Raw genomic sequence first — 144,179 nt, 5'->3', positions numbered from 1 at the left:
GAATTAAAGCTGGCTCCCGCCGGGGCGCCCGGGGCCAGCCTGACGCTGCAGTTTCTGAGCCGCCCGCCTGGGTGAGAGGAAGGTCGCCAGCCCTGGGCGGGCCTCGCTCGGGGCGGGGACTTGGTCGAGCCGGGGGTGCCAGGCCGGGATGCACCCGGCGGAGGCGGCGCCAGGATGCGGGCCAGACCGCGGTCTGTCTACCGTAGGTACCTGGACCGCCTCTTCTGGAGAACCCCAGGCTGTGGGTGGGGGTGGGCGACGGTGCAAGAGCAGAGATCCGTGCACAAATGGGAGCACTGCAGGTTGGTGCAGGCATTGCATCGTGCACTGGTTTCAGTTTTGCGAATTGAAATCCCACGGATGACGCACTAGGGAAATTATTTACTTGCGATACAATATATTGGGACTCCCCCTGCAAGGTGTAAAGAAAAAAAAAAAAAAGGAAAGAAAAAAAATTATTTTCTAGCACTCATGGATTCTGCTTGCTGCAGGAAAGTGGAGAAAATTAGTGTAGTCGGGCTGAAGGCTGGATGTTTTAATTTATAGATTTTAAAAAATGAGCAAACCACTTAGGGAAAATGATCAAGTGTTACAGTAACTTTTTGAAGTGGCCACGTTTTGTGATTTTTGTAACGCTTTCCAGAACGTGCATGTTTATAAGCTAAAATGAATAGATGGGATTTGGAGTTCACGATGCCCTTTCGTTTTACCCAACCTTGTTACAAAAGTAGGGAAGCGCCACCACCTGCAAATAGGGTTTGGTCATGTGATGGAAAGCGATCTCAGCTTTGCCAGTAATATTTAGACAGGTCAGGTGCCAGTGTTTGCTAAGATAGAGTGGCTGTGAACTCTCCAGTCTAAAGGGCACAGTGAATGCTGTCCTGGAGACAGACTGCTGTAAGCTGACGGACATTCACAAAGCACAAGACAAATTCATTGCTTTTTGTTTGCCTTATAATGATATGAATGCCTACTGCCCTATGATTGAGTTTGGATAATTCTCCCATACCCCAAATGTTAGGCTGTTTGCAAGCGACAGCTTAGCTATTAATAATATCCTGAAAGTATAAAAAGCAAAGATAGACTTCCGTCATTCACTCAACAAATAGATATTGATCTCTCACTAGGTGCCATGCACTGGGGATACAGCGGTGACCCATACAAACAAATCATCACCCATCCTGGTGCTTAAAACTAGTAATCAAGCCTCACAAGCTCCCTGGCATTTGCCAAGCAGTTGTTATTTATGTCAATTAGTGATCGTATTCCTCTGCATTGTTTTGTGTGTGTGTGTGTGTGTGTGTGTGTGTGTGTGTGTGTGTTTCAACTGGTGCAGTTGAAGAATGTCAGGTGAAAGGACTGAATCTCCAGTCCTATGCATTGCCCTACCCTTTCTCTCCCCCCTTCCCCCCTCTTCCCTCACCTCTTTGGAGCCAGCTCGCCTTCCTGCTGGCCTTCTAACAGGAGAGGCTTGATCCTTTCCCAGAATAGTTGTACTTGCTCCTCCATCTGTCTACAACACTCAACCCCCAGATGTCTGGGTGGCTGATTCCACCCCCCAACCCCCACAACCCTTTTTTTAGGCCTCTGCTCAAATGCCACTTCTTCCAAGAGCAGCCCATAGGCAAAATATAAAATACCATCCTACGACATCATTCTTATTTTTACTTTCTAATTTCTTCAGAGCAGGTATCACTGTGTGGCATCATGATGTTGTATATTGATGCATATGTAAGCACATGCATATAAGTAATTTGTCAATTGCTCGTTTCTCTCACTAGGATGAACAGGGACTTTGTTTTGTTTATCGTTGCTTTGACCACTTTCTGGGATTAAACAAGTATTTATTTATTTGCCTTTTATAAGTAAACATGTACTGATTCTCAGTACATATTTGCTGGGTGAATAAATGAGTGTCTCTGACAGCACTTTGGCTTGATTACCTCACCAAAGGCAACAGCACAATTCCAGGCATCCCTCTCCCTGTTATGAACCTGTTTCGTCAAAACACACCTGCTGTGTTTCAGGCGCTGTGTGACCTAGAGCTGTCAGCTGTGGCAAGGAGTCAAAGGCAGTTGACATCCCATACCCACAAATGGGAAATAATTAGAGTGACCTGGAAACTGAACGAACTTTATTGTCACAATAAAATTATAGATCTGTTACTTTAAGCATTAGTAGAATCCTGCTAACAGTCCAAGTGATTACAACTTCAGTTGGCCATTTAACTGAAGCACCTTCTTTGACATTTAAATGAAAGATTCTGATCATCCCCCATCCTCTGAGTCAGACTGAACACCCTGCAGTAGCCCTGTCGAAGTGAGTTTCAAAACAGGTGGAAACTCAGCTCCCAGATGGCCCTGGCCTGGGTAGAACTGAGTGGGACCCTCTGCATGCGACCCATAAGGGAACACACAACACGTGTAACTGAGGATTGGCAATCCCAGATGCTTCAGGTCTTTGCTGGCTCTGCCAGGTGTGGTAAACTTGGTCCCTTCGTCAACGATTTTCTCCAAGGCAAGAGCCGGTGTCTGTATTTATCAGTGTATCCGCAAGCACAAATCCCTGTGTTGAAATCCAAACCTCCTCTCCATTCCCACAAACATTGTCCTAGTTCCAAGCTGTATCATCACCTCACCTGAATTGTTGTAAGAGCCTTCTCAGTGGCCTTTGTCCAGTCTTGGTCTCCCCAAGTATTGGCCTCACCACTGGCACAATTAACTTCCTAAACACCAATGGTATGCTAAAGAATAAAGACTTCCCGTTACATAAAGAGGGCATGAAGGCTTAAACCTTCCCTTCCAGTTCCTCCTCCTTTCTACTCTCTCCTTTCTCCTGTACCTGCTTCCCCCTACCCCAGCCAGAAAATGGGCCTCGAATGTCCTATTTTCACTGAACTACCACCGGTTCCTGAACATGCTTTCCACTCTCAGATGCTTGTCTTGGGGTGGGGGGTGGAGGGGAACCACCTTTTGGAGGCCTCCTACTCATGTGACAAAGCTCAACTCAAATTACGTCTCCTCTGTGAAGTTCCAAAAACCCATCTTAGTCAAAACTTTACCTCACCCACTTCTTTACTTGGTGTCTGTTAGCCCTTTCTGTAAATCTCCACTTGCATGTTTAAAATCTCACTCCACAGATGTTCATGTGCAAGAAGTGGTATGTGTCCTTATCTTCCCTCGTTTAGTCTAATCTCAAACTGCCTCCACAGGGGCTGGTAGAAAATCATCTCAGTCACTGCCATCCTCTCCCACTCCCACCCCCTTTAGGTTTCTCAAGCCAGGCTAGCCGGGGAAGGGCCCCTTCATTCTCAGACTGTCCCAGGGAATTGTCCGTGTCCAAACCTGCTGCATGCTATCCTGCCTTATCTTCTGTACGAGTCTTGGCTGAGGCTGGAAGACCTAGGCCTTTGGGGTATCGGGTCCCCATTTCCCTCTGGGCCTTTGCCCCACCCAGGGAACTGCAGACCTGTGACCCACGGCCTATTGCTCCTCTCTGTTCTTTTCTCCTAACGCAATTTCCAACTTTAGAGATGGTTACAGGGATCAGGCAGTTAGCCCAAATGAGTGATTTTGGCTCGGTGTAACACCAGAGAGTATGATAGGGACCACAGTGAACTGGAGGCTGTGCCCCCTTAAAAGGGGCAGACATTACTCAGCTCAACTAATGGTCACCGGGTGAATATGAAGCCCAGTATCGCCAGGTCATCTGATTTTCCCAGGAGAGGCTGGAATCTAGATTCTAATGTGACTTTTAAAATGTTGGCAACTCTTTTTTAAACCTTCTATATCCTATTCATTACAAATGAAGCATATCTGTCAAAGCACTTTGGGACCTCTGCTTGAGGAGAAAATGCCAGGCAAAAGGTTTCCTTCAAGCATTTAACCCAAAACTTCCCTGAAATCCGTCTTGAAAGTGGGTGGAGGGGAAAATACGATGTGAACAGACACAGATTCATGTCTCAATAAATCATCCTGTCACACGAGGACGCTTCACGTTGCATTGTCATTAATTGGGTCTCTCACCTGGACACCCACTGCAGCTGGCACCACCTCCAGCCTCTGCTTGGCCCTCTCTGCTGGGCGTCAGACTGTTTACTTGTCTTAGCTCCTTCTCAAGTTTCCTTAATGACTCTTCCAGTACTCTCTCTCTCTCCCACTTACCTCAGAGACTTCTGCTTATCTCCAGATTCCTCATTCTCTGGAAAACCCCTGCTTCATCAGGAGAATTCAGCCCACTCTATCTCCCTGAATCTCAACCCTTCCTACCTACCTCCTCCCACACCCTCCTATTTCTCCCTACTGCTGGCCCCGAGAAAGGTCACCCTCCTGTTCGGAGCCAACTCTTCTATCTGTGCCATTGACGATGAATTAAAACTATCTATTAAAACTCCACTTTCCTCTCCACACAGTGAGACTAAATCTCCGTTAAGGAAGTTTTGTTACTCATTCATCATTGTATTCCTGGGGTACAGTACAATGCACACTAAACATTTATTGAATTGAATAAAGGCTTTTTTCTCTTTTTTTAATCTGGGGCTGTACCACAGTTCCTAACCATTTTTCTAGAGACATAAAATAAGAGTTGACACCTGATGCGTTGTAGGCTATTGATCTACAGAGAGGAGTTTCCCTTGACCCCAAGCCTGGGCTAAATTTAGAGGAGATAATCCAGGAGGGAATGTAGCTGGCAAGCTGGGGAGTTCTCCTGGGTCAGGTTGGTGCCATCCAGCTGTGAGTTTGCTGTTTTAATACCTCCTATCTGTGGTCTCTGATTACTGCTGGGGAGGCTGGCCTTTGGCATTGCTGAGGGGAGCAGGAGGGGAGCCTCTGTGACCAAGGTGTTACATTGCTCTGTCCCCTTAGGTTCTACCCGAAGACACCACTGCTTCTTCAGCAGATGGTCTCTTGGAAATAGACTTGATAATTGCCAAGCACTCTTACTCCTTGTAGGTTTCAAGAAATGTTTCTCTTCTTTCTAACTCAAAAAAATATTTTTAAATACATTTTTATTGATTTCAGAGATGAAGGGAGAGAAAAAGAAACAGAAACATCAAGGATGAGAGAATCATTCATCAGCTGCCTCTTGCACGCCCCCTTCTGGGAATTGAGCCTGCAACACAGGCATCAAACCATGAGCTCCTGGTTCATAGATTGACACTCAACCACAGAGCCCTGCTGGCCAGGCCTTAAGTTTTAAACTTTTAATATTTTTATATTTTGATGTTATTTTTAATCTATATAAATTATCTAAATATGTTGATCTTTAATCCTATTCTCATGTTTTAAATAGGTATCTCATATTCTATTTTATATTTTCCTTATTGTTGGCTTTCAACAGCTACTTAATTTGAATTTCATCTATTTAAAATAATTTCATAACTGACTTTATTTAGATTTTAACAAGTTATCTCAACCTTCTGATTTTCTTTTAACTTTCATTTTCTTGCTCAATCTTTATTTGGCTTATTTGATAGCCCATGTTGTACTTCTGTTTTATGAGTTTTTATAATTCTCCTGGCTTAAAATTTTGCCTATCACTTTAAGATTTTTTTTTTCTCAATTGTCACCTTTTAATTGGTTTCAAGTCTTCCAGAATTCTTTGGCATTACATTTTGATATTTATTCTCTCTTCCCTTCTTTGTGGCACTGTGACTTTCCCGCCTTTTCTCTTGCTTGTTATCTGTCAATCTAGTTCAAATAGTGACTTGTGAGAAGCACGTTGAAATTAGGAAAACTTCTCTGCTTCTGCCCTCCTTTCTGCCAACCATCGCTGTAAGGATTTTTTTTTTTTGCATTAATATTGATTTTGATACATCATTCTATGCAATCATTATTGTCACACTGCCTATTTTTAAATATATACTTTCTAATTGTTTTAATTCATTTCTTTTGGTTGCAAGGAACAGACTCATTCCAATTAGCTAAAGTGATGGGCATTTTATTGTAAGAATGAATGTGCAAAAGAGGAAACAAATCTCAGCCTCTATGTGGGACAAGCATTCCGCCAATATTACAGGAAGTCCTCCAGAAGAGCTGGACTGTTGTGGATTTGGGCCTCACAGGCACTGGAACCAAAAAAGAAAAATAATCAGAAGCAGATGCAATATCAGTGTGGATTCTTCCTCCCACACTTTGTTAGTCCATGTAACCTTACTAAAACCACATTTCAAAGGTAAGAAGGGAATCAGATGGACACACAGGAAGAAGAATAAAGCCACCCAAAGGGGGAAAAGCCCAGAGAAGGTAGCTCCAGACACCTCCTTAGCAGAAGACAGAGAAATGAGGTTTGTGCTCAGAAGCGTGGCCTATGAACCAAGCAGCACTGACCTCACTTGGGAGTTTGTGAGAAGCACAGAATCTCAGTTGCCATTTCATACTCATTGAATCAGACTTTCGAGTGATTCCTATGCTCACTAAAGTTCTGAGGGAACAAAACTGCAATTTTTTAAAAACCCACCCAAGGAGTCTCCAGTATAGACACAACAAATTAACATTCTCAAGTCCAAAATAACTGCAGCTGTGGTTCTCAACTCAGGCTGATTCTTTGAACCTTGCTTGCAACTGTCTTTGGTCTTTTTATTTTCTAAGAGAGCCTATTTATGTAATTTCCTTGAGATTAGAGATATTTGTCTGCCACGTTAGAACCACTTGAGAAATTTTAAAAATGTTAATGCTGTTGCATGGATCACACCCTTAGAGAACTTGATTGAAATGGTCCAGAATGCATTGTGATGACCTTGTAAGTTTCTGAATAACTATATGCTGTCAAGGTCATTATAATATGCAGCCAAAATCCAGAATCACTGAATCAAGGTATACAAAATCCATGATCCCTTTTTGAATAAGTCACTGAAAGATGCACATCGGACAACAAAGAAATGAATCAAAATAAAGAGCTCAATGCCGAAACCGGTTTGGCTCAGTGGATAGAGCATTGGCCTGTGGACTGAAAGGTAGCGGGTTCGATTCTAATCAAGGGCATGTACCTTGGTTGAGGGCACATCCCCAGTAGGGGGTGTGCAAAAGGCAGCTGATTGATGATTCTCTCTCACCGATGTTTCTAACTATCCCTCTCTTCCTCTCTGTAAAAAATCAATAAAATATATTAAAAATAAATGAAGTGCTCAAGATGAAAAAACTGTGTTGAGAGGTAATTATTGAATTCATTTAAAAATAAATTGCAACTAACTAACTTGGAATTTTGGTTAAAGGACATAATGATAGAGTTCTAAAAGTCAAATATGCTATTGTCTGCCCTCTATATTTGTTTTTTATTAATATTTTTATTGATTTCAGAGAGGAAAGAAGAGGGAGAGAGCGAAATATCAATGATGAGAGAGAATTGATTGGCTGCTTCCTTGGGGCCCCACACTGGGGATCAAGACTAAAACCCGGGCATGTGCCCTAACCGAGAATTGAACAGTGACCTCCTGGTTCATAGGTCAATGCTCAACCACTGAGCCACTCAGGCCAAGCTGCCCCCAATATTTGTATAATGTTTGGTGCACTCTCCCACAAAACCCACTATTTTCTGTGTTTTAGCATTATTAGTTCTAGGGTTCCACACAGTGATTGTTGCTGTATGTCCCTCCTTTTGCCCACCTCACCACAGGCAGACTATTCCTCTGGTGGGAGACTTGATCATGAAAATAGTGACTTCGCTTGTCCTTGTGCTCTCAGACTGAGTTTCTGGGAATATGGAATAGGAGACGACCAGGGAAAGCCTTGTGATGTTGGACCAGAATTAAAGGTATCACTATGAACTCGATTATATTTATATGAGCGGCACAGCTCCTGCCTCTCTGGGGCCTGCCTTGCAGATTCCAGCACTTCAGCTGCCTCATCCTCAGTCTCTTCTTCCTCATCTCAGAGGGCCTGCCTTCTCTGTCCGGATTCCAGACTGCTACACAGCAGCCAGGGCATTCCCCCCAACTCCCCCCCCCCCCCCCCCCCCCCCCAGCATGAGGTCTCTCTATGTTTCCCTGCCTATGTTGCTTTTTCTCTGAGGTCTGCAAACACTTGCCTTAAGCAATTTGTCTCGTTTCATAGTTAAGGCAAGAGGGCTGCTACCAGATACTCCATCATAGACAAAAGGAGAAATACAGCTTTTGTTATTCTTACTTGTTATCTATCCAACTATCTGATTTTTAAAAAAACCTATATATTTGATACGTTTATTTCTATTATATTGTTAAATTGTTGAAGTTGATCATTATATTGTGATTATAAAAGAACTTTTCTGCCAAAACTGGTTTGGCTCAGTGGATAGAGCATCAGCCTGCAGACTGAAAAGTCCCAGGTTTGATTTCGGTCCAGGGCACGTACTTTGGTTGCGGGCATATCCCCAGTAGGGGGTGTGCAGGAGGCAGCTGGTCGATGTTTCTCTCTCATCAATGTTTCTACCATGTTTCCCCGAAAATAAGACATCCTCCGAAAATAAGACCTAGCACATGGAAAGATAACACATCCCCTGAAAATAAGACCTAGCACAACTTTGGGAGAAAAATTAATATAAGACACTGTCTTATTTTTATTTTCGGGGAAACATGGTAACTCTCTATCTCCCTTCCTCTCTGTAAGAAATCAATAATTATATATATATATATATATATATATATATATATATAGAGAGAGAGAGAGAGAGAGAGAGAGAGAGAGAGAGAGAGCTTTTCTTCGATATATGCTGAAGTATTTAAGATAAAAAGTTATGTCTACAACTCACTTTCAAGTGATTTTGTCAATAATATGAACCACAATACTATGTAGAAGATATATAGAAGGGGCAAGAGAGTGATAAAGAATACGTGACAAATGCTATCAGCTGCAAACCTATATGGAGTGTAAATGGAAGTTCATCAGATTGGTTTTTGTTAACTCTTCTTCTAGAAGTTTGAAACATTTTTAGAATAAATAGTAAATGAATGTGAGCTGAACTTAAAGATTCACATCCAAAGTCAGAGTACGAAAAGGAAAAAAAGTAACTTTACAATCCACAAAAAAATCTGGCACACACCAGCCTTAACTAAGTGATCAAGGTTAACATCACCGGTGAGCAGTCATGTGGTTATTATGTACCCACTTCTACTATGTGATAAACAGATTTTCTTACATTTACAACCCAAATTAAATACAAATGAATACCTGTAACTACACCTTTCCTTAAGTACCTTTTCAAATTGGGCAAGTGTTAGATGTTTCACTTAATGTCTGCCTAGTTTCAACGGCAACTATCTCTAGAAATGAGGATATGTGTTTATTTTTCAATGTTATTCCAATATTATAGTCCAGAGAAATTTATGAGATTCATTGAATACACTAGAAGCTCGGTGCACACATTCATGCATGGATGGGGTTTCTCTAGGTGGTCTGTGGGGATTGGGCCGAAACCCGCAGCTCCACGCTGCCTGCAGCTCCTACATGCAGCTCCTTCTGTGCCTGCCACAGCCCTCACCCAATCAGTCCCAATCGGGAGAGGCTTGCACCTCTGCAGCAGAGCTCACCAGCCATGAGCCCTGCCTCTGGCACCCTCCCGAGGGGAGTAGCCTATAAGATGGGGCCAAAATCAGCACTCTGACATCCCCCGAGGGGTCCAAGATTGTGAGAGGGTGCAGGCCAGGCTGAGAGACTCCACCAGTGCATGAGAACAGCAAGTGCAAATGCCCTGAGTTCAGAGCACGGACAGCACGCCCAAGGAAGAGCAAGAAGGCCAGCCTGCCCAGTACAGTGTGCCTAAGGAAAGATTTGTAGGAGATGACACCAGATCAGGAGGGCTTGCCTTTTCAATTGATCTCTGCAAAATTAGGTGCTCGGGCCACTGTCCACCACTGCCCAACTTCATTCATGCCAGTGAGTGTGAAGCCACTCACTGTTTGGCTACTTCACCTATGAAAGCCCACTCTCATATAGTTGACCTAGCTGGAACCCACATTCCTCAGTTTCAAGGAGCTGATTATTTGGCATGAGTTGGCTTGCCAAAGTTTGGGCCACTTTGAGGGTTAGTGTGGCTCTATTTCTTTATAGTCATCTCTCTAGTACCAACCTAAGGAGATGGGGATTCCTTTTCTGGAAAAGTTGGTTGAGGTGAGAACGCTGATGTGCTGGTGTTCCTCACAGGATTTAGCATCAGCCCTCAAGACATCTAGAATTTTTAATATTCAACTCCCCTCCCCACACGTGTGGCTTTAGTCATGTTACCTTTCTGGCTGTCAGGGAGTATCTGTGTTAGCAGAGGTGAAGGTGAATGGCCAATCTACAGCTGTCAAGCTTCAAAGCACCCAAGGCCATGTTTTAGGAATCTCTTTCCTTCAATTTGGATCTAGGCCTACCACAAATGTTGTGATTTATCTTCACATTTGACAGTTTCTGCCCAAGGCCCATGTGATTGGTTTAGAGTACCTGACACCCCTTTCCACACTCTGTGGCAGAATATGTGCCCTCCTGCTCACACAGAGAACAAAATAATTGAAGAACCAGAAAAAGATAAACATAATATATCCTAAATTCTAGTTTTGCATTTTCCTAGGAACTCCACAGTTAGGATACTTATAATATTGACATTTATTGTTCCTGTTCATAAAATTATATTGTTGTCAAGGGTGTGTTATTGGGTTTTGGTTAATTATTTATTCTGGCATCTCCAGTATCTAGCATCATACCTAGCATTCAATAAATATTTCTTAAGTTAATTAGCTCATCTATTCACTCATTCACTCAAAATGACTCTAAATTTTGAGTGTCTCCAGTATTAGACAGAAGTAAAATTTGTTGGTACAGACCATTAGCTATGTAGTTGAGAAAAGCATTACATTACTTTTAACATCATGGGTTGAAAATATTTTTGCAGAAGTCTTATACTCTGTATTTATTAGAAGTTAACTAACAAGAGAAAGTTAAATTTCATAAAGGGATAAACTGGGGAGGAAATAGTGTTCTGAATGCATAGATTCAGTGCCCCCTGTAAGGTGAAAATGAGGTAAAATGCGTGGGGTAACTGATCCCAGTAACTCTTCTTCCTCTTGTTGCCGAGGCCTCTGTCTGATTGCAGACGTTACCAAGCTCGCAGAACTTCTTGGGAATCCTGCCAGAGTTAGGAGACCAGTCAACAGAGTGTCTCGAGTACAGCTCAGTAGAGTGAACATTGACAGAGATCTATATAGGTTATTTCCTTTCTCACACTGAGCTTCTTATCAATCCAGCTACCCTCCTGCCATCTCAGCTACTGTTCCTTCACCAGACCTTTTGAAATCCATAACAAGCAACAGGCAATTATAATAGATAAAAGTAGTGGAGTAAGTCTGAAAATGGCATTCCCCTAAAAAAATGTCTATCCTCTGATGGAAAGTTCCCATTGTGTGATCCCCTTTTGGGTTTTGGCATCGTGGACAGATAGAATTTACTTACTAACCCTGTGGGAGGGGGTTTCTGCATGGACCTGAGTATTCTTGACATGTTACTTCCAGGATATCGCTTAAATCCAAAAGTGCTTTCTTCAATACTCATCTTCAACAGAGGAGACATTTCCAGATTATATAAACCCACATGTCATCTAGAGAAAGGTAATATATCTAGAGTGGACAATTGCAGGAATTGGGATGCAGGTTATCATCAGATAATTCTATTCATGTAAAAGCAGTGTCTGGGTAGACAAAGTAAAGACAAAAATGGGAAAGCTTATGTGGATTTTAGATACTGGGGTTTGTTACCCAGCCCTGACCTTAGAACTCTTTCCCCATAAACTGGAAACTCAGCGTAGCTGGCTCCATTCTGCTTCACTCCATGATGTTTGAGCATCCCTATGGTAAATTCTACTTTGATTTAAAAGACCTGAGGGGCAAATCTTGGCTTTGCTACCTAGTTGCATAAACTTGAGGGAACCACATGTATATATTTTGTCTGCTTCCTTATCTACATTACGGAAACGGTGACGAAATAAGGTCCCCGGGTGTCAGGAGCTTCGTGAATGTTAAAACCCTAAACAAACATTGGTCGTCATTTGTTCCTAGGAAACCATTGAGCAGAGAGGTCAAGAGAATGGAATCCAACGTGAGGTAGCCTGATTTGAGTCTCACTTACCAGCTATGTGACCTTAAGTGTTATTTCTCTAAATCTGTTTCCTTGCCTATTAAAAGGATGGTTTTAATGAGATGAGGTAGTTATGAAGATTACATGACATAATCTAGAATCTCCTTGTATTTGCGGTTCCTGCTGGGTGAGTTCGGTGGCCATGTAATGCTGTGGGAAGAGTAGGAGGAGGGAAGACAGATGTAGCTTCCATTTGCAGAAGTGCTTTCTTCAATACTCATCTTCAACAGAGGAGACATGGCCTGCATGTCCCAGCTGCATTAGGTCCTTTCTGGGGCCATGACATCGCACAGAGTTCTGTACCTTGTTTCTCCCTCCATTCCTCCCCCCGCCGCCCCCTCCATTCAATGTATTCTATGTCGAGGCCCCTGTGAAATATAAAGGCTCTGCTCTTTCTGCTCTCCAGACAGTGTGACCAGCCTTTAGCCACCTGATAGGTTGTAAAACTAGTTTTCTTGGTGTTGTGCCACCTAATCACTTCTCATGTGAGTTTTGTGGTTGTTTTTTTCTGGGTCAGAGGAACATGAGTTCTTGAGTTCACTGTGGCAAGAGTCAATAGCCACTGATTAGGAAGTTGCTTCCTTAATGAGGTCATTCAGGATTTCTCCCTGAACTTCTGTCTGTTGCTGGGTAACAAACCCAGTAATCTAAATTCCACATAGCTTTTCCATTTTTCCAACTTGAATAAATAAATATAGCTTCGACAGAAACATCTTAAGATTCCCGGACTGTCAAACACTCTGAATTTGAACTGGTTGGCATTTTTACATCGAGAGCCCTGAAGTACTAAGCAAGTCATGTGGCTGTCTAGTCCACGTGATGGCCTGCCTATTAGGCAATTGTTCCCACAAATAGTTTTCATGTTTCCAGTATGGAAAAGACATATGATAATGGGTATTTGCTATTTGCTTATTACTGTATATGCTGGACACTGTTTAGCAGTGGTCGGCAAACTCATTAGTCAACAAAGCAGCAATTCACGTGGCTCACAAGCCTCAGTTGCCGACCACTGTCCTAAGGCAAGTGGAGATATATACCTCAAAGGGTAGGGTTTCTACAAAATCCATTGTCAGATTGGGGAATTGCCTTCGGCTGTTCAGGTGTTTGGCCAGTTGGAGGCAATAACATGTAGATTAAGATGCCCTCAGCTGTTTGGCAGTAAACAATCATCCTTTTCAGGTTTGGGAAATGCATTTAACCATTCCAGTGGGCCATAACATATGTGACTCAGCCCTTGTTGAATCACCAAGTTCCACCAACGTTTCAATGAGACTCTTGCCGTTATGACATGCTGGAATTGGCTTCCGGAATATAATGCCTTCACTGTAATATAAAGAAGAAATAAGCTGAAACCAGTTTGGCTCAGTGGATAGAGCGTAGGCCTGCGGACTGAAGGGTCCTGGGTTTGATCCCGGTCAAAGGCATGTAACTTGGATGCAGGCACATCCCCAGTAGGGGGTGTGCAAGAGGCAGCTGGTTGACGATTCTCTCTCATAGATGTTTCTAACTCTCTACCCCTCTCTCTTTCTCTCTGTAAAACATCAATAAAATATATTTTTTTAAAAGAAGAAGAAATAAGAGAAATCAATATATATTTAAGTATAGTCATACTGTGGAACACAATGAGATGGTCAGGTTCTTATACTCAGAACGAATATATTGGAATTGAAGAGATGCAGGAATATCTTCAAGTTGATTCTAATTTTTTTTTGTATTTGACATTTTGAATAAAGATAAATATATACCCAAACGTGCACTTAGAAACACTGTGAATCAAGAGCTACAAACACAGACGCTGACGGTAAGTTCTAGTGGGACTCAGTTCCACAAACTGAAATGCAGCTAGTGACACCATCTCTAGAGACAGTTAACAATTTTTCCTGGTCACGTTCTGAAGCGAAATATAATAAAGCATAGTCTTCCTTGAGCTTGCCTGGCAATGATATGCTTCAATGTTATTAAAAACCATTCTAAAAATGATGTGCTTATGTGCCTAAGCTTTAAAAATTACACAAAAGTTTCTCACCTTGTACATTTAAGGCAGGGCACTGAAGGCCGTGAGAGATTGTGTGACCGTCCCTTTTCACTGTATGGGGCTGCCCTATGCACTGCAGGGGGTTTCCCTGGAGGTTTGTGATAAGCTGGGATAAAAGGAACTTTTTTTTACTTTTTTGTCAGAGTGTCTGGAATTCACAACAGTCTAGCATATTGTTTCATAGAACTTTCAATTCATTTTTTATAAAATTCTTATTTGGAAAATCTTGGAAGAATTGAATGCAATACTGCAAGTTATGTTTGATCCAACTCGTCTGGAAGGTGATGCTACTAATCTCATCTTTTGACTAACTAAATAATTTTCCATATCTTGGCAAATATAGTCATGTTTGCAAATTATTTCCTTTAAAATATGGACTTCTAGATTCTTGTTTCTGTTTAGGATAGTCTGACTCCTCAGTGGTTCAGGACAAGGCAAGGACTGAGTGTGGGTTTTGTAAAGGTGAACTAATTCCTCGACTTGGCAAATTCCCTCGGAAACCTGCACACTGAATTGTCATTGCTTGATGAGCTGTTCAGTGGCCTCAGTAACATGAGTTGTTTCTTTTGATCAAATCCATAGTAGATAAAAATGATCAATCACTACTGGGCTGTACAGAGAAGCGAAGTCTAAAACAATCTTTCAGACGATGTTACTTTGTCACTTTACAAATGAGTCACAAAGTGAGAGAAGATAAAATGTGTTCACTGCTACTTCTTCTCAGGCAAAGAAACAACTCAAGTTTTTGTAATAAGAGGCCAGCTCTCGCCCTCTCTCCTCTCTCTCTCTCCTTTAAAATACATTTGTGTTTTTAAAATATATTTTTATTGATTTCAGAGAAAAAGAGAGAGGGAGAGATCGAAACATCAATGATGAGAGAGAATCATTGATTGACTGCGTTTTGCACACCCCCTACTGGGGGTTGAGCCTGCAACCTGGGCATCTGCTCTGACCAGGGATCTAACCTTAACCTCTTGGTTCATAGGTCGATACTCAACCACTGAGCCACCGTGACCAGGTGAGGCCTAGCCTCTCTTAAAAATATTGCAGCAAAGCAAATTAATATAAAGATAAATAGCAAACTTCTTAGGTAGTGAATCCATCTTCATTGTCTCAGGGTGTCAACTGATAAATCACCCCAAATCTGCTGCTTTGGAGCCCTAGAAGGTTTGCAAGGGGAGCTGCTGCCCCCTCGTGGACGACTGGTTCCTGCAGACGTTGGGCTGAAATAGCCAGGAGCCCTGGCCAATGCCTGGGGAATGAACAGAGGTGCTTTGTAAATGATGCAGGTAATTGAGGACTTTTTGTATATTATTCTTTTGGCACAAGAAGTTGTAACGCCTTGTTGTAATTGCCTGAAAAAGCAGTCTTTTGAATATTTTCCTGTCATTGCTTTGAGTTCGACTTTCTCATCATTTTCTGCCTTTCCCACATTAGGGCTGGCTGGCTGATTCTCAGGGTCCACTGCTCCATGAAAACTCGAGACCCCTCCCCCCCTAGAAACAAAACAAGAAAATAGTGCCATTGGGGGTGCTATAATACTTTTCCCTTTCTCCCACAATCTTTCTCTTGACTTGCTTTGGTATTTTTATTTGCTCTTGTGTGGGCACCAAAAATATAGCTTTTCTCCCACGGTCCTAAGTTCTTCTCTCTGGGATAATAATCAAATGAACAGAGACAGATTAACAGGAGAAAATGTCCAAAGTTTATTATACGAATGTACGTTCTGGGGTCCATAAGAACTTGACACTGAGGAGTTGAGGCTTATATGCCATTCTGAACCAAGGAGAAGAAGGCCCGGGGCCTGGGATTGCATGGGAGAGTACTTAATTCACAGGTAGGAGGAAGAGCAGACATGGGGGAAACAAATTCTTGCTGGGACAGGCTTTGCCAGATTTCTTCCTGTCTGCCACATACCTGCTCACCCCTATGTGCACCGGCTCCCTTCCTGAGGCAGCGTGTCCATCGGAACTCCTTTGGGCAGGAAGAGGGAGAGTCCAAGTTCTTCCTGAATCCTCTGTGTCTCAATAACCGGCTTAAAATCAGCACCTCCAGGGGCACATTTCAACACTTTGGCCCCTTCACTACTTAATGTCATTCTCCAGTAAAAACACGTTAAAACTTTTAAATATTAGCATGAATTTTATCCTTCCTCTTTATCTTGTGCAATGCAAATTATATGTGCAAATACAAGAACAAATATGCTTGTATGAGGGGCAAATATAACTCGTAATGGTGAAGTTACTGAGATTACACAAGTCATATTTTACAATGTCTACATGTATACTAGTGTGTACGTTGTTCTTTCAAGAATAGTGAATATGCTGAAACCGGTTTGGCTCAGTGGATAGAGCGTCGGCCTGCGGACTGAAAGGTCCCAGGTTCAGTTCCGGTCAAGGGCATGTACCTTGGTTGCAGGCACATCCCCAGTAGGAGGTGTGCAAGAGGCAATCTTTCTCTCTCATCGATGTTTCTAACTCTCTATCCCTCTCTCTTCCTCTCTGTAAAAAAAAAAAATCAATAAAATATATATTTAAAAAAAGTGAATATGCTGAACAGCAGTATTTCAATTGTTTTTATTGCACTTCCTGATTCGTGCACGTTAAACCAACACCCTCTACCTTTGCCTCCTGATGAGTAAGGACCGAAAGGTAAGGGGACTACGGGTATCCTCTCCTTGTCTTCTGTGTCAGGAGAGGCAGCAGAAGTGGTTGGCTAAGTAAAAGGAGTAAGAAAGGCTATGATGGGGTTTCTTGGCCATTTGTTTTTCTTAAAACACCATTGCCTTCTATCTGCAATAGAAACAGGTCATGGCTCAAAAGGATGGCCTCTCGCGGCTCCAATTCCTCATTTACTCAGTCACAGATGCACCACACCACCCTTGTGCGTGCGTGCCGGGAGCCTTGCTAACTCCCTGGCGCCGTGGGCCCGCTGGGCTCTGTGCTCACAGGACGTGTGAATGCTGCGGCGGATGGGAAAGAACTGGCGGGCATGCATGTTAAGCGCATCTCCTCTTCTATCTCTCTCTCTCTCTCTCTCTCTCTCTCTCTCTCTCTCTCTCTTTCTCTCTCTCTCTCTCTCTCTCTCTCTCTCTCTCTCTCCCTATCTCTAAAAACAATTCACTTATTCTCGGTGATGGTTTTTAAAAAGAATAAAGAAAGCAGGCCAAGTGTCATTCAGACTCCACTCCCGCCCTCGACCTGGGTCTCAGCAGCCCTGGCTGTGGATGAGGAGAATCATGAATCCCAGAGGAGAGCAACCCCCAGGGCCAGATCATGAGCCTCCGTAAAAGGGGGGAAGCTCGCCACGCCCACAGCGCACCACCAGCCGGGACCCCACCGCAAGGGGGTGAGGGATGAGCCACAAGGCGCGAGCCCAGGCCCAGGGATGAAATGTTCATCCCTCTGTGTGGATCCATGTTTCCAACTGACATCGTTTTCTATCTGCCCGAAGGACTTCCTTTACCATTTCGTGTCCTGCAGGCCTTCTGGTGATGCATTCCTGCAGCTTCGTTATTTCTGAAATCACAGGCCCCTGTTTCAACGAAGTGTTTCCCACTGACCTGGTAGCCTCGGCCCAAGAATCTACCACCGCAGCTCCGAAGCAGGCATGGCTAGGCTTGTATTCGCCTTTCCTACAATGGAAGTTTTCCGACAATGGAAGCTTTGGTGGAGTTTACTCAATTTCTATTAGATTTTATGAAGCAAAGTTCTGTCCCTTAATTATTAGAAACATTATATAATTGAACTCTGAGTCTAAACCACAGGCCCGTAAGAGAATGAAACCTAGGCTCCAATAGTCCCATCTCTGTTCCACCGCCACAAATATTCGTATTTTACAGATAAGAAGGGAAAGCAATCATGTCAGAATGAAGTTTATTTGCTGCCTATTTATAACAGAGGCCGTGTTTTATGTACCAAGACCATGTCCCTCTGCCTTGGATTGTTTGCTCACAGTGAGGAGAGTAGATTTCCATAAGATGTCCTTAAAGTCAGTTTTAAGATAGAACAGGAATAATGAGAAGTAGGCAGCAGCACATTAACTTCTTAACACACAGGGGTATTTTCTCTTAGCCTTCATTTACAAAGCCCAGGATTTGTCTGTCTTGGTATTCATACCAGTGAGCAGAATGCCTGACACATATTGGCGCTCAATAAGTGTGTTTGCTGCAGCGTAGTAAAGATTATGAAGTATCATCCCTGGTGAAGAGATTGATGCAGGATATTAAAAATACTACAGAGTGCAGAGACATCTAAATTATAAATCATTTAGAAAGGGGATAATGAAAACATTGATTTTTGAAATTTAAAAACGTGACCACTATGACTGTTCTATTGTTTTCCTTGAACGATCTGTATGTAAAATTATTGATCTCTGTTTAAGAGAGTTATAGATATGAATTTAAAAAGGAAAAGAAAAAAAGACTAGTTGGGAAATAAAACCAGTTTATGAGACTTTTAAAAGAGGAATAAGTGTTATTAAGGAAGGGTGAGTCAGAAGCAAGCAATTTTCGGAGCTGAAGGAAACCTTGGGAACCACCCTGGCCAGCCCTTCAACTTGTCAGGAGACAGCATGAGAGCCCAGAGGAGTGAAATGGCACTTCAAGTTCACACGATACAAAGCAGAAAACAAACCCCTAACCTAGTTGATCCCTCCCTAAAATCTATTTACTCTTTAACTCAGCCTGTCCTTAATGTTTTCTCTTCAACTTGGGAGATCAAATAAAAATATAATATTGGAATAAAAATCCAAAACAAAGAGAAACCAAGAAAGTAACTAGTTCTATATGCCAAGGTGTTTTGTTGTTGTTGTTTTTGTTTGTTTTTTTAAGTAAATTAAAAATCTGAATATTAATATCCACATCAGACATCCTCTTCCAAGCACGAGGGTTTCTCAGTGGAGGTAGAAATTGTGGTAACATGAGCACAAGTCCCCACATTTAAATAGGAATGTAAGGGTTAATTAATGGTAATATTCACAATGTCACCACGTCAAGGGCAAGTTTTATCAAGACCAAGGGAGTATAGCTACAGGGGCCTCTGGCTACCATAGAGCCAGAATAGAATCTCCTGCAGAGGGCGTCAGATGACCAGGCAGGAGAGCCGGCTGCGGTCCGCTGAATCACCGAGGGAGGAGAAGCCCTTTAAGTGTTATTAAGGGCTTCTGAGAACCAGATCAGGCCCGTGGCAACTGGAGAAGAAGGGTCTGACTGAGAACCAGATCAGGCCGGTGGCAACTGGAGAAGAAGGGTCCATGCAGCCTCAGGCTCTAACTGAGTGCTCTTCACAGGAAAACATTCCCACTCAGCTACACACCTTCTCCATGCTGCAGGCTGGTTTGGAGAATTAGGCCCTTTACAAACACACAGTTCACCCAGGTCAAGCAAAGTCTATTGAGAAATCATTTTCTCTGCATTGTGATAAATAGGAAGCATACATAAGAGAATCATTAAAAACTACTTTGAATCATTCAAACTTAGAGAATTTGCTTTGATGACATTACAAAGTGACGAAAAGTAGGTACGGTAAACGTATTTACATTTGGGCAGGAATGTTCATTCTGCTGATCTTAAATGAGAGATATTAAGCTTCATAGAATTTGGAGAAATAATTCAATAAGAGGGAGCTATGGGCATGGTAGAGAGAGAGCAGGATAAGAAAGAGCAGATGGAGTGGACATGGTGAGACAAGAGAAAGGAAATTGAGTCAAAGCACACCTGGACTCTGGAAATGGACATGGAGCTTGGCATGGGTGGGTCAAGGTGACCTCTGGTTATATATCTCAGGGATCTGGGCAGAGATGGGATGGCTGCATCAGGAAGGAGAAGTGAGCCTCCACTGAGCCCATAGGGAGAAATACAAATATTATATATTCCCAACTTGCATGTTCATGTTCTGGAGTCCATTATATAGATGAAGGCAGATGAGGAGTGAGAGGTCATAGTAGTGAATACCTCACTCTGGTTCTCTCCATGAGAGTTAAAACCAAATGCAGATGGTTAAGTAAGACCAAATGCAGACCAGTGTATCGGCATAAAGTATATACTGAGCATCGGTGAACAAGAAGAGCAAAGTCAAGTGAGAAGGGACCAGGGCCACAGCCATCTATTGTCATCGCTGTGTCTGCTTCCCTCTCCCTACTTCCCCCAGCATCTGTGTTAGTGCAGGAGAGTGAGGTCTAGGAGACCTGGAGTGGAAAACGTATAGGCCATGGAGCCAGTGCGAACAACAAACCCATGCTTTTGTTATCTCTTGTTAGTGATCTGACTCAGCTAATGAGTCTTTATCTTTCATATGCCAGATGGAATCCATTCATTCGTCTTTTCATTCAAGTATTATTTAATATATATATCATATGCCAGGGCCTATGGTAGGTACTGGGAATGGAGGGATAACAAATAGTCATAGTCCTTTTCCTTGTGGCGTGTACAGTATAGTGACAATAGATGTTAAGTAATTAGAAGATCACACTCTAATTATGATAACTGCTGTGATAGGAGATAAAGGACACTCTCCTATGTAATAAAGAGCTAATATGCTCGTTAGACCAAACGGCAGAATGACCGTCCGGACAACCTTCCAGACAAAGCCGGGGCTGTGAGGGCCGAGCCCCTTGCACAAATATCATGCAACTGGCCTCTAGTTACCATATAATAGGTGAACCTAATCAAGGAGGGAAGAGAGGATATTAAATAAAGTTTTTTAGCTAAAAAAATGGCTCTAGGTCTGAGAATTGGAGACACAGGGGCCTTTTCATGCAGGATCGATCTTTTGTTTTAATCTTCACCCAAGAATATGTTTTTATTGAGTTTTAGAGAGAAAGTGAGTGAGAGAAAGATTGATTGGTTCCCTCCTATACACTTGTACACATCCTAACCCATGCTCCTCAAGTCCAATTTGCCCTTTGTTTTGCTGGCCTGTTATCTTTAGAACATAAAGATCCTTTGCAGAGCAGTCTACTCCTGTCTCAAAATTACCTTCACTCACCACCCAAAATCACTCACATATAAACGTTAGCAATTTGCCATCATAAAAGATAAGAAGAGTCCAGATATGTGATGCTCTTTTCTCCTCTCTGGGGCTGGAGGCCGAGGACCAGGGAAGGGTGATACTGTTCATATTCTCTAGAAAACCCAGAGTTGCTAAAAATGAAAGGGAAAGAGATGGAAAATGAAAATACATTGGTTACATGTATCCTCCCATCACCCTGTAAGCTAAATGCAATTCTGTGTAGTGTTCTATGCACCTGCTTTTAATTGGCCCTTCTCCCTAGATATCTGTGGATTCCTCAGGGTCTCCCTCTTTGGTCTCCTCTGTCAGCCTGGAAGTGCAGATGTCTGTCCAGCTGCTGTCACTTGCCCTCTTCCTGGTGTCCTACAACATTCCTCCAACTTGAATGTGCAGCTGAATAATGTGAAGACCTTGCCAAAATTCAAATTCTCAGGTCCAGGGTGGGAACTGAGACTCTGCATTTATGGACACTACTGGTGACACCAAGACTGCCAGTCCTCTGACTATACTGAGTAACATGTGTTTACACTTCTCCCTGAGAAAATCTACCTCTTTATTTTAAAACTAGAGGCCCAGTACACAAAATTCATGCTCTGGGGAACGGAATGTCCCTTAGCCCAGTCTGCACCCTCTCCAATCTGGTCCCCTAGAACTGCCCCACAGGGATTGGGCCTAAACTGGCAGTCAGACATCCCTCTCACAATCCGGGATTGCTGGCTCCAAACCGCTCCCTTCCTGACAGCCTGATCACCCCCTAACCACTCCCCTGCCAGCCTGATTGATACCTAACTGCTCCCCTGCTGGCCTGATTGCCCCCAACTTCCCTCCCCTGCCAACCCAATTGCCCCCAACTGCCCTCCTCTGCTGACTTGATTGCCCACAACTACCCTTCCCTGCCAGTCATCTTGTGGCAGCCATCTTTGGCCACATGGGGGCGGCCATCTTGTGTGAGGGCAGAGGATTAATTTGCATATTACCTCTTTATTATATAGGATATATTCATACATATTTTTTGGGGGAGGAAGGGTGTTTCTTCTGAATTTTTAACTATTCTTTTGGTACAAATAGTTTCTATATGTCCATCTTCGGCTCTGTGAACTTCTCAAGCTTCATTCTGCATGTTCAAATGCTTCCTGAACATCTCAGTGCAGATCCTACCAGATCTCAACAGGACATGTGCAAAGCTTGACTCTCATCTTCTAGTTACCTTCTTTCCCAGTGGATCCATGTCCATTAAAGACATCACAAAGTGGTGGAATGTCAGAACGATGTCCACCAGCATCCTAGTGTCCTAAACAGACCCTGACCCCCTCTCCCCCCAAATACCAAATGTTTGTCTATTCAAAAGAATCATGGATATAATATTGAGGTAACTGTAACTGTAAAACTATGATAATCTGGTTTGTAAGCATTTTCTCTGATTTGATGTCTCATAAAGAAACTGTCAAGGCAACAGGCCACTTGTGGCATGCTAAACAGTTCTATGTGAACTGGTTCCTATGAAGCAGATTTTCAAGAACTTGCCTGGACTTTTGTAGCTCCATTTGAAGTTCCATTTGCCACGTTGCAGAGGGAAGCCCTCCATGGGCATTTGCGTGGAGAGGACCCTGTACGTTGTTGATCCACTATGTTTTCTCTAACTCTTTAAGTTTATTTGGTGTTAAAGCTCTTGGCATGAGTGTTAGGGTCAACTAGCAGTGGCAATATGGCAATTCCAGTGGTTTATTTGAGCATTCTAGAGACTGTACACAGTGGTGCTCAATAAGAAGAAAGGTTTTTATTTGGCTGCTATTATATGCCTTATAATCGAAATGTTATGCATAATGTATATACAGATATATACACATACATATGCTCATGTATGTGTGTATATATAAATACACACACATATATAGATACATAAATACTGTGATAGTTAATTATATGTGTTTACTTGACTGGGACTTAAGCCAGATGCTAGGCTTTGGGATTTTTGTGGTGCCATTGTTTGGGCCCATAGTCGGCAAACTGTGGCTTGTGAGCCACATGTGGCTCTTTGGCCCCTTGAGTGTGGCTCTTCCACAAAATACCATGGCCTGGGCGAGTCTACATCGAAGAAGTGGTATTAGAAAAAGTTTAAGTTTTAAAAATTTGGCTTTCAAAAGAAATTTCAATCATTGTACTGTTCATATTTGGCTCTGTTGACTAATGAGTTTGCCGACCATTGGTTTGGGCAATCCCTCTGTTTTTGTCCTTTCACAACAGTCTAGAACTTTTCCAATTAGGCCTAGCTGGTGTTTTCTCATGGGCTATGTTAGACATATGCTCAGGGAAAAATGGTGACACAAAGTGAAAAGTTGACAGTGGAGGAGAGTTTGGAGGAGATGGGAGATCAGGACAGTTTTCACGACAGGTAATTATGCAGATGTGTTACAGCTGCCTCGTCTCCTGGAAGCAATCTCCTCTAACTGCAGCCCAATCACTGTGACTTTGCTACAGTAAAGCAAATCTAATCTTCAGGGTCTTTTGACCTTGTTGGGCTCCCCATTGCCTCCTAGATGAAATATGGTCCCACAATTTGGTCCCGTCTCCTATCACTCCCTCCTCATCTTATCCCCATTCAGTGTACTCTCTACTTTGCTGTGAACTTCCAAATGCTCATAGTGGGAGACTCTATACAAGGAGCCTTGGGAACCTTTCTCAGAGTCCATGGACCTCAAGTCGTAGACTGTAACATTGATCACTCTATAGTAGAGTACCTGACAATGGCTTGAACTGAAATGTTATGCACATAACATAATGTATATATAGATATATACACATACATATGCTCATGTATGTGTGTGTGTGTATATAAATATACACACATATATAGATACATATATACTGTGATAGTTAATTATATGTGTTTACTTGACTGGGACTTACTTTCAGATCTTGAACTGAAAAATAGTTACCTTTAAGTTTTAAAGCTGCATTAAATTTGGAGGGGATGTCTAGCAAAGTCCTGTAGCATGCCTTTGGAAAATAGAGTAGATCAAGTTTGAGAGAATGGCATTTTCCCTATGAGTTTAATTTTAAATTGGGAAGGATTAAGGGTAATTCAATTCCAACAAAAATTTAATATCTTTAAAATGTCCCCTCTCTTCACATTATTTGATTTGAGAAGATTGATGGATTGAATGAGTAACTGGGAGGAGGGGTTGCTGGCTCACAGCCAGAAAAAAAGCCTATGCATTCTGAGTCAGCTGCTCGGAAACAGGAAGCCAGGCCTCCCAAACCTTTTTTTTTTTTTCCCCCAAAGCAACAGGGGTTGTGTCCAGAGAGCTCCCTATCATTTCTGCAGGTGCTTCCTTCAGGTCTTCACTCCGATGTCACCTCTTAAGAGCGGCCTCCCTAACTCACCTTTATAAACTTGCAATTGTCCCTTCAACTTCTGGCACTTCCTGCTGCTCTTTGCTGCTTAATATTTTTCTCCTTAGCTCTTACCCCAGTACACAATGCTATATATTTTTCTCTGTTCCCATTTCCCGCTCTCAAATAGGAGCTCCATGTGGGCAGAAAATTTGGCCTTTTTTTTGCTCACCACTGTATCTCCAGTGTCCACCACTCAGGAGGCAGTCGGTAGATAGGACGGAGTAGAAGCCAGCTCACTCTCACGAAGCTGAATGTAGCTCCTTCGTGGAGCCTTTTCTATTTTTTCCCCCTCACCTCCTGTGTGTGCTCCTGTAGCACTTTCCCTCATCAAAATTAAACTCATTATTGATCTGACATTAAAGCTCACATCTTCCGGCTGGGATGTATCACTTTCAAAGTGTTTGGAGATGATAAGTATTTTGAGTTTCCTAAAACTCAGTTATACCCATATAAATTAGTAATGATTTCAATGACAGCCGAATGTGAAAAAGACAGGATTTTAGTGAACAAATCAGATTCAAAAATAAGTGAGAGGGAGGGTAGGGAGATATGGGGGATATAAGAGATCAACCGACGGACTTGTATACATTCATATAAGAATAACCAATGGATGTTAAGATACTGGGGAGGGCATGTACGGGAGTGGGGGGGGGCAATGGTAAGATATGTACACATATAATACCTTAATTAAAAAAAAAAAAGGAAAAAAAAATGAGTGAGGTTCGGGAAAAAAAAATAACATGAACCAACCAGCCACACACCCTCCAACCCACAGAGTTTCAGGTTGCCCGTAACAAGTGAATCAAGTTCCTCAGTGTGGACCTGGTCCAGTCTCAACAGAGCTTTGTGCTCAGTCCTGGTGCCACGCTCAGGAGTGGCCTGTAGCACGCTCAGGAGAGGGGAGACTGGAAACAACATTATCAGGAAGAATTGGGAATATTTAGCCTGGGAACGAGAACACTATGGGATAGATGTCTTCAGAGAGCTGAAGGACTGTCCTCTTGCTGAGAAATGGTTTCTTTTGCGTGGTCTTAAACGTTAGAAATTACAAGGAAATCTATTTTGGCTCAATTAGGATACAGTCTTTGAGGGTTCTGATGCAGGCTAGGTTGGAGCAGGGGCCAGGGTACCACAAGTCCTATCGGCTCGGCGGGTGCCTCCTGTGTCCTCTTGGCTGGGGGTGGGGGCTGGCTCCTTGTGTACATCCTGCACACATCCATGCTCTCCTCAGCCTCCTCAGCCACACAGCATCTAAGTTCATTGTGTCCTATACTTAAGAATATCTATAATTTACTTTATGTTTGAAAATAAATCATTTGTGCCTGGCCAGCGTGACTCCGTGGTTGAAAGTCAACTCATTATGAACCAGAAGGTCATGATTCCATTCCGGGTCAGGGGACATGGCCAAGTTATGGGCGCGATAGCTTGTGTGGGGCATGCGGAAGATCTATGATTCTCATTGATGTTTTTAGCTCTCTGAAATCAATATAAATTTTTTTTAAAAATGTTTTTAAAATCATTTGTTACTAAGTATTCTGCTTCACTTGTTTGATTTTCACACTGCCAGCTGTTACGGGAAATTTTTATATATTGGCTTGGCATAGACAGAGACTATGTGAATGGCCCACCCTTTTCACTTCCATTCTGAACCCAAGTCAGATCCTTCTATCATTTTGGACACCTACTCATGGCAGATGAATGATAGTGGTTGATATCAAATACAGAGTCAAGTACAATGCTGGAAAACGGGATTCCAGCATACCAAAGGCTGAGTAAACCTGGTGCTGCCAGGAGCTTTTCAAACCCATGATATTCTCGCAGGAAAGACTGAAGGAGCTCTCCACGAGGGGAGACCCCCTCCGGGCCCCCCAGCACGTGGTGCAGAGTGTGACCACTCATCCAGAGGCTCTGAGTACTCTCCCCACCAGCCTCCTGGGGCTGTGGCTAGCTGTCAAACACCTGGGGCTTCAGTGCTCTGTTTCGCCCCCACCATTTACACATCAAGTTCTTTTGTTACTGTCCCCTTAGGAATGTCTACAACATTTTTGATTCTTGACTTCTCCAAGCACGAAGTAGATGCTCAAAATAAAAAATTGTTATCGAATAAAACCCAACAGCTGCTTTCTTAGTTCAGGTTACTATAGTGATTTACAAGCAGTGTGTCACAAGAATTTTAAACATGCAATACCTGACTATTTGGTCAAGGGCATAGACCTCTTTTCCTTTACATTGCCTAATAATAATAAAAAATGACAACAGCCAACACAATAGGTGTTAATGGATCAAAATTATACTTTTATTTATTTTTTTTTTGTCAGTTTGGAAAAAATATATTTTGGGTGTGCTACAGAATTTTAGTAATTAGTTTTTATGTGCTACGAGATGAAAAAGGTTGAAAGTTGCTGTGCTAACCCATATTTCACTACCGTATTAAGTCTTCCTTGGCATTCAGGATACAGTGAAAGGAAGGTCCTCACCACGGCAACCAAGGCTCTTCATGATGTATCTGCCTGCCTGCCAGCCTTCCCTGGCCCTTCACCGTCTGGTCAGCCTCACAGGCTCATCTTAGCATCTTCTGGTCTGTTCCAGATAGCACTCCCTGGCTCACATCCCTTCTCTAGGGTTTGCCAACACCGCCTGGGGTAGAACCCTCCTGGTGTGTCCCCCTGGCACTCTACTCTGGTTCCTTTACAGTACTCATTAGACTGTAATTTCTTGAGGTGCAAAGCAAATCGTGTTAATTTCAATCCAGTGTCTGGCCAACAATAGGCTCATGTCTGCGGAAGCATGAAGGAGCCGTGTGTGGTGCCCATTTCACAGGACTCCCTTGGCAGCACAAACGTGGAGTGGGCAGCAAGGGAAGCGTCAAGTGAACAATTTTTTCTTTCTTTCTCTGCCATTAACAAAATGTAAGACCTTAGAGAAGGACAGGAAAAGGAATTAAAATTCTACAAGTCCCCCCAGCTAGCACATAAAATAGTATTTTAAATTATGTTCTCATTTAATCTTTGCTTTTATAATGATTATTCATGTATGTAATTTCTTGATCAAGCTCTAACTTCTATTAAAAACTATATAAATGATACCCTGGTTGGTGGCTCAGCAGGTTGGAGCATCATCCCGTACACCATAAGGTTTTGCATTCGATTCCAGGTCATCGCACCTATCTAGGTTGCAGGTTCTGTCCCCGGTTGGGGCACATATGAAAGGCAACCGATGGATGTTTCCACACTCATGTTCCTCTTACCCTTCCTCTCTCTAAAAAAATCAATAAACATATCCTTGGGTGAGGATTAAAAATTACACATATAAATGACAATTTACATACTTCCACATTAAAGAGCGATTAAATGAAGAAAATGGGCACTGGTAAGCTTATGCAGCTTTACCGTAGAATATAAGAAAGCACCCTGGTGTCCAAAAGGTACAGATTCAATGCCATGTAAACTACCCCTCAGTTGTGTGATTTGGGGAAGTCCCCTGGGGGGCTGAATGTCCCTCCTAGTGTACCTCGACCCAGTAGGTACTAAAGTGTTAGTTCTCTTCTCCCTTATGGTTTTGGAGGTCTGGGAATACAGAGCTTCAGTGACAAGAAATTTCTCTTTTACTTTTGAAATTAAAAGGGAGGCATTGAGGCGACGCCGGAGAGCTGCTGGTTCTGAGGGCGGCGGTGCGTGGCGTCGGCTCCCAGGACGAGAGGGGAAAGTGAGGGCATCTGCTGCTTCTGACTGAGGAAAAGATGGTCAACGTCTTGAAAGGAGTGCTTATAGAATGTGACCCTGCCATGAAGCAGTTCCTTTTGTACTTGGTCGAGTCAAATGCCCTAGGGAAGAAGTTCATCATTCAAGACATTGATGACACCCATGTCTTCGTCATAGCAGAGTTTGTCAGTGTCCTCCAGGAGCGAGTAGGTGAACTAATGGACCAAAATGCTTTTTCTCTTACCCAGAAGTGAAAATATTAGATATTAAAAGTAACAGATTCAAGAGACTCTTCACTTAGTATCTTGTGTGACAGGCTAGACTTAGAGCCTTGCTAAGAAGCATGCTGTGGGAAAGACTCAGGGGTCATTTGTTCAGAAAAAAGCCCCTGAGCTGATGTTCTGTTCTTTTGTGTGCATAGTTTCCTTTTTTTACTATGTGTACCCTAGAATTAAAAAAAAAAAAACCCACAAAACTTTAACAGTTGGCAATAATTTGACTTTATATTATCTTTTATTAAAACATAAATTGTTTTCCTAAAAAAAAAAAAATAAAAAAATAAATAAAAGAGAGGCATTTAGTTTCTTAATTCAGTTTCACTTGGATGAAACAGTTCCCTTTTCAGCAATAGATAATTTTTTAGTTATATTAATATTACTTTTAGAAAAACGTAAATTTTGTGTTACCGATATGCAGACTTACTGTCTCTAGCATCCATCTTTTTTTTTTTTTTAATATATTTTTTATTGTTTTTTTACAGAGAGGAAGGGAGAGAGATAGAGAGCTAGAAACGTCGATGAGAGAGAAACATCGACCAGCTGCCTCCTGCACACCCCCCACCGGGGATGTGTCCGCGCAACCAATGTACATGCCCTTGACCGGAATCGAACCTGGGATCTTTCAGTCCGCAGACCAACGCTCTACCCCTGAGCCAAACTGGTTTCGGCTGGCATCTTTTAAAGGAAATAAAATTATTATTTTAAAATAGTAAACACATAAGAAACAAGTCAGCAATGTAATGCCCCAATGAATCCTAAAAATTTATTACTTGGGAAGATGTCAAATATTGATATTCTGTTTTACAGCTCATGACAATAATCAGAAAATATACACTTTGAAGTGAAGGTTGAAAGAAAAGAATAATTACATATAATATACAGACTACAGATACTTTATTTGTACATAAGCAAAGCAGTACTAAAAGCATATTTAGATGTGCACAATTAGTGAACGCGGTGATTTTCTGTTTAAAGCTGCACAACTCAAATCCTCCTGGGGTCAATAAAGACAGACTGAGAAATACATTTAGGGCTATCACCGTGTCTGGTTGTAAACCTTTTTAATCTCTCCCTTCCCCCCATATATATATGTATATACTTTATTGCCTTTATATTTCTGCTGGTTTAATATAATTAGTATACTAAATAGTTATCTGCATTTATTTGGTTTCTAAAAATATATAAAATGCATTGGAATAGAACTCCTGCAGCTTTCCAGCGGCCACTGTCCTGGCACGGAAAGCTCTTCTGGAAATGTAAAGCAGCAATTCTGAATAAATAGTGATTGTTCTGTCTTCTCCATACAGCTGATGGCCTTTACCCAAAACTCAACAATACTGTAGCAAAGAGTATAAACATGCAGTTAAAAAATGGACATAATACAAAAGTAATACTTATGAGTGGAATTTTACACAATAGAGACCAACAAAGACAACTTAGTAGGTAGAAGGGGGATGTGAACACAGCATTGCTATTTACATATAAATTAAGGCCCAATTTTTCCAAAGGCAGTGCACACGGGGAACTGCCCATCTGCCCACACCCTCTGCATACCTGAAATCAAGCGTTTTTGCTTTTTCTGTAGTATTTCCTCAATCCATTATTACAGTTCTAATTTGGAAAGACGTTCACAGAAAAGGCTTTAACACAATTTCTTTTTTTCTACCGACTGTTTTGCTCTTATTCACAAAGAAATTTTTTTGTGGAAAATTTCCTTTTAATGCAGGTTAAAAAAATGTATTCAATAGCTCTGGAAGCAAATGCTTATTTGCTCTTATTGAACACTGTTAAACTTCACATTTCATGTCATCCTACATTTTTACTGTGTCAGTGTTGTGTAAGCTCTAGTTTATGGCTATGACTAATTTGAAGTATGAGAGCTGATGGCTAGTTCAGTGATGACTGGGGGGATTGAATGGGTACCTCCTATGAATACCAACCAAAGTCTCACATGTAAATTCTCTGTGCATCAAGACAAAAAAACAAATGCTAACAAGCCAAAGTATCGCCTAAAAACAACAAAAGGACCCTGGCAACCCTCTACAGATCCTTCTGAGGAAGGTAGATACTTAAAGGGTCACTAATGTACTAATGCTATTTCAAATTACTCCTCAGTAAAAAAATTTTATCTTCCAATGTATTTAATACTTATAGAAAACGGCAATAAAGTAACTTGCAGTATAATAAACAAAGAACTTGTCATCTAATTTAGTATTTAGAACCTGAATATTCCACAGATTCAAATTTTTATATTTGGTATTTTTGTATACTATTGCCCAGTCCTCACCAATATATCCAAAGATGTGGCACTTACATATTCACAATGGATAAAAATGATTAGGAACAACTAAAGTGTGTTTTGTTTTTTTTAAGATGTTCTAGGGAAGTGAGTTTTCCTTGCGCTATTTTAGAAACAGACTTAGAAAATATTCCTTAGAGGTGTGCTTCCAGAGGTACTAGAACTGATTAAAAAGCAGGGCTGCTTAATGCATTCATCAAATTCATGTTGCTCTCTCTCCTCATCTAGGAAATATTTGTATCTGTAATTAGATCTGCAGAGATTACCTGGCAGCCTGAGAGCCCAGATGAAGTTATCAGAGAGGTCACCGTGATGCAAGGCTGGGGGACCCAAGGCCACTGCAAGGTGGAAGGTGCTGCCAGTCTCCCTTTAGTTACTAGATTGATGCCGGTAAGAATTTACAACAATTACGGTAATTCGGTACTGACTTTGTGTTTCTCACAGCCTGCCAAGCATCTTTACAATTTAAAACGGCAAAGTTTAACATACCTTTTAACATTTTTATTTAAATAGAATGTGATTTACAAAAATATTTTTCTTTGTGAATAAGATCACAATTTCTCTGAATAACAATAACAAAATGACTCTTAGTATAGGATGGAACCCTTTAAAAATAAGGCATAGATCGGGCATACATAAATCATTATTGTCACAAAATCTACAAATTATTTTGATTTTTTTAATTCTCATAATTTTCAACCATATGTAAATATGAAATAACTATTATAAATTGAGAGCAAATGTGTATAGGTTGTGGTTATTTAGATAAGAATTGGTTACTTCTCAAGTCATTTGCAAAATAGTATATGGCAAGGTCAACTCAGTAACTCCAATAACCCAAAGAAAGTAATCTTTAGTTGAGGTCTGCCATTTAGCTGGACTAGAAAAGGCAACTCTACATTTTACCTTCAGTTCTCTAGAAGCTTCTATATATTTTCATAGCCATCCTTATAATTTTCCATTGGAAATCTAAATATAGCAGCATTCACAGCATTCATTAAACCAAAAATAAGTCAAATGCATTTAAAACATCCAAAGTTGACCTCATGCATAAGCTATGACTTACATCTTTTTATTGTTACCATGGCATTAATACACTAATCCTCTGTTACTCTGTTGCATGTAAGAAATAGAGAGATGTATTTTCCTCAGAATGAAAAATTAGAAATTTCAGAAAAAGATCTTAATTATATCAGAGGGAATGTAAAAATGGCTAAGAGATATCTGACCACATCCCTTTAGATATCACTTGTGAGTCTTAAGTTAATCACTACTCATGAAAGGGGTGCTGACTAATTTTTGGTTTCATAAATAAAAAATATATATATACAAATGGAGATTAATGTCCTATAAAAGTCAAGCACAAAAACGAAAAAGAACACTGAATTTAACTTTATTTCCTTGGTAAAAAGTACCTAACTCCAACCCACTTTCTCGCTCTCTAAGTGATTGGAAAGATCACAATAGTCTATAAGGTACAGAGGAAATGATGTGCAAGTACTACCTTCCCCGTGGGCGCTTACACCGGGAGACTACACAAATGAAGTGGGCTATTTTAAAATGTATCCCTTACCGCAAATTTCCTAAAGGAGACTGACCTGGTCCTCAGAAATCTCTAACTTATATATTATGGCAACTCTGAGGACCCGGGATAGTAAAAGAATAAGGCAGGGCAGGGACATAACATAATGTACCAGGAACCCCCTTGCCTGTTTGAATCGATACTCAGCATTCACGTCTTTGTCCTGCAGTGCTGGGAGCACTGCAAAACTTTTAAACATATAATTTACCTCATGAAAGTACTTCTGTTCTGGTATGTGGTCCTTCATATACTGAAAATATTGTAAAGAAAACATATTAAACTCCAGATTAAAAAGAAATGCTGAATTATTTCAACCAAGTAAGCAATGGCTGGGACAAGTCACAAAGCAAATCCAAGGGGGTTCTTCGGAGTTCGTTTCGATGGTGGAGCGCACTCTGACGCTTGTAAGTCAGCATTCTTCGGGGTGGGGTGGGAGTGGGGAGTCTGGCCACATGCGCAGTCATAATCACAGGTACATAATGTAATTCAGTCACAAGGTAAGCATTAATAAAAAACAGTAAGACACCAATATTCACACATTAATTGGCTACATGGAATAAATTAAACTAAGCCAGTCGCATACTTTTCTTCACTCCTAAGTCACTTTTGTTTTTTAAATGTATACACACAGAATAATACTTTCCTAATGCTCTCCAAGGGCTACACATAAAAATGAAGGCTTTGCATTACAGCTGCTGGATAAAAATGTCAACACTGCTCATGGGTGGAAACAGTCTCTTTGTTCTTTAGCATCAGTGCACAAGGGTATGGCTCCAAGTGGTATGCGGTTTATGACAGGAAACGATACAGTGGCCTGTGAAATACATCTCTGTTTGTCATTGGCACAAATCAAAGAAAGGATCTTTACAGTCCGTGGTACCTTTATTGGGTCTCTCCCCCAAAGAGAGATTCTGTTATACATATATGCCTTCGGGATTGAAACCAGACGAGATAGGGTTCTGCAGAATCCGAAGGTTGGTGGGGAGTTGCCGGGATGAACCAGGCCGCTTCAGGGAGCCGGACTGGAATGCCGCCTCTAAACAGGAAACAAAGAGTCATCAGATGTACTCATCAGCTGGAGTACTTAGCAATATGAACAATTAGGACTTTTTCTGCCCCGAGGAACCCAATAACACATAGAGGCAATTACAATACACTGTGGGTACTGGGTGACTGACTAACTCTGCTGGCCCCTCTCAGCTGATACACCAGGTGATTCGAGTGGTTACGGGTCTTTTAAAGAAGGTGAGCACTTTGCTTCTCTTTCTTGGTTACTCAGAACACATTCATATACTGATTTAGAAGTGTCTTTTAAATATCAGGTCAAATTAATTAATTTTAGGAGAGGAAGAAGGGGCATTGGGAACAGAGAGAAGCTAAAACTCAAACAGACTATGACTCATACATACTTCAGGAAAAGAATATAAGATCTGGTGATTTCATGCTCACTCAAGTCAATAAATAATGTAAATAATATTGATTTTCCCCAGAAACAGTACGTACATTAAAAAACATTTGTTTTTAATGGCCCAAAAGTATTAGCTTTGAATGGTTAGGATGACACTTTTACTGAATGCCACACGTTTATGCAAAGTCAACAGGTGACAATAAAGTCAAAAAACAAAAACAGATTTCTCCACATCTTACCCCTTTCTATGTCTACGTGGGAGGCCTCTACTTCAATGGGCTCCGCTGGCAACACGGTCACCTTCGTCCCCGTCTGCTGGATAAACTGCTGGAGGTTGACTTGCCGCAGCTCTTTCGTCAGCTGCTCCAGCTCCTGTTCTTTGTCCTGGAGAGAAGTGAGAGTTATTAACTGGAGGTTCGGTACTGGCCACCTGTCCTGGTGACAGGCCGTCTGCTGCAGGGCTGAGGCGGATGCTGGCCGTCACAGGAGCACTGAACAAGCCAGGCTTAGAGCTACCACGGTAAAGAGGTCACTTCCTGTGTGGCCTGGGCCAAAAATAAGCAAATAAACGACAGCCCGGACTCTTCAATGTGATGCTTTCCTCTGCTAGGATTGCACTGTGCACCGATGAAATAAGTGTAATAGTCTCACCAATAAAATACTAGGCTTCCACCATCTCAGCTCTTACAGCAAGCTTGCTAAGCTGTTCACAATGAACTGTCCCTATCATCCTCTTCATAACTGACTGCAAGATGAATAGCCCTTTGGTCCATGAGAGTCAGGGTTCTTGTTTTCTGTAAACTGTTACAGTTCCCATGAGGTCCGTTACTGAGATTTGTAGCATAGCAGGAGGGAAGCAAGGTTCTCACAGGATTCTCACTACGGGGGTTTGCAATTTCTGAAGAAGGAGTTTTGAGAAATGAAGAGCCCTAAAGAACGGAGATCATATCTGGACAGCTGGAAAGGTCTAAGGCAAGGAAAGCATTCTGTGATTTAAATGGATTTTCTCTTTCTCTCCTTCCCTGCCCCATCTGGGCTGGAGGTGCCTGGGGACCTGGTAGGGCAAGGAAGACACGGTAGGAAAGAGTGGTTGTTTACTTACTTTGAGGGTGGGACGTACTTGGAGATGTTACTATTGTAGTTTACTAGCATTAGGTATCTTTCACTAGGTAGTGGGATTTACTAGCAATGATTGTCATAAATTAGTGTTTCCTGTAAGTAATATCAAAGGCAACACCATTTCCAACTGTGCCCTTACGTGTCAAAATGAATCCAAATAGCAAAATACTGGCACATTGGAGGATAACTTTCTACAGAGTGAGAAATTCCTGATTTTCAAAATAGGGGGGGAGGGTAGTTTTACCTCTCATTCTATAGTTAATGACAGAGAAATCATACCAGCTCTTCCTGGAACCTTAGCTTTCTCTGCTTCTGGAACGGCTCACACTAACATAGCTCCTCTAGAGCTACAATAGTAACTGGAGACCTCTTTATAACGTGGATTGTGAATGTTTAACAAGTGTTAGGAGCCACATGGACCGCACTCTGAACAGCAGGCTTCCACACCAGCGCTGTCCAGTACAGGAGGCACTAGACACATGCCGTCGAGCACCTGAGAGGTGGGCAACTTTAAATTCACTTAGTGCTTGTAAACAGCTCTACTGAGTATGTAATTTAAGGAGCCATGCTGTAATCAATGGTGGGTCTTTCTCACACCAGCTTCCATAACATCACCACCTTGTCTTTTCAAGAACGGATATGTATTCAAGGAACCTAAGGTGAGCGACGGGGGTATATGCGAAGACATGTAAGTGCTTTTAGACGGAGGGCTGGAGAGGGGAAAGTCGAAAGGGGGCCTCTGTGGCCTGCTCCTCAGAAGAGCGAAGGAGAGCAACGGGGAGAGGGAGAAAGGAAAGGGCTATTTTCACCCAAGGAAAGAAGGTGGGGTTAGCAAAATGAAGAAGCCACAGAGAAGCAGCCAACTGGCCGGACAATCCTCGGTAAACCGATCCTCGGTAATCTCTTTCGGCTAAAAAGAAACTAGAGATTCACTATCGCATCATTAGTGACCATTCCAGCTGAGATTCTGTTCTCCCGTATCTAATTACCCACCGCCGCCGCCGCCACCACAGGGAGACAGCCCTCCTGCAGCAAGGATCGGTGTGGCTTCAGTTCTCTTTGGTTACGTCTCACATCTAAGCTTTATAGTTAAGTCACGAGAATTCTAAAAAAGTTATACACTAAGGCAGGTGTCTATCTTTAAATGTAAGAGAAAATGGTCACTCATCAGAGATGTCAAAAATAGATGCTTTTAAATAGACCACTCTGCCGAAACCGGTTTGGTTCAGTGGTAGAGCATCGGTCTGCAGAATGAAAGGTCCCAGGTTCGATTCTAGTCAGGGGCATGTACATTGGTTGCAGGCACATCCCTGGTGAGGGTGTACAAGAGGCAGCTGGTAGATGTTTCTCTCTCATCGACATTTCTAGCTCTCTCTCTCTCTCTCTCCCTTCCTCCTCTCTGTAAAATATCAATAAAATATGTTTTTTATATATATATATATATGCGCGCCACTTGGTTTGCAAATTAAATGTGCACACATTGTTTATAAATAAATAAATAAATAGATCATTCTCTTTGTAAAAATGTACCTACCTGCAAGCGTTTGGTGGCTTGTCCGAGAGATCTTTCCACAGCTTTGATACCATTCTCCAGCCTCAGACTCTGCTGTCCTTGAATGTCAATTTCCCCTTTGACCTTACCGATCTTTCCCTTAACCTCTTCTTCATTGACCTGGGCCTCCTGGACTTCCCGTTGCAATTTTTCTGCCTCCAGACCGTTTTCCATAGTCTGGATCTGGGCCAAATAGTCCTTTAATTTGCTCTCGCATTCTGTTATTTTCTGTCTTATTTCCTGAAGTTGATCCTTCAGCTGCTTTTCATTTTCCTGTTCAATCTGCAACTCATTTTCCCAAAATTCTTCCTCTTCGATTTCTACATCATTTCTTTTGATCTTCTGCTCCAGGCGGACGATTTCCTCTTCAAGGCTAGAATTATATTTTTGCTCCCAAAACTGTATTTCTATTTCATTTGATTTTAGCTCCTTCTCAATGGACTGAAGCTTCTCCGTCTGCAGGCGGATCAGCTTCTTTAGCTCGTCTGCTGTTGTTCGGCAGTTATTCAGCACTTTTTGCTTAAATTCTGTTTCTTTACCTTTTCCAAAAATGTCCATTAACCCTTTGGCACCGCCTGTAAATGTTAACGATTTCCTCTTAGGTTCTCTCCGTTTGATAGATTTGTCCACCTGAGGCCTCAGTTTGGCCAAGGGGGGCAAGCTCTGCCTGTACAAAGTTCTCTCGGGAATCCGAGCCACGCTGTCGGAAGTGGGCCTCTCGCTGAGGGATGGCCCCGTCCGACGTAAAATAAGCTGCACGTCGCTGGCATACTGCCCCCACTTGTTTAAGGATATGATGGGATTTTCATGAGGTGCCAAATGTCTCTCAGTGTCTCTCCATTTTTCTATGAGAGTGTACCTTCCAGTGCGACCTAGGTTAAAAAAAAAAAAAATAATAAAAAATATATATATATATATCAACAAACTGTGGAAATGGCACATGCAATACCTAAAATAGGTATTGATATCAACAAACTGTGGAAATGGCACATGCAATACCTAAAATAATGAAATATATGAGGCTATTTAATAATCATCTCTTTTTGATAGCATCAAGGTTCCGTCCACACTCCTCTGAAACTTTCATTTGCAGACACAACTCCTTAACATATGAAACCGCATCAACTCATATAGGATGTGAACTGCACATGCTCTTCAGACTTGCTTTGAAATTCAACTTAATTCTTTACACCTCAGTGAGAAGCTTACACTCTTGTCGAATACCTGGTGGCCTAGGCCTTCCTGCCAGGGCAGGACCTGCGGCTGAGGCCAAGGAGGACCCTGGGATGCCCCACTGGAAGCCCCAAGGACCTGGTCCCAGGAAGCAGGTATAACTCCGAAACCTGAACAAACTTCCACTTGGTAAATCCTCTGCGTTCCCTGCACATCAGGGCCTGCGGAGATTGGAGGCCACTCCTCCTCCTCCTGAAAGGAGACATGAAGCCAGCTGGGCAGGTCTTTCCTGTCTCCCCGTGGGGCTGGCAAACCCACAGTTCACACCCAGCTATCTCCCTGCACACCTGCGGCAAATAAAATAAATCACCTCACTGGAAACAACCCTTCAAAATAGTTTCCCATGAAAAGAGGGGCCTGAAGAGAAGTCCTATTCTGTTTTGGTAGTAATTGCTTCAAAGAGTCTTTAACAAATTTTTTAAAGGCAAAAATTGTATTAAAAGCAAAAACAGAATAAAATAATATTTAAACAAAAAAATACACTGAGCCTAGCTAGAAATTATGGAAAAGTTTCAGAAGACAATATAATGCCACTGGCTTGAACAGACTTCCTAAATATTTCCACAAGGTGAGTGGGTTCAGAAGGATTATATTAATTTTGTTAAAAGTGTCCATTAGGTGACACTTGAAACTAATATAATATTACATGTTAATTATATCTCAATAAAATGAAGTGTCCATTAGCACTTAATGTTATTACAAAAAAATAAACTAACCTTGCCATCTAGAAATTACAATGCTTGCATATATAGCTATTGATTTATCATCCCTGCCTTCTTTTTTAATTTAATGAGCTTCTGAACCAACGGTAGTATTTTCTCAATGACTGTGTCATTAAATGGAAATCTGGATATGTAAATACGAATACCCATGCATGCAATTCAGAAGCAGCACCTGAAGAATGATACTGCTTTAAGCATGTGCAATGTTCTCCTTTAAGGGAACCTGAATGCTGGGAGCAGCTGAAAAGTTGGAGCTTTGAAGGCAAACAGAATGGAGACTCACTTCTGGGTAAACTACCTACTGGAAGTACCATAACTTCACTTCTGTATGAGGAGAGTAGCAGTTCCTCACAGGTTAGAAGAGTCAGAGTCAAGCACAATAAGCACCCACTACCACACATGGCCCACAGTAGGTACTTAGTATGTGGTAGCCATTATTAAAGACACTAGAGGCCCAGTGCATGAATTCATACACGGGTGGGATCCAGTTGGCCTACCCCGATGGGGGCCCATCAGTGGTAAGGCCAACCAGGGGGAGGGCCCGTGGGAGGGCTCCAGGGCATGTCCTGCCCGTCTTGCTCAGTACTGATCAGCGGGACCCCAGCAGCAAGCTAACCTACCAGTCGGAGCATCTGCTCCCTAGTGGTCAGTGCACGTCATAGCGACTGGTTGACTGGTCAACTGTCTGCCCCTTGGTGGTCAGTGCACGTCATAGCAAATGGTTGAGCAGCCTTAGCAAATCATTAGCATATTACACTTTGATTGGTTGAACAGATGACCAGACATTTAGCATAGTAGGCTTTTATTATATAGGATGATTAATCACATAACATTAGGCTTTTGTTATATAGGATGATTATACAACAAAATTAATCACATAACATTAGGCTTTTATTATATAGGATGGTTAATCACATAAGATTAGGGCTGAGCAGAGACCTCTATTAAACAGGGATGTAGTAAGACAATAACCTGACTTTAAAAAGACTCTTAGCCGAGACCGGTTTGGCTCAATGGATAGAGCGTCGGCTTGGGGACTGAAGGGTCCTGGGTTCGATTCCGGTCAAGGGCATGTACCTTGGTTGCGGGCATATCCCCAGTGGGGGGTGTGCAAGAGGCAGCTAATCGATGACTCTCTCATCGATGTTTCTAACTTTCTATCTCTCCCTTCCTCTCTGTACAAAATCAATAAAATATATTTAAAAAAATAAAAATAAAAAGACTCTTAAACAACTTTCCACAACTCCCAACCATGTAAAGCTGGACAAAGTGGGAAGAACAAAAGCTTCGGAGTCAGAAGGCCTGTGTTCAATCCGGCTTTGCCATCTACTTCCAATGTGCACACATTCGTACATTTCCTTTAGCTTCCGGTTCCTCATCATACAGTGAGAGTATTTTCTTACCTGACAATGTTGTTGTGACAATCAAGTGAGATGTCAAATATAAAAATGTTTTGTGAAATTGAAAAGTGCTGCAAATATTAGTTGTTATTATCAAACTATCTGGGCAAACAAAAAGAACGAAAAAGAAAGCCTTAGCACATAGGACTGGCTTCTGAAATCTAATTGGTTTGTAATGATTTTCATGTTAAAAATTACCAAGAAAAGCCACATGACAAATCTTCAAGGAACACGCTGCTTCAGAGACCATGGCACTTTGTGTTCTTGGCTCCACTGTTTGTTTGTTTTTTACCAATTTTAGGACCCCCTCCTGCTGTTGGACCTCTGTGTCTGTGTCTCTGTGTCTGTCTGTCTCTGTCTGTCTCTCTCTCTCTCTCTCGACTAGATCAGTAGTGCCCCTCTAATTCCATCAGGCCAATGAAGAATGTTTAAAAAGAAAACGAATCGTTATATTACACAAGCTAAATTAAAAATTTTAAAGGCTCTAATTTAGTCATAATTAAATATAAAGCTGATTTTTCCAATGCTTAATGGTTCTGCTGCCCTTTGAGAATGTCTTGGTTGATTACTTATTGCCACCTTTCCATTTTTGTTAAATAATGCACATTTAGTGCAATTAAAAAAAATCCATTTAGCAATATAAAAAAGCGTTTTAAAAAGATAAATGAATATCTTTGATTTTATTATAGAAATTGGGTTTTAGGTAGTTTATGCAATTAAATCCCATAATCATTATTGTTAATATCTATACTTGGCAAGGCTCTACAGATCCTATTTAATTTAGATAGATTCAAATTTCTCCTGCAAAAACTCCTTTAGTGCATTAAATGCACCTTGATGTGCCTTAAAACTAACAAAAAGGAACATCTATCAACCTGTTTGTGCCATTTGTAGTTTAAGCTGCTTTGGTACCTAAAACCAAGTAATGGTAAATAAAATACTGACTAGTCCTGGTCAGGTGGCTCAGTTGGTTGGAATGTTGTTCCTTGTACCACAAGGCTGTGGGCTTAATCCCCATTGGGGCATGTATGGGAGGTAACCAATCCATTGTTTCTATTCCCCCCCCCCCCCCCCACTCCTTCTCTCTCTAAAATCAATAAAAACATATTCTCTGTAAGGAATACACACACACACATACACACTATACATACATACATACATATATACACACACATATATATATATATATATACACACACACACATATATGTATGTATATACACCCCACTCTATTTTAGAGAGAGGAAGGGAGGGATGTGTGGGGGAAGAGATAGAAAGGGAGAAAAAGAGGGAGGGGGAGGTTTTGATGTGAGAAACATTGATTGGTTGAAATTAACTATTTCAATCATTATTTCACTTTCAGTCACTCTGTCTCTTGTCATTTCAGAATCGGTTCTATTTCTACTACCTGAATCTAACCTGTCAACATAGCCAAAGGTCCGAGTAGAAAGTTTTCTTTCTGTACTACCAGTCACATTCAACAGCTTGTATCAGAGAATGCTCTCTTTAGCTCCAGGTTGACTGGACTGCGCAGGAGCACTGCATCAGCTTACCGACTTGTGTACATGTGTTCATCTCGGTGGTTTCCCAAAGTGATTTCAGCTGCCTGGAAAACTCAACAATCCCAAATCCAGAATATATGTACTGTGCCGCCATAAAGCACATAGGCGGCCTTAAACCTAAGACTCTAGTCTTTTAAAGTTGCTTCACTATACATTTTTTAGAAACATGCAGCCAGTCTATACTCTGCTAATAGCATGACTAAACTTTTACTGTTGTTAAGCTGCAGAAATTCTGGGGTTGTTGGTTACGACAGCAATTTCCCGATTAATACAACTTCAGTTATTTCTTATAGTAGTGATTAGGCCAAATCCTGTAAAATTTTCACTTAGTGTTTTAGTCTGAATACCAATAACTTTCATTACAAGGCATAAAACTATTTAAGTGCGTATCAGCGTCCTGCACTTGATGCTGAGGTGATCGTAGGCGCGATGGAAGTGAGGACCCACCGCCTGGCTGGCTGCCAGGTGAGTCATCTCTTAGATGAATTCTTAATTCAATCAAGTATTTATGATACAGAAAGAGTTGTTAAGCCTTGGAGAAATATCATAAAACATCCTCATTCAAGGTGTCAACTTTTCAAAACAGGTCTGGACTGAGATGCCGAGGAGGCAAAAGTGGGGAGCAGGTTCTGTTAAAACTTCTTTTCTGCTTGTTCACAAACAAGGACACTCCTGAGTGCAAACAGATGAACTCACACCTGGGACACGTGGGCATCTTCCCTTAGAAATTCTGTGCAGAAATGTGGTTACGATGTAGACAAATGCAGCTTGCTGTACTTCCCAAGCGCCATGCCTTTTGTGTGTGTGTTTTTGTTGGTTTGTTTTTACTACTGTCTGTGGCTTGATTCCCAAATATAACACTTAGAAAGTTTGACACTTTCTAATCCTAGTTTTCACTAAGGAAAAAAACACAAAAAAACACACACAATATGGTAATATTTAATTCAAATAAGTTATGTGAAACTTTGAAACTTTTAAAAGGGAAAATTACTAAAATAAGTTGGTTATAAAGAATATGAAGTAAAATTAAATACCTAAATCCTCCCCTCTTTAATAGATAAACTTAAGTCCATAACATAGTATTAGTTCCAATTGCAAGAAAGTTTTGTTAGATGTGAAAGCCTAGGATTTTCAGCATTGTTTGATATAGGAGTGTGCTATATAGTATTTACAGCAAAACCAAAAGAAACCCCTCTATCTTTGTATTGTATATGGCATTGCCAACTTCTAACGGTGCATCTGCCACACTTGTCTCTATAAAATGTGAAACTGGATTGTTTCAACCCTGAGCTAAATTGACGTGCTTTCAATATAAACCAGCGTGACATAAAATAAACTTTTGATATGAAGCTCAAAGACAAAGAGGCACCGAACACCTAGCATGGGGCTGAACAGTTTCCTTTGAATACATGCTTGCTAAATAATGGATTTAAGATGTAAATATAAACTCAAACCCTTATTACTGGCTTTCCCGATGTAGATGTTTTTGCCTTCATCATGTTCCAAAAGGGTTTTGGGCCACTATAAAACACTAGACAATGTGATAAAGATAAACTGGGAGTAAAGAAGGAGAAAAAGTGCAACAGGGTAACTGAATTAGATGGAGCCAGTAAGCACATACTTGACAACTTCATCTTTACTGTATGATAAGATTTTAAAAGTACACATTACCTTTCTAGTCAAGATCCATGTTGTTTACTTTGTTGCATTTTCTTTTCTAAACATATACAGAATGAGCAGTAAGTGGGATTTTTCCAACGAGGGGCTTGGGAACGAGGACTCTAGGTTTTGACATCTTTCATTCCAGAAACCATTGTTAAGGACAAAGAGCAGAAGGGAAGATAGTACAGACTCTAGACTCAAGTTTAGTAAAATCTGGGAAGCGGGGGGGAGGGACCAGAGAGGCAGGGTCTTTACAGATTTACCTAAGCACAGGGAAGAGTGATAAAAGTGTGCTTGTGAGATGTATCATGAAAGCAAATGAACAAAACCCGTTAGAAATCAATGTTTAAGCCAAACAAGCAACAGGACCCATAAATCACTTCACCTCGGACACCAGGGAATTCGCTTACCTATCGCCTGAGCTAAGGCAATGACAACCTCCTGGCAAGTTGTGACTTCGGTGACCCCGCACACAATCCTCTGCACTCCATCCACCCAAACTTTAAGTTCCATGGTGCACCAGCCCGTCACCCGAGGGCCCTGAGACGGGGCATCAATGGTGTCAGGTCATGTCTCCTCTGGCTCTGCAAACACGGAGAAGGCAGTCTGTGCAGTCAGCTAAAAAGAGAAAAAAACATTTTTAATAGAATGAATCTTAGGATTTCTTCTAGTATGCAACTGTTACACAAAGCAGTTTTTAAAAATATATTTTATTGATTTTTTTACAGAGGTAGGGAGAGGGATAGAAAGCTAGAAACATTGATGAGAGAGAAGCATCGATCAGCTGCCTCCTGCACACTCCCTACTGAGGATGTGCCTGCAACCAAGGTACATGTCCTTGACCGGAATTGAACTGGGACTCTTCAGTCCCCAGGCCAACACTCTATCCAATGAACCAAACTGGCTAGGGCTACAAATCAATTTTAATATAGGATGATCCACTACCATCAATGACCATGTGCATCCTTATTTTACAGAACTGAATTCAGCCACATGAATGCAACTGACCTGTCATGACAATATTTCATAACTGTCATTTTCATAATTATAGTTTTAATTATAATTGTAATTTTAATCGTAAGGCCACTCCTATTGGGTAAATAAATCTCATTTACTTGCCTAAGTCCCATTGCTCAACATTTAAGCTGTTTCTTTTTTTAAAAAAAAATTATTTCATTAGAATCATTTCTGAGGTTAAAATTTTTTTTTTAAAGTGTCATGTTAGGAATTGTAAACAATGGAACCAGTTTCTACAGCCTTGCAGAGGTGTGTGCATAACTCCAGGCAGTCCTTTGTTATGTGTGTCCCTTGCCTTCCTCTCTTCCCGGGGGACTGAGTGCCTCTTCACCCCTCCAGGGTGAAGCACAAGGTTCAGGTGAACAGAGAATATTAGTTAAGGAAATGAATTCCTCTGATGGCTGACAACTTCCCCATAGATGTCCTTTTCTCATTGACTTAATTAGGGTCTGACAAGTTTCTTAAATTATGTTATTCTAATAATATAAACCGTAACCTTTTGTTACACTTGCCGTTTCCCAGTGTTTGATTTTTTGTTTTTTGTTTTTTTTTTTGTTTAGCTGCACTGATGTGAAGCAGAAATTTTTACTTTCTCCTACAGTTAAGCCGAATGCCTTGATTTCTTCTATTCAAGTGTCATCATGAGCCTGCTAAGGGTCAATTACACACGGTTCTTTTTCCTATGGGTACTGAAAATCTCCACTCTTCCTGCATTAAATATTTCATCAAAATATGATTTGTTTGTCCATTGTGCCGTGGTTGTCCAATTTTTCTGTGGTTTTTAAAAAAACATTAACGTTTATGAGGTGTGATACACACTGATTTAATTAGAAAGAACATGACGTTGAGGTTTACAATAACAATGGTGTTTCGAGATTGATGCCTTATTAAAAAGCTTCTTTTGGAAACCCTAAAAATTTTCTTGTGGTATTTACTACAAACAGTAATTTAATTATGTACAATCTCTTACAGGACCTAAGACAGTTCCAGGCCACCTGGCCACCTGGGTGAGTTGAAGGAGAATATCAATACTCCTACTTTCTCTAGGGACGTTACAAAAATCGTTCTTGTCATCCCGAAAACAAGAGAAAGGACTGACCGAATGTTACTTTCCCTGCACGTGCTTTAGCTCTCTCTGCAGTGCTAAGGCGGTTCATAAAACCCCCATGCAACCAGAGAAGGGGGCAATTGCCCGTGACAAGCTGATTCCGTAACGGTGTTCCTCAGCTATGAAGTCCTGTGAGCTCTTAAGAGTTTCTGGGGGGAAAGGGTTCTGAAACCAACGAATTGTAAGAAACACAGTAAATAAAATTTTAAAAGCTCCCTTAATGGGCTGGTGCGCACTCTACACTTCAAGTGAGAGGTCTATATGCTATTGTCCCCAATCCATTTAGAGAACATCTAAAGAAAGGAAAGAGAAGACTTAGGACTTAACAAAATTTGTTTCCTTCTCTGCTAGACACTCTCTATTAGAATTAGAATATGCATTATTCTTTCTTGGAATAAAGTTAAGTTTAAAAAGTGGCCAAACAATATATATTGTGTTAAATTAATATATTAAATTTGAATTATTTGATTTAAATAAATGAGCTGGATTAAAAAAAACACACCAAAAACTCCATGGCATTAAAATCTATTGAATACCTAATTTCTTATCATTAAAAAAATTTTAAACTTGGGAATCCTAACAAGAATGACAACAGATCTCATTACAAGTCCCTCTCCCCACCAAGAAACCTGTCATTTCAAGGAAACTTACAAAGCACTGTTTTAATGTCTACAAAGGTTTTGGTATACCACCACATATTTTCCTGCCTAAATTACCACAGTTTCACCTTGAGCTTTTAATCATTAAGTGAATACAAAGGAACATAAAACACATGTCCATCTGTTAACTATTACAGAGTTATAGAGATGTGGGAAAACACGGAGCACAAATAACACTGCCCGAGTTAATCTCAACCTGCAGGGTCTTTAGCCACTGGATCACAGACTTCCTACCACGGGTCATCACAGAGAAGCCCGAGTCTGTGTGTTTGTTTTAACACCACTAATATAACTCAACCTTGAACTGTTGAGGAGGGCAGGAAAAATGCCTTCATGGATCAGGTCAATGAACCCCATGGCCCCACATTTTATTTCTAGAAGGGCCGCTGGTCTTAGTACATGGCTCCTGTCGAGTTTGGGGCTGTACTGACAACAATCCCTAGGTTCCCTAGAACCATGAGAGTCATTTGAAGAATCCATCTTCCCAGCAGAGGCCCCTAGAACTCCCCGCTCTTTCTCTCAGACCCTCCAAAGCCCAACTCCGAAAGCTCTGCTCCCAGCCCCAGAGCTAGATAGGAGGGGAAAAGTCCTACATTGTAGGCGCGTGTGATGGACAGGTCATCTTTGGAACTAAAGACTCAGGAAGCAAAACAGGCTTTGGAATCCCAGTTGGAATTTGGAATGGTTTTTGTCCACGGAAACCATGATGCAGGTAGAAGTAAGGTTCTACTGTGAGGGTATGGATATAAGAAGTATGTGTTTTCATTATGAAGTTTCTATATTCACTATCATTTTAATAATTTTGGTAAGAACTAAGTTTGTTAGGTAACATGCCACTGCTGAACAAGTGTTCTTTAACTAAGAACGATTTACTATCTTAAAAGCCTACTGGAATTAAGCATCTGAATTTATGGAAACACTTCCCCAAGATCAGTGGAATTACATTCAATCCTCATTACTCATGGTTTCCTTATTTGTGAATTCATCAACTCACTAAGATTTTTGTTGCTGTTAATCCTCACCTGAGGATATTTTCCCATAATTTTTAGACAGAATGGAAGGGAGGGGAGAAACATACAGAGAGAAACATTGATGTGAGAGAGTCATGTTGATTGGCTGTCTACCCCATGAGCCCCACCCAGGGCTGGGGATTGAGCCTGAAACCAAGGTACATGCCCTTTACTGGAATCGAACTGGGGACTCCTCAGTACTCAGGCCAACACTCCATCTACTGAGCCAAACCAGCTAGGGCACTAAGATTTATTTTTAACCCTCAAACTAACACTTGTGGCACGTTTAGTCATTTACAGACATATACACAGCAGTGAACAATTTGAGTTCCCAGCTGAGGCTAGACAGGTCTTTGCTCTGCCTTCTTGTCTGCTTTCATTCTGTCAACAAGTGTCCTTGTCAAAGTCTATTTAGTGTTATGTTCTTGCATTTTTGTTGTTGTTATTTTACTGATTAAAATGTTCCCCCAAGCATTGTGATAAAGTACTATCTACTGTTCCTAAACACAAGAAAGCTGTGATGTGCCTTAGGGATGTGTGTTAGATAAGCTTTGTTCAGGCACAAGCTATAGTGCTGCTAGCTGTGAGTTCCATATTAATGAATCAACATTATATATTAAATTAGAGGCCTGATGCACAGATTTGTGCACCAGTGGAGTCCCTCAGCCTACCCTGTGCCCTCTAGCAATCCAGAACCCCCCAGGGGATGTCTGACTGCCAATTTCAGCCTGAAGCTGGCTGTCCAACATCCCCTAAGGTAGGTGTGCAAAGTGGCAGGCGGCCGGGGAGGACCCGAGCCTGGGCCAGGCGTCATTCCTGCTAATCCTGACATCGCTGTGCCTGCTGCCACTGCCACCACTTGGTAGCGCTACTGTGGAAGCAGGGGAGTATCACAACACAGCAGTTGCGCTTGCCAGCCATGAGCTAGGCATCTAGCACCTGTCAGTCAGCTGAGCAGCACTCTTGCTGTGGGAGCACTCTGACCACCAGGGGGCCAGATACTCAACATAGGAGCAGCCCCCTAATGGTCAATGCACATCAATGTCAAATGGTCAACCCGTCAACCAGTCGCTTAGGGTTTTATATATATAGACTAAAGGATCCCTAGGCCTGGGCGGTGATCAGGGCCGATCGGGGCCTTCTGGCTGCCGGCTGGAGCCTTCCTTCTTTCTGCACCACCTGCTAGTGGTCAGCGCATCTCATAGAGAGCGATCAAACTCCTGGTCTCCCGCTTGAACTCCCAAGAGGACACTTTGCATATGAGGCTTATAGATAGATAGATAGATAGATAGATAGATAGATAGATAGATAGATAGATAGATAGAGATAGATAGAGATAGAGATATGCTGTCTTTAAACAGAAAATATGTAAAACAAGGTGATGTATTGATCACATGACAAAACTGTTGTGACCCAAGGCTCTGGTGAGTAACAAGAGGTGACTGCGTACTTTTACCCAGTATAACTTCCTATGGTGGTAAACATTAAGCTTCTGTGTAAATTCCATTATTTCCTGGACACTAGACACAAGCATACAGACAGACAGCTTATTACCAATTTTAACATTTCCTTCGTTGCTAGTTTTGCTTAAGACCTAGGGTTACTGCATACCATAGCTTTCTTTGTAAAACCAGTATACAGATAAACTGAGTTATAATAAAGTTCTCACAATCAGAGTAGCTACTTTAATTAAATGAAATGCTGATGCTAGCCACTAGTTGCTGTTGTTGGTTTTTTTGTTGTTGTTGTTGGTTTTTTTGTGGGGTTTTTTTTGTTTGTTTTTTATCAGAGAGCAAAATTCAGCACAATGAACACAGTATATTCTGAATAGTTATTAGAATTACTAAAAATCAGATAGAGAAATTTTTCTCATACCCAGAAGTGTTAACAGATCATAAAACAGTATCAAAACCTTTTAGAAATAAAGTACTTTGCTAGGATGGTACTTATTTGTGAACTAACAGTTTAGATAAATTCTGACCAGTCAATTATTGCTCTGAGCAAAAATAGAGTCAATATGCAATAATTATAATTTTAAAAGCAGGTTCTTCACAATTACCTATATAAGAAAACAGATACAGGTTTCCAATAACTAGGGCTAGTCTCAAAAGTAAGGTCAGCTTCAAAATAATTCCTTCTACCAGTCTAATATACTAACTGACACCTTCAAAACGTCATTTATTTCCTTTTTGCCCCCTCACCCTCCACTCCCCCCCTTCTTCTCCCCCCCCCCCCCCCCCCCCCCCGCTGTCCATGGTATCTACTTGTAAAATCAGTCTAATACCTCATGGTAACACAAGACTATTTATTAGATTGACTTCATTTTTTTTTTTTAATATCTAGCTCACAGAACACTAATAAAGCCAGTGTTAGTAATAAAGCCTACACAACATCATACCTAGGAAGGAGTGAGCAGAGAAGGAGGCATGGAGAGGTCAGAGCGCCCATGGGTAGCAGGTTGAAGGGATGTCACAAAAATGATGGAAAGGAAGCAGACGCACACTATTCAGTCTAGATCAAGGCCTCCGAGGGCCCTCACAGCCCTCATGTAAGCCAACTCCTGACGGTTGCAATCTCTCTAGTGGCAGTAGCCTGGGTCGACTTTAACAGGAAGGCCACGTTCCACCACAAAATGCCACTAATCTTGCGTGGCACGTGCAATTTCTCTTTTTACTTCCTTTCTACCATTCCAGCCTTGCCACGTTCTCCTTCTCAAGACACAAGCCTACCAGCAACACTAAAAAAAAATACATTTTGTTCTATTTGGTTCTAAGGAAGCTGCGGATTCCTCACACCTGCAGATGTCAGAGTGGGATGGGCATATGCAGGTCCTTCCTCCAGGCACGTAAACGTCACCCATTTCAGAAAGCGTCAGAGCTAGCAACGCACTGGCCATCAATTAGTACCATCATCTCCCTGAACACGAAGGCTGAAGCCAGGCCAGATCATATCATTGGATCCAAGCCATGTGGATAGATGGTAGCAGAGCCAACCTTTGGAATACCATATTAACGTAGATTATTCTGAAATCTGAAATTAAATGACTAAGTTTTACATATATTGAAATAAATCCAGTGCCCAGTACAGATGTTATTGAGGGAGCTGCTCTTGTAAAGAACTCTGGTTAAAACAGACCATAAAATGGGGGTTACCACAGGCATAAGAACATTAGCATAAAAAACCTATATGTGGTCTGTTCTCGCTAATTTTCTTAAATGTTTATGGTAGGTGGAACAGCCGGGGACCTTGCAACTTAATTTTATTGGCACAAAAATCTCTTAAGAAACATAAAAATAATAGATCACTGGGTTCCACTTCTTGCTCGAGTACTATAAAAAGCCATCTGTTTTGCAATTACATCTTCTGTTAGGTCCCAGCCTACTTTTTTGGGCCTTCAGAAATAGTTGAAAGCATGTGTGTAGTCCAAGCTCTGTGATGTTTTACTCCTGGTAAAGCTTAGTATGACAAGAGACCATACTTTGAAAATCTTAACGTGAAAAATCCTCAACTCTGGCATCAATTATATTTGTGCTTTCTGCTACATGTGCTATTTCGTGCTCTCTTTCAGAATCGGTAGGAAACTGGCAATAAGCAGATAATGGTATAATGTTTCTACTGAAAAGAAAATCATTGTAGGTGATATTTAAAAGACAGATTTAAGTACAAATAGATTTGTGATCTTCCTCCTTAAGCAGATATACTTTGCTACCTTCATTGCAAACCAACACTTCAAAAGAAAACATGTCCTTGTTTTTACTGAACTAACCAGGAACAATAGTAAAAAGCTAACACTTACTGAACTCTTACTATGTGATAGATGCAAAGGTAACCGTTATATACACATATACAGTATTTTACGTAATCCTTTCTATCAGTAACTTGTCCAATATTACTCAGCCAGCAGGAGGCAGATCCAAATGTGAAAATGCTCAGAACCACTAAAAAGCTACTTATTTATAAGATAAAGTTATTGGTCGAGTCTGCAAGGACATTTGGAATCGCCAATCCTGGCTCAGGAGAGAAAGTGATTCAGCAGATGTGACAATGGGATCTATAAATTCCTATGCTACTAAGCTAGGTAATATATTTGACCTAACTGTTGCCACAGAACTGGGATGTAGCGAAGAACAGATGTTCAGTAATCAAATCGGACTTAATGAGGCATCCCTGGCCCTTGAGGTTTTTGCCAGAATAGAGCTGGGATACGAGGCAAATATCACCAGACCACCAGTGTCAATGGCCTTTCGACTACAACAGGCTGTCTGCAAAGCAGGATCATTTCTCCTCCAAACCTGAGTGTATGTGGCTACTTGATTACTGATTTTTTTACCCACTTCAAATTCTTAAGACACCATTCAGGTATAATGAATCAGTTTCCTGATGTCAGTATTCATGGTATTCTGCAATGAAACCCACCATTTTACTTAATAGAGGATAAAAAGACATGTATTTTTTATCTATGAAGTCAAAATCACCATAGGCTTCTCACTCATAATATCATAACTATTGAGCCCATCAATTCTGACACACAATTTTTATAGTTACAATTATGTGTGTATACTCTTCAAAAAAAATTTTTTTTTAAACTCATAGCCACAATAGTGACTTCAAATAGCCAAACTTTATACATCAAAATATGTTCTTTAGCAGGTATATGTTTCTAAACTAAATTAATAGGTAAACATTTCAAAGCCAAAATAAAATAATTTGGGGAGGAAATAGTAATAAAATAAATATATTACTAAAGGAAAATTTTAGCTCCTTGGATCAAAGGGGTTACCAGACTATAAAACTCGTACTAACTTTAATTTTAAGATTTAATTAATGCAGTAATTAATTAAAAAAACAGTTTAAATGTTTTTTTAAAAAAGATTTCATTACTAAATTTATTCAGTGGCTAAAGTACTAAATGCTTTTTTTAATTTATTATTTATTTATTTATTTATTTTTATTTTAATATATTTCACTGATTTTTTTTTTGCCCCCCTCCCTCCCTCTCACACATCCCTCCCTCCCCAGAGTTTTGTGTCCACTGGTTGTACTTATATGCAGGTATACAAGTCCTTCGGTTGATCTATTATCTCCCCCAGATCCTCCTCCCCTCTCCACTGTAATTTGACAGTCTGCTTGTTGCTTTACTGTCTCTATATCTTTCTTTTGGTTCATCAAAAGTACTAAATGCTTTAAGAGTATGAAAACCAGAGATTATATTTGGCAAAACTAAAGAAAGATGCCTAATTCCTAAGAATCTCTGTTAAACTGGAACTATTCCAAATCATAGAAAACCAGCGGCTCTCTCTATGGAGTACTCCCTCTTCTGTCCAAAGATTGTGCTTCCCCCACCCCAGCGGACCAACCTCTCCTCTCTCTCATCTCTCAAAGCTTCTCTCCCCCCCACCCCCTCCTTTTGCTGTAACTTGTTTCCTGAGCCCATTTCTTCTATGATTCACTTCTATCTCTGACTTTCTAAATAGATTCTCATAAAAAAAAAAAAAAAAAATGTAAGAAGTATCCATTCAAACAACGTGAAAAGGTAGTTTCCCCTTACTCTTTAAATAATAATTTTGTTTATTCTGTTTATTTCCTGAAGAAAATCTAATTAAGTAATTAAATCCCTAGATAATATGCAAAAATAGGTGCATTTTTGGTGATATTTTGAAGTAATAGGGCCCAGCCAGTGTGGCTCAGTGGTTGAGTGTTTACCTATAAATCAGGAGGTCACACTTTGATTCCTGGTCAGGGCACATGCCTGGTTGTGGGCTTAATCCCCAATTGGGAGGAGGGGGAGGGAGCAAGAGGCAGTCGATCAATGATTCTCTCTCATCATTGATGTTTCCTATTTCTTTCTTCCTCTCTAAAATCAATAAAAATATATTTAAAATTCCTTTAAAAGTTATAGGTATTTTAATAGAGACGTTAGTTATTCAGTGTGACAAAACAAATAACGCTATCGCCCCAAACTGCCACACTATTCCTCACCCTATCATTAGTAGCCATTCTCTTTAGCTACTGTGTGCCCTCTGCACTGGGCATGTGGTGAGCTTCAAATAGCGTGGGAAGTGCTGGACTGTTGAGTGGGCCTTCAGTGTTATTAAAGAAAATAGATACCAAGTTTGAGATGTGTACTGTGAGATTTCAGGGCACAAGACCAGATGTTTATTGTAAATATTGTCAGTGATGCTGTCTACTATCAGTATCCTATTTGTTGAATTGTGCTTACTAGGCCTATTCCCCGCCCTTTACAGAAGCCACAGCACCAGAAGATGGCTGTGAGCCGTCCATCAGCAGTCAGACTGAGAGAGGAAAGCTACACGCCTAACCTAAAACATGTGAATCAATATAAAAGGCTCAACTACAGGGTATTGCTACTGAAGAAATTAACTGTTTAAAAATCCCAGTACGAGTTCCAAATCGAACTGCTTGCTTAAGGGGAAAGCACCCTATTGTTTGTTAGGTTTAAATAAATTTATTTGCACTTCATTAGCATACCTGATTTCCATCATGTGTTTATGTTTTACCAAGTCCTACCTTTTCAGAGAAGAGAGCGAAGCTCAAGCACTGGTAATCCAGTGGTAATCCTGGCCAAAGGTCGCCTGCAGAAGTACCAACCCATGGAATGAAATGGGTAAAAAACATGGCCACGAATTCCTCCAGGGGCCACTAAAACCTGCCTCTTGCTCCCTCCTCAGTGAGAAGGAGAGCAGCAGCCAGGTAATAAATCACTATTTAGACAGTGACTGGGGATGACACTGGGAGAGTGTACATGTCTAGGGTAAAATTGGACTTTTAAAAACATGTTTTAATTGAAGCATAACGTACAATTTAAGTGTGATAAATTTCAAATGCACCCATCTAACCACACCCAAGATTAAGAAGAACCCCTCTCCGAGTCCCAACCCTGCCCCTGAAAGGCAACCATCATTCTGACTCTATCATCACCGTCTAGTTGTGCCTGTTTCCGAATTTCGTGTGAATGGACGACAGCTTTCGAAGTGGTGTCTGGTTTCTCTGGTCTAATAGTATGTTTGCTGAGCTTTGTGGCTGCTCCTGTGCACAGTGGTTCATTCTTTCTCACTGCAGTAGAGCTCTCCATTGTATAAATATTCACAACTTGTTCACCATCTACTGGTTTGGGGCATTCAGGTTGTTCCTAGTTTGGGCTATTATAAATAATCCTGCTTTGAACACTTATAGCTGAGTGCATTTCCTGCATCCTGCACCTGCCTGCTAACTGGTCCATTCCCCTGTCTTCCCATCCTGCCTCTCTCCCCCTATGTATCCATTTTATCGGTTGTTGCTAAAGAAAATCTTTCTTACGTTCAGATTTGACTCCACATTCCCTCTTAGAACCCTATAATGGCTCCCCATGGCCTTCAGGATAAAATCCAACCTCTTCACAGGTCATGGAGTATGTATGACCTCTTGATCACCTTGCAACTGTTGCAATTGCCCTGAGCAAAGCCAAAGCATTCCAGGTCTCTATGTATCGTTCTCTCCAGCATCTCTGTGCTGCATATGCTGCCCGCTCCTTGGAAAATGCTTCTGATTCTTGTACATCCTTCAAACTCACCTCAGCCTCCACCCAGGCATCCGCCCCCAATCTTTTGGCCTCTCTTCTGACTTGGAGGTGGCCGCTCTCCCGTTTTTGTTTTATCTCAACAGTTCTCATCTGCCTAACCCCTCTGACTCCCATACTACTGCTTGAAGCCCTAGCACTGTAGCTGAAATATGTCACACCTTAGTTTGCTCAATAGCACAGGTGCTAACTGCACAGGACAGAAACGAACAGTTTGCGTTTAACTGGGGAGAAGAGCACAGAACTAATGCAAAAGTGTCAGTGTGAATCCAGAGGTGACAGAATCGGTGTTCAAGAACTTTAAGTCTAGAAAAACCCTGTAGTATGGATTTAAACTCCTGGAATACACGTTAAATCTTATTAGTAGAGACACCATCGTAAATATTATACCACGCTGTAAAACTCTTCAATATGTCCTAAGGCAATACTTAAAGAAGGGATACTACTGTTCTAATCTACAATTTGTGATTTCAATGTGATTATAAATAAAATGTTTAATTGAAATCATTTGTATAGATATTAATTTGTACATACCCAGTGAAAGAAAATGTGCAAGTAAATTGTACTTACGAAAAAGTCAATAGGAAAATGACCACAAGAAGATAATACTAATGTTGAGGAATTGGAAAAAATTCGAAGTATAAATTCTCCTGAGACAGCTCTTTTTCAACACTTTACCACTTAAGCAAAGCTTTCTGCCTCCCTGAAAACAAATTAATCAAAATCGTCTAAATGTCACCAGCCACATGGAAGACATGTTCCACCCTAAAAACACAGAGGGTTTTAGTAAAAAGAATGTAAGGAATCTAATGAAATCAAAACAAAAGAATTGATAGAGTAAACAGCACAGATTTCTCAGCTATTTTTAGATTCCGGTTTGTAAATTACCTACCTAAATAAATTGTCTAAGATGATGAAGACACACACACACACTGCTGTGGTTAATATTCTCTCCCGTTTATAGCTTGGGAATATACAGAGTAAACCCAACATATGCTTTTTGCTCAGCTGCTCCTTCAAATATATTATTTGTTTTTTCAGTCAACAAGTTCTTAAATTGTTTGTTTAGCTCCTTTGGATGAGGAAAACAAAGTAACCTTTTTGATTTATGTCTATATTATTTTAGAAAAGAGTGAAGTTAAATAAACACATATCTCATTTCATTTTTATTTATTTAATGATTTAAAATATATTTTTAATGATTTCAAAGAGGAAGGGAGAGGAAAGATAAAAACATTAATGATGAGAGAAGCACTGATCAGCTGCCTCCTGCATGCCCCCCTACTGGGGATCGAGTCCACAACCAGGGCATGTGCCCTGAACAGTGGGGAATAGAACAATGACCTTTTCATTCACATGTTGATACTCAACCACTGAGCCACACCAGGTGGGCCCTCATTTTTTCATTTTTAAAACTAGACTCCAGCAGAAACCGGTTTGGCTGAGCGGTAGAGCTTCGATCTGCGGACTGAAAGGTCCCAGGTTCGATTCCAGTCAAGGGCATGTACATCGGTTGCGGGCACATCCCCTGTAGGGGGTGTGCAGGAGGCGGCTGATGGATGTTTCTCTCTCATAGACGTTTCTAGCTCTCTATCTCTCTCCCTTCCTCTCTGTACAAAATCAATAAAATATATTTTAAAAACAAAACAAAACTAGACTCCAAAAGTTCCAAACCATTTATAATAACTAGTAGTTATTTTTCTTAGTGTGATTCAGCCACACACAAAAAAGTTACTAATTAAGTTTTGGATGTTCTAAATTTGTAAAAGCAATAAACATTTCTGTAGAGCTACCCAGCAAAATTAAAAATTTGCATCTAAAGCTGAGAAGATGGATCCAACACATCCAAGTACCAGAGAGATGACATAAAGCCATAAAACTCACTCACTTGTACCCTAATTACACCTTCAGCATTACTGTACATTACAAGTTTACATCAGGGTGACCTGTAATTCTTTTTTAAGGCTGATCTAGACTTCCAATTTAGTATTTTAATACATGTACATATGTGTGTATGTGTGTATGTATGTGTGTTTATATGCACACATGCATACACACACAAACACTCTCTGCTTCCTTAACTACCGTTTAAATTAGAAGTCAGGGTTCCCTCATTTCTTCATAACTGCTAACGCTGTGAGTACAGTGCACACTCATTAAATTACTAAATTACCCAGTCGCTAACTGTTCAAGTTATACAGCAATCCAGTGTAAAAGCCAGGAGACGTATGCATCTCTGATTGCCTAAATTTCCACAAATCCACAATAATATCAATGTGTCTAAGTTATCAAAGAAGCAAAATAGTATAGACCTCTCAGGGATAAATTTAAAATGAAATACTCTAAAGGCTGTACATATGAACACTAATATAAGAAATCCTCAAAAACTCACATGTTTCAATGTGATGGATAACAACACATTCAGGGTAAGAAGTAGATTAAATAATTAAATTTTAGACTAAAAAAATCACACAGAATAAAACAATGCAAAGCATGCTCTAACAAACACAAATAAAATATTCATGCTAGTTCTATATCAATGTATTTAGTGCTTAGAAAACAATAAAAAGTTGCAGTCCAAAAAAAGAGTCAGCAGTTTCCTTACTTACAAAATGGGAATCAAAAATTCAAGGCCTAATCATTTACCACTGAGCAGGTGTTAAGGAGGCGGGAGAGGGACATGAAAAGAGGTTTCAGGATGGTCACATGGGGGCCATGTTTTCACAATCGAGAGGATATCTACAGACTGTCAACTGGAGCACTTCTAGAAGCATAAATTGGGCTCTTTTAGGAAGTTTTTGCACTGCTCAAAATTTACCTAGTGGCAGAATGACAGAATAAAGTTGCTACTTTTTAAAAATTCAAATCCAAACAATCAATTATGTGTATTAGTTGTTGCTACTTAACAAAAACAAAAAAAGTGTGTGTGTGTGTGTGTGTGTGTGTGTGTATAGATGATAAACAATGTCCTAATTTCCTTTTTTAAAATAAAAGAATATTAACATCTTAAAATTATGACTCAATAACTAAAAGCCACTGTTGAAATAAATCCAATACTGAAATAAATTTGTGGAGAGAATGATCAAAGTCAAGAAAATAAAATTATGACTTAACTTTAAATACATGACATAATTCACGTGCTCTGTAAATCACTATACCACCAGGGTCAGATATTCAGCAACACATAATTAAACAGAAAAACAAACAAACCCATACATAACAAATATTTTTCTTTCTATAGTTACTCGTTAAATCTAGGCAAATCAATCAATTTCTCTAAACCAAGTCAATAGTTATACCTATTTAAATAAATCACTCAAGAACTAAATAAAAAGTAAAAGCAAAAGTAATCGCCTCAACTCCCAGGTGGCAGAGTGATTGCTTCAAAGGTACCAGGGAAAGAACATGGACGTGAAAATGGTCAACTACTAGTACTATTCACACACCATCAAGTTTTATGCAGTGGGCAATGGGCTGTAATGTGAGAATCATTACAACTCTGCAATAGCATGTTCTATTTTTTTACCCTGAAAAATTCAAATAGTGTTGACAAGTGTTAGATAACTTACAAAACTAGGCAAAAAAACCCAAAAACCAACAGTTAACATTATTTTTTGTAACAATCCCCTCACCACCACTATAAAAGTAAAATTGAAACAGAACACCCAATAGCTGAGGTTAACTGATCTGTTCAAGAGTTAAGGTATAAAACTACTAGGTAAAGAATTCAGGTCTCTAATCTTCGGTCCTATAACACCCAGCCTCCACAGGAGTCTACCATAGGACTCTACCTCAGACCCTTATTATCACCCCCCTCCCTCCTCACTCCCCCTGACCACCAGATTTATCACAAGGAAACTATGAGCAGAAAAACGAGGCCACTTTAACCTGCTTAAGCAAAGCCAAGGAACGGAGACTGTCCTATCTGCGTAGCAAAGCTAATTCTTCTGGGGATCCTATGAGAGTCACCCTAGGAATTTCCGGTTTGAGCCGGAACTGTATGCTGAATGTCTCGAGGAGAAGCCTCAAGAAACACAGAGCCTTCGATCACGTTCCCGCCCAATCACAAGGAACACCGACGATGTCCCTTCCAGTTCTGATTCTATCGTCACTGAAATAGTTCTTGTGTTTTAAAAGACAACTGAAAACCAAACTTCAAGAATATAAACATTTTCTAGGAAAGGAAGGGCGGAAATTCCTACAATTATAGAGGAAGAATAAACATCTGTGAATGTTCCACAAACCTCTACGTAAAAAAAGACTGACATAGGCCTGAGAGATAGAAAGGGGTTGTCTTTAAAGATAAAGGAGTAATTTATCAGGCCAATAAATTCATTGTGAAGACACTAAAGTCAGATTAAATAAAACCAAGGAGGAGACAAAGCCATGTCCTAGTTTTGTGCCCTGGGAGTTGAGGCTTCACTGAGCACTAATTATATCTAGTTGGAAATGAAACAAGCTAAATAAGTTCCATTTTAAATAGTGCTTTTTTAAAAAACAAGAACAAAGCATTTTGAATTGTTTTCCCAAATTAATCTTGGGAATTAAAGAGTAGGTTATATAAGTAATTGTTTTTCTAATGTTTCCTGGGTAACAATGATGAAGGTATATGCTGCAGATATATTTACCGTATTTCCCGGCGTATAAGACGACCCCCTAATTTTACAGTTAAAACATGGGTTTAGGCCTATATTCCTGTATAAGACTACCGCCCCCCCCCCTTCAAAGAAAAGCCATCAAGATCTGCAGGTAATTTTTGTGCAATTTTGGTCTTTTGCCCCCGATTTTCGGTTGACTTTTTTTCGTTTCAAAAGTCGTCTTATATGCCGAAAAATACGGATCTATCTCTTACTTTGGGTTTTCTAACATGCCTCAATAGCTGGGGTTCTAAATACAAAATATAAAAAACATAAGTAAAGCCCTGGCCCGTGTGGCTCAGTGGGTTGGGCATAATCTCGTGCACCAAAGGGTTGCCACTTTGATTCCTGGTACATGCCTGGGTTGCAGGCTCGGTCCCCAGTGGGGGACATGCAGGAGGTGTGCAGGAGGCAACCAATCTATGTTTCTTTCTCTCTTTTCCTTCCTCCTTCCCTCCCTCTCTAAAAACCGATAAAAACATGTAAGTATGTAGCATCTAGGGTGCTCATACTTGAAAATGTAAAATACTTTCGGGAAATTGTTAAAACCACATATTTTAGTTTATTTATCTTTGTGGTCTTCACTGCATTTTTAAAAACTTCTAATCAGTTCTATTTCCAAAGGAACTGAGGATAGTCTCCTTGGAGACTCTGATCTTGAAACAAAGCTTGGCTCTAAGAACAAAGATATAAAACAGGAAAACATTATTCAGAAAGCAAACCAGCCTATTACAGTGACGTTAGTTCATCCAAAACACATATGCTATGTACAACCTGTTTATAGACCATCCCAGCTCGATATGATAGCTGACAGTGAAGGCGGATAACGGTAGAAAGACAGGGTGCCGATGAGGAGGCGAGATGGTAAGGATAGTATATGTCTCAGGCACTCAAACACAGCGCAGGAGCTGAGCCGCCTTGGTGAATACTCTCTACTGGAAACAAACTTTTCCATTGTTTCCCACTCAGTCTGGCTGGGACACAGTTTTCGTTTGGTCTCTGATTCTTGGGGAGAAACGCAGGTTGTGGAGGCTTAAAGGGCACCTTCCTCTCAGGACACGGCCACCCTGAGGCGCTTTCCCTGCATCCCTTAGGCCCATGTGAATGCCTGTGTGAGCACACACCCCACAAAATGAAGAGGCGCCCACTGAGCCGTCATGCAGGTCCATCAACCATGTGAAGGCTGTCCATGCTATGAAATGTCTTTGCTTTTGAAAACAGTCATCTAAATTTCTATGCTAATCTGATGGCTGATTATAAAAACCTAATAAAAAGTAAGAAAATTATTAATAATTACAACTTAGTAATAAAATGTTTAAAAATGGGGTGAATAGGATAGGGAGATCTGGGGGAGATAATACAATAGATCAACCGAAGGACTTGTATGCATGCATATAGGTACAACCAATGTACGTAGAACTTTGAGGAGGGAGGGTATGTATGGCGGGAGGGGGGGGCAATGTTAAAATATGTACACAGATAATAATTTAATAAAAAAAATTAAAAAATTAAATAAAAATGGGGTGAAGACGTGACAAAAGATATAATGGAATTTTGAGAGTAAAAGTTATAAACTTACTCATGCACTTAACATTAAAAAAAATAAGTGTTATTTATATGGGGGCGGGGGTGGAAACATCAGAAAGGATTGAAAAGATAAAAATATAAAGCCATCCATAATCTCATTCCTCTAACCCAGAAGGCTCAAACTCAGTCATAGCAAGTATCCTGACAACCTAGCAAGCCAGTTCATTTCCTCATTCATTCATTCACTCTTGAAATGTGTGTGCACGTGTGTGCGCACCTCTCTCGCCTATATCCATGAATGCTCCTCACTGAATTTAGGGTAAAATCTGGGTTCCTATCACTGCCCACCTCACGTCAGCCCTTTCCTCAGCTCCACTTCCCCTGGGCGAGGTAGCCGTACCTCCTTGCCCCACTCTGTACTGTCTTCTTGGCTTAGAACATCGTCCTCCTTCCTACTCACTGATCCCTGCGTGATGAGGTGGTGCTGGGGAGGAGGCACAGCCGATGCCAATGCCAGGCACACTGCTCGCTTCACCCACTAAAGAAATGTTACTAATTGTGCCCATCTTACAAATGGGAATGTAGAGGCTTCAAAAGGCTAACTGGATACAATTAGTACAAGATGCAGCTGGGGTTTGCACTGAGTCTAACCTCAGTCCTTGCTCTTTACCTGGAGGAAGCAAACCCCACAGCGACCTAGCAGGTTTGCATAGTAAATGAAAAAGTTTTCATCTTCACAGAGGAATATGCTTTAAAAAAAAAAGCCACATAAGCCTTTGAGATTATTTCTTTCTATAAAGATGGGTAATATTCACTTTCATCTTAGCTCTGTCATAAAAAACCAACAGCCCTTTATATTATTTATTTCCCCTCCAAAACAAGAATTGAGATAGTTATATTAATGGCATTTTTTTCTAAAGAAAACATTCATATTCTGGAAAATTTTAATGTGCTTTAGAATGAAAGTGTGAGGTAATACCTCACTACGTGTGAGGACGGAATATAGTTGAAAGAATATAAAAGGTTCTGGAAAAGCTCACTGTTCTTGTCATTTTATATTGCAAAAACCAAGAGTCTTATGAACAATTGTGGTTTTTCTGCTGCAATGAGAAAGATCACTATTTTACTTAGAACTTCAATGTTTACATGAATTCAATATTTACATGTAAAAATTCAATATTTACATTTTTGATCAAAAAAGGTCCAACATCTTCTGGGCCCTACACCACATAGTTTGGGTAAGAATTGGATCTCTCATTGATCTCATTCTACCTCATTGCAGACTATCAGGGGTTCAACTGAATCATTTAGCAACATTTAAACTGTCCTTAATTTATACCTTATTAAAGGAAAGTCAAATTTCAAGGACGGCTGAGGTAGCGGATATATTGAGTTCTTAACACACGTCTGCTTCATCTGCTGCAGAGTAAGATCACAGGTAGGCATTGCTCTCTGCAGTACATCTGCGGGTGAGAAGCTCTGTGAACTTATTACGTAATATTTTTGTTTTGGTTGTAAAAAGATTCCAGATGTTTACCCTGATGGCTTTGGTAGACACGTGGGATTAATGTTCAACACAATCGCTGGTGCTGGCACAGGGCCAATGTGTGTACAGATGTTGTTTAATTGCGTTGGCACCTCAGGCATTTCAAACAGCAACGCAATTCCTCAGCCGATATTCCCATTACTGATTCTGTTTTGTATAATTATAGAGTAGTGAGGAAATTGGGCATTGCACACACTAATGAAATCTATCTACTTCCTTTTACTTTTAACAGATTTGCAGATTTTTATGGATTAAAATTCTCTTACACTGCACACGGCAGGTAAATATAAAAACTTCCAGGAAATAGTTCCTTCAAAACTCTTTGCTGAACACCAGTGGAACAATTTCTGTATTCTTTTTTCTTATTGTTCTTTAAAAAAATGCATCTGTCCCAAGGGAACCATGGACTCAGCCAAGGAAGTCCCCCGTGGGTCCGAGAACTTGCCTTGGGGTATGCGTCTCTGCAGAAACAGCCCTAGAGGTTTGTTTTGAATGAACATTCCAAAGCTCCTCAACCAGATGACTCTAAAAGCCTACACTCGGGAGAATCACTTTATATTAATGACTCCAATTTCTCCCGCTGCCTCCTGGGGAAAAGGAGGCAACCATATGAATAATACTTTCACATCTTTTCCAAAGGACATTTAAAAGTTTCGTATGTGAAAATAAAAGAGTAAATCACTACGAAAATAGATGAGCCTGGCTAATAAAACATTCCAGGACTATCTAAGAGGAAGGATCTTCTCAGGGAAGCAAGCTCAATGGAAAAATTCCTAATCCAGTTTTCCAGACATAAAATTTCCAAACTTCCCAAGACCATGTGTTAGTCACTAGCTCTTCCTTCACGTGCTGTAGGCCGCTGTTATCGTGCACACACATTTGAACTGTATACACAGAAACACAGATTTCATTAAAATGACATGTGATGATGAGAAGCAAGGTACTTGGGTAAATTTGGAACACGTGTGTAAAATATATAAAGATACTGCAGCAAGCATCTTTCCAGATTTCTTGAATTTCTCTAAGAACTATTTTCAGTGAGAAGGGAACTGCTGTAGTTTTACATGCTTATCTGGGGGATGTTGAAATTTCTTCCACCCCACTCTGATCACGGACTCCACTTAACAAGCACCTTTTAGAAGCAGACACTCATTTTCCAGACCTTTATTTAAAAAATCTCTCAATCAACTGTTTGCCATTTCACCACCAGTAGTTCAAAATCTTGATTATCGCAGGCATGCATAATTTTATACCTGCTGTGCCTCTTGGCACCCACCTGGCTCACTGCCAACCAGAGCCCATCTCCCCTCAGCCTGGCTTGGACCTCTGTTATCCACATGAAGAAGTTTAATAAAAGGGGTTAGTCTTAATTAAGAACTCTATATTGTTTTCCTGCCATCATGATGAGAAAGGGTGTGTTTCAAGTGTAACACAAAGCCAAAATACACTCAGATAATCAAAGTCAGTGATATAGCTAAACAATCAAAACAAACATAAAACCTCAAACAACTAAATTTTGAAGTATTGACATTTTAAAGGTTTGGTAGTAAGCAAACCTAGCACAATATGACTTCCTGAATTCACATCTGAGGTTCAGAAATCGTAATGCTGGCAAAATCAAATATGGAAAGGAGCCTCGCACTGTACAATGCTTCATTGGTGAAGAAATGCCTCAAAAAAATGGAAGAAAAGCCTGCAAGTAAATTAGCTGGACACCTAGCTTCTGGTTGTGAAAGAAAGTGTATTGCATTATTTTGTCAGGCAAGAATCTTCATTTATGTTGAAAGCAGCAGCAAACAGCTGGTCAGAAGTCAGATATTTAAGAGGATCCCTTGTATCTTCTTCTGCTCCAACTTACTCTCTAAGACACATGTGTCAAACACAAGGCCCGCGGGCCAAATCCGTCCTGCCAGGCCTTGCAATGTGGCCCGCACTGCGCTGTCATCACTGCACTCCGCTGCATTTCCATCACAATGACAGTTTATGACTGTTCAGTAAACCATTCGGCCCGCGATTTAGGCTGGATTTTAGATTTTGGCCCCTTCTCTGATTGAGTTCGACACCCCTACTCATTAAGACCATAATGCAGGGGTCTGCAGACCATGGCCTGCTGCCTGCTTTTGTAAATAAAGTTTTATTGGAACATGGACATGCTCATTCATTTGTCTACTGTCTATGGCTGCTATGTGCTACAGTGTGAGAGTTGAATTGATATGATATGGCCAGCTAGGCCTAAAACATTTATTACCTGGCCCTCCCCAGAGACAGTTTGCAGACCCCTGACTGGACAATAATATGGAAGATAACCCTGATGATGCTGTGGCTGTATACTTGCCATCAGAAGTGCAGACATAAGAGGTAGCAAAGAGGCCATTTTTTTCTCTTTATATTAAGATTATAAAGGATTTTCTAACAGTATTTGTCAATAGTGAACATTTTTTGGTAAGAATAAGAAACAAGTCATTAAAATAAAACTTTTTTATTTAAAAAAATTCTATGAACACAGTAGTTGGATGTATGCTTTCTGCATAGTCCATAGTATCAATATTAGAAAGAATATGTGTACTTTATAGATCATCTCCACAGTACTTATACTTTGTAAGAAAACACTTGTGAATACTGAGTAATTATTACATTGTTTCCATAACCAACTACTGGATATCTGTATTTTTACTCTGGGACATAGTAAAATACCAAGTTTCCATAGAATATTACAATAGTGCATCATAAGTACTTTTGAAAATAACATGTCTTAGATTATCAACAGAGTAGTGGTAAATGATTCAAGAAATGTAACAATTAATCACAATTTGGCCTTGACTGTATTGCTTTCTTTGTGCCATAGTGTGAATATGTTTTGTGATACACAATTAACCTTAAAAACTAACCACTTGTCTGTATAGTATGTGTGGAGATGCTTTTTGAGTTCTCCCTTTATATCAGACATTAATCTGGGGCTGCTTACCTATTAAAATTTAATTTTAGGAAAAAAGAAGAAATCAAAGACACCTATTCGGTTTACAAGAGAAGTGAAACATTACCCATTAGAATAACACACTTTTCTACTACATTTAAAGTAACATGAAAATTTCTGTTTCAAACCAAAAACCTCAGCAAAATGCCTACGGCATTAGTGATAACTCTGTAGAGCATCACAGGCTGTAAAAACTACAATTTTGTGTATGACAGACAAAAATACAACATTAGATTACAAAAACTGAGAACCGATCTTATCAGACTGGTGGCTTATAGAAGTAATCCTACTAACCTCACAGAAAGTTCTTTGAAAACAAGTACGATTATGCAGAATGAATTAATTTTTTTCTTATAGTCCTTCTACTCAGGATTATGAAGCATGACAAACAATGTAGATTTAAACCGTCACAGAAATCCTCCATTGGTTGGAGTGCTGTCTAGTGCACCACAAGGCTGCGGGTTCGATTTCCGGTCAAGGCACATACACAGGTTGCAGGTTTGATCCCTGCTCAGGGTGCATATAGGGGCAACTGATAGATATTTCTCTCTCACATCAATGTTTCTTTCTCCCCACCCCCATCTCCGTTCCTCTTTCTCTAAATATCAATAAAAATAGATCCTCAGATGAGGATTTAAATAACAACAATAATAATACACTGTCACAGAAAATTTTAAAACCATGGCTCCTGAACAAAATAATTTTTTCTTCTCTCCTGAATACAGCACTGTTTTGATTATAGGAGAAAACTACGAAGAACGATTTCATCATTAAGTGTAACTTCTTCTAATCACTACAGCATGTCATTTACATATTAGAAAACAAATAGATTATAATTTTTAAAAATTTAGATATTAGCATAATATTACAGACCCTTTATAATAACCACCAAGGAGTTTATCCCCAGAGAATGATGTTTTATCCCTTCTGCTTCATTTTTATTTTAAAATTTATTTTTACTTTTTCATAGCATGCCTCCTTTTAAGTTTCCCTAACTCCTTTTTAAACAAAGTGAAGCACGAAGAAACAAACCAATAAAGATTGGCATGAAAGTAAAATTAACAATTTGGTTGCCATTCACTGACAGACTGAACAAGCAAGGATAAATACTTCTGATGAAGCAACCCATTTAATACTGTACGGTTGTTTCAAAGATAAATAGTAGCCAAAACTATATATCAGATAGCATAGTTTGAGATTGATAGTTTCTTCAACCAGCAGGTAGAACTTTTTTCTATAATAATTATTTAAACTAATAGAACATTTTTAATTTTAATAATATAAAAGAGTACCAAGAAGACAGTCATGTTAAGAATTATGTATTCTGTTAAGAAAGTACTTGGCCCTGGCTGGTTTGGCTTAATGGATAGACCGTCAGCCTGTGGACTGAAGGGTCCCGGGTTCGATTCCAGTCAGGGGCACATGCCCAGGTTGCATGCTCAGTCACAAATAGGGGGCATACAAGAGGCAGCTGATCAATGATTATCTCTCATCATTAATGTTTCTAACTCTCTCTCCCTCTCCCTTCCTCTCTGAAATCAATAAAAATATATTTTAAAAAAAGAAAGTATTTGGATCTTGAATTAAGGCCAATCATAAATAAGGAGAATAGCTGATGAGTAACAAAAGATGCAGCATTTAAACATGATGGCAAGAAATACTCATTTACTTGGAATGAGTACGTATATAGGATATTATAAAAATGACTAAGCATGAACATATGCACAGAATTTGAGCAGAGATCATTAAAACTTTGTATCACTTGAATTTGGGGCTTATCATTTTAGCCACCAGAGGTCACCCTTTCCCCAGAAAGATGAAAGCAGAGTTTGTGGCGCATAAGTCACTTAACAGTGTAAGTTATAAGGATACAACAACAAATCCATGTGTTTACAATATTCTCCTCTCTCCACCCAAACTATATCTAACAACAGACCCTCCCACCTTTCCCCTGAATGCAGACATACAGGTAATGGAGAACAGAAAAGAAAACAGCCTGAGGGGCTAAAATGTGCATATGACACCTGAGTCAAACAGTGAGCAACAAGCAGAAGGGGAACCAGTTCCCTGGGAGAAAAGAAGTTTGTAGAACAGTTACCATGCTACTGAGATATAATGAATAGACCTGGAAGAAAGAGGTTTCAGGAATTTTTACTGAATATTAGAAGTACAATCATTCCTGGACAATTTTCAGCTTAAGACTGCAGTAAAGATTTATACTGCTTTTTAAATTAGCTTTGTACTTAAGCTCTAAATTACCTTTGTACAAATCTGGCTTTACAAAAAAGGCAAATTAGCAGGGCTCCTTCAATGTTCAAAAAAAAAAAAAAATATATATATATGTGTGTGTGTATGTGTGTGTATATATATATATATATATATATATATATATATATATATATATATGCAATTAACTTGGAAAGAAAAGAGACCCTGGTATCTTGAACAAAATATTTGGTCAGTAAAAACACTCTTTCTCCTTCACATATAATACAAGGAGCTGACAACCAAAAATTTCAACCTCTTTTGTTTCAATTCTACTGAGTAAGAGATGGCTCAATTCTCTCTATTCACTGCCCCTTTACGGTAGCCACACATATAGAAATAAAATTCAAAGGTTAGCACAGGATTATATCATTTCAAGTATGTGGATTACAGTAGTCAAGAGACACCTTTAGCATAGACCCTTTATAATAACTACCAAGGAGTATAGAACCTTCCAAGACACAATCTTTCTTATTCCATGCAGCACTAAGGAAATCCCAAAGAAATGGGTATGTATTGTAGTACCCAGAAGATCTTTAGCAGCTTGTGAAATATTTGTTCAGAAAATGTTGTTTTGTATTCCAGCATATTGGCAAATAAGAATATTGGACATTATATTGTTTGAATATCTAACAATTTTATTTCCTAACTACAAAGGCAAAATGTGTTCATTACAGAATATTTAGTAAATGGAGGAAGACTACAAGAAGACAGTTACTTATAATCCCACAGAATATGAAGAAAGAGAATGAAGTTCTGAATGAAACATTTTTTTAAATATATTTTATTGATTTTGTACACAGAGGAAGGGAGAGAGATAGAGAGCTAGAAACATCGATGAGAGAGAGTCATCGATCAACCGCCTCTTGCACACCCCCTACTGGGGATATGCCCGCAACCAAGGTACATGCCCTTGACTGGAATCAAACCTGGGACCTTTCAGTCCCCAAGCCGACGCTCTATCCCTTGAGCCAAACCGGTCTCGGCTGAATGAAACATTTTTTAAATGTGCAAAAATTTAAATTTACACACTGCTTCAAATTCTATCAATTATAATACATCTCCACTCAGCTCATAAAATCCACTATAATCTGTCCTCCCTTTACTTTTCAACAAGTTCAGACCAAGAAACTCATGCTTGGTGGGGCCTATTTTCATATTCAGGTTACTCTCTCCTTATACCTCCTTTAATGACTCCACAGCATTGACACTGCTGGCCATTCCTTTGCAAACACTCTGCTGCCCTGGTTTCTTACATCCTATTTCCGTGTCCCACCCACCTGGTCATTCTCCAGGTGTCATCAATGTGTCTGTTCTTGCTCAGATTAGCATTCACTACTGAATTTCTGGCTCTGTCTTTTAAACCACTCATCTACACCCTCTCCCGAGTCATCAAAGTAATTCTCACAGTATCAGCTACTGGACACATGCTGGCAGGATTAACACAATAGATGCTTAATAAATGTTTAACTCTATTATTGACTTCATTGATCTCCAGGAACTTCTGAGCTCCAAGGCCAGAACCACACAGCAGAAGCCTGTTATCCCTATTGCTGAGAATGGTAATTGGCTAGAATCTAATTGTAGAAGCGAGTCAAGCAGTGAATCATAAAAAAATGACATATACCTTACACTTTATTTTTAATCAAATTAAGTGTCCAACCACTTGCCAATATTTTTAGAGTCAAGAGCATTATATAATATAAAGGATCAATTTACCAGGAAGACAATTATGTATGCACTAAAAATCACGTCATTTAAATATATGAAGCAGCCCTAACTGACTTGGCTCAGTGGTTAGAGCATTGGCCTGTGGACTGAAGGGTCCTAGGTTCGATTCCGGTCAAGGGCATGAACCTTGGTTGCGGGCACATCCCCAGTAGGGGGTGTGCAGGAGGCAGCTGATCGATGTTTCTCTCTCATCGATGTTTCTAACTTTCTATCCCTCTCCCTTCCATTCTGTAAAAAAATCAATAAAATATATATTTTTAAAAAACCACATTACAGATCAAATGGATCTAAAAAACATATAAAGAACATCCTACCCAACAAGAGTAGAATATATACTTTTCTCAAGTGCACATGAAACATTCTTCAGGATAGGTCAGATGTTAAGTCACAAAGAGTGTTAAATTTAAGACTGAAATCACAACACATACCTTTTCTAACCACAATGGAATAAAACTAGAGATCAATAACAGAAGGAAAACTGGAAAATCCACAATCTGTGGAAATGAAACAGAACTCTCTTAACAACCAGTGGGTCCAAAAGCAAAAAGAAATTAGAGAATATACTGAGACAAATGAAAACACAATATAGGCTGTCCTCGGGTTACTCAACGGGCGTTGTTTCCTGGTTACATCACTATCTCCCACTTATTTATAAAAAGAAAAAGTTCTGTCATGTTGACGTGTATACACATGTGCTTTGTTGTTTTTTTATTATTTATTTACCAGAAGTAAAGGTCAGGAATTGTTATCTTTCTTTTCAATTGTTCATACTGTTTCACTTCACTGCTGCTGTGTATATGTGCTCCATGTGAGTGACGTAGGTGCTTATGTAGGTGGGGTCCGACTCAGTGAAAATCGCGTTACCACGCCTTAGGAACGGTTCTCCGACGTAACCCGAGGATCAACTGTATATCAAAATTTATTGATGGAGCAGCAAAACTGGTAACTACTAAGAGGTATGTTTATAATAAACACCTATGTTAATTTTTTTTTAAATAAATATAACTTTTATGCCTTAAGGAACTAGAAAAAGAATAAACTAGGTACAAAGTTAGCAGAAGAAAGAAACTAATAAACATTAGAACAGAATAACATTAGAAAAAACTCAATGGCCGGCACCGGTTTGGCTCAATGGATAGAGCGTCCGCTTGGGAACTGAAGGGTCCCGGGTTCAATTCCGGTCAAGGGCATGTACCTTGGTTGCGGGCACATCCCTAGTAGGGGGTGTGCAAGAAGCAGCTGATCGATGACTCTCATCGATGTTTCTAACTCTCTATCTCTCTCCCTTCCTCTCTGTACAAAATCAATAAAATATATTAAAAAAAAAGAAAAAGAAAAAAGAAAAAACTCAATGGTTGATTTTTTTTAGAAATTAACAAAATTGATGAACCTTCAGCTAGACTAAGCAAAAAAGAGAAAAGACTCAAATAAAATTAGAAATTAAAGAGAAGATATAAGAACTAATACCAACAAAATACAAAGTATCAAAGACTATTATAAACAATTACTTATCAACAAACTGGAATACCCAGAAGAAATAAACTATTAGAAATATATAACCTACCAAGACTGAATCATGTTTTCGTAGGTTATATATTAAATAGAAATAGAAAATCCAAACAGGCCAATAATGATAAGAAAAGTGAATCCGTAATAAAAATATCTTCCAACAAAAAAAACCTGAACACTAGAAAGTTACAATGGTGAATTCTATCAAACACTTAGAATTAATGCCAGTCCTGCTCAAATGCTTACTAGTCCCAAAAAACTGAAGAGGAGGGAACACATCCATGCTCATTTTACAAGGCCGGCATTACCCTGATACCAAAGCCAGACAAAAATAATGCAAAAATAAAATAAAATAAAAAAAATAGGCCAATATCATAGATACAAAAATGTTTAACATTATACTTGCAAACTGAATTAAAAAGCACATTGATTATACAATAATTTCTTGGATATGACATTAGAATCACAGGTAACAAAAGCAAAATTAGACAAGTTGGAGTACATCAAACTAAAAAGCTTCTGCACAATATATGTAAAAATCAACAGAGTGAAAAGGCAACCTACAAAATGGGAGAAATTTACAAACCACACACACACACACACACACACACACACACACACACACACTAGAAGCCTGGTGCACGAGTTCCTGCATGGGTGGGGTCCAGCCAGTCCATCCTGATCAGCAGGGCCTGCTGGGGGGAGGGGCCACGGGTGGTTGGCAGGCTGGCCATGGTCAAACTCCCAGTGGAAGAGACAATTTGCATATTAGCCTTTTTATTGATTAGGATGTATAATAATCCTCACCCAAGAATATACTTATTGATTTTAGAGACAGGGATAGAGAGGAAGAGAGAGGGAGAGAGAAATTAATGTGAGAATCTCCATAGATGCCCTAACTAGGGAGGGATTGAACCCACAACCTAGGAATGTGCCCTGGAAATATAAAACTGAACCCACAACCTTTGGAATTATGGGATGATGCTCCAACCAACTGAACCACACAAGCCAGGACACAAAACATATATTTGATAAATGCTTAATACCCCAAATATATAAGGAACTCTTACAACACAACAACTAAACAAAAACAAAAATGGGTAAGGGACCTGAATGGATATTTTTTCAAAGATGATATACAAATAAGAAAAAATATATGAAAAGAAGCTCAACATCACTAATCATCAGGGATACACAAAACCACAATGAGGTATTACCTAATACTTATTTGAATGGTCATTATTAAAAAAAAGCAGCAACAACAAAACCAAACACCACAAAATAAGTGTTGGTGAGGATGCAGAGAAAATGGAGTCCTTGTGCACAGATGCTGGCTGCACTGCTGTAAAATGTGCCATCGCTAAGAAGCAGCATGGAGGTTCCTCCAAAAGTTAAAAATAGAACTACCATATGATTCAGCAACTCCACTTCTAGGTATTTCTACCCAGCAAAGCTATCACTCAGAATCAAAGGCCAGATAAAGAGCTTCACTAATAAAAAAAAAAGCTAAATGAGTTCATCACTACCAAACCAGAATTATATGAATTGCTGAAGGGGGTTCTTTCGGAAGAGAAATTAAATAAAGATAAAAATTATGAACAACCAATACGTAACTATTAACAAGTGAATCTAAAAACCAAAGAAATTAAAAAAAAATCTGATGAACAATATTAACTGTTGAATGTAATAGAATCAGAGGTATGGAAGGGGAATGAACTGACAATTCTTGGGGAAAAGGGGAGGGGGGATGTGGGAAGAGACTGAACATAAACTGTGCACCTATGGATGAGGACAATGCGGGGTGGGGAAAGGGCAGAGGGTGGGGTGGGAACCTGGTGGAGGAGAGCAATGGAGGGGGGGTGGAAAAAAGAGGAACATTTGTAATAATATGAATAAAGATTTATTTTTAAAAAAATTAAAATCAGGGTCCCAAAGAGATATTTGTACTCCTAAGTCCACTGCAACAATATAAAAAAGAGCTAAAAATAAACCCAAATGCTCATAAATAAATAAATAAATATGCAAACCAAAATTATTGTTCTATAAAAAATAAAAAAAAAATCCTATCATATGTTACAATATGAATGATTGGGAAAACAATTATATTAAGTGAAAAAAGCCAGTCACCGAAGGACAAATTCCACTATGTGAGGAATGTGTCATAGCCAAAATCACAGAAGCAGAAAGTAAAAAAGCGACTGCCAGGAAATGGGGAGTTGCCATTCAATAGGCATAAAATCTTGGTCATGCAAGATGAAAAAAACTCTAGAGAGCTGTAGCTTAACACTGTGTTTACAGTTAACATTACAGTAAGGAATACTTGGAAGTCTGTTAGTGTAGCTCTAATGTTACTTCAAATTAGTTAATTTAATTAATCGGAACTCCCTTTAGGGTTACTCGCAAGGAGACTCTGTGAGCAACAAATTCTCGCACATGTTTTTGATGTGGAAGTCCACAGTCAGTTTTGATTTTGAACCAAAATCTAAGTATCATGAGGGCCTCAACTCCTCCCAAAGGTTCTGGGAGAGGACCCCCTTCAAGCTTCTGGTAGCTCCAGGCATCCTGGGCTGGTGACCTCATCCCTGCCATCTCGGCCTCCCTCGTCCCATTACCTCATCATCTTCTGTCTCAAATACTCCCGCCGTCTCCCTCTGGTAAGGACAGATAGGGTTATATCAGGGCCATCCAAATAATCCAGGAAAAAACGTAAGATCCTTAACTCATTTCTTTTGCCACATAAGGTAGTATTTACTCTTCTACCATATTATATGACAAGAATATACTTGTGATATGCACTGAATGAGATCCTTATGTTCATTTTTTTTTTTTTCCTGTTACATCTTAGACAAATGCCATAAAGCTGCACATTTTAAACTACAGCTCTGAGGTACCTCCGGAGACACAATTTAAAAATCATTATCAAGCAATAAATATCCAGAAAATGAAATTCCCCTTTGTAAGAGAACTAGAGGCCCGATGCATGAAATTCATGCAAGAGTAGGCCTTCCTTCCCCTTGCTGCTGGCACTGGCTTCCCTCCGGCACCCGGGACCCAGGCTTCCCTCGCAGCCCTGGCTTCGTCCGGACATCTGGTCTAGTTAGCATATTATGCTTTTATTATAGATTGTTTTTAAAAACCAGTTAAAATCTTAGTACATTTTTACTTAATCCAAGTATTCCTTTAAAAGAGCAATAACTCAGGGCTCTTCTGTATATTATATTTTTCTATAGTCAGAAACTTTAAAAAATTAAACTAATTTAATTACACACAAACTCACACACCCTTCTACTGAAGCCTATGCATGAAAAACATTTATGTTAGTCTGTCCTGGGAGGCAAAAGTTTGGATTTTGTTGCGCTAAAGCCATTTTTGAGATTTATGGGTATAAAGTAATGAGACTACACTTAAAATATATAATTTCATACTTCACATGCATATGAGTACTGTACCCATTAGTGTAGGCAATTTGAGAAATATATACTTATTCATATTTTGCTATTTCTTAAACTATATTTGGAATCATTTTAGAAATTTCTGCTACATCAGTTTATTATATATCCGTGTTATACTTTTAATAGCCATACTTACTTTAAAAGGTATGGGTTTAGCATCCCTAAACTCACTCATAATTATTATTCATTGAATTTGAGAGCTATCTCTAATTTTTTATTTTTAAAATATATTATTTATATTTGATGGTATCACAGATATCTCCCATTTTCTCCCCCTTTCTCACCTACGTTTCTCTTCAGAATGCATAAATCTTTCGCCTTTTACCTCTTTTTTTAAAAAAGCAAGCTTACCCCATGTGACAGGTTTTTGCTATTACTAAGATTATTTTAAAAGAACACACCACAACCGAGTATATGCTGCTCAATTCGCGTGAAAAGGCCAGCACCGGAGCTGGTGCACTATAAACTGGAACCAGCTGTGTCAAGCAGATCCGCTGGTCACACTGGAGACACTGTCCAAGGCACAGACTGAGCCGCCAGCTCTCCAGGCACCCTGCATAGTCCATCCAGTGACTCCAGGGCAGCATACCATGTCACCACTATGGCCCAGCCAAACCATCGAGAATATAACTCACTTTGCCATGATGCAAGATTAGTTCAGATTCACCAGAATTTAGTCCAGTTCTTAGGAAAAAAGGGCTTATTGGGCAGTTTGGGGTGTATCTACTTACGTCATTCATTCATGACCTCGTTATTCTAAATAACTGACTACACAGAAGCCAACATCAGACATCAGGTCTGGGACCGAATCTAATTTTCCAAATCCCCTGAAAGGCTCCTCTGACAGGCAGGTCAACATCCTTGGTTTGGCCCACCATCCGCTCAATGCCCACTCTCCTCTGGGAGCGGGCCAAAGTGGAGCAGCTGGTCCAGCTACAGACACTTCCCCCGGTTCTCCCATACTCTCCTCCTCAGTGAGTTCAAGTTTTGAATAATTTTATGTGTTCAGTTTCCATGCATCATTATGATTCTCTAAGAAATTAAAATGATTTCTGTAGTTCGCTACTCATGCTGAGATACATACTTGAGTTTAGAAACTTTCCTATTTTTTTTTTAGTTTAGTTTATTTTTTTAGCTCATGAATTTTGTCAGTAAGACACATTAAAGCAGAATGTTATAAAATTTCAGCCTAGTTATATAATATCAAGAATTTTAAAGTAAGTTTCCAGAGCTATTTTCAAAGATAGTTTAGGCAAGAATAAAGTCTTCAAAGGTGGCTGACAATTACCCAAGTAACATTTATATGGACATTAATATTCTAATGGATATAGGTAAGAAGCATGATGAAATGAAGCAACACTTTTAAAAATAATAATAAACAAAAGTTAGCTTTTAAAGTGACACAGACACTCTTAAGTGTTCCTCACAAGAGTAAAGGTATGTTCTTTACCTTTACAAGAAGTATTAACACGTTACATTAGAAGTTAAACAAACCAATTATGCCTAACAATTCACATGCCTCTTACAGACATTTTAGTAGAAACGAAGTCAAGCTATCACATGGACGATTGCAGTCCATGGGGAAAGGAAAATGCTTTTTCTCATGAATGATCTCACAGGTTGTGTTGGTCATTATTGCTTCTCAACTCCAAATTAATCCTTTTGGCCTGCTCTATGAAAATGGATCTGGGTCCTCATGTATCTTTTCTTTGACGACTGCACCATGTCAAGAGAGGGCACTGGAGAGGCGCACCAGAGAGGCCAGAGGACAGGGTCCTCCCCTGTGTTTCCCCGGCAGCAGCTCCCACGGCAGGGCACGGTGGCTCCGTGGGCCGGGCCTGCAGCAAGTGCCAGCTCCTGCAAGGGCAGAGAGGCCAGCCGAACGGGCAGCTTCCCAGCACCAGCTTCACTGGTTTCATAGGATAGTGCTTCTGGTAAGATACCCCCTCAGCAGTTCCAGGGGTGGGTTTTTGGTATGTTCCATCAAGGACGCACCCAGGGAAACACAGCCAGCTTCTCCAAGGTCTGAATCTCCGGTCCAAGAGGCCTTTTCTCGGAGTATTCTCTCTCTGCCTTGGATAGCGTAGTAGCTATAAAGATAATATTACACCTGCTATTTATGTATCCGATAGAGGTCTCTCTATCTCTTATCCACCTCTTACTTGCAATCCTCTGTAATAGTTACAGTCCTTTAAAATAAACTTTCCCTGTTCAAATGACCATGACTGGACCTAAAATTAAACTTGACCAGAAGAAATAGAAAGCATTATTTTCCAGTTCTTCTTAGGATAAAATATCTCTACTAACAGTTAACGATACTGAACAACACTGGTGTAATAAAAAGACAAAACCAATCAGAAAAAATATTTTGTTTACCTAATCCTAGATGAATTTTTACTCCTATATGAACCAAAGAAAAACAAGAAAGAAAGTTTTCTCAGTTAATATTATTCATCTTTAGGAAAAAATATTCCAGTTGAAATATTAACATTGTGAAGCCAGTACTTTCATGGAAAAAAAAAAAATACTAGTCTAGTTTATGCATTGTACATAGAAAAGGAAAAAATTCAAGTAAATTTTACAAACCACTAGAAATAAAAGGGAAAGGTCTCTTTAAATAAAAGTAATAAATGAGCTTCAGATAATATTTTCATGATCTATCCTGTCTTGTAAATATGAGTAAAAAACATAAATGAATATCTATATAACAAACACAAATAAATAGCAGGAAATAAGAAAGAGGGGAAGAAAATATTTTCACACTTCATCAAATGGCTTACATGAACAACTGCCAGCAAACATTATAAGCAACTTAAATCCTAACAATGAGTTTACTGGCCTAGGCCTAGTCGGTTTGGCTCACTGGAGAGCACTGGCCTATGGATTGAAGAGTCCCAGGATCGATTCCAGCCATGGGCACATACTTTGGTTGCAGACTCCATCCTCTGGGCGGTGTGTTAGGCAACCAATCGATGTATCTCTCCCCCTCCCTACCACTCTCTCTAAAAATCAATGGAAAAATATCCTCTGGTAAGGATTAACAACAACAGCAAAAGTTTGTTAATTTTATATATTACCTTTGTAATTACCTAAAATAATTTTCTCATTCTATTAAAAACCTGCACAGAATTTTGCAATTTATAATGCTTTCTCATAGATTGGTTTATGTAGATAACAATATCAATAAAAAAAAAAAATCTCCTAAAATGAACTGTCACAAAGAGAAATTAAAAAAAAAAACATTTATAACTGCAGCAAAAAGAATAAAATACATAGGAATAAATTTAACTAAAGAGTTCAGAGACCTAATCATCAAAAACTGTAACACACTAATGAGAAGTTGAGGAAGACAGAATAAATGAAAATATATTGTGTTCATAAACTAGAATAATTAATAGTGTTAAAATGTTCATAGTACCCTAAACAATCGACAGATTCGATGTTATAACTAATGACATTTTTCACAATAATAGAACAAACAATCCTAAAATCTGCAAGGAACCACAAAAGACCTTCATAGACAAAGCAATACTGAGAAAAAAGGACAAAGCTGGAGGCAACACAATCCTTGATTTCAAATTATATTACAAAGCTATAGTAATCAAAACAGTGTGGTACTGGCATAAAAACAGACATAACAGAATGAAGACCCCAGAAATAAACCCATGCACATATGGTCAATTACTTAAGGCAAAGGAGCCCAGAATATACAATGGGAAAAGGATAGTCTGTTCAGTAAGTGGTACTGAGAAAACTGGATAGCCACAAGCAGAAGAATGAAACTAGACTACACCCTATCAAAAATTAACTCAAAATGGATTAAAGACTTGAACGTAAGACCTGAAACCATAAAACTAGGAGAAAATATAGGCAGAGTAAGCTCTTTGACATTGGTCATGGTGATGAATTATTTTTGGAAATGGCTCCAAAAGCAAAGGCAACAAAAGCAAAAATAAACAACTGGGTCTACATCAAACTAAAAAGCTTCTTCAGAGCAAAAAAAAAAAATCATCAACAAAATGAAAACGCAACCTAATGAATGGGAAAAAATATTTGCAAATCATATATCTGATGAGGGGTTAATATCCAAATATTCATACAACTCAAGAGCAAAGAATCAACCAATCCAATAAAAAAAAAAAGGGCAGAAAATCTGAACACACATTTTTTCAAAGAAGATATACAGATGACCAACAGGTACATAAAAAGATGCTCGATATCACTAATCATTAGGGAAATGCAAATCAAAACCACAATGAGATTATCACACCTGTTTGAATGGCTACTATCAAAAAGAGAAAAAATAATGAGTGTTGGCAAGAATATAGAGAAAAAGGAACCCTTGGGCACTGCTGGTGGGAATGTAAATTGATGCAGCCACTATGGAAAACAGTATTGAGGTTCCTCAAAACATATTAAATACTTATGATCCAGCAATTCCACTTCTATTTGAAGAAAATGAAAACAGTAACTCAAAAATACATATGCACCCCCATGTTATTTACTCATCCTATCCTATCTAATAAAAGAGTAATATGCAAATTGGCCATACCTCCACTACACCCACAAGCCATGCCCACCAGCCAATCAGGAATGAGTATGCAAATTAATCCAACCAAGATGGCTGCAGCCACGAAGCTGCAGCAAGCAGGAGGCTTGGGTTTCCTGGCAATGGAGGAAGCCAACCTTCCCTGCCGCCCTGGCTGGCCCAGGCCTACACTCAAGGCTACAAAGTTTCAATTATAGAAGATAAATAAATCTCAGACCTCCGCTTGGGTCACTGGGGGTCATGGCCACCCTGAAAACCACCACAGGCCCCTCACCAAGGCTACCCCACACCCTAAGGGAACCCCCACCCTGATCCGGGACACTCTTCAGGGCAAACCAGCTGGCCCCCACCCGTGCACCAGGCCTCTATCCTATCTAATAAAAGAGCAATATGCAGATTGACCATCACTCCAACACACATGATGGCTGCTCCCATGTGGACACAAGATGGCCACCACAAGATGGCCAGTAGGGGAGGACATTTGGGAGGGACCAGGCCTGCAGGGAAGGGCAGTTAGGAGCAATCAGGTTGGTAGGGGAGCAGTCAGGCATCAATCAGGCTGTCAGGGGAGTGGATAGGGGGTGATCAGGCTAACAGGCAGAAGCAGTTAGAGGCAGTCAGGAAGGCAAGCAGGCAAGCAGGCAAGCAGTTGGGAGCCAGCAGTCCTGGATTGTGAGAGGGATGTCCAACTGCCCGTTTAGGCCCCATCCTACCTGGATTAGGCCTAAATGTGCAGTCGGACATCCCTTGAGGGGTCCCAGATTGGAAAGGGTGCAGGCTGAGGGACACACACCACCAGGCATGAATTCTGTGCACCGGGCCTCTAGTTATTTATAATAGCTGAGACATAAAAACATGGATGAATGAATAAAGAAAATGTAGTTGCCAGAAGTAGAGAGGGTGGGTCAAAAGGTGCAAATTTCAAATTATAAATTTAAAAAAAAGTCATGGTGATTTAATATACAGTATGGTGACTATAGTTAATAATAAGACTGTATTGCACATTTGAAAGTTGCTAACAGAGTAGATGTTAGAAGTCCTAATTGAAAAAAAAAAAAAAATTCCCAAACTGTAACTATATAAGGGATCAGATATTAACTTGACTTATTGTGGTTATTATTTCTCAATAAATACAAATACAGAGTTATTATGCTGTACATGTGAAACTAATAATATAAAATACCCTTCTTCTTCGAACCCATGCTATCCTTCTTATCCCAAATTGTGACTTCCTTGAAGAGACAACGAGGATATCAAACCAGACAATATTACAAGTAAAATCTTGGACATGTGAGCTATGGTGTAACATTACTGGGAAATCTTAAAATCTCAGGTCAGGTAGAAGGTAATTCTTAGCCTGAAGGACCACTATAAATGAAGCAAAGAAAAAGCACCAGTTAGACTTCATAACCAGGGATAGTCGTTAGACAATCCAAAAATAAAATAAAATAAAACAAAGATACCAACCAATTAATCAATCCAACAAACTCCCGAACCAACCTTTAATCACTCCCAGGCTTTTAAAAGTTTAAAACAAATCAAAATGAATAAATTTCCCATGTGTTTCACGGGGAATGAGCCCTTCCTGCCTCCAGTCAAACTCTACAGTTGAAGGTTCTGATGCTCCAATTTTGGAGAATACAACTGCTTGACAGGCAAAATATAGGGTGAAAAAAAAGATAATAGTAATTTGGTAACAAATTATAAACTCCAACTGGCCACCAGCACTTCAAAGTAATCATTAACTGGAGTTAGTGGGATCTGTGGTCACAGTGTTACAGAGTTCTGTTTCTTGCTTTCAAAGTATAAACAGCTAAGACCCTATCAATAAAGAAAAAAATAGAAAGGTATTACTGAGAACAAGCAGGGTGACTGCAGAAACACTATTGAGTTATTTCTCTTAATTTTATTTATTTTTCCAAAAAGCACACTCAAATCAGCATTTCTTTCAACACGTTAATAGATCATCTACCGTTAGGTATTATATAATTTCTTCTCCTTACTTACTTTACAAACGTAAGGAAAATTTTCATTTCTTTTCAAACTAAGTAACTTAAAGTATAATGTTATTTAACTTTAAAAGATACACGTGAAATATGAGCAATTTCCCATAGTCTTGCACATTAATTTGGATTAGATCTCACCTCAATCTCTATACTGGTTGGTGGCCTATCTTTGAAGATATATTTTGATAAAAACTACTTTTCTAGTTCTCAGTTTTGTGTCTCAGATTTCAGAGAGAGAGAAAAAAAGAACACATTTAACAGATTTCTAGAAATTTCGACACTAAACACAGGCAAGAAGATAGTCTATTATTAAAGATATGCCTGCTCTTTGGCTCAAACACTCCAGCCCTGGATCCTGTGCCAAGAGGCTCTTCAATAATCCTACAGTGGGTGGAGCCCTTTATATCCAAGGGCCAAGAGAAACACTGGAACATCTATTGTATTTGACCGTATGTGAATTTTTAAAGCTTTATTTTCAATTGAAGTAGCAGTAAGGTCTGAAAGAAAAAAGGAACTGATATAAACAAACAAATCAAATTCTAACAAATTTTTATTTCCACAATTGCAGCCATAAGACAGTTTTAAATTTAATTCCTAAAGGGTTAGTATTTTGATCTCTGATAAAATTTGATCTCTGATAAAACTTAATGAAGACTTCACAGCCAAAAGAGTTTTAAATTTAATTCTTCAAGGATTAGTATTTTGATCTATGATAAATATTTAATGAAGACTACACAGTTCCTGCTTTCTGTATTAAAAAATAATTTCATTATAACAAACTCTGAGTACCACCAATTTTTTTTAATTTCAAATATCCATTTGAGAAAAAATTTCAAATAAGTAAATATTATAAATCAGTAATCAACTTGTCTTAGGTTTTTTGTTTTTGTTTTTTCTGACATGGAGATGACTTTTTATGCTATTTTAAATGAAATTTAACCTGCATTAAATTCAGTTATCCAGAACATTCAAGACTTCTATAGAAAAATATTGCATGCCTGTTTCTGGTCTAGAACATGCAATTATTTATTTATTATTTTCTTTTATTTTTTAATATATTTTTATTGATTCAGAGAGGAACGGAAGGAAGGAAGGAGGGAGGGAGATACATCAAGGAGGACAGCGAATCATTGGTTAGCTGTCTCCAGCACACCCCACGCTGGGGATTGAGCCCACAACCTGGGCATGTGTCCTGACCGGAAATCAAACCTGACCTCCTGGTTCATAGGTCGATGCTCAACCACTGAGCAATGTCAGCTAGGCTATTTATTATTTTCTAAAAGCAAATAAAGCTCAATTTAGACACACTAGAATTTAGAAGAAAGTTAATACAGACACATTTACAGTCAAGGATAGCACATATGTTTCATCATGCCAGAAAGGATTATCAGTATTATCAGCATGAAGACGCACCACGATCAATTAATTATGTCTGCCATGGGCACAGGTACCATACACATGACATATTTTGCCATCCCTCGTATGGGAGCTGTTGGTCAGGTATCCCTGAGTTCAAATCCTGACCTCTCCATTTAATAACTATGACTTCAGACAATTTACCAGTCTCCTAGGCTCTAAAATGGGAATACATAATCCTTAAATCTGTCAGAGCTAAATAACAATGAGCATAAGGACTTAAGTACAACCTGACATACAATAATTACCTAATAAAAATAGCTATTTGGTATCACCACAGGACTTTGGGTCTTTCAGAACTCGATAATGACGATTACTGAATATGATCTTGGAAGAGACAAACTGCTGCCAAAATGAATGCCGCTGGAATGAATGAGCTCTCAGCCTGTCGCTGGACATGTGGCACCGGCCAGCTGTGGCTGCATCTGCTGAGCAGAGGCACAAACGCAACACCATGAGTAACAAACATCCACTCTCCCATATTGTTTGTTCACGTAACAGAGAAATGTGCCATTTGCTTAGAATGAGGTTTAAAAAAATAATGGTTTCAAAAATAGAACCATTTTATTCTTCCTGAGACCACTCACCTACCTAGCAAGTATAGTATAAGAACTGGTAATTACACTCTTCCAAGAATTTCAGAAAGAGTCTCAATCTAGGTCTATTCAACACTAGCCACACTGAAAGAAAAAGAACATCTATCAACATGAAATCTACTATAATGACAAAGTGTACATGTAACCAAAAAACAAAACTCATCCTCTAAACTTAACCTTTAAAAGTTAGTTAGAAACTGCTTATAATACATAACCAGGAAGAATGAACACTATAGCTAAAAGGAAACTAGACCCTTTTATTATAAAAAGCAAACTTTTCAACAGTTAACAACAGGGTTAAATCTTAGGATGTTATTTGAACTCCTAACTCTGTGATTATAGTTTCTGATGAACAGGCGGCTTGGCCACTAATCCAGGTCCCATGACAGGACCTCAGTGAGCTCGGTGACTCTGGAAAGCAATGAAAGTGGAAGGACACAGGATTTCACGAGTCAGCAGACCTGGGCTCACTGCTAATTTTAACCCTGCCTCCCTGAGCTCCCTTACACACAGGCAAGGGCATTTCTTCATCTGTATGACACTGATAAGAATATTTTTCTCATCAGTTTGCTTAGGAGCACCAACCAAGTCTCATCTATTTAAAGAGTTTTATGAGCACTCAAGAGCTGTCCCACCAGGTGGCTCTCAATAGAGAAGCCACATTTTCCCACGGTTTATCAAATATACGTGAGTTACTGTATATAAGGAAACTGGAGAAGCTGGGAGGGAAGTCCTGTGGGCACCCCACACAAGGAGAACTCTGCTCTCTTTATAGGGTGAGCATTGCCAAGCTCCCTGAGGATGAGCTCATGCCAATGAAGAATGCCATGGGTAACGTGCTGCTGACTCCATGGGAACCTCATTACCTTCTTGCTCTGGGGGTACACTCTCCCTCACTTCGTTTCAGTAAATTTGGATGGAGGGACAGAGCGCAGGGATGGAACTGCACAGCTGGAAGGAAAGACATCATGGACACAGGATGTCCAAGAAAAAACAAATGTGGTTGCTAACCACAGTCCTCACACATTTTTAAAAATTAAACTCACATCATTAGTCATAATAAAAATAACATATGAGCACAGTTCTGTTTAGGTGTCAAGCATGATAGACTGATATGAGCCCAGATGGGAAGATTTCTTCTATTCTTCCATCTTAAAAAATACATGAAGCCATTTCCAGCCACTGGGGGGGAAAAAAAAAAAGGCTAAATAACTGCAATTCACACAATCAACACTCAAATATTCATTGGCAATTATAATGTTATTGGGGAAAGAAGAACAGATTTGGTTTTCTCACTTTTAAAATAGTAAATGCCTGACAGCTAATCTTTCAAAAGCCATTGGTAATATTTACTAAGCATTTACCACATGACAGAAACTATTCAAGGCGCTTTGCACGTATCATTTTTTTAAAAAAATATTTGCCTCTTTTTTTTTTTGAATATTTTATTGATTTTGTACAGAGAGGAAGGGAGAGAGATAGAGAGCTAGAAACATCAATGAGAGAGTCATTGATCAGCTGCCTCTTGCACACCCCCTACTGGGGATATGCCCGCAACCAAGGTACATGCCCTTGACCGGAATCGAACCTGGGACCCTTCAGTCCCCAAGCCGACGCTCTATCCATTGAGCCAAACCGGTCTCGACTGCACGTATCATTTTATTTAGTAATTCTCATAATAACCTCAAGAGGTAGATAATGTTATTAACCCTACTCTTAGAAAAAGAAACCATGACAAAGAGAAGTTCCACAATGTGCCCAAGATCACACACCTCATTAAGGGAAAGCCAAGATCTGAATCAGGGCAATCCGCAACCAGAGCGCAAACCTTGAACTAATATATTCTCCCATTCAATAAACAATTAAGCAGGATATGCATTACACTTAATTGTTTCAAGAGCTTTAAAGATGTTAGATTACCACTGAAGTTCATGGGTCAGTCTCAATTAATTAATCGTGTTATCACATTTACATGATTAGCTCAGGTGTTTCTGGGACTGAAGGTGAAGAGGAAGCAAGGGCCTGGAAGAGTAACTAACATTATGAAAAATTATATTGCTCATCAGGATGAGGAAAGCTATTCTGGGAAATATTTTACTTTTTTTTGGAAAAGAGGTTCTGAGGAAATTGGAAGGGCCTCTTGATTATGTAATACTGACCAAAGTCAAAGTCTACCACTTTCACTGGGGACTTCTTTCCATGGATACAGTGCTGAATCAGCTCTTAGAAATGGAGCTGACACAAACCAAAAGGCCATCAGGCCTCACCCCAAAGAAACTGCAATAAAGAACTTCTGTCGTACTGCTACCAGATTCACTCATACGTGAATGCAATATATAAAGATATAACTTTTGCAATGAAATAGCAAGATCTAAAAAACTATAGGCTCACTATTTCTTCCATAATTAGTCATACACTTCTTGCCATTCCAATTCTCTCTGTGAGCCACTTTAACGGGTCACTGGGCTCTTCCTCAGTCTCATAATCATCAACTTCCTAATTACAAAAGAATCACTGACCATACCCCCAACCACCTCCGTCCTTTCTAAATGTGTCTGCTGCCGGCCCCTCTGGACACCTCCTCATGATGGAAGTCCCTTAGAGCCATCTTTGTACATCTGTCCCCACTAGTCCTTCAGATGACTACTCACTTGCACACATTTGGTCCCAAATGTTCTTCCTATGAGAATCTGACAACTCCAAAAGCAAGATCAAGACTGGCCATGGTTCTCTGGTATACCTTTCCTGCTGCAGCTCCCTCTGAGGCAATCACAGGACCATGTGACAATACTATCACAGGACACAAAGCCAAGGAATCCTCTGGGTCCTGTGCACATTGCTGTGGGCTTTTGACTTCTAAGGGACAAAGATGGCTAATTTCTCAGAAGACCTCAGGAGATCTTTCTCAGATCTGCACTGGACAGAACAAGAAATTCAATTCTTAGGATTAAAAAAATAAAAGCAATAAACCTTCTTTGGATTCCAAAGATGAAAAAACATCATGATGGTATTAGGGCACTTAAAGCACTTAAAAATGACAACTAATCTAGAGAAGGACAATTTCTAGTTTAGTCTTCATAAGTAGGAGTGATCCCAATCAGTTTCCCTCTTTATCTCCCTGTTGCCTCTCTCCTGCTTCTTGGGTAACCAAAAGTCCCTCATTATTACCCTTTCATTGGTTATCCAAAGGCCCCAACCAATCATTCCCTGCTTTGTCCCATCACTAACAATAAAATTGTGTAGCCAAGAACATTTTCTTCTTCTTCACCACGTCTTCCTCGTGTTTATTAGTCACTTATGTCAGTAAAATATTAAGGAGAGGGGGGAATATCATGTTAACGAAAGCACATTAAATTAATCTCAAATGGGTAATATAAAATGAGATACAAGAGAGCTTTTCTACTGCCTCCCTTTTTTTTACTTTCTTTTTAATGTGTTTTTCCTGATTTTTTAAAATTCATTTTATTTTATTATTTTAGAGAGGGTCAGGGAGAGACGAAAACACTGATGAGAGAAAAACACTGGCTGCCTCCTGCATGCCCCCTACAAGAGATCAAGCCCGAAACACCCGGACATTTGTGCCCTGACCCAGAACTGAACCAGGGACCTCTTGGTTCTTGTGTTGATGCTCAATACTGAGCAACACTGGCTGGTCTCTACTGTCCCTTAAAAAGACTAGAGTGGCCCTAGCTGATCTGGCTCAGTGGATAGAGCGTCAGCCTGCAGACTGAAGATCCTAAGTTCCATTCTGGTCAAGGGCACATGCCGGGGTTTCGGGCTCAGTCCCCCAGTAGGGGGCGTGCAGGAGGCAGCCAATCAATGATTCTCTCTCATCATTGATGTTTCTATCTCTGTCCCTCTCTCTCCCTTCCTCTCTGAAATCAATAAAAAATATATTAAAAAAAAAATACTAGAGTGCCAATTCTCAGGATCAGGGTGACAAGGCAGTGGCAAGCACGGGTGTAAACGTAAGGAGGCATCATTCTCAAGTGCCAACACTGAACCTGCATGGCTCTGAGAGTGAGTGCCTCATTCATCCTGTGCCCTGTAGGAGCCTCACTCTTCTTATTCTCAGGCCCTGCGCCGTTCTGCCTACAGGTCAAATGGTGAAGAGGCTCCGGTGGGAAAGAAGGAAAAGCTTCAGCTGTTTTCAAGTCACTGCCCAGGGAGAAGCAATTGGTTCTACCTTACCTTCTAATTTTCCACTAATTTCTAGTTCAGTTTCTGGCTAAAATCTAAGCCCTTGGCTGGTGCCTGACCAACTTTCCTAAACAAAAAAGGAGTAACACTAGAGAGTGAGAACGTCTTCTGTTCTCCAGATCAATTACATGTCAGTCAGCTATTCCAGGCTCTAGCAAGCCAGATGCATGAGAAGCTACTGGTGTGGTCACAGGAGCCCTTCAGATCAACTTCAATGAGCATCATCGCTCTCCCCACTGATTTTTACAGTGAAGCAGAAAATAAATAAATAGCTTTATTATCCATTGTAAGACAGAAATAAAAAAGCAAAATAGCTTTAGTTTTATTTTACTTCCTCTACCAGCTATCTTTCATTCTTGTTCCATTTCATTTTCTCACCCCTGACCTCTATTGAGCTCATTCCTGTTAGGCTCTCACCTCTATCACTCCACTCAACTATTTTTTTTTTATATCAATCTTTATTGTTCATATTATTACAAAGGTTCCTCATTTCTTCCCCCTTCCACCAGGTTCCCACCCCACCCTCCACCCCCTCCCCACCCTCCATTGTCCTCATCCATAGGTGCACAGTTTATGTTCAGTCTCTTCCTCCCTCCCTTTCCCCGAGAACAGTCAGTCCACTCCCCTCCCATATCACGGACTCTACTACAATGAACTGCTATTATTGTTCATCAGGCTTTTCAATCTCCTTTTGTTGTTGTTGTTTTTAATTAATAAACTTTTACACTTTTATTTATTTATTTATTTATTTATTATTTTTATTTTTTTAATATATTTTATTGATTTTTTTGCCCCCCTCCCTCCCTCCCCAGAGTTTTGTGTCCATTGGTTGTACTTATATGTATAAAAGTCCTTCGGTTGATCTATTGATATTATCTCCCCCAGATCTTCCTCCCCTCCCCGCTGTAATTTGACAGTCTTCTTGTTGATATACTGTCTCTATATCTTTTGGTTCATCAGTTTATAATGCTCTTTATTATCCACAAATGAGTGAGGTCATGTGGTGTTTCTCTTTCATTGATTGGCTTATTTCACTCAGCATGATGTTCTCCAACTCCATCCAGGTTGCTGCAAATGATGAGAATTCCTTTTTTATGGCAGCATAGTATTCCATTGTGTAGATGTACCATAGTTTTTGGATCCACTCATCTGCTGAGGGGCACCTAGGCTGTTTCCAAATTCTGGCTATTGTAGATTGTGCTGCTATGAACATAGGGGTGCATATATCCTTTCTGATTGTCCACTCAACTATTTTATGAGGATGACCAATCACCTTCATGCTGCTAAATCTAAGAATCAATGTATATCAACCCATGCTCCTGATGCACTTTCTTCATTTGGCTTTCCTCCAATCTCACTAATTAGTAATCCTTCTCAATCTCCTATTCTCGATGCTTTACTAATGTTTGAGTTTTCCGAATCTCAATCATCTATGTATATAAAAGCCCAGCAATTGGAGCAGAATAACCAGAATGACCACGACCAGAACGACCAGTGGCTATGATGTACACTGCGGCAACTAACCAGCGTGATCCAGGCCCTAATCAGCCTGGTTGGCCTGGCCCCCAACACCCTGATTGGGGGCAGGGTCAGTTAGCCAACTGCATGCCCCCGACCCCCTCTCTGGCCCACTTGATGAGCAACCATTGGGACAGGCCAGCCGGACCCAACCTGTGCACAAATTTGTGCACTGGGCCTCTAGTAATTATATAAGTCATCTAATATTTTCCCTGGTGATCTATTCAACTTGACCATAACTTGAAATACTTGACAATTCCCATCTTTATATTTCTAGCTCAGACGTCTCTCTGACTTCAACCTCATATATATCTAGTCAACCTTGCCACTTGGACATCTGGTAGACATCTCAAACTCAGCATGTCTTAAAAAGAACTCTTAATCTTATGGCCTAATCTCTTGCACCCACACTTTCAATAAGAAGTTATGTCCACTGTGGTTTTTTGTTAGGAAAGTAGAGTGGATCATTTTAACTCCACTGTGTAGGATTGTCCTGTGCACAACAGAACGCCTGGCACCTGGCCCCATTCACTAAATGCCAGGAGCATCCCTTCAATCATAAACTGCTCTCACAAATTTCCCACCTGCTTGGAAACACTAGTCTACAAGTAAAGCCTATGATCCTAATGCAAGTTTTGACTCTGTGGTTTTATCAAAAGAAGTGTGGCCCTCGCCGGTTTGACTCACTAGTCAGAACATCCCTTGGACCAAAGAGTCGCAGATCCAATTTCCAATCAAGGGTACGTGCCTCAATCGCAGGTTTGATCCCCAGTCCTGGTCGGTCGGTCGGGGTGCAAGCAGGAGACAACCAATAGATGTGTCTCTCTCACATGGATCTCTCTCTCTCTTTTTCCTTCCATCCTTCCCTTCTACTCTCTCTAAAATTCAATGGAAAAAAATATCCTCAGGTTAAGATTAGCAACAACAACAAAAAGTGTGAACAATATATTGAATGGCACAAAGTGCTATCCATCATTGAGGGTGGAATTCTACTTCATTCAGGAATACCCTAGCATAGCCATTGGTTCTCAGCGCAGATAGTCCTCTTGTCCTCACGTGTTATAAGCTTAGATTTCTTTGGCAGGAGGGGGGGAGGAGAGAGGGAGGGAGGGGAGTAGTTATGATAGCTGGCAGCTCTGCATTATACATAACTTGAAGCCTTGGGAATGCTGCTGCTTTATAAATCCATTGTGCAGTAGTAAATTAGAGGAGAAAGTACCAATGGCTAGGAAAGAATGCTAATTGGAAGTAAAAAAAAATAAAAGTATAATTCAGGCCCTGAGAAGAAAGAGATATATTCACCTATTTGATCTTTATCTACTTGGCTAGGCACTGGGTCCACAAAGATGAGCAGAAGAGTGTTTGCCCTAGAGAATATATTTGGAGGAAGCAAACCAGTCTCCAACTCGGTCTTGGTTTCTTTAACATCAAATCCAAGTCTTCAAAGTGCTTTCCAAGTGAAAAATAAAATTAAGATTTTATATATATGCTTGAAATATGTGGTGGTATAGCACTGGGGAAATACAAAATGAAGCAGGCAAGACAGTACTAGAGCCAAGGTAAGACAGCCACATGACATTATTTTATTTTTCACATTAGGATATAAATGTCTAGATGAAATAACTATTTTATTAACAGCAAAAATTACAATTCACATTTCTATTTCTTGATATAGTAAAAAAAGATTGAGAGTATACATTCTAACAATCTTTGGAAGCAAAATGGGAAAAAAATTGCAGTTAAATATAAGTCTGTTTTTCTAAAAGCATATTTTGCTGTACAAAAAAAAAAAAAAAAAAAGAGCAATCTTTAATTATTTCATCCCACACACAATTCACATTCTGGTAAGGCAAAGTCTGCAAAGAATCTGCACCATGAAAGTGGCTCGAGCAGCTCACAGGAGAAAATATTAACAAACTGAATGGAACACTGAATCAACATGCTAAAAACATTATAGCTTTTAATGTTATTTATTTTTACCTAATTTTAAAGGAACAGTTTAAAGTAGCAACATCTTTTTGAAGCATGAGAATATGTTAAATACTTAATTTCTTGAGATTATACACAATTTATCAAGGAAAAAAAAGCATGACTAACTTTCTGCTTATGAAGATATCTGAATTTTAGGTTACTCCAAATCATTAACACTTCTACTTATCCTACAACTACAACTTTGTGTACTTCTAAATAATTTTGATCCTTTCAAGTAATGACCACAATTACTTATTTGCCCCAAACACATCATGCTCCTGTATTCTTTCTTAGGCTTTGCCAGGCTGTTCTAGGCGGCATTCTCCCCCTCCTTAAAAATCTACTCACCTTTGAACACCTGCTCAAATGATACCCATAAGCAGCCTTCCTTCACCTCTACCCAGTTAAAGTGCCCCCACAGCACCTTCTTCATTCCACTGCTGCATAATTGATGACATGACTATAATTAGTTACTACCTGTCTCACTCCCAGGAGATTCTCTGCAAACCTAAAGACAGCAATACTAGATGTGACTACAAAAGTGCTAATAAAGAGAACTATGGAAGGTGATGGTGAAAAGGCTTTGATCCTTTTGCAAGTGATCCAAACTTTGAGGTCTATCACTTCCTCACGTTTTGTAGAATTAGAACTTATTTATAAATTATAAGAAAAACACATTTTTGCCGAAACCGGTTTGGCTCAGTGGATAGAGCGTCGGCCTGCGGACTGAAAGGTCCCAGGTTCGATTCCAGTCAAGGGCATGTACCTTGGTTGTTGGCACATCCCCAGTAGGGGGTGTGCAAGAGGCAGCTGATTGATGATTCTCTCTCATCAGTGTTTCTAACTCTCCCTCTCTCTTTCTCTCTGTAAAAAAATCAATAAAATATATTAAAAATAAATAAAATGATAAAACATTAAAAAAAAAAAAAGAAGAAAAACACATTTGGTATGTATATTATCAATTTTTCTATCAATTTTCAAGGTGCAGCTAGAGTTTTCCTCCAAGGAAGTAAAACAAGCTCTACAGCGGACGCACAAAACAAATGTTCTTGATTCACACTGTCTACTAGATGCGTATAAATATTCATACTTGAAATATTTACCAAAAAGTTTCTCCTATTTAGATTATGATTCATCCAAAAAAACAGGAAAGCACGAAGGGAAAACTGCATACCACAGGAGAGTTTACAGGAACAAGTGGGTGTGGTTCAACAGTATCGCTCATGACTTTCAATGCCAAAAAAGTGCTTAATTCAAACAATATAGATCAGCCCTCCCCTGTAAACTGAAGAACCACATGTGCAGCGAGTTACGATCACCAACTACAATGTTAGTTCAACAGACTATAAAGATCCACTAAGGAAGTGTGAGAAGTACGTACGTAACACAGCAGAAATATCAATGCATAAAACTTACCCAGTAGCCCAGCTGAAGTAATTTATACAGACAGACAGAAGAATTACCTGGTCTGCAACTTCCAGATATATTAAACACAGGGGCACAATGCTCTTTGTCATTCCCAGGGATGCTGGGCCCCACATTCCCAGGAAGCACGATACCAGATGCACAGGTACACACCACAGTCTGATAGGAATGGCAAGCCAGGAATGCAGTCTGTTCAGCCCTGCCCAGTGACTCTGCAGATGCCTGGTTATTAATTTCTGCATATAGTTGGTCACAAGAAGTATGTCTTTACAGTAAGTATATTCTTTTCAAAAAGGTACATAATGAAATATTAGGTATCATATTTGTGTGTTTTTTAACCTGAATCCATTTTCAACTTTCTGAATATATTAATAAATACATTTTAGAAAGTCTGTAATAATAAAGTTAACAAAAATTATTATTGTCCTGTGTTCTTAGAGATAATCATTATTAGTACTTTTGAATACTGCCTTCTAATTTATTGTCTATGTAAATATGCTTTAAAAATATGTGATATAGCTGAAACCGGTTTGGCTCAGTGGATAGAGCGTCAGCCTGCGGACTGAATGGTCCCAGGTTCGATTCCGGTCAAGGGCATGTACCTTGGTTGTGGGCCCATCCCCAGTAGGGGGTGTGCAGGAGGCAGCTGGTTGACTTTTCTCTCTAATCAATGTTTCTATCTATCCCTCTCCCTTCCTCTGTAAAAAAATTAATAAAATATATTTTTTTTAAAAATGTGATATAAGGATATTATAATTCACGTTAGAGACCCAGATTTGTGCACCGGTGGTGTCCCTCGGCCTAGCCTGTGAGGATGGGGCCGAAACTGGCTCTCCAACACCCCCTGAGAAGTCCCGGATTGCGAGAGGGCACAGGCCAGGCTAAGGGACCCCACAAGTATGCATATAAGATCTTTGGTTAATCTCTTCCAGCCCTTCCCTCCCACTCTGAGATTCATCAGCCTGTTTCATGTTTCCATGCCTGTGGTTTCCACTCCTGCATTGAGCATCTGCCCCCTGGTGGTCAGTGCATGTCATAGCTATCAGTTGGCTGGTCAGGTGGTCAGCCGGACTCTTAGTTTTTATATATATAGACTAGAGGTCCAGTGCCTGGATTCATGCACCAGTGGGGTCCCTTGGCCTGGCCAGGGAGGGACTGCAGGAGGTTGGCTAGCCAGGAGGGACCACAGGAGGGCTCAAGGGTGTGTCCAGTTCATCTCAGTTCAGATCGGCCAGACCCAGTAACAAGCTAACCTACCGGTCAGAGCATCTGCCCCCTGGTGGTCAGTGTGTATCATAGCGACTGGTTGAACAGTCAAATGGTCGGATACTTAGCATATTAGGCTTTTATATACATATATATAGATTATGTCCTTTTTAAGTTACTATTATTTTTCCATTTAACTAAATAGTTAAACTAGATAAGTAGGTGGATAAAGAAAGAAACAGATTCTGTTATTGGCTACAGAGTAGTCTACCTTCTAGTTGCATTATATGAACAATAGAGGTCCGGAGCACAAATTCGTGCACAGGTGGGGTTCCTTGGCCTGGCTAGCAATTGGGGCTGATTGGGGGGAGGAATTGTGGGAGGTTGGTTGGCCATGGGAGGTTGACTGTGAAAGTGCACTAACCACCCAGCTGGTGGGGGGGGGGGGAGGGGCGGGAGGTTGGCCGGCCACCAGAGGTTGGCTGTGGAAGCGCACTGGAAGCTCCTGCATTTGCCCCCTGGTGGTCAGTGCGCATTATAGTGATCAGACTACTGGTTGTTTGGTCAACCAGTATTAATGGTCGCTTAGGCTTTTATATACATAGACTAGAGGCCCAGTGCATGAAATTCTTGCACTGTGGTGGGGGGGGTTCTTCAGTCCAGCCTGCACCCTCTCACAGTCCAGGAGCCCTTGAGGGATGTCCAACTGCCGGCTTAGGCCCGCTCCTTAGTGCTGCCATGGACGTGGGAGAGGCTCCCACCACCTCTGTTGAACTCACCACCCTAAGCCTGGCTTCTGGCTGAGCAGCACTCCCCCTGTGGGAGCACACTGACCACCAGGGGGCAGCTCCTGCATTGAGCGTCTGCCCCATCATGGTCAGTGCATGTCATAGTGACCATTTGTTTCACTTCAGGCGGAAACTGGCTCTCTGACATCCCCCGAAGGGTCTCAGATTGCAAGAGGGTGCAGACCAGGCTGAGGGACCCCACCAGTGCATGATTAGGGGCCGGGGAGGAACACAGGAGGTTGGCTAGCTGGGGAGGGACCACAGGAGGGCTCCAGAGTGTGTACGGCCCGTTTTACTCAGTCCCGATCAGCCGAACCCCAGCAGCAAGCTAATCTACTAATTGTAGCGTCTGCCCCCTGGTGGTCAGTGTACCTCATAGTGAGTGGTTGCATGGCCTTAGCATATCATTAGCATATTATGCTTTGATTGGTTGAACAGCCAACTAGACACAGCATATTATTAGGCTTTTATAATATAGCCTAATTAGATTCTTAACTCTCCCACTGCCAATATTAGAAATTATATAGATCGGCTTATGTGATATTTTATGTATAGGTTATGTGCATGTTTTTGAGTCTTTAATAATATAACACACAAGATACTACATTTCTTTGTTAAATATTCATATTAAACAAATTCTTAGATCTGTATCTGTTATTTTCTCATTAAACTGTCTACCAAGAACTAAAAAACTAATTTTGAATTGGGCATTGAGTATTTTCTTACTAATTTGAAATAATTCTTTACATATAGGTATATAAAGAGAGAATACTTTTAGTGATTTGGCATATGCTAAATTTGTTTTATTTTCAATGCAATTAAATATAAATCATTTCTTTTTAACCTTTGCTACTGCATTTTAGTTTATCTTTTCCCAAATCCAGCAGATATTCATGGGCATTCTCTGGTATATTTATTACTATACTTTTATATTAATTATTTATAATGGCATTTTATCAATACAACATTCTTCTGAGCTTTCTATTCTCTTCTGTTTTATAACATCATACTATTTTTTATTAGTATCTAGCATTACAGGTTCTCCTACATTATTATTATTCCTCTGTATATAAGCATTTTGTGGCTCTGATTTTTTCTATGAAAATGAAATTCAGAATCAATGACCTGTAAAAGATTACTGCTGAGATTTTGATTAAAATTATATTAAACTTACAAACATAAAGAGAATGAAAATAATTAGCTGTCTTTGTATCTAGAAGGTGTGTCCACATCTTCCCAGTAAAGTTTAATAGTTTCCTTCCTACATGCCATTCACATTTCTCACAAAGTTTAATCTTCAGCATACTTTCTGTTGCTACTATGAATAGGCTCCTTTTTCCTTCATGTTTTTGAACTGGTTATCACTACTATATAGGTCATATTAATATTATATATAATGAAAACTTATGACACTCTCTTCATTTCAGTTTATCATCTTGGTGACTTTTTTATTAACTATAAAATTTTATCCTTTCCAATTCTCTCAGTCCTTTTTCTTTTCTTAATTCACTATCTTGATATTTCAACTATCTTGTCATTTTAGTTAGTAGTGGTAATAGCTGGTTTTGCTGTTAATTCTAATAAGATAAAATTCTAGTGTTTCACCATTATTACTATTTTTGCTATTGACAGCTTGTTTCCAACTCTGTTTAAAAAATTAGATACTTCTCATAAAATATTAACTGAGGAATTTTCTAAACAGTGAGATAATGCGTGATTTTATTTTCCTTTACATTTTGCAAGTAAATGGATTGCTTAGGCTTTCTAAATATACCTTTATACTTTCTAAAATTTAAATTTTGTTAATTTATTGTTTTAAAATTAATTCATTTGATTAATATTCTCATATATAAGATTATTAACACTTTTTATCTATAGTTACATCCCATAACTTCTAATTTTGTATAACTTTTTTATTAGACTAGCCACAAACTCTTCCAATTTATTTTCCAAGATTCCTAAAATGAATGGGCACTCACACCCTTACCTCCTATTTCTCTTAACATTCCTTACTCATGGAGAACAATTTTAACTGCATATTATCTTAATAAACAAACAGTATTTTACAAAAGGCAAGAGAGAAGCAAAAAAAAAAAAAAAAAAAAAAAAACTTTTTTTTAGAAAAAAATTCTATTCTCTGTGAAAGATAGCCCATCTAAAAATATTATCTGGATACAATTTCTCAAAGTAAACTCATTCTGCTAATAAAAATGATATCTCATCTTCTTTACTTAAGTACACTTGTGCTTAAGATGATAACCCAAAATTATATAAAATAAAAATATTAACAATTTGACAGTAAGAAAATAAAAACATTTCCAGATCAACCAGATTCCAATACTCTTAACTTTAGCCTTGCATTTAACAAATGTGTATGGCAATTTTTTCAAATCCTGTGGTTTTTTTTTCCTTCATTAAGTAACCATATATTGAAACAATCTTGCCACCTAAAATAAATTTGAGATTATAAAAAAATGTCAACTTCAAATATACAGCTAAACTTTTCTTTTTTTACTCTACCAGGGAAGTTTCAAAATGCTAAAAAATGCACACTGCTACCCATGCTCTAAAAAGAGTAATGAAATAATTAGGTCATAATAGATGGCTCCTTTCTTGGAAGAAAAAAAAAAAAAAGGGATGATGAATGTGATTGGAATGTTTATTGTCACTGAAATTTTTCAGGCCTGGATTCCAAGTACATGCCTTGATGCAGGTTACTATGACAACTTAAATTACAGAAAACGGCCCCCCTTCTACCAAGCTGTTTTCTCCCCAAGATCATTTCAAGCCTCCTAAAATCTGTGTGCATGAATTACCAGTAACAACAATAAACCATCGCTTTACCAGTTTTACTCAGAAATGTCCCAATCTGAACCAAGAATAAGCATATAAAAATAAAGCTCATTAAGTCTACATGGGACATAAACTTAACCTGAAAACACACACATACACAGTCTAAAATATAAAATGTGGAGGGTATTTTGAAACTACTCTTCATTACCAGAGGCACAGTATATTACCACCATATGCTTCATCACAGAAACTATGGGAAATTACTGGTAAGGCCATTTTGAAAGAAATATATAGAGTTAAATCCTGTTTATTGTTATTTCCCCTCACTAATAGTTTTACAGGAAGGTACAAGGAAAAGGGACTGGGGGAAGTTCAATTTCAAACAGAAAGAAAAGCAAATAAACAATATGTGAAGTCTTATTGTTTTATCCAATCTGTCTTTTTTTTAACAGAAAATATGAGTTTGCTCTCATAGTTTCAAATTTATAAACCTAACAAACATGCCTTGTAATAAACTGAATTATTCTCTAACATCATGCTTTAAAAGAATAATGGCAGGGAAGATTGCATCTTTATGGAGAAAATGTGATTTAGTAGAGATTATCTGATTGCAAGACATTAAAAATTTAAAAATTTAACTCCACGAAAAAAGCTTAAAATCGTTTACAGTACAACAATACCGAGAATTACAAGCTGGTTTTGTTGCTCATCAAAGTTAGCATGCCTAAAATTAGACACCTCATTCATATAGTCTTGGGGAACTCACATACCCTCCCCTCTATGAGTAAGCTGGGTTACTTCAGTAACCAGCACAGGCAAAAAGTTTTATAAATTTCATGCATAGCTAGCTATACCCTAGCCTAGGAGCCCTTCAGTTATGTAAAACAAACAAAACTTAGTTTCAAAAGGAAAACAAAGCAGTGTGCTAAAGGAGCCTCTTTGCACTTGAAGTCAAGAATCAAAGCCATTTAATTTTTAGTGTACTGAGCCTTTGAGCAGAAACAATGAAAAAATGAAAACGCTTCAGCAGCAAACTCCAAGCAACTCATACATCTCCTACCTGTATTAGTGGGTAACTAGTAGCGTTCAAAAAGAAACAAAATCATTAAACTGTTCAAACTCATTGTATACAATCCGCAATATTAAACTTGAACTGCAATTCCTTCCTGGTGTAATTTAATAGTATATAAATCCACCTGAACAGAAATATCCCTATTTAATAATAGAGTAAGATGCAAATTAGCCATCACTCCGCTACACCCACAAGCCACACCCACCAACCAATCAGAGCACATATGCAAGTTAACCCAACAAAGATGGCGGTTAATTTGCATATGTGGAGGGAGGGAGGAATGAAGACGGAAGACAGCATAGGGGTGTCGAACTCAATCAGAGAAGGGGCCAAAATCTAAAATCCAGCCTAAATCACGGGCCGAATGGTTTACTGAACAGTCATAAACTGTCATTGTGATGGAAACGCAGCGGAGTGCAGTGATGACAGCGCGGTGCGGGCCACATTGCAAGGCCTGGCGGGACGGATTTGGCCCGCGGGCCTTGTGTTTGACACATGTGGCATAGAAGGAAGAGGGAGGCAAAGTGGAAAGCAAGGTGGCTGTGGCTGCTGGAGGGAAAGCACTGGCAGCGAGTGTGGGGCGAGATGAGGTGCACAGTGGCTATGTGTTCACCACATAGGCAGTGGCGGCAGGAGGCAGTGGGGGTGGTGGGTCAGGTTGGAGGAGCAGGTGAGAGACAGTGGCAGTAGTGGCCACGGGTGCAGTGGGGTGGGCGGGACAAGCGAGGCACGCAACAGGAGAGACGGGGGGAAAGGGGGGAGGGAAGCCTGGGGGAAATCTTGCAGGAATATTCCTGCAACAGGAAGCTAAAACTAAAATGTGCCTATCCAATCATGGTGTTAGGTCAATTTACCTACATAATACTTTTTTTTCTCTTATGCTTCTTTAGACTGTATTACAAATAGGCGCTACAATAGCCAGGGCTCAACTTCAATTTTTCAGGTCTCACACGGACATACACAATTGCCTTATTACAATCAGACTATCCTTGACTCTCAACACTAGTGGCCTAGTCCTGGTTTCCTAACCCACAAACAATGCAACAGCATCCAGAACAAGTGAATCAATGAGAATACAGACTTGTGCTTTTCCAGAAATCCACTCCTTCCACACAGCCTAGTAATTACTAGAAGGCTCTAAAGTCATACCTTTTTATTCCATGGGGGAAGGAATGTATGTGAGACCCCTGAAATTCATTATCTAGGCAAAAATGCATGCACATAACTTTTGCAAATGAGGGACTAAGGAATTTATGAGAAGGCATACTGGTTCATACTCTTACATAGTTTATTCACTTGTAAAATGTGAACAGTTTATTCATAAGTATTTCACTTACTACAAACTAAGTCAAATTATTTTCCCTCCTGGGACAAGCAAGTCACTTGAATGTTCAAGAGGTAAGAGATTACACACATCAAACATATGAAAAGCAAGTGGAAAATAATTTAGTTGTGTATTCTCACCTCCAAGGATTCTATGTGCCCTTTGCTTAATGGAGCCAACTAGTAACGCTACTAGAGATGGAAGCTCAGACACAGGATATATTTCAGGCTTATCGAAACCTTCTAGCCTTTCACTGTTAGAAACGCGTAGGTCTCTGGTTAATAAGAGGCTGTCCAATCAAAGTAGGGGTGGGAACCTTTTTTCTGCCGAGGGCCATTTGGATATTTATGATATCATTCGTGGGCCATACAAAATTATCAAAATAAAAATTAGCCTGCTATATTTGGTCAAACATTTAATTAACTCTAATGCCTTGGCAGGCCTGGACCAAATGTTTTGTTTTGTTTTGTTTTGTTTGTTAATCCTCACTGGAGGATATTTTCTCCATTGATTTTTAGAAAGAGTGGAAGGGAGGGGGAGAGACACAGAGAGAGAAACACTGATGTGAGATGGAGCCTGCAACTAAGATTCGTGTCCTTGATGGGACTTGAACCTGGAACCCTTCAGCTCACCAGCCAACACACTATCCAGCGAGCCAAACTGACTAGGGCTGGACCAAATGATTCTGTGGGCCTAATACAGCCTTGTGGGCAGGATGTTTCCCAGCCCCGGTTTAAAGCATTAGAAGAACAGTGTTCAGGAAGCCCAAGAGTGGTGATATAATTTGTAAAATTTTGCCTGGTCTTCCAAATTTGAAACCACAATGCTAGCAGCATCAACCCATTTTGAACCAAGGATTTACATCACAGTGGCAAAAGATACCACTGTTAACCACCTTTAGACATTTACCTAAATAAAGGGTTTTCAAATGACGATTCTTAAGAATTCACAGTGAAGCCGAAACCAGTTTGGCTCAATGGATAGAGCGTCGGCTTGGGAACTGAGAGGTCCCGGGTTCGATTCCGGTCAAGGGCATGTACCTTGGTTGTGGGCATATCCCCAGTAGGGAGTATGCAAGAGGCAGCTGATCGATGACTCTCTCTCATTGATGTTTTTAACTCTCTCTCTCCCTTCCTCTCTGTACAAAATCAATAATATATATATATATATATATATATATATATATATATATATATATATTTTTTTTTTTTTTTTTTTTTTTTTTTTTTTTTTTTTTTTAAGAATTCACAGTGAATGTCATTCTTAAAAACTTTGGGGGAAAAAAGTTTTTTAAGTCCCTATGAGTGATACTCTTCTAAGATGCAGTAAGGAACACAACGTACAGACTCACCTTGTTGAGCTGGAGTCTGTCCTGGAGCGGGAAGAGGGTGAGGTAGTCTGGAGGGAGGGCAGAGCACCAGGCACAGGCACCTGAAAGGGGACACAGAGTTCTCATCAGCCTGGCTGACTTTTATCTGAAAAATGCTACACCACCCCGTTGTAACTTACAATCATTAAAGAGCAAAAAATACACAAGCTTTCGGCTTCACATATTATAGTTTTCCCAAGAGTTTTTCCTCCCCTGGCTGACCCTTCCCTGTAGACACCCGACTTGCAGTACTTGTGGGGTGGGTTTGTTGGGTTTGGTTTCAATTAGTATTTTTTGTGCCTTTGGGAAAGGAATGTCAGTTGTTTCTTAAAAAGGTCATTTGGTGGGCCTAGGGTGTTCTAGGAAAGACTTCCTGCCTTCTCTTTCTCCTGACCCAAGCTCCCTGCGATCTCACAATCATTTCTTGAAAGCAGTTTAACAGGCATTTGGAAATTTGCCTGAGGACAGGGCCTAAACATGAAGCTGAAGGAGAAAGTCAAGCTTTTGGTACTAAAAAACACAAACAAAAAGCATGCAGCCCTGTTCCGTGGTGAGTGCAAATTACAACCGCTGGGTAGCAAAGAGGTAACTGGCACCAGCGCTCTGACCACTCCATCGCCTAATGCTGGGAGAATGCGAAACTCTGCCAGGAGGTTCGAGTCGGAAAGAAAGCCAAAGAAAGAAATCTTGGCTACACAGTGAGAATTGACGCAATTCTTGTGTCTGCTACATTCAGACTATGCCCTTAACAGATGTTTCTGCATTTATTTATAGAAAGGTTTACTTTAGTAACAAGACCATCTTCCTTCAACCATTTTTTTTAAATATACCAAGAAACCAAACTACTTTGATTATGAATAGAAAATGCTACCAAAAAGTTACAAATTCTTAGCTATAAAATAATATGAAATATCAAATTAGAAAGAGTGTAAAAAGAAAGAGCCGGAAGCCCCCAGATCTGTTGCAAGCTACCATAAAATGTCTAAACTTCAAACACAACCGAGGAAGGGAGAAGGGAGTCCAAATGGCCCCTTCCTTACCTGGGTTTTCCCTGCTCGGCTACTATAACCCTGAATGAAGACATTGTCTCCAAATCTGGTTACTACACCAACACTTCATATAACTTAACAGTTTTTATAAAAATGCCATTCATTTCCATATTATTTTTTTACACAGTGTTACAGCTGCAGTGCAAAGATGCCTTACTGCGTGCTTCCAAGTTTTACAAGAAAAAGAGACCAGCAGTCACATTAAATTTTTTTTTTTCCTAATGAAAATGAGTAGGCTTGAAGCCAACTAAATATCACAGAATTCCTGTTTCACCCTCTTACATCAGATGGGTTAGAGCCTCCTGGCTTCAATGGACCTACTACGTATCTCCTAGAGAAGCCAGGTGTGCCTCAGTGGATTGAGCATCATCCCAGGCTCCGAGAGGTCACTGGTTTGATTCCCAAGTTGCCAGCTCAGTCCCCGGTGGGGGGTGTAAAGAGGCAGCTGATGTTCAGGGCATATGCCCTGACAGGGAATCTGTGGCCTCCGTGATCATAGGGTGATGCTAAACCATCGAGCCACAATGCTGGCCAGACTGCTCTTGAGTTCTTAATCATCCAGAGAGGGAAAGAGAGGGAGTGAGAAATAGAAACATCAACGATGAGAGAGAATCATTGATGTGCTGCCTCCTGCACACCCCACACTGGGGACTGAAGTTCAGAAAGATGAGGTGACTTGATCAGAACCCAGTTCCTGCCTTTAGAGAACGGTAGGCACTCAGTAGGCGACAGGCAACACTGCACAACTCAGAGACTGCTCACAACCTTGTGAAGGTAAAGCCTAGAATACCCTTTTTGAGGACGAGGAAACCAAGATTTCAGAAAGATGTCTAGGCTCACATGGTCAGCGGACGGTGGAGCCCTGATGTGAGTTCAGGTGTTTGCTTTCTTCCTACCAGGCTTCCATCCCAGGGTAGTTCACATAACCCACGCTGTTCCCACTTTTTCCTGCACCTTTCCAGCGAGGGCTCATAAACTGATCCATAAACCACAGGAACTGAAATGCATTGTTAGTCTTACGATTATGTCCTTGAATGTCATGCAGGAAATCAAGACAAAGGAGAAAGGTAAGACAAGCAAACGATGCGATCGATTATTTTTAAGCAGCCACACAATCATTTTTGTTTAGACCAGTTTGAAAAAATCCATGTCCTCAACTTTACTAGACAAGCTATCCATTGATTGCTTGGATGGAGTCCCCTGTCCCTGGCTAACACTTTCACATCCCAGATACCAGGAAGCTGTTTTCAGAGTTTTGACAAATATCCATCAAATAAATGAGGTGTCTTCATTGAAGATCTGTTACTCCGATTTGAGTCAGCCAAAAGAACCACTGTTAAGTGCATATAGATTAAAGGACAAGATGGCCATATTAATAGAAACTGTATTTTCGTACAGAACACGCATCAGACAAATGCAACATTGGGACATCAAGCAAGCACCGAGAAAGGGATAGCATGATCTTTGATGTGGTCCAGTGATAAGAACGAACGCATGGCGGGGCCAAAGTTTCAAGAGAAAACATCAAACTGATGGCACTGTTGGGAGAGAAAAAGACCTGAAGAATATTTAGGGAAGAAGGTGCCTTCTGCAAAGCAGACATTAGAAAGCTGCCTCAGAGTGGGCAGGCTCTGAGGGAGGCGAGGTGCGTTGGCAGAAGAATTCTGGTAGGGCAAGTACACCCCTCGAAGAGCTGCTTTCTAAGACCAGGAAAACTTAAAACGTTAACTGGTTTTTAATTCAAATTAAGTAAACTACAAAGGTAATAAAACCGATGAAGTTTTCAACAGATAGTTTTTCTGAACATAATAAAAGGACACTGTTCTGTGTTGTGTGTGAGATCCATTCCCCTACTGTACAATGAGTCCCACCTCATTTCTTACAATCCCAGCACCGGGCAACGACTTGGGCACCCTCAAGGGTAAAGGATGGCCAGGAGGAGGGTCTAAATCACATGTGTCAAACACAAGGCCCGCGGGCCAAATCCATCCCGCCAGGCCTTGCAATGTGGCCCGCATCGCGCTGTCATCACTGCACTCCGCTGCGTTTCCATCACAATGACAGTTTATGACTATTCAGTAAACCATTCGGCCCGAGATTTAGGCTGGATTTTAGATTTTGGCCCCTTCTCTGATTGAGTTCGACACCCCTAGTCTAAATAAAGCAGGAACTTGACATGCTATTTCCCGTGGTGCCAATGCAGGCAGCTGGGTAATACAAATTTCTGTTTTCCTTCCCCCATCCAAGGGAGGATTCATTGGGGGATAGGCGGCCAATTTTTTTAAATTAAAAAAACAAAACAAAAACAGCCCAGTCTGGTTTGGCTCAGTGGATAGAGCATTGGCCTGCGGACTGAAGGGTCCCAGGTTCGATTACGATCAGGGGCGTATGCCTTGGTTGTGGGCACATCCCCAGTGGGGAGTGTGCAGGAGGCGGCTTATCGATGTTTCTCTCTCATTGATGTTTCTAACTCTCTCTCCCTCTCCCTTCCTCTCTGTAAAAAAACAAAAGATATTTTTTAAATGATAAAACAGATAAACTTGTGGCTTTAAGTTGTATTTTTGTATTAACACAAATGAAATCCTAAATATTGATTTTGACCACCACTTGGATGGAGTCCCCTGAGAAATTTTTCTAAGTACTAAACGTTACTCTAGTTAACCTTTTCTCAGCTTATCAACTTTGATTATACTGCTTTATTGCTGTCAATTAACCAATGTTCAATACTGCTACAAGACGATAAGAAAATTCCCAACACTGTGGTTGGAAACATGGCAGTTCTGACTAGAGGTCGTCTGCACGGATGTTCTAAAATTCCCTCCAATTTTTCCTAATGGTCTCAGAGAACTAGTGTTAAAATGACTGTACCTTAACAAAGAGTAAGTTCAAATGTGAGGAAGAGATTCGTTTTTAAAATAACACTAATTAACTGCAAGTGACAATGATTTTCATTGTTTAAAACAGAAGTTGATGGCAAATTTTCAGCATACATTAAAAAAAGCAAAAAATATAGAGCAAAGATTCTACTACTGAAGTTGAGAAATACTACAGTATGTTGCACAGTCAAGCATGCTTTAAACGATTATCTAATTCCTAAATTGAGCTGTTTCATAATGTATGTTAATCTTGAATAAATGTCCTCATTTCAGTTCAAAGAAAAGCATAAGCAATAAAGCTACCTTAAGTTGAAGAAAAGAGTATCCTTATGTTTAAACACTATTTATGCCAGGCACTCGTGCAGATTATACTTTACATATTTCTGAAACCTTATCATTTCCTGTCTTAGTGCCTGAAGGAAGGAAAGTCCTTAGATGGTGCCTGGAGTTACAGGTAGTCTCCCACAGTTTTTGGTTTAGTTTGGTGAACTCTTCCCTTTGCAGGTAGCATATGAAACCATGTATTATGGATTTCTATCAGTTCATACCATGCTCCAGTTCATCCCAGTTCACTGCCTAACAATGGCCCTGAAATTCAGGAGCCCAACTCCTGCCTGGCCATGCGGTTCAGTGGGTGAGCGTCAACCTCTGAACCCAGAGGCCACTGTTTGATTCCCAGTCAACCAACATACTTGGGTTGTGGACTCAATCCCTAGTAGGGGGCATGTAGGAGGCAGCCAATAAATGATTCTCTTTCAGCATTGATATTTCTATGTGTCTCTGCCTTCCTCTCTGAAATAAATAAATTTATTTAAAGGTTGGTTATTGCCGAGATCGGTTTGGCTCAGTGGATAGAGCGTCGGCTTGGGGACTGAAAGGTCCTGGGTTCGATTCCAGTCAAGGGCATGTACCTTGGTTGTGGGCACATCCCCAGTGAGGGGTGTGCAAGAGGCAGCTGATCAATGACTCTCTCTTGTCAATGTTTCTAACTATCTCTCTCCCTTCCTCTCTGTACAAAATCAATAAAATATATTTAAATAAGTAAATAAATAAATAAATAAATAAAGATTGGTTATCTTCAAATTGAACAACCCATCCCAACCTGGTAAAAAAAAAAAAAAAAAAAAAAAAAAAGCCTACTCCTAATCCCCAGGTACAGGGAAAATGGCATAAGCACATATGGGCCAGTGTATAAGAATAAATAAGAAGGGATAATGAAAGGAAATTATTAAAGCAAACCGAAGGGAAGTAAGTCAGCATCGTGGGAAACATGCAGAAGCCAATGGACAATCCAGAGAGAAAGTGCGTTAAGAGGAGCGGCCAGCAGAGGTGCTCCCAGAAGAGGCACGCTGCCCTGCACGCTGCCCTGCCCCGCTGCGGAGACCGGCAGCAGCCTGCACATCACAGGTCCCAGTGGGCACACTGAGCCCACGAGTCTCAATGGTCTGGCTCAATGGTCCGGCCTGCACAAATGTGGGCCCTGAGAAAGGAGATAACTACGAAGGATACATGGTGGTTAACTGGGCTCAAATTAAAAACAAACCAACAAAAACAGAGGCCAGTAGCCATTTCTAAATAAGGGTCTCTCGTGCGAGTTGCCTTTCGGGGAGAAGCCTGTACTGAACTGCCTGCCGGCACTGCGTTCCTGCCATCTGAGCCCCTTCGAGAGGGGTTCCAGAAATTTTATTTCAACCCACGCCTGAGGCGTTCCCTGTCCAGTCGGGGTTGTGCGGCTGTATCCCCATCAGCATTTTCGCTGACTGATTAGAGCCACTCCATTGTCACCGATCAGGGCGGTGAGAAACAAACTGTGAGGATTCGGAGTCCTCATCTGCACAGGACAGACCCATCGGAGGTCAGGGTGGGACCTCTCTCTTTATAAGTCAACTCCCCTAGGCTCAGGGAGCACACTTTCCCTCTCCACTGAGAACGGAAGACTGCATTTCCCACAGGAAAGTAGTCTTGCCAAAGCAGAGCAAGGCAGAGGGGGGCAGACAGGTGCAGAGCACGGCAAAGAGAAGCACATAGGAGCAGGGAGAGCAGAGAGAAGCACATAGGAGCAGGGAGAGTAGAGCATGGCAGAGAAAAGCACATAGGAGCAGGGAGAGCAGAGCATGGCAGAGAAGCACACAGGAGCAGGGGGAGCAGAGCACGGCAGAGAGAAGCACATAGGAGCAGGGTTGAGCAGAGCACGGCAGAGAGAAGCACATAGGAGCAAAGGGAGCAGAGCACGGCAGAGAGAAGCACATAGGAGCAGGGGGAGCAGAGCATGGCAGAGAGAAGCACATAGGAGCAGGGGGAGCAGAGCATGGCAGAGAGAAGCACATAGGAGCAGGGGGAGCAGAGCATGGCAGAGAGAAGCACATAGGAGCAGGGGGAGCAGAGCACGGCAGAGAGAAGCACATAGGAGCAAAGGGAGCAGAGCACGGCAGAGAGAAGCACACAGGAGCAGGGGGAGCAGAGTGGGGCTGCCGCACAGCGCGCTGTCCCACAGCCGGGCCGCTTCATGATTGAGCTGTGACACAGCCGAGCTGTTCCGCAGTCACGCTGTATCACACCTGAGCTGTCTGAGTGGAATCAAGTTTCCTTCTTCACGGCACCCCAGATTGGGGGTTCCTGTTGCTGCTGAATGGGTGCCAGGCACCACAAGTTGACGCAAGAAACGTGAGTTCATTCACACGATCTGAAATCAAGGTTCCGGAAAGAACACTGGCCTTGTCTTCTGCATGTGCTGGAGCAGCACAGACTCCAGACCAGGCGTCTTCAAACTACGGCCCACGGGCCACATGCAGCCCGCAGAGGAGTCTGATCCGGCCCACCAGGTTTTTTGGGCAGTGAGCGCAGCCGAGGTGTTACAGTAGGAATTAGTAGTTCATATAGTCCGGCCCTCCAGCTCTCTGAGGGACCGTGATCTGGCCCCCACTTTAAAAAGTTTGAGGACCCCTGCTCCAGACGAACAGCAAACTCCTCCACCCCGGCTCTGCTGGGAAGTGAGTTTGGGATGGCCATGACCTCCTTGCCCCTATTTCTCACCTGCAGGGCCCTTGGAAATAAGTGCGCCTAGTGCATCGTTTTAATAACTGACATTGGCAGCAGCTCCATGGCCTGGGGAGAGGCAGGGTCTTGGAGGATAATGACTTGATAAACTCCGACCTTGGGATGCTGGGGAAACCAGCCTGGATGTAACTGTCTCACCCTTTAAGAGGGCTGTGCTACAGGGCTACAGGGACAGGTGAATCCGTTTCTCCAAGCCAGAGCTGGAAAAAGTTTTGTCTAAACACTTCACTTCATAGCACTTTTTATATATCAAGCCACTGTTCTATATATCTTATGCATGTCCATTCGTTTTTCATTTTCTGATGAGGTAAGAGGCACAGGAAGATTAAGGAAACAATGACCCAGGTTACCAGCTAGTAAATGGCAAAGTCTGTACATGAGCCCAGCCCGGTCTACCGCAGTCTGTGCTCCCAACCTCCGGCAGCACCGCCTCTGACCGGGTCTCACAGCTCACCTTCCTGGCAGGAAGATCTTCTCTCCCCAAAATATAATTTTAGCCCCCCCCCCCCCCCTAAACTCCACATCTGTAAGATGGGGACAAGATCACTTCCTTACCAATGAAAAATAGTATTTCTGCGTGAAAATGCCTAACAAACATATGAAAAGATGCTCTATATCACATATTATTGTGAAAATGCGAATTAAAACAAGGAGATTCTACACACCTATTAGAAAGGCCAAAATCCAAAACACAGACACCCCCAAATGTGGGTGAGACTGTGGAACAACAGGAAATCTCACTCCCTGCTGGAGGGAATGCAAAATAAAAGACAGTTTGCCAGTTTCTTACAAAACTAAATATACTCTTTCCAGCAACTGTGCTCTTTGGTATTTACCCAAAATATAGCATAGATCCTTGAAGTTGGGATTGCTACGCCTCCATGATATACCACAAATTAAATCTGATACAGACATAGGAGTCGTCTAATGTTAACAAGGAGGATGGAAAACTATGGTACAGAAATAATCAATCGTGCTTTATATGGTGCTGACAAGTAAAACCCCAACTGCAACAGCAAATGCCCTTCACCAGTCCCTCTAAGGCTGTGGGCGGCAAACTGCGGCCCTCGAGCCACATGCGGCTCTTTGGTCCCTTGAGTGTGGCTCTTCCACAAAATACCACGGCCTAGGCAAATCTATGTTGAAGAAGTGATGTTCGAAGAAGTTCAAGTTTCAAAAAATTTGGCTCTCAAAAGAAATTTCAATCGTCGTACAGTCAAATACTGACTGCTGATACCTGGCTCTGTTGACTAATGAGTTTGCCGACCACAGCTCTAAGGCGACGGTCGCCAACTAGTGGTCCGAGGACCACTGGTGGTCAGTGATGTCCGAAAGAGCAGCGACTGCTGCTCTACGGTGAGGGTCGGGTTAGCCTACCTTCAGCAAAGCAGTGTGACAGCTCAGCCATGAAGCAGCAAGGTCATGCAGCATACCTGCCTGATCCCACCATCATGACCAGCAACTAAAAACACATTACCATCATCCAGGTGACCGGCCCTGTACTTTACCACCCAGGAGGAAAGGCCCCATTATGCCAGAACGAGGGTGGACCCAGGCACCGGGACATATGTCACCCTAACAACACACCTTTTTTCGCCTCTTAATAAAGCAACTGCTTCAGTGTCTCCTAATACTGCCCATAAAAACAACCGAATCTAAATGTATAGGATAATATGCTAATAATATCTTTCAACGTCCCCCCCTCAAGCGTTGTTTAATGTAGTTTGTGAAAGAAGGTTTTAATATAAAAATTCACTGAATTAAAATATTTCCTAATTTGCCGAAACCGGTTTGGCTCAAAGGATAGAGCGTCGGTCTGCAGACTGAAAGGTCCCGGGTTCGATTCCGGTCAAGGGCATGTACCTTGCTTGTGGGCATATCCCCAGTAGGGGGTGTGCAAGAGGCAGCTGATCAATGATTCTCTCTCATCCATGTTTCTAACTCTCTATCCCTCTCTCTTCCTCTCTGTAAAAAATCAATAAAAAAAATATTTTAAATAAAATATTTCCTAATTTTAAAAAATTAGCTTGGGTTTAAATTATTCTTTCAACAAGACTATCAAAACAGTCTGACACCTGCATCTCCTTTTATGCAAAAGTCAAAATCAGGGCATTTATAACGACCGGCCTTGCCTGCTCCCGTAGTAGCTGGCTGAGGCGACCAAGTACCAGGAAATCCTCTCTCACACGTTTAGGAGCTTAATACTACCCCCACCTACTCCCACCAGCTAACAGGAAGACACTGATATAATTTAAAAACAAATCCATAATCATAATAAGTGTTTTTGATGCTTTTAAAATGATGGAAATCACCCCCAAAAAATCAAAATATATAACTTCTCTTAAAAAAAAAAAAACTTGAAGATTTGCCAAAAGCTGGTCCACCCACAGTTCCTGAGGGCAGTCATCAGCAGGAGCTGAGTGCGGACGCCCCCTTTAGGTAACTCAAGTACTCTCTAATTTGCCACAGTCCTAACCACTCATCCTTTACAACCAACCCACTTCACCCCTTCCTGCCATCTGCCTTCCTGTGGTAATGAGTTTGCAAACACTGTCATAAAGCATTTGTAAATACCACCCACTCCCCCCACCCCCACCCCCCTACACACAGCAGGGCTAAACATACCCATGACAAGCACATTGTGTACCCAGAGCCTCAGGGAGGGTAGCTGATTGATCTGTCTGATGTCTCATTCTTTTGCTCACTCGCACTGCTCTCCCTCATCTCTGCTTTTTCTCCTTATGTTGACCTCATACTCTGAGGCCAGCTTTTCCCACCAGGTCCTTAGGTTAACTTTCTGCAGGTAAAAAAAAAAAAAATCTCTCTGCCAAAACGGGTTTGGCTCAGTGGATAGAGGATCAGCCTGCAGACTGAAAGGTCCCAGGTTCGATTCTGTTTAAGGGCATGTACCTTGGTTGCGGGTGCATCCCCGGTGGAGGCGTGTGCAGGAGGCAGCTGATCGATGTTTCTCTCTCACCGATGTTTCTAGCTCTCTATCTCTTTCCTTTCCTCTCTGTAAAAAATAAATAAAATATATATATATTTTTTAAAATCTCTCCAAGCCTATTTTCTCACTCATTAAAATGAGTGAATTTACCTTGTAGCGTTGTAAAGATTAAATGAAAATGTGGGTAAAGGACTTAGCACAGCCCTAATGACAACCTAGTTTTTGAAATTTATTTTTAGTTTTTAAAATTTGTCATTTTCGCCCTAGCTGGTTTGGCTCGGTGGATAGTGTCAGCCTGCAGACTGAAGGGTTACAGGTTCAATTCCAGTCAAGGGCACATGCCCGGGTTGCGGGCTCGATCCCCAGTAGGGGGCATCCAGGAGGCAGCCGATCAATGATTCTCTCTCATCGTTGATGTTTCTCCTCTCTCTTCCTCTCCCTTCCTCTCTGAAATCAATAAAAAAAAATATTAAGAAAAATAAAAGGATAACAAAACTACTACGCATACAAGAAATAATACATTCCGCTACATCACATACCTACTTAGTAGAGGGCATCTGAGGCGGTGCCTGAGCAGGGGCCTGCAGGACTTCCAGCACTCCCTTGCTGATTTCCCTGTTCTTATTTAGGCAACAATTTCATTTCTTACAAGGTGCTTTCAACGAAAGGCACAGAAATGATTACAGAGGAAAGGTCTTTCCCACTCTTTACAAGAAACATAATAGTGTCAACATAAGAATGTCCAAACCTATAGAGAATTCTTACCAGTTTATTTGAGCCATAAACCTTAAGACAATGCTGGAAAGCCAGGTCTAAATGCTCCACAGAATGGCAGTCTGCAACTTCTTTTGTGCATTTGGAATGAAGGGGAAAATTTAAGGATGATTACACATAGGTTGGATTACAGGATAGTTAAGATTATGTGTTCACTAGAGGGTGGCTATGCCTTCCAGGGGTACTCCTTGTGGCATTTCAAAGGTGTGTTAAACTGGATTCACAAGAACAATGGACAGGGCTTAAAAACCTTTCACTAAAGAAGTTATTGGCCTGAGGTATGACTCTGCACATGACCTGCCCAGTTAGGAATTTATGGTTATAGCAACCCTTTTCATCCACAAGTTACAGCATTTATTTTTTTAATTACCTTTTTTTTAAAGCCCAAATCACTGCCCATTTTGTTGTACTTATGTGTGCTTTTCCTTAAAATAGAATAGGTGAGGGAAGTCTTTGGTTCCCCTTCCCTAAATAGAAGGCTGCATGTAATTACATTATTAGGATTACAACATAATGTCCCACCTTGCCAAAACAAACAACAATAATGTGTTCACATTTGCGAGTTAAATAGGACAAAGACTCTGGAGACTTTTTAAAAACCTGGTATATTTGCTTAAATTAACAGGAGTGTGTGTGTGTGTGTGTGTGTGTGTGTGTGTATGTGTGTGTGTGTTTTAATCCGGGGAAAGGTATTTAGAAAGTTTGATGAAAACCGAAGTCGACTCAGTGAAATCCATAAATGTTTTCAACCACCATTCTTTTTCATCTTTATTGCTGAAAGTATTACAGAGGTCCCCCTTTTTCCTCCCACTGACCCCTTATTCAACCACCACTCTTGAATTTTGCCATTCTGAATCTGTTTGAAAGGGTCACCTTCCTCAAGAGACCTTCCCTGATCCCTCCCTCCCACCTCCAACAATTAAAAACTGGCCACTGCTTGCCTGTGCCCTGCCTACGTACCTGCGACATACCCCCTCCACGGCACTGAAAACGGCACGCGTTGTTGACTCATCGCCCCCACTAGCCTTGTACAATTCAAGGGTCCAGAGGACACAGCAGTCCCCAACCTCTCTCCTCCACAGTGAGGCTTCAGCATGGAATGGTATTTAAAATCAAAAGTGGGTTAGAATCCTGGCTCTGTCTCACTCGTCCTACCCATGGGAGTTTGGGCAAAATTATTCTGTGCCTAGGTAAAATGGGGGATAAAAAAACATATAGACTCTACAAGGTTGCTGAGATTTAAATGAGTTAATACATATAAAGTGCTTAGAACTTGACAGGTTGCATTCAGATATTATTATAAACTAGAGGCCCGGTGCATAAAAATTCCTGCACGGGGGTGAGGGGTGGGGGTCACAAGTGCTAGAGCCACATCCTACCACCAACTATGTGATCTTCCACATCTATTCTCCAGTGACTGCTCTTCTGAAAGGGAACATGGCACAACCACCTCCAAACCTCTCCTGGGGTCAGCATCACCAGGCTGCTATAGGAATTCTACAGGTTAGAATTTGGCAACAGTGGTTATAACTTATAAAAACTTAGTATTTTTGCCCATCCTATAAACTGCCTCACAACCTCGATGTCCTTTTTTGTTTGTTTTAATCTTTATTGTTGAAAGTATTATATATATAACAGTTGTTCTTTTTTAAAAAATATATTTTATTTGTTTTTTACAGAGAAGAAGGGAGAGGGATAGAGAGCTATAAACATCGATGAGAGAGAAACATCAACCAGCTGCCTCCTGCACACCCCCTACCAGGGATGTGCCCGCAACCTATGTACATGCCCTTGGTGGGAATCGAACCTGGGACCTTTCAGTCCACAGGCTGATGCTCTATCCACTGAGCCAAACTGGTTTCGGCAACTTAGTTGTTCTTAATCATGACTTTTGAAAGGTCAATTCTGGCCCAGCTAGTGTGGCTTAATGGTTGAGCATCCACCTATGAACAAAGAGGTCCCTGGTTCGATTCCCAGTCAGGACATAAGCACAGATTGCAGGCTTGATCCCCAGCAGGAGGTGTACAGGAAACAACCAATCAATGTGTCTCTCATAGATGTTTCTATCTCTCTATCCCTCTCCCTTCCTCTCTAAAGTAATAAAAAAATATATTTTTTTTTAAAAAGGAAAGAAAGGTCACCTCTGTTGCTCTTGGCAAAGTTAAGCAATATGTAGCTGGCCTATGAACAATGTTATTTTGAAGTGCATGGGGCAGCCTATATACAGATTTTTTTTCAGTCAACCCGCACGGACAGTTCAAGCTCACATTGTTGAAGTCACCTGTATTTGTTAAGCAAGATTCTTAATTTTTTTTAAAAAAATTTTGAAGTTGTGCACTTAACTTAGTAAATCATAGTGCTTAAAAATGATTCACAAAAATTATTAACTTATTACTTTGTTAACTTGTTGAATATCTGAAAGATGAAAAACAATATTCCTACTAAATACCTGTGTTTCCCCGAAAATAAGACATCCTCCGAAAATAAGACCTAGCACATGGAAAGATAAGACATCCCCTGAAAATAAGACCTAGCACAACTTTGGGAGAAAAAAATAAGACACTGTCTTATTTTCAGGGAAACGGTATATGAAGTCACGTATAGTACCTCCAATGACTGGGTGGATTATTTCTAGGAAAAAAACACACACACACACACACTCCAAATTAATCAGTTGAGTGAAAGAGGCTTACAAGAAATTAGGCTGTTCCTTAAATGGAAGAAAGAAAAAAAAAGTCACAAGAAGGTTATGGGCAAACTCCTATAAAGGCCAGCTAGTTTCTGTGTGTAATGATTATAGATAACCCACAATCTCAGCCATTTCAAAATACTTAAGTCACACCCAGCAGGGAGGAACCTATGCAAACATCTCACAGATACCAGAACAGGTGGCTGTGGTGCATTCCTTGGTCAGAATCCTTGGTAGCTGAAGTGGAAGGCCCGGCGTAATGACGTAATGGAGGGAATGGAACCCTGGGCCCTGAAGGTCCTGAAGTTGCTGCTTCCAATCTCACCTTGAACCCTCACTGCTGAAGGGACTATTCATTTTAGACTTTCTTGAAAGGCAGAGGCCAATTCCTACCTTTGTAAAACCATCCACAGCCAAGTATTAATTCCTTTCGACATAACAGGAGCTTTACACATGTTTGTGGACTGAATATAAACAAGGTGATCTCGGTACATTGAACTGGAAGACACTGAGCAGTACTCCAAGCCCCAGTTAATTATAAAACCATCTCAACAGTTCCTAGTGTAAAATCTGAATAAGACATCTTAAATCAGGACAGAGACAGAGTAACTGTGCTCCTCATACCCAAGCGGCAGAAAGCCAAACAAACTTTTAGGACAAAGTGAGATTCTTCCCGAGGGGGGATTATGCCACACCCTGGCTCCTTCCCTTCCCCACCCCACTACTAAACTTAGTGATATCAACACTATCCGTAGTTCTTCAACAGACCTTGTACTCCTTAAACACTGTGGCTTTGTGCCTATTGTTTTATCTGCAGGGAGTACCCACCCAGAAAATGCCTTTTCATTCTCAAGTCTTAGCTTGAGTGAATTTCCCTCTTAAATCCGACTTAGGAGCTCTCACTTACTCCCAACCCCACCCCAGGAACGCACATCTACATTTTATCCATTATCACATTCCAGAAAGTATTTCTTTAAATGCATGACCTAGATAAAAAGTATCTGGGAGATAAGACTTAAAAAAAATTTTATTTGTCATATCCAGCTCACAGGCACTCCACAGATACTGTTTGAACGGAACAATGATGAGTAAGGGCGCCACCCAATCTACCAACATCTTTTATCTACAAATAGCTAACCTCTCCACACTGGGTTCAAGATAGAGTGCTTATCCATCACTGTGTTTGGAAGAGGCAGGCAAGCTAGGAGTGCAGCCCCAGCAGTTTTCACCGCATTTGAATATTATTCCCATAGAAACAATACCAGCAATGAATGGAGTTACAGGCTGGGCCATCAGCCCTGTACTTTTTTTTTTAAGAGATGGTTAGTATTTATTTTAAATATGTTTTATTGATTTCTTATTTTTTATTTTTTTTACAGAGAGGGAGAGGGATAGAAAGTTAGAAACATCAATCAGCTGCCTCCTGCACCTCCCCCACTGGGGATGTGCCTGCAACCAAGGTACATGCCCTTGACCGGAATTGAACCTGGGACCTTTCAGTCTGCAGGCCAACGCTCTATCCACTGAGCCAAACTGGTTTCGGCTAGCCCTATACTATTTAAAGTAAGCATGTCAAACTCAAAGGCTAACACGGGCCAAATAAATGAGGCATGGGGGTGAGGGGGCCACAAGTTTGACATGCTTGATTTAAAGGATCTAAATCTACTAGTGATTGTAGGATTCTGAGAGTTAAAAAATATTAGTATTGTAAAAGTTTCCTGCACATGTTGTAGGCTGCTGTGGTCTAGACTAAAATCTTGTAGTGTAAATATCCTTGGAAAAAGATGTCTGAAGTTCCAGACCACCATGGACTCCTGGAACACTCCCACTGACATTTCAAATCAGATGATCTCACCAGTGACAACACTGCCTTTGAATAGTGTTGTCTTTGTAGATTAGGCATTCCTCATGTGTCAGATGGGCTTTCCTTGTTCCTTTTTCTTTCTGTTTCTACCTATTGCATTGGTATGATCAGGAAAAACTGGTTTAATGTTAGTAAAAATAAAACTTAATAAACAAATACCCTGGGGGGGAAACCAACATACCACACTGACGTCTTCACTCCAACCTCAGTTGGGCCTTAGCACTGCTGAGCTCTCCTCCCTCCTCCCTCCTCCCTCCTCCCTCCTCCTTGGCCCCTTCTCACTGAGCACCTAGGGCTGCCTGCCCCAGAGCTTCTCTGCTTTGCTCAAACCCCCACCTCAAAGCCATGTGCTTTCATTTACAAATAACCAACTCCCCTCATTTCATAGAGGAAATTAATGGCAACTGGACATAACTCCCCTCCATGAGCCCCATCCTCTCTAACCCAGATTTTTAAATAAGGATCTCACCATCTGGCAGACCTTCTCAGTCACTGTCACAAGTTCATCCTCATGGCCAAGTATCATCTCAGGATGATCAAAGGGAATGAAGGACTCGTCACAGTCCCATGACTCCAGAATGACAGGAAAGATAGAATCTGGCTCTCCTGCTGTGTTCACCCTGTACTGCACTGCACAGTCCAGCACAGCCCCAACGAACAGCACCCACTCTCCTTCATGCCTCGCATGGTCTAGCTGAGGTGGCCAACCGAATCTACTCAAAGCACTTTACAAATTTGCCTTTACCTCTTTAAAAAGCCAATCTTTTTGGTTATAAAATACATGCTTAAGCCGAAACCAGTTTGGCTCAGTGGATAGAACGTTGGCCTATGGACTGAAAGGTCCCAGGTTCAATTCCAGGCAAGGGCATGTACCTTTGTTTGGGGCACATCTCCAGTAGGGGGTGTGCAAGAGGCAGCTGTTTCTAACTCTCTATCCCTCTTTCTTCCTCTCTTTAAAAAAATCAATAAAATATATATATTTTAAAAAATATATGCTCAGTACAGAAAATTTTGAAGACATTAAAAAGATGAAAGTGTAAGATTAAGTCACCCATGAGAATGAACAATCTATAACTATAAGCAATATGGATGAATCAGATAACGCTTAGTGTGAAAAATCAAACATAAGATAGTACATGCTATATGAGTCCATTTACATGATTCTAAAATTACAGAATGCCATTAGAAGCTAGGAACATGGGGGGGGAGGGGTGCTGTGGGAATGCAGATAATGTCCTATTTTTTAACCAGGCCCTTGTTGCATGAGTATGCTCAGTGTGTGGAAATTCAATGAAGTGTATAATTATGATATGTACACATATATGTACATACAGGATTGGACAAAAGTAGGTTTACAGTTGTATGAGAAACAGTTTATTCTCATGTTACTTATCAATTATATTGTTTTCCATATGAACATCTGTAGGTCTACTTTTGCCTCACTATATTCACATATGCATAGATATATATACATGTGGACATATAATATCATATACTTGAAGACAGACACATATTTATACTTTGGTGTATTTTCTTCCGGGTGCTTTTTTCCCCTTGTGGTATGCCCATTTAAAAAAAATTGTGGTCACACTGCTTAAGCTTATATCCTGACACTTCACCTAACGTAAAAGCATATGAATTTACCCAAACTACTTAAAAGCTCCATTAACACTTTTAATGGCTGTGTAACACTCAACCGGGTGCCTATACCATAACTTACTTCACCAGTGCCCTGCTATCAACCATTTCCATGTTTCCAATGTTTATTACTATAAACTAGAGGCCCCGTGCACTTGGGGGGAGAGGGAGATCCTTCAGCCCGGCCTGTGCACTCTCACAGTCCCGGAGCCCTCAGGGATATCTCCAACAGTCTGGCCTCCCTCTGCAGGAGGCAACTGGGCAGGCCAATCAGGGGACGAAGCTGGTGAGTGGCCGGTCTTGTCTCCTTCCCTCTCCTCCTTTCTCCCCTCCTCTCCCCGGCTCCAATTGCCCCTCTGCCACCACTGGACACTGCCACCCCTTTATCGCCATCCCCTTCCTCTGCCTGCTGGCATGCACCTTGGCTGGCCTGGTGCTGCCTACTCCCTGGCCCCGCCCCCCACAAAGTGGTTATTCTGGTGTTAGGTCAATTTGTACATTACACTTTTATTATACAGGATACTGTTGTAGTGAATACATTTACCCTTTATATCACTTAGCCATTCTCTCCCCACACTCTGCTTACATATTTACTAGAGGCCCAGTGCATGGATTCGTGCACGGGTAAGGCCCCTCAGCCTGGCCTGCAAGGATCAGGTTGAAACCAGCAGTCTGACATCCCCCAAGGGGTCCTGGATTGTGAGAGGGCGCAGGCCAGGCCAAGGGACCCCACCCGTTCATAAATCCATGCACAGGGCCTCTAGTATGCATATAAGATATTTGGTTTATCTCTTCCCACCCTCCCCCTTTCCTTCCGAGATTCATCAGTCTGTTCCATGTTTCCATGCCTGTGCTTTGAGCATCTGGCCCCTGGTGGTCAATGCACATCATAGCTGCCAGTTGAACGGTCAAATGGTCACAGGCTTTTTTTATATATAGATAAAATTGTATACTATAGCATATTTATAGCATCCTCATTGCTCAATAACCTTTCCAAAATCACAGACCACATCACCCTTCCTCGTGTCCTCCACAGACCCTGCTCCTGAACACGAAAGGTACTTCTATTTGTTGAAGCCAAGTAAAACCTAACCATCTGAAGTTCAGTACCACCTCAGTCGTCCATGTAACGTGAATGTTTTAGTCAGCTGTATTCCCAACTCCCTTTAGTCTGCACGGCCAATTGCTTGGAGGTAGGTTAGCCTGGTTCCCCTTGAGGTTATAAACACTAGCTAGCACAACTAACAGTGCCACACTCCAAGGATCCAATGAGAATCAGACAAGTTCCTGCTGTCAAAGAGCTAAAAGTTGGTGGACAATTAACTATGAATCATGCTTCACAAAGTCTAGCAGGAAAGGCCACAGGAAGCAAAGCCTGACCCTTCCACTTCTGAGCTTTCCAATCACAACTGTCCAGCTGGGAACAAAGACCGCCTCAGAGGCCAACTCTGGAAACTCTGCCTGGTGAGTGCCTATGTCACCTTCCTTAGTCTGTGGATGGATGTGCTTGCTGTATTTAAAATGTTTTAAAGTATTTTACAAACATTACTAATCCCATCATATCTGATAATGCAAAAGTATAGTACATGTTTAAAGTGCTAATAAAAAAAAAAAAGAGACAAGCTGAAACTGGTTTGGCTCAGTGGATAAGAGTGTCGGCCTGCGGACTAAAGGGTCCCGGGTTCAATTCCGGTCAAGGGCATGTACCTTGGTTGCGGGCACATCCCCAGTAGGGGCTGTGCAAGAGGCAGCTGATCAATGTTTCTCTTTCATCGATGTTTCTAACTCTCTATCCCTCTCAATTCCTCTCTGTAAAAAAAATCAATAATATATATATACCGTGTTTCCCCGAAAATAAGACATCCTCCGAAAATAAGACCTAGCGCATGGAAAGATAAGACATCCCCTGAAAATAAGACCTAGCACAACTTTGGGAGAAAAAAATAAAGACACTGTCTTATTTTCGGGAAAACGGTATATATATATATATATTTTTTAAAAGAGACAAAATTATGATAGAAACAAAAGAAGAGCTTTTACAAATAGTTGAGAGCAGAGAAAATATTTTTATTTTTTATTTTTGCATATGCAGTAAAGACTGGGAAGAACCCTGAAGAGCAAAGGAGGAATGGGGCTGAGGGAGGAAAAGGGCTAACCGATACTTATTATAACCTAGCACAAATAATCAGTCAGAACAGAGAAGAGAGAGCTTTTTCCATTTTTGAATATACAACAAAATGGTCAGGGCCAAAAGGTGGAAATTGGCCCAATGCTAGTTTAGGAAATTGTTCTCGAACAGAATGGCTGGACACAGCCAGGGCTGAGCCCACTCCGGCTTCTGCGATTCAAGGTGAGGAGTGAACTTGGACACGAAGGGGCTTCCAAGGGCGCCAAAGAGTCCATGAAGGAGCCACCTGCCCCCGGAGGTTTTTAATGCAGACAAAGCCACTCCGCTTCAGGAAAAGGTGACCTCAGAGCATCCAGCAGCAATGGCAGGACTGGTTATAAAGCTTCAAAGAGCCCACTTACGCTCCTTGAACTGCATCGGGGACTGCGAGCTTACAGTCCTCTGCGTCACTTTGAACTTGTGAACAAATGGGCTTAAGAGCCTCTCAGAAGCTCACCTGTTTGAAGTAGAGAGCTTCTGAAATTAAAATGCATGGGGAGAGGGAACACATGCATGGATATGGGATAGGGAGAAGGCAAGTGGACTCCCATGGGAGTGAGCCCTCCCTCCTCAGGAAGAAAGGAGAGCCAGGCTGGGATGAGAGCTATGTAGTCTTTTGTAGGCAAAAGAGAGGCTGAACCACATGTTTGCTTATACACCCCTGGCAAGAAAGTGAAATGGTACGATCACTTTGGAAAACAGTTTGGCCGTTTCTGAAAGAGCTAGACATACAGCTCACATGATCTAGCCATTTCACTCCTAGGTACTTACCCAAGATAAATGGAGGTATATGCCATGGCAAAGATTGTGTGCAAATGTAGTAGCTTTATTTGAAAGAGCAAATATAATTAGAAACAACCCAATGTCCATCAATAGGTACACAGACAAATTGTTGCACATATATCCATACAATAGAATACTACTCAGCATCAAGAAGAAGTAAACTACTGCTACATATATCAATATAAGTCAATCTCCAAATTATTATTCTGGAAGAAGCCAGACCAAAAATGAGTACATACTATTCATGATCCCATTTATTTAAAATTCTAGAAAATGCAAACTGCTCTTTATATACGTGTGTGTGTGTGTGTGTGTGTGTGTGTGTGTGTGTGTGTGTGTTGTGATTTGAGATAGAGAAGAAAGGAAAGGGAGAGGGAGAAATAAAGATCTATGTGAGAAACAATGGTTGCCTGAAACCCCGAGCATGTGCCCTGACTGAGAATCGAACCAGTGACCTTTTGGTGCATGGGCCTGGCTAGGGGCAAGCTACTGCTATAGGAGGAAGGGATGATGAAAGAAAACAGTTTATAAAGGGGAGTGGGGAAATTTGGGGAGGTCGCTGGATATGTTCACCTTCTTGATTGTGATGATGATTTCATATTTATATAGATAGTCAAAGCTTCTGAAATGATACTTAAATGTGTTTAGTGTAGTGCATGTCAACTATATCTCAAAGCTATTTATAAAAAAGAAATACAAGAGGGGGGAAGATATTATATTAAAAAGGAAAAAAAAAAAAAAAGAGGGGGAGGGGGGATATAGCACAAAGAAGCCACTTTAGGTTTCCTGACATCTAAGCCATCTGGAACTAGAACTTGTTCTAGAAGTGGCCAAATGTTACCTTGAACATTGCAAAACATTCCCAACTTACCTTTCAATAGTATTTCTACAGTAGGGTTTCAGAGATCATAACCCTGCATCAATATTTTAAGCAAAAGTAAGAGTTAAGAGTTTACTTTTCTGTCCGATATCTATCCATTAAGAAGGACACACTAATCTTTTCTATGTATATACTTATACTGGAAGAATGATTTAATTTTAAGTGATTTTCCAATAATAACACTTTTGGAATTAAAGGTAAAAATGACGTAGCACTCAGAAGCCAATGACAGGCAACAGGAGTGACAAGGTCCATCAACCGCATGAATGAAACCTGGTGGAAACAATCACCTCTCTTCTCTTGTTACAACCCATCTGTCTGCTTTCTTATGGAAACAAGGAGTGAAACATATGCTACTGAATAACAAAATATCTTTTTTCTTTTTATTTATTGTAAGAAAAGCGTTTATTAATCGAGAAGGTGCCAACCAAGAAGATGGGAGACCTACTGGTGCCTCAAACCCCTGTTGCTGGAGTAGGTTAAGGGTTTTGAGGGGAACAGATATGCAGGAGTGCTGGTGGGGCCAGTTTTAACTGGAGGACCTTGGAACTTGGCATTTATGACAAAGGGTGTCAGCCCGGGATCGTTCTGGACAAAGGACCCTTGGCTTCTGAAAGAGTTCCGGTCCTTTAGTTCTGGTTAGGTTCTGCATGTGTGGGGTGGGCGTAGGGGGGCAAGACTTTGGTTCCGGGTGCAGCTGGAGGTCAAATTTCTCTCACAAAATATTTTTCTAAATGCATAAAACTTGGACAGCACTGGAATTAACTATAATTTATGAAATACCTGAATGTGACCAAAAAAAAAAAATGGCCAAAAACAAGTCTTATAAACCCTATGACAAGGCTGTGAAATAAATAGGTAATATTATTGGTGCTAAAGAGCTTCAGGCAAGTTGTACAAGGTCATCCAAAGTAACTGTTAAACCCTATGTACACGAGGGAAAAAATAGCCAGCGCTCCCAGCTGAAACTTTTTCTCCACAGTGGTGGCGATTTGTGATGCAAATGTCCTGGGGACAGGCACAGAGGCAAATCACATGATGTCCCCCTCCCCCCCCCCAATATTTCCATACAAATAAAATCTGGTCTAAAAACAAAACAAAATCAGGTCTAAATAAACACCAAAGCAGGGTAAAGGGTCTGGCTACAGAGGGCATCTCAATCTTGTCAAATCTTCCTGGCTAGGAAGCAAAGGGTAGGGAAAATGAGGGTATCCTAGGAGCAATTTCCTTGAGTGAAGCAGACGTATGAAAAGCTTACGGTCCCTCTTTATGATTTTGACCAGGTGAACTACTCACTCATCTTCTGTGGAACATTTGCCCAGAGCTCAGCACATAACAGGAGCTTTAAAATGCTGCTTTAATCCTCCTGTTCTCCCACCCGAGAGGCATTTGGATTCCGGCTGGCAAAATCTCAGGGTCCAGACCACTCAGAGATACAAATTTTGGGGGAAATCCAGAGGTTGAGTGCAAAGATATAAATCCTGAAAGAACTAGAATCAACTGCCAAGTTCCCTGTATACTTAGTGATCCACAAGATACAAAACCAGAAAACAACTGGGATTATCCTCTGAGGGTGTGTAGGAAAATTCTAAAAGGAAACAAAAGTCCTAAAAAAAAACAAAAAACACAAGTCAAAAGAAAATGTGGGTGATTATGTAAGAACTAGAGACGAGAAACACTAGCAATAAAGACAAAAGTACTTCCGAGTTATAGGGCATCAAACTAATATTGTGTAAAGAGCAACCACATGACAAAAATACTCAAACAAAGCTTTAAACCTTCTTTGGCCTTGTAAAGTCAGGAGACTTTTTGGCTAAAACAAGGAATGCTTTAGTTAGCGAGAAAGGGAAAAAGAACTTCCAGACCTCTAGGTGGCCCCCATTTTTAAACAACTACAGTACTCCCCTACCTTAGTGGTCAAAAGAAATCTATTTCTGCAAGTCACATCAACAGCTGGACAATACTAAAATCCTCAGAGCTGTAACTTTCATTATTCTACTACGGTTTTCCCTACTTTCCTTTGAAACCAGTCAATAGCTGCTGATTAATATGTTATCACATGACATGTATAATATGACATGGTAAGAATTTTTTCTTTCAGACATAATTACTTTAATGATGTACTTAGTAAAAGGATTATCTACAGCAGAAAAATCACAAGGGTAATACTAATTTATAGATGTCTCAGTTTATTATTATGAATATTTTCACAAGAGTCCAAATGCATTAATTTTACCTGGTATGTTTCACAGTATACATAAAACCAGTCTGGCCCTAACTAGTTTGACTTCAGTGGATAGAGCACTGGCCTGTGGACCAAAGAGTCCCAGGTTCGATTCCAGACAAGGGCACATTCTGGGTTGTGGGCTCAATCCCCAATAGGGGACATACTGCGGGCAGCCAATCAATGATTCTCTCTCATCATTGATGTGCCCCCCCCCTCCCCCTTCTACTCTGAAATCAACAAAAATAACAGCCAAAAAATAAAACCAGTCTAACTTTTCTGTTATGAAAAGCAGATTTAATAGTGCTAAGAAGGCAATCAAAACTCAAATATAAAACTGATGTAACTATCTTATTTATTATAACAATAACTACTTATTGCTTACCTACTATACACACACACATACAACCAGCACTGGGTACAAACTGGTGAATAAACCAGGCTTATTCTTGCCCTCAAGAACAAGAGAGAAATATTAAACAATGAAATAACATCTAATTATAAATTGTGGGAAATATTAAGGAAAATGATGACTGCGCTATAAGGGAGAAAATCAAGGGGTTCCAAATCACATGATGCTAAGGATGGGCTTCTCAAAGACTTTATAGAGGACACGTGAACCAGCACTCAGGACAAAAAAGTACTCAGTGAGATGGTCATAAGATAGAAAGGCCAACAGCATGAGCTACAGCCCGCAGGTGAGTCCGCTGGATAACTGCCAATGTGACGAGAGATAAAGGCAGCAGGCAGGGCACAAATCACGCAGGACCTTGTAGGCTTGACGAGAATTGTACATTTCATCCTAGGCATAGATGTGTTTCCTAAGAGCTTTGACGTCTTTCTTTTTCAGGATGTGTGGGGCAGGGATGAGAATGGGTGTAGTGTGCGTGCAGGAGGCCTCCAACGGGGAAAGATAACGGTGGCTCCAACTAGGATGGCAGCATAATGAAGACTGAAGAATCAGACACGTTCGAGAGAGGGTTTGCCAGCAGAGTGGATGGGACTTTGGGACAAACTGGTTGGTTGAGGGGGTCATAGAACCAAAGAGAGACTGAAGGATAATTTCAGCCTTCTGGCCTGAGCCAAGCCACTCTTTGGATGGATGAGATAAAAAAAAAAAAAAAATAGCAGAAACAATTGGAAAGGTTAGGTAATCAAAAGGTCAGTTCTGGGGTCGTCTGAGATGCTGCCATTCATTGGCCATGATGGGCCAGGCACTATGTTAGGTGTTCTACTTTACCCAACATCCCTTTTAGTAGCAATATTCCCATTTTACAGATAGCAAACCGTAGATCACAGAAGCTGAAGCAGCATAGCCAAACTCAATCAGCTCAGAGTGACAAAGGTATACCTGCCACCCAAGTCTGGCAGGCTGGCTGTGGGGTAAACATTTTTCTACTATACAGAGTTCTTGGAAACTATCTCTACTCTTTGAATTTTCAAGACTATGGTTGGAACAAGCTAGCACCAAAGGAGAGTAAACAAGTGCTACCTTATTCTTTAAATCTGAATCTTCTCCCACTCCCATCCCTATTCCGCTTCTTCATGCAAAAAGACTTGTAACAGTTTGGATACTATCAAGATACCTAGGACCTTAATGTTTTACCATAAATAGCAAAGCCATTATGCCAGGAATCAGCCATAATGAAAAGAGGAAGAATATTCAGCAGCAAATAATATCTTTACTCTCAAGTCTTTACATACATCAACATAAGATAGGTCAATTAATGAGCGAGAACTCTGAAAATCTAATCATTTCTCAAAATGATAAAGTAGAAAATGCAAGACACCCAGGACAAAAGGCTACAAAAGCCAAGCATTGAGATTCACATAAAAAAATCAAAACCTTAAAAAAAAAATTAGGTGCCCTGGCCAGTGTGGCTCAGTTGGTTTGGCGTTGTCTGGTGCACTGAAAGGTGTCCAGTCCATTCATAGTCAGGGCACATGCCCAGGTTGTGGGCTCAATCGCCAGTAGGGGGCATGCAGGAGGCAGACGATAGATGTCAGGCTCTCATCAACGTTTCTCTCTTCCTCTCCCTTCCTCGATCTCTAACAATCAATTTTAAAAATCTTTTTTAAAAATTAGGCAAAAAGAAATAATACCACAACCACGTAGAATTTGAAATCTGCAATTCCCAGATACCTAAATCAAATGCCAAATTCAGAGATCTCAACCAAATGCACCTAAAAACAACTTACACATTCTCTCCTTTTCAACTGCCTTCTCGTGCATGTTGACACTGAAGTGTCTTCCCTGTCAGCACATGGTTTATGCCCTTCTTCTCCTTCCTCCCCCCCCCCCACCCTGTTCCTGTGCTCTCTGATGTCCCCCTCAAGCTACTGAAACCCAGGACTTAGGCTTGATCAATGAGCCTAAAAGAATGAACTCGATGCATTGCTGCTAATTGTGTCTATTATTGAAAGTACCAGCTAGATACTCTTAAAAGGAGAGAAAATGAAGGAGATTTTTGAAAGGTTTTTATCAGCAACATTACGAATTACATTTGGTTGGGTCTGATTCTTCAATAGAACAATCACCAAATGATGTTCAGTCTTCTTAAAGTGGGGTACTGTGACATGTAATTTCTATGACTTGGGGAGAGTTCTCCACAGAGATAAATAAAATTAAAAGTACCATTAATATGCCCACTAAAAGATAAATACTCACAAACCACCCTCCTCAATGATAGTGCTGTGTCCTGCGCCCCGATTCTCATGTCCACCTCTCCCTGCAGAGGGCTAGTTGGCAATCACTAATGCCTCAACCACGAAAAGGACAGGATGCTGAAAACCCATCAAGAAAGCTTCCTATTTTCTGCTCCATGATCACTAACTCCTGGCAACCCAAGGTTGAGAGGAAAAAGAAAAAAACCTGAGATCTCCTACCAAAATGAGTACTCAATCCTCAACCGACAGAAAAACAGAGATTCGTACATATCAAAAGGCACTTCCTGGGGACACAACGGAGCTAACGAAACGCTGAGCCACATTATACTGAAAAAAATCCTGGCATCGCCACGCGGTAGTTAATTTTTTTAATGCAATGCTTTGACGTATGGACAGGGCTCACCTGACGGATTTAAAGCTGTGCAAACGTGCGCTGCATATTTATCTCTCCCTTCTAAATCCCTAAAGACCAGGAGCAACCCTGACCCGCAATCCCACCCGGATGCCTGCACAGCTCGCTGCCTTTTTGATGCGGAGAAAGTAGTGGTTGAGCCACGCCAGGCGGCTCCGCGATGCTCACAGAACAACGCAGCGCCCGACCACAGACCCGGTGCTGGGCTGGCGACACCCGGCGCCGCACTAGGACCCGCGTCCCAAGCGCACGTCCCTCCAGGTGGAATCTTAAGTTTTCCGCGATGTACCCTCTCCAAGTTTCGCGTGTGCAAAAACGGAATGACTTTGAAAAGTCACCTCTTCTGGACCCCCCCCCCCATCCAGATCGGCAGCCGGGGGTTTGGAGAATATAGAACATGTCCATGGTTCAGACCAAATTTTAAAACCTATCAACAAATCATTGTTTCGGAGAAAAGAAAAAAAAAAAAAAAAGCGTTTCACCAAACCGCCACCTTGCAAGCGAGCATCCGATTTCCATTTGGAGGGGGAAGAAAAAAAAAGATTAGAGAAAACTAGACATGCATTTCCCTTCCCAACAAAAGTGGCCTCTACCCTCCGCAGCCAAGGACACTGGGAGGAAACAGAGGGACGAGGAGCAAAAGCGCCCACTTTGGGGGCGGACGCGTGTGCGCGGCGGGGAGGTCGCGCACCCCCGGGGACCCCGGGAGACGGGGAGGGGGCGGACCGCACGGAGCAGCCCCAGGTGCGCGGAGGGAGCGGGCTCGGGGGCTCGGGGAGCAGGCGGGAGGGCTCCCGGACGCCCGCCCGGGAAAGTTCACACTCCATACTCACTCAGTTTCGCAACTGCGCCGCCCCCGCAGGCCGCCCGGCCGGCCGGGGCGCTGGGGACGCGGCGGCGCCCGGAGCCCGGAGGAGCCCGGAGGAGCCCGGAGCCGTCCCCGCCGCGCCAGGCTCGGCGGGCCGCGCGCCCCGCACCGGACGGAGGCCCGGGCGCCCTCACCTCCCGGCGGCGCTAGGTGAGCGCGGACGCCCCCGGCGGGGCTGCGGGCGTGTGCGAGGCGCGGGCAGCAGCGACGCGGCCGGCAGGAGCCGCCCCCTGCACGGCGGCCGCCACCGCGACGGCGGACGGGCGAGCGAGGCTGGGCGAGGAGCCGGCGGCGGGAGCGGAGCGGGCACCGGCGAGCGCGGCGGCCGGCTGGCTCCCTCCCGGGCCGGCGTCTGGGCGGGGGGCCGGGCGGGGGGCGGGGGCCGGGCGGGCGGCGGCTCCGCCCCTTGGCCGCGCCGCGGGCTGCGCGCGCGAGAGGAGCGGAGCAGGGGCGCCCCCCGCGGCCGGCGCTCGGGTTACAGCCGCCGCTCCGGTCCCGGCCCGCGCCCCGCCGCTTCGCCGGCGCCGCCGGGGGAGACCTGGTAACGGGACCGGGACGCCGGCGCTGCATTGTGGGAGCTTTCGCAGCGGCGGGGCCGCTCACTCCGGGGCCCCGCTCGGCTGGCCTCGCAGCCGCTGCGCCCCAGAGGCCACGGGGGAGGGGTAACCGGTGCCGCACTGACTTCCAGGAGAGCAAAATCTTCCATAGCCTGGGGTGTCCGGTAATACGGCCCTCCACGGTCACCCCGGAAAGGAGGAGGCTGTTCCCGCAGACGCTTAAAAAAAAAAAAAAAAAAAAAAAAAAAAAGCCCTTCCAAGCCCCAAGGACTTGAATTGGTTTGAATTGCTTTCGTCTGGAGTGGCAGTGATTCAGCGACCCCCTTCTCAGCAGCAGGCAATGACAGACCAGGAATCCAGAGCAAGCGAATGAATCAGACATGAATAACCAAGTTCAGAAAAAGCTGGGCTCAGACTCAGGAGCCCCCCCTCCACCTTGTCGCCCCCTCTCCCTTAACCCCCTTTAAATATAGCAACAAGTCCAGAAAGGAAATAGTGCTTTCATCTAGAAATGCATATATGTGTATGTTGTTTTCACTATTCCAGTTGTGTCTGGGGGGGGGGGGGCACATGCAGTAACTCTACCCTATGGACAAAATTCAGCCTTTGGTCCAGCTTGTGCTCACACATGCCCACACCTCTGCAATAGCTACTCATTTGGAGGGAGGTGGGGTGAAGGTAATGGGTGAGATGCAAGAAAGCATCCCGGTTATAAAACGCCGCTTTTAATTCTCCAGATGCTTTTTTTATTAATCATCAAAACAAGGATATTAAATGTGAAGCACAACTTGTTACAGCTCATCTTACTCGGGCCCGATCTGTTTTGTTTGTATTGAGTTTGGGTTTGCAGTAGTAGGCCTTTTGTTTCTTCCGCTTGTTTTTTGACCTTTAGTTACTGCGTGCGCAGCTCATTAGTTTCCTCTACCTCAGAGGTTAACTGAGGGGAGAGAAATGGTAAGACTCACATTTGGCTAATCAACATTTGGAGGGTTTGGGGAGGAGAATTCTTTTGGATTCAAACGTAAAAACCCAAGGGAACGTTATTTGGAGATGGCAGTAGGGCATGAATCCTTTGCCCAGAGTTTTCCAACCTTAACGTTACCATTTCCTAAGCTCTCATTCCCTTGTCAGCCTTTCACTCCACTGACCATCAGTCATCACCTAATTGCCAAATCTAATGGAAAATTTTAATCTCCATCCTGTGCCCTTTGTGGCATTTGCAAATGTTGACTTCTCTCTCCTTCCTTCTTGAAACTGCCCATCCCCCCCTTTTTAAGTTTGTTTTTTTTTTTTTTTCCCCCCTGTGATAGTCATCCCTGCTTTTTAGTGATCTTGAACCAGGCGGGAGTGTGTCTGCTTAAACCAGGATTCTAGATCTTACCAAGTGGAAAAACCTTATTATAGTTTCTGTGATCACTAGTAGGTCCTGAGGTTGATTTTAGCATGCATCGGGAGGTGAACAAGTTGACTGACTGATAACAATCAGTTCTCATGTGACCAGCATGTAAATCAGGATGAAATTTACTATGATTGAATAACCACGGTCACTATTAAGGAGAAGCATTCCTACTAGGGTCAAGGCACCTGGCGAGGTATCCCCACCTGTAAACCAGAGTGTGCCTTACTGATGGCTGTTGAAGTCCGTGAACTTACCCCCTGTCTAGTCGTGGCTAGATCCAGATAAATCCATTCCCTACCTCAGCCCCATGTGGTTAACGCGTTCTTTCTTCAGTGCTTAGTTCAATTTGTCTTAAGCTTTCACATCCCTGTTAAGCCCTCCTGAGATCATACCAAATGTCCTTAATGAGAGTTGTAAACAACTCTTATTTCTGGTTTCCAATTATATTCTCTAAAAGTAACCTAACTAGAAATCAGTGAGTGTTCATGCGCTTCAAGCCCTGTGACATAATCAGATTTGATTTCAAGAAAACAATCTGAGAGGATAGATTCAGAAAAGAGACTACCAAGGGAGAGAGACTTGTATGGAAAGCAGTGGGAATGAAGGGTGAGGGAGAGCACCTGGAGATACGTAATTACGTACCATTGCTTTCCTATTGCTAACTATGAACAAGTTACCACTGACAGTGGCTAAAAGAAATAAGAATGTGTTACCTTACAGTTGTGGAGGTCAGAAATCCTAAAACCAAGGTGTGGACTATGTCCTGGCTGGAGGCTCTAGGGGAGAATCCATTTCCTTGCCTTTTCCTGTGTCTCGTGATGCCATCTGCATTTCTTGGCTTGTGGCGTCTTCCACTATCTTCAAAGCCAACGACCTAACATTTTCAAATCTCTCTTTGTCACTTCTGCTTCATGGTTAGGGGGCCATTTCTTAATCTAGAGGCAAAGAAAATGGGAACAGGTGTAGCCACATGTCTAGCCATCTATGCCATGAACTGAATTAAATTATTTGCAGGAAGAGATGATAGTGTATTACTAGTCAAACCATCAGTGGAATTGTGGTGCTGCAGTGGTGACACATTAGTTCAGCTAAATCATGGATCCCTCAGCGACTTACATATGTAATTGAAACCCAAGGTATTAGCACACTTAAGAAAACCAGGTTCAAATCTGCAGTCCTTGGTTATAAATCCCTTTCTCTAGAAATCCCTGATCTCCCCTCAATGGCCCTCCCCTGCTGGCCTGATCTTGCCCTCATCTGCCCTCCCCTGCCAGCCAATTTGGTTTTGATTGGTTGGTTTCTATTCCAGTCAATGTCAAAAGCTCCACCTCCGAGGCAGCCATTGGCTCCTCACAGTTCACGGAGATTTGGTTCTGGTTGATCAGTTTCTATGCCAGTCAGCATCTCTGAGCCTATCTCCAGGCCTGATCAGAGAGGTGGGGCTGATCAGCAGCCCCCTCAAATGCCTGGAGAGAAAGAGAGAGACAAAGGCTGATCAACAGGGTCTGAGGCTGCGGCTCAGACCCTGCCTCTCTCTCTGGCTCTCTCTCCGGGCTTGATCCTCAGCCCCCACAGCAGTCAGTGCTGGGTCGCCACAGTAACCCAGAACTTACTGCAGGACTGTCTTTTGGTGTTCAATCTAGCCTTCAGTCGGTCATTACGAACCCTGGGTTTTTATATATTTGGATTCCTGATGAAAATCTTTTATGCATGTTGAAACACTGCAAAGATCTAGAAATATTATGATTTATATGACCAAGTAAAGGGCCTTTTAAAAACAACCAACAGTTCTCATATCTGTAGAAATGTTTAATAAGTTTCTTCTTTAAAAATGTTTAGTTACTAAATTATAAAGAATTAATTAAAAGACCCTCCAACAATCTGATGGGGCAGGAGAGTGATGATCAGTATATTTTGTTAAACAAAGAAGTGCAGAATGGAAAGAAAAGAAAGCATAAGTTATAAATGGAAACTACAACAGATTCTACCAAAAGGAATACAACCAAATATATCCAGAAATAGGATTTAAAATAGGATTGGGTCCTTTTTTGGTGGATATTTTGGGGGAGGATAATCCCATGAAAATGGAACAGTATTCTTTGTGTGTGTGTGTGTGTGTGTGTGTGTGTGTGTGTGTGTAGGCTAGATGAATGGACTTAGTGAGCTGAAATTAACTATGGGAATTCTACCAGAGCTTATACTAGGATCAGTATATTGGGGAAATCAATTAATGTGGTACTTGATGTTATAAAGACATGGAGTAAAATCTGGCCTAACTGGCATTCTTTCAATCTGAATGCCACTCACCAATCTCCCTATACTTCTTAATACTATAATTGAGGTTTATAATGATGACCCTGATAAGACTTCTGAATCATAGCAGAAAGATTTGATTATCTTCTGTGTTGCTTTTATGTACTTAATTATATTTTCATTAATTGCAGACTGGAAATTTGTTCTGTTTAATGACACTCCTGGATTAATCAGAGCCTCCTTATTAGGGACCCAGCCATCCACAATAGCAGATTCTGCAGTTCATGTGGAGCAAAAATACAGCTGATTAAAAATGTGAGATTTGTATTATATGATCGTAGCAAGAATAATTACTGCAAAATAATTTAGAATCATTCAGAATTGTAACAAATGTATTGATGAATAGTAAATGCTACATAGCAGAGAATGCTCTGGGAATGTTAGGGATTGTGGGATAGACCCAGAGAGGCTGGGATGGAACCGGGACTCTTGGGTAAAGGATTTTGTCTGAGGCTCACCTGCTAGTCTCCCCATTTCTATTCTCCCTCTGGCAGTAGAAATAGACTTATCTACTTATCTTTCCTCTGCTGGTCTCTTTCCTGCCCACCAGAATTTCAATCCCCACTGGCCTCCTCTGGAGCCGTACTTGGAGTCTGCCTTCAAGCAGCTTTTCTGCCCCTCTTCACATAACAAAGATTCGTGTTCAGCTTCTCTGGCGTTTTCTAGTAGTTTGATAGCCAACTATAATGGTGGGTGTGGGGAGAAGAAATAGAGTAAAAAACCCTACCCATTTTATTCTTCTTCCCAAAGTTAGCCTAATGAGCCAAGCCCAGCATGGATGCTACTGGTGGGTCTTTGGGAAAAACAGAGACCGTGGAGCTGATTCGCCTGCAGTCAGCGGAGCACCCAGAGGTTGTCCTGGAAGATTCTGAGTGACGGTTCTGGGGTGCAAGTCGGGTGAGGGAGGCAGACAGCTCCAGAGGGGAAACAGGAATGGGAGGTGGTACAGGAGCAGAGACAAGGCAGTGTATGGTGCTCTGCATTCTCTACCACTGCAATGTGTAGTCAATAAAAGTCTAACAAAATAGAGACTTTCCTTCCCTCCCCTCCCCTGGCCCTTTAGTCACAGACCTCCCACTGAAGACATCATCTTATTTTATTTTATTTTATTTTATTTTATTTTATTTTATTTTTAAACGTATTATTATTTTTTAAATATATTTTATTGATTTTTTTTTTTACAGAGAGGAAGAGAGATGAATAGGGAGTTAGAAACATCGATGAGAGAGAAACATCAACCAGCTGCCTCCTGCACACCCCCCACTGGGTGTACATGCCCTTGACCGGAATCGAACCCAGGACCCTTCAGTCCACAGGCTGATGCTCTATCCACTGAGCCAAACCAGTTTCGGCTGAAGACATCATTTTAGACAAATGGAAGAGAAGTTGATGACTGGGAATAGGGTTGGAGCAAGAGTGATGAGATACTGGCTATACTGTAGGCTCTGAAGGAAGAGAGAAAAAGCATTTTGTTTTTAATCTCGGGAGAAAAAAAGAGACATTTCCTATACCCTAAGGCTAGGGTAGAAATAAGTGACTATAAGAACTATTGATATTGAAATAAATATTGCCACTTTGACCAGAATCAGAACTCTGTACACAAATAAGCAAGGGGCTGGGGGTGGCCTGGAGCAGTACAGCCCGAGTGGATGCTGTATGGCCCAGAGGACGGGTTAAGACACTGATAGTGTCGTCATTCCCAGGCCTGACACCTTCCGGGAGAGGCCATTCCCTTCCTGCTGCTGCCCATCAGCCTCCGACCTATATGGGAGGCACGGCGATCCACTGAAATAAAAGAACTTGAAAAAAACTCTAAGGCTCTTTTCTCAGATTGAAAAGACACCAAGCCAGACCTTGGTTCAAGTCCTGCCTCTGCTTCTACCTGAATGACTATGGCATGATATTTAAGTTCTCTGGCTTTAGTTTTCTTGTCTGCAAACAAACGAGGGGGGGGGGGGGAAGGCCAGGAGGAGAGAGAATAATATTAGCAGCACATAAAGAATAGTTGTGGCCGAAGCCGGTTTGGCTCAAAGGATGGAGCGTCGGCTTGGGGACTGAAGGGACCCGGGTTCGATTCCGGTCAGGGGCATATACCTTGGTTGCGGGCATATCCCCAGTAGGGGATGTGCAAGGGGCAGCTGATCGGTGACTCTCTCTCATCGATGTTTCTAACTCTCTATCTCCCTTCCTCTCTGTATAAAATCAATAAAATATATTAAAAAAAAAAAAAAAGAATAGTTGTGATTCACTGGTAAAGCATTCAGTACAATGCCTGGTACATAACTGTTTTTATTATCTTCAGGCTGTTGGGTCAGAAGATACTTTCAACAAAGCCAATAATTTTTCTGTTTCAGTATACTCTGTGGCAGGCTGTGTTCTAAATGCTTCTCATATATTACGTTTTAAATACAACAGCCGTACCAGACAGAGACTATTATTATACCCACTTTATAGATTAGGAAGTCACAGCACAGAGAGATTGAGTAATTTAGTCAAGGTTCCAGCATTAGGGAGTAGCAGAGCAAGGATTCATACCCAGGATGTCTGGCCTCAAAGTCTGCATTCTCAACCACTGCAATATGTAGTCAATAAAAAGCGAGGCAAGAATTAAAAGTAGCTGAGGAAATGAAGCATAGGATTGGCACAGGTTCAAATCGAAAAGACTAGAATGAAATCGTGAATTGTGATCTGGGTTCCGCAGGTTCCTTTCACCTGGTGCCCAGAGTGTGCGGGGGGTGTGTGGAGGGAGGGGGGATGGGGCTGGCCCAGCAGCATCAACACCCCCTCATTATAGGCTATACTCGTAACAAAACAAGTTAGCCTGCTATTTTAGGATGATTGATGTTTCCAAAGTTATTTACAAGCCAATTGGGAAAGTAGCCCACAGATGACCGTGACTAAGATAACTATGTGCATTTTATTTTATTTTATTTTTATTTTTTATTGCAGAGAGAGAGAGAGAGAGAGAGAGAGAGAGAGAGAGAGAGAGAGAGATTGATTTGTTATTTCACTTATATATGCATTTATTCATTGCTTCTTGTGTGTGCCATGACTGGAGATCGAACCCACAACCCTGGCATATTGGCACTGTGTTCTAAGCAAATGAGCTCTCAGGCTCAGGGCAACTATGTGCATTGTAAAGACATTCCTGGATTTCTGTCTTTTACCAGCTAAGGGGACATCCTAGGAAGTGAGCCAGTGAGTGCTAGTTCTATTTAAATGAACTTTGTGGCTCTGGGCAAGAACCTTTGGCTTCCTCTGCCTCTCTAAGGTGGAAGCGTGATCTGCCAGTGGTTCCTTGAAGCCCAGCGTTGACGGGCAGATCTGGCTGCCTAATGAGAGTCCACGTCCACCCCCCTGTCTCCTGTGTGTCCCCCAGGTGTGGTTATTCCGAGAGGCCCATGTCCATGGGGGCTGCATTGTTCTCAGGGCAAGGCTTATAAAATTCCCTCACATGTCACATCTAGCTCTGCATATATGAATCATGCATTAAAGTAGTTGGTGCCATTGAAAGAGAAGAGAGGTGGCAAAATAGGCTTGCGCCAGCAATTCAAAAACCAACTAAAAAATTTCAGGAAAAAACAACAAAAGGAGGCTTTAAGATAGTTTTGCACTAGGAACGTAATGAGTGAATATAATTCTATTACCTATTTTTACTTTACTTTGTGACTTCACTCCTTGCATTTATTTTATATAGTATCAATTTCCGAGCATCCGTTTCCAAAAAGGTCGTTATCCTATGTATTCTAGGAGACATTGGAGCTTTATAACAAATAAATGAACAAAGAGTGGCTACCTTAAGAAGAAATAGGCTCAAGTTACTGGTTGCCCTAAAAACTGGAAAGTCCATGTACTAGTAGGGGTCATGACAGCTTGTCAAAGTGAAGGAAAAAAAAACAGCGTAATACTCCAGTGGTTCTAGACAGAAGTAGATCATCAATTCAGCCCTAGGTAGTTTCAGAGAGGAAACCAAGAGAAGGAAATCTTGTTCTTCTCCTCAGGGCAGAGATGTTTTTGTTTTAATTTTAGCACCTGGTGTTCCCTAGAGACGTGTTGGCTAAAACAAAAAAACACTTTATTAGAATCCAAGTGTTAGAAATTAATCAAAGGCGGCGGCAGGCGAGTCAGACTCCCTTCTCTTGTAATTAAGTAATCATGATTGTACGCTGGGGTCCTTATGGGTAAGGCCTCTTGTTCTGTCTGACCATTTTATACAGGAGCAAATAAAGAAATAAAAAGCAGCTTTTAGGAAAAAAATAAGTTAAAGCAAGACAAGCATGACACAATGATATATGGAAACCTAAAATGCCAGACCTTGGCAGTGCACACCCAAGCCCGAGGGCTGTGTCAGTCCAGGCAGGTGACCTTAATTACTCTTTCCATAATGATCATAAGATGGCTAAAAAGAATGGAAGACAAATTTGACAATATGAGTAAGACCCAAGAGGAAATGAAGAAAAACCAAGAGGAAATGAAGATGACTCAAGAAGAAATGAAAAATGACATCGCTACTATGAAGAACTCAATAGAAAGCATCAAGAGCAGACTAGAAGAAGCAGAGGACCACATCAGTGAGCTAGAAGACAAGATAGAAAAAAATACCCAATTAGAGCAACTTCTAGAAAAAAAATTAATTACTCTTTCCAGTAGGCTGGACTAGGAAAAGGGAAGAAGTGGTGATTTGGGTAAGGAACTACTTTGCACATAAATATTTATTTTACTGTGAGAGCTCAAGGATATCCTTGGGTCATGTTTTAGAGATAGTGCGGAATTTACATGAATGATTCAAGTCCCTGAAATTGAGAGAAAATAGACTATAAATGATTTCCTAATTTTTAAATATAGGCAGAAAGTAATATAGGCAGAAGGGGAGAGGCATTAGAAGGTAACATGAATGTGAAATGGGTTTGAAAGGCTTCAGGTACTGGGTTATAATCCTCCTAGCTCGTGGACAACATATTAAGAGTTCTTTTCTGGTTTTTTCTTTGGGGGGAAAAAAGTTCCTATTGATTTTATAATACATAGAGAGGAATGAGAGGGAGGGAGAGAGAGTGAGAAGGAGAGAGTAAGAAACATGGATTAGCTGAATAGAACCGGCAACTCTTCAGTGCCTGGACAGTGCTCAACCAAAGAAGCCACTCTGGCCAGGGCTTTGTGTGTGTGTGTGTGGGGGGGGGGGGAGTCCAAACATACTCTTCAGTTGTCAGCTCAGTAGTTACTATGCATGTAAGAGGTGCTTGAGTGAGTCTTTTTGTTAGAAAAATGAAAAGCAAATTAATACAGTTTCTAGAGCTCTCTCCAGAGATCTGAGCCTAAGTAAGGACAATTCTAAAGAAGATAGAATATTTGCAAATGAAACGTAATGAAGTCTTCTAATACAGTCAGTTTAAAATTTAACCCTTCTTCATTCTCCTGGCTACTCTATCCCCACCCTTGATGGCAAGATAACATGTAAATGGCTGCAGGGAAACTGTGAGGTGCGTGGATTAGCATCTAGAGTAGGGATGGGGGTGCTGGCTTCCAGGCAATTTATTTAATCTGTTTAGACGTCAATTTCTGCCTGGGTGAAAAGGGATGATGATAATGAGTGTTTACCAAAAGCAGTGGTTGAAGGATTAACAGTGTCTGACCTAGAATAAGCCTCAGTTCAAATTAGCTCTCGCCCTCAATCTTTCTACTGAAATCAGAAGTTTCAGGCTGGAAGCCTGATCTTTTAGCGAGATGCTTTTCCTTATGAGTTGTACCAGAAGTCACTGCCAACACCAGCTGTAGCGCTTAGCTCCAGGTGGGTGAAAATGAGACAGAAATGTTTCTCCATGTACAGTTGTTTTTGCTTTTGGTCCATTCTGCTGATAACTATCCTGTGAGAATTCTGTACAGCAGGGCAGAGTCTGAGCCAGAGAATAATATTGAAGGCTCCCCTTGCCGGCTTGGCTCAGTCTCTGAATAGAGCCTTGGCCTGTAGACTGAAGGGTTCAGGGTTCAATTCTTGTCAAGGGCATGTGCCTTGGTTGCAGGCTCCTCCCACGCCCAGGCCCCTGTCATGTGTTTCTCTCATATCGATGTTTCTCTCTGTCTTTCCCTCTCTCTTCCACTCTCCCTAAAAATCAATGGAAAAATATCCTCAGATGAGGATAAACAACAACAACAACAACATTGAAGGGTTTCTTGGTTTCGACGTTGAATGCCTGTTTATCACTTCATAAAGTTGACTTAGGGTAGTCAGTTTGTTTGTATTTTTTTAAATATATTTTTATTAATTTCAGAGAGGAAAGGAGATAGAAGCATCCATGATGAGAGAGAATCATTGATAGGCTACCTCTCACAACCCACCCAGCCCTCTACCCCGGGATCCAGCCCAAAACTCGGGCATTTGCCCTGACTGGGAATTGAACTGTGACCTCCTGGTTCATAAGTTGATGCCCAACCACTGAGCCACATTGGCCGGGCTCAGCTTGCATTTTTGAGTCACATGGCAGCTTTTCAAAAACTCTCTAGATGTGGACACAGAATTTCCATGGCCTCACTCCCATCCAAGTGGCTTGTAACAGAAGGAACCAGAGCAGCTGGGAGGGCCAGTACGGCATAGGCCTGAAGCAGTATGCTGCAGCTTGGAGTAATCCAAGACTGCCAATAAAGTTTCCTGTCACAGCATAAGTGAAGCCAGAAAATTTTGAATTATAGCCTATTGAGCTGGAGGGGGTCATCTCATCTAATCCCTTCAATTTCCAGTGGAGGCATCAAATCCAGAGAAGTCTAAGGACCTGATTAAGATAATGCAACTAATTAGACTCAGAGTTAAGACTCAAGACAGAATTTGGGGGGGGGGGGGTTATATTTAAATTTTACATCACTTCTACCCTTTGTCTCAGTAACTTTGATCTCTCTGCAAAATAGGTAACACAGCCATTAGCTGGAATAAGAGAAATTGGTGAGTGAAATTGTGCTGACATGTTTGGGTTTGTATTCATAGTCCCGGAAGCCACCAAGCGCACTTATTAAAGAGCGTGCAGCCCATTTGAGAACTTAAGTTTAATTTCAAAGGGTGCTTTCATTTTCAGAAGTTAGAGCAATCTTTGTTCCGTGTTCAGGCTTTCAAGGCTGGGCTCTCCAAACCCGGGGCGAGGGTTCATTGTGGCCGGTGCCACCGTCAGACCAAGTACTGCCTGGGAAGCTATTGCAGGCGGCTGTGGAGGAGCTCAGCGGCACGTCTGTGATGGCAGTACGTGCAGTGGTCAAGGGAGAGGAACCAGGATTCCTCGGTGACTCCCACCCTCAGTGGTCTGTGAGCAGTCGTCAGACGCACAGAGAGCAGCCCTCCACTGTATTTAAGACACAGAACTGACACCCAGATCAAGCTGCTCAAAAATGCCTTTTTTTTTTTGCTCAAGATCAAGCATCTTCAGAAAGCCACATTGTAAGCACGAGGGGGGTACTGAAATAGAACAGTTAGGAAGAAGAAAATAAATACTTGAAAGACACAAGGAGGCTTATACTGGGTATTGTCATAGGGCCCCTGTTCAGATGTATCTTTTCCGCCATGGAGATGCTTCTCATTTGCATTTTGGTATATTTTCCCTTCTTCCTTTTAAACCATGAACTCTCCTTGTGACAATAAAAAAAGAAAAAAAAGAAAAAAAAAGAAAAAGGCAGTCAGTCACTCCCTAAATTCCTCTGAGCTTGTGAACATTCTTTCTCTACACGTGGTCTCTCCTAATCCGAGGCCCTCCGGGCAGGCTGTAATCAAATTCCTGGAGGTGGGACAAGGGGAGAAAAGTCAATCCCAACCTGTTCTCATCCTTTTCCACAAGAGATCCCGCATGTGTCAGTCTTGCTTTCTTTCCCCCTGCTTGTCTCTTCCTTTACAAATACTTGTAGACAGGAAGTTGGTCCGAAGGTTGTGGGTTATTGTTAAGCTGATTAACAAATACTTGTAGACAGGAGCACATGAAGTTTTACTCCCTCTCCCTTCCGTTTCCTGTGGGTGAAAAAAAGGGGGTTCTATGGAAAGTAACCTCAGGAGTAATCTGATCATAAATTCCTAAGTGGTGCCGGAACCGGTTTGGCTCAGTGGATAGAGCGTCGGCTCGGGAACTGAAGGGTCCCTGGTTCGATTCCGATCAAGGGCATGTACCTTGGTTGCAGGCACATCCTAGGTAGGGGGTGTGCAGGAGGCAGCTGGTCGATGTTTCTCTCTCATCGACGTTTCTAGCTCTCTATCTCTCTCCCTTTCTGTACAAAATCAATAAAATATATATTTTTTTAAAATTCCTAAGTGGGCAGGTCTTGGTGGGTAGTCAGTCACACCCCAATCCTATAACTTCTTTACTGAAAGATATATCTGTGCCTTAATTGTCCTGCCCATGGTTTCTGTGCACTAGGTTGGTACATGTTTGAAATGTCCCCGTTCAGAAACTTCCTTGTAATACCTGACCATCCTTTCAGACCCCTCCTTCAAAAGTGTGCAAGATAGCACTTAATCTTCTCCCACCTCCCTGTAATCTTTCTTACCCCCCTCCTTAAATCTCAGATGCATAAAAGAAGAATTTATCTCAGTCCATTGAGATCTTGCTTGCAGGTATATCCTCTGTTTGGCTCAAATACATTTTTATAAAAAAAATTCTCTACAGCCCTGGTCATGTAGTTCAGTTGGTTAGAGCATCATTCCAATACTCCAAGGTTGTGGATTTGATCCTTGGTCAGAGCACATATAAGAATCAACCAATGAATGCAGAAATAAGTGGAATAACAATTCTCTCTCTCTCTCAAATCAATAAGTAAGTATTTTTAAAAATGCTCTACAGGTTTGGATGTTCTTACGTTGACATTCCCAACTCTTTTCCATTTACTTTGTAGAATCCTCTCTTCCTGCACCTTTGTTCATTATGTTCTCACTCCTATTTTGTTTCCAAAAATCTACGGGTAATTCTGGGCTGATCATCATGTTCATTTTTATTTATTTTATTATTATTTTTTTTTGTGATAAACCTTGAAGGAGGAAAAGCACCATCCATTCGGTGTGTGTCAAAGTGAAGAACCTTGGCTGGGACGCTTCTGAAAGTCCACTGACCGCCTGTTAGAGTGTTCCTTCCCTTCCCTACCATGTCCTACTCCAATTCAACGTCATTCCTTTATTAGAACTATTTCTTAAAAAAAATTTCTAGCCAACAATTTCATTTTGAATGCTACAGCACAGTATTGTCTTCCACTAGTTTTCATTGCAGATGCACCCCAGGAGGTAAATGAGCCCCTTTGAAATCATTTTGGAACCTGGCCATCTTTAAAACATTGTTTCTATGAGAGAATGAATTCCCAACTTCTAGAACATAATTTATCTTAAGTTGGGTTATTTCCTCTGAGTATGTGGTAACAAAAATCTTTTTGATGTGGCGACATAAAATCAGAGGCCTGCCTTGGTTTTTACCTTGTTGAATATTTTCATAATAGAAAAAAATTAACCCATTTATTTCTTATATTCTAGAGATCTTACAATGCATGATTGTTGGTTGTGTATAATTTACCACTATCAGAGAGTACATGGAGATTGTAGTTGTCTCCTGTTCCTGGTTTTCCCCTCTTCCTGGGCACAAGGAGAGACTATCCTCTCCAGTCTCCCTTGCAGCTTGGTGTGTCTGAGTACAAGATGTGAGGAACTTCTGCCTTATCTGCTTATCCCTGGCCTGAGGTTCCCTCTCTTCCCTCTGTTTAGCCCACGGGAATGGCGAGGACCAGAGCTAACCAGCTGTTGATGGTAGAGCAGCTGCCAGCCTGGGTCTCTGATGACTGAGCTGAGCAGAGCTGCCCACCCAGCTGGAATGCTTGTCTTGGACTATTACCTGGGAGACAAATAAACACATTGTTCTTCAAGCCACTGAATTTGGGGCCTTTCTTACAGCAGCTTAGCCTGTTCAGTAATACTTTTACAAAACTTACTTTACAAGGTTTCCTATGGTGAAGTGTCTTACCTCAGTATCTGAAACCATATAAGCAAAAACGTAATGTTCTTCAGAAAACAAAACTATATTCTTCAGCTGTTTTCCTCCAATTCAGATAGTGAATTTCCCTATACACTAAGAAATTGATAAGGCTAATCTAATCTTTCATTCAAACATGAAAATCTGTTTACCAAAGAGCTGTTATTTGAAAGGGGTAATATATTTTGGCCTTCATTTAATATACATAAATAATATACAAGAATACCACCCCAGAAGCACATTTCTTTGCTCTGGTATCCTGTGACAATCCCATTTTAATTAGGGACAAATCCTGTTTATGATCAAATGCACTCTCAGGAAACAAGATTCTTTAGGGTTTACTTTGATTATAATACAAGAATGAAAGAAACATGAAGCAAGGTTAAATCATTGAATTAAAAAAATGTATAATTAAGTTGAAGGTAGAATCACACACATTTGTTCATGCTTTTTTTAAATACCCACAATTGCTGTCATACCTGATGGTACTTCTTTGCTGCATATTTTTGTGTATTTGTTGGTTTGCTTTCTTCCTCACAAAGCAAAATAACACTTAGAATTGAGATTTTTTTGTAAAGTTTTTAATCAGAATAGATATTCAGATATGGAAATTAAATAGTGCCAAATTTCAAACATGTAGTCTTAGAACCAATAAGGATGAATTCATTTCTCACGATTCTAAAATTGAAGAGATAGGAAAGGAGTTATAAAAGAACCTATGATCTTCATAACCTCATAAAAGCTATGTGAATATTACAGTATTCTTAGAATTCTAGGTGAGTTCTGAGAAAATGCAACTTAAGAGGATAAAATGGGCATTGGCTACAAGAAAATAATCCATTTTCTCAACATATTTGAACTAATAGCAAATACATCTCACTCTTTTCTTTAATACAGTAGGAGGCTTTACTACTCTCTTTGCCAGTGCCAAAATTATGATAGTTGTTATCTAGATCTTCAGTGTGCATATGAAGATTTTTATTTCAACCTTAAAGTGACATCTATGAAACTTTGTCTTAGTAAGCATTGTTTCTCTCTTCTACCAGTTTCTGGCCATTTGACTAAGCTAGGTGGAAGCATTATAATCAGGAGGACTGCAGTGTCATGTGGGCTATAGATCTGAAAAGAACCTTGCAAAGTTTTCTGTGTTGAAAGATATAAAGCCAATATTATTGCAATTAACTGCTATGTGACAATTCATCGAGAGTCTTGGTCCAAAAAATTTGGAGCACTGAATCCTAATGCTATCTTTAGCACTACTTGGACAAATCCAAGCTGGGCCTCACCTTCGCATCTGAAGCAGAACACTGTATGGATAAGTTTTCCCCAAGCCCACTCTAGAGGAAGTCTGTGCCTTCAGGAAATGGCACAGCACAAAACCCTTTATTTTAAAATAAAAATAAAGACAGTCTCAAAGAGGAAACCGCCACAATGGGGAGGGAGGAGTAAATGGCCGAGGAATGTGTAACTCTGGGACAGGGGTCAGCAAACTGGACCCAGCAAGCCAAATCCAGCCTGCTGCCTGTCTTATTTTAAGTGCTAAGAATGGCTTTTTAATTTTTAAAAAAATATATAGTTTTATTGATTTCAGAGAGGAAGGTAGAGAGAGAGAGAGAGAGAGAGAGAGAGAGAGAGAGAGAGCTAGAAACATCAGTGATGAGAGAGAATCATCCATCAGCTGCTTCCTGCACTCCCTGCACAAGCCCCTAATCCAGGCATGTGCCCTGACTGGGATCGAAGTGACCTCCTAGTTCATAGGTCAACACTCAACTCACTGAGCCATATCCAGCCAGATGACTTTTTAATTTTTATGGTTTCCTTTAGTCCAAACAATAATAATATTTTAATACATGAAAATGTTACAAAATCCAAATATCAGTGCTCATAAGTTAAGTTTTATTGAAACATAGCCATGCTCATTCATTTACACATTGTAGCTGCTTTCACACTACAATAAAAGAGTTTATTAGTTATAACAGAGACCTGCAAAGCCTAAAATATTTACCATTTGTCCTTTATGGAAATAGTTTTACAACCCTTCCTCTAAAATATCCAAGGTAGGAATGTCCAGTGGAAGTTGGAATTTAGATTTTGGAATGATCCACAAGAAGCAGCGGTTTAAAATGTGAGAGTTGATGAAATCAAGAAAGAGCAAAGAGGTCTGGAGAAAGCACCTGGTGGAAGATCACTTTATAAAAAAAAATATTTATTTTCTTTATTGATTAAGGTATTACATGTGTCCTTATCACCCCATTTCTCTCCCACCCCCCACCCGCGCTCATGTTCTCACCCCCCTAGTGTCTATGTCCATTGGTTATGCTCATATGCATGCATACAAGTCCTTTGGTTGATCTCTCCCCCTTGCCACCACCCTCCCCTACCTTCCCTCTGAGGTTTGACCGTCTGATTGATGCTTCTCTGTCTCTGGATCTGTTTTTGTTCATCAGTTTATGTTGTTCATTATATTCCACAAATGAGTGAGATCACTTTTGACAGCTAGGAGAGAAGGGAGTGAAGAAGGCATAGTTAGAGCATCGTATGTTTCCCAAAGACAAGTAAGGAGTGAGTTCAAGATGAGTTGGTAAGAGCAGACATGTCAGAGAAACCAGGTCAGATGAATAATAAAACAATACACTGGACTTGGTGATTAGAGGTTATTGGTGGTCTCTGAAAAAAGCATTTCTAGGAAACCCTCTGACATTAGTTCATTTCAAGAAGTCCAGCAGCAAACAGATTTACTCTGGATAGAAAACCA

General features: G+C 41.0%; 2 protein-coding genes across 4 annotated transcripts; one reads left to right on the top strand and one right to left on the bottom strand.

Annotated features, from left to right (window-relative positions):
* The first annotated feature begins 28,177 nt into the window (after positions 1 to 28,177).
* On the top strand, positions 28,178 to 28,703 carry LOC118728972 (general transcription factor IIH subunit 5-like). Its single transcript, XM_036456125.2, has 2 exons — positions 28,178 to 28,194; positions 28,231 to 28,703. The coding sequence occupies exon 2, from the start codon at positions 28,264 to 28,266 to the stop codon at positions 28,477 to 28,479; it is 216 nt and encodes a 71-aa protein (XP_036312018.1). The 5' UTR covers positions 28,178 to 28,194; positions 28,231 to 28,263; the 3' UTR covers positions 28,480 to 28,703.
* Positions 28,704 to 29,241: 538 nt separating this feature from the next.
* RASSF8 (Ras association domain family member 8) lies at positions 29,242 to 127,534 on the bottom strand. 3 transcript variants are annotated; one of them, XM_045587851.1, is made up of 6 exons: positions 127,147 to 127,534; positions 100,269 to 100,348; positions 43,453 to 43,660; positions 36,446 to 37,335; positions 34,032 to 34,176; positions 29,242 to 33,420 (listed from the first exon to the last, which is right to left on the bottom strand). In XM_045587851.1, the coding sequence occupies exons 3-6, from the start codon at positions 43,553 to 43,555 to the stop codon at positions 33,299 to 33,301; spliced, it is 1,260 nt and encodes a 419-aa protein (XP_045443807.1). In that variant the 5' UTR covers positions 43,556 to 43,660; positions 100,269 to 100,348; positions 127,147 to 127,534; the 3' UTR covers positions 29,242 to 33,298. The 3 variants fall into 3 exon arrangements, with proteins under 3 accessions (XP_045443807.1, XP_036312017.1, XP_045443808.1); XM_036456124.2 differs by lacking the exon at positions 100,269 to 100,348; XM_045587852.1 differs by lacking the exons at positions 100,269 to 100,348; positions 127,147 to 127,534 and adding an exon at positions 89,641 to 89,787.
* Between the last annotated feature and the right edge of the window lie 16,645 nt (positions 127,535 to 144,179).

Source organism: Pipistrellus kuhlii, unplaced genomic scaffold (genome assembly GCF_014108245.1).
Source record: "Pipistrellus kuhlii isolate mPipKuh1 unplaced genomic scaffold, mPipKuh1.p scaffold_m20_p_3, whole genome shotgun sequence".
Lineage (NCBI taxonomy): Eukaryota > Metazoa > Chordata > Mammalia > Chiroptera > Vespertilionidae > Pipistrellus > Pipistrellus kuhlii.
This window is presented reverse-complemented; position numbering and strand designations above follow the sequence as displayed.

Coding starts and splice junctions, on each gene's coding strand:
- LOC118728972 (XM_036456125.2), top strand. CDS start 28,264: ATGGTCAACGTCTTGAAAGGAGTGCTTATAGAATGTGACCCTGCCATG.
- RASSF8 (XM_045587851.1), bottom strand. CDS start 43,555: ATGGAACTTAAAGTTTGGGTGGATGGAGTGCAGAGGATTGTGTGCGGG. Junction 37,336..43,452: donor TGCCTTAGCTCAGGCGATAG/GTAAGCGAATTC, acceptor TTTTTAACCTAG/GTCGCACTGGAAGGTACACT. Junction 33,421..34,031: donor CCACGTAGACATAGAAAGGG/GTAAGATGTGGA, acceptor TTTCCTGTTTAG/AGGCGGCATTCCAGTCCGGC.